We start from the raw sequence: 144179 nt of genomic DNA on the forward strand, positions 1-144179 counted from the left end.
CGCTTTTGTTTCCTTTGCCTTTGGAGACATATCTTGAAAGAAGTTGCTGTGGCTGATATTGAAGAGTTTACTGCTTGTGTTCTCCTCTAGGATTCTGATGGATTCCTGTCTCACGTTGAGATCTTTTATCCATTTTGAGTTTATCTTTGTGTATGGTGTAAGGGAATGGTCGAGTTTCATTCATCTACATATAGCTGTCCAGTTTTCCCAGCACCATTTATTGAAGAGACTGTCTTTTCTCCACTGTATATCTTTTCCTGTTTTGTCGAAGATTAATTGACCATAGAGTTGAGGGTCCATATCTGGGCTCTCTACTCTGTTCCACTGTCCATGTGTCTGTTTTTATGCCAGTACCATGCTGTCTTGGTGATCACAGCTTTGTAGTAAAGCTTGAAATCAGGTAACATTATACTGCCAGTTTAGTTTTTGTTTTTCAACATTTCCTTAGCAATTCAGGGTCTCTTCTGATTCCATACAAATTTTTGGATTATTTGCCCCAGCTCTTTGAAAAATACTGGTGGAATTTGATTGGAATGGCATTAAAGGTATAGATTGCTCTGGGCAGCATAGACATTTTAACAATGTTTATTCTTCTGGTCCAAGAGCATGGAATGTTTTTCCATCTTTTTGTGTCTTCTTCAATTTCTTTCATGAGTCTTCTGTAGTTCCTTGAGTACAGATCCTTCACCTCTTTGGTTAGGTTTATTCCCAGGTATCTGAGAATCTGGTTCTTGGTGCTATAGTAAATGGAATCGATTCTCTAATTTCCCTTTCTGTATTTTCATTGTTAGTGTATAAGAAAGCCACTGATTTCTGTACATTGACTTTGTATCCTGCCACGTTGCTGAATTGCTGTATGAGTTCTAGTAGTTTGAGGGTGGAGTCTTTTGGATTTTCCATATAAAGAATCATGTCATCTGCGAAGAGAGAGAGTTTGACTTCTTCATCGCCAATTTGGATATCTTTAATTTCTCTTTGTTGTCTGATTGCCATTGCTAGGACTTCTAATACTATGTTGAACAAGAGTGGTGAGAGTGGGCATCCTTGTCTTGTTCCTGATCTCAACGGTAAGGCTGCAAGCTTTTTCCCATTGAGGATGATATTTGCTGTGGGTCTTTCATAGATAGATTTTATGAAGTTCAGGAATGTTCCCTCTATCCCTATCCTTTGAAGTGTTTTAATCAGGAACGGATGCTGGATTTTGTCAAATGCTTTTTCTGCATCAATTGAGAGGACCATGTGGTTCTTCTCTCTTCCTTACTGATTTATCCTATCACATATATTGATTTGTGAATGTTGAACCCCTCTTGTAACCCAGAGAACAGTGTGAGATTCCTCAAGAAATTAAAAATAGAGCTTCCCTATGGCCCTGCAATTGCACTAATGGGGATTTACCCCAAAGATACAGATGTAATGAAAAGAAGGGCCATCTGTACCCCAATGTTTATAGTAGCAATAGCCATGGTCACCAAACTGTGGAAAGAACCAAGATGCCCTTCAACGGACGAATGGATAAGGAAGATGTGGTCCATATACACTATGGAGTATTATGCCTCCATCAGAAAGGATGAATACCCAACTTTTGTAGCAACATGGACAGGACTGGAAGAGATTATTCTGAGTGAAATAAGTCAAGCAAGAAAGTCAATTATCATATGGTTTCACTTATTTGTGGAGCATAACAAATAACCTGGAGGACAAGGGGAGATGGAGAGAAGGGAGTTGAGAGAAATTGGAAGGGGAGGTGAACCATGATAGACTATGGTCTCTGAAAAACAGTCTGAGGGTTTTGAAGGGGCGGGGGTGGGTGGATGAGGGAACCAGGTGGTGGGTATTAGGGAGGGCATGTATTGCAGGGAGCACTGGGTGTGGTGCAAAAACATTGAATACTGTTAGGCTGAAAAGAAATTAAAAAAAAATCAAAACCCATAGAATAAAGCTAACCACGGATGTGCTGAAGCACTACCCATGAAACATAAACCTGATGGAAAGAAATCAAAAGCCTCAGTAAATGGGGAGAAATACATACCATGTGGATGGGAAGACTCGTTATTAAGTCATTATTGCCATTTCTGCCCAGAATAATTATTGCATCATGCTTAAATGTAAATATTTTTTATTTAAAATTTTAAAATCTCCCTGTTAATATTGGGGATAATTCATGAGCTGATATTAAAGAGTATATGGATATCAAAGGGCCCAAAAGAGCTGAGACCCTATTTAGGCAAAAAAACCAGGTTGGAAGATGCACATCGCAAGAGAGCAGACATAGGAGCCATGACAATGCTGTGGGCTTGGAGCAAGGGTGAGCGGATAAACCAGTGAGACAGGACAGGGAGTCTAGACATAATTCGGGAAACAGCAGGTGCTAGATCATTGACAATGGGGCAGGCAAACCTTTGTGGTCCATTCAGTAACTCCACCTGTTCCCTGCGGGGAATGGCACCTCTGCTCTGATCCCTTCTTGTTCATATAACACTGATCTCCCATGAATAGGAGAGCTAGAAGGACATGTAGGATATTACCTTCATGGTTTTAAAAGGTAAAGCTTTTGAAAAGAATAAAAGCACTGACCATGATGAATAAATTGACTAATTAGACTTAACTATACTGAGAATTTCGGTGCATCAAAAATATACTAAGAAGGCAATGACTTAGGGCACTTAAGCATCTGACACTTGACTTTGGATAAGGTCATGATATCAAGGTGGTGAGATTGAGCCCCAACCTGGGCTCCAACCTGGGCTCTGTGCTGGGTGGGCCACCTGCTTATGATTCTCTCTCCCTCTGTCACTCCCTGCTTTTTGTGTGCATGCCTTCTCTCTCCCTCTCAAAAAAGAGAGTGACAAAACAAAACAGATCAGCAGAGACACAAAAAATGTTATTTTAAGTTATATGTATAAATATAAATATATGTTGAACAGCAAATCAATTTTAAAACTACAGATATCTCAGTAAGATGTGGATGCAAGACCTGGAATGTCTCTTCAAAAGACATACAGAAATGGCCAGTAAAGCACATTAACCAGTACAAAATGCACATGTAGAAGAGATAATGAGAGGCCCCTGCACACCCACCAGGGCACTGAGATTAAAGATGCCCTGTAGCAAGTGTTTCTGAGTATAGAAGGCAAAAATCTCTCATATGTTGTCCGCCCCAGATTCCCACTTTGATGACCACGGTCACCCATAGAAGGTTAGACAGAACCCCTGAGAGACTGAGATCCAGAAACCCAGGGAAACTACCCCACCCCGGGCTGAGACAGAGCATCCAAGCAAGAGCAAACCACCCCAAAGTGCCCGAGAGCCCCCGAGTAAGAATTCACCCCAAAGGCTGAGTGAGACAGACCACACGAGGGAGAGTGCACCCCCTGAGCAGAGCCCCCAGAATGCCCCCCCCCCCGGGCAACGGCTGAGACAGGGCAGCCGAGGAAGAGCCGCCCACCTCCGTAAGGGGGACCAAGTGCCCAAGGAACCCTCCACCCAGGGCTGGGAGGGGGCACTCAAGGAGAAGCCCGCTTCTGGGCAGAGATGGACCTTCCGAGGAAGAGCCTGGGCTCCCCAGATGGCAGCGGGAGCGCCAAGAAAGAGCCCAAACCCCCAGTGCGGAGCGAGCACCCAAGGTGAAGTTCTCTCCCGGCCACGCCCGGTTCAGACGGAGCCCCCCGGGGACAGCTTCCCCATCGTCTTAAAGCATCGGAGGAACGGCACCCCCATAGGAGGGGACAGAGCCCCCACGAAAGTCTCCCCAGGACTACGAGTCCCACCAGGGACCAGCAGGGCACCACGGAAGCCCAGGCCCACCATGGCTGAGACAGAGCACCCCGGGAAAATGCCCCCTCGGGCTGAGCTGCACCCCAAGGCGAGTGTCTCGCAGGCTGAGGTAGAAGCCCTCAGGGACAGGAATCCGAGGGCTGAGCTGGTGCAGCCCAGGAAACATCCCCCTCACAGAGCTTGAACCGAGAGCCAGGAACCACTCCCCCCGTCCCTCACGTAGGACTGAGGGGATCACCCAAAGACATGTCCCCTCGCCAGTGCTGACAGAATTACGTAAGCAGAGTCCCTCACAGAACTCAAGACACCACCAAGGACTGCCTCTTCTCCAACATGGCTGAGACAAGCTGCCCAGAAAATGCCTCCCCGGTGCTGAGGTCAGAACCCACCCACGTCTCTCCACAGAGCTGAGGTAGATCCCCCCCAGGAAGACACCACAGCCAAGGGAGAGGCACTTTTAGGGCCCAGGGAGAGCACCAGGGTAAAGAATCCCCTCTCCCAAGGTTAAAATCCTGACCTTGTCCAGGATCCTGGAAGCAGCTCACACGATGGCAGTAAAGTTGTGGCGCCTCTCACGTGGAACTTTCTAGAAATGTGCTCCCTGGGAGTTGCTGGAAATACGCCCCCTAGGGGGTCTGGACGTGGTGTGCACAGAGAGCTACCTGGCCAGTAGACTGATCTTTTATTACTGCCCCAGGGATGTGTAAGGGCATTTACAGGACTTGGGGTGTTGTTGGCCACACTGCCCTGCAGCAGCGCGACTCCCAAGAAGCTGTGTGAGGTGCGGTTCTCCTTCCTGGAAAAGCCTCATGCGCCCCAGGACCCTGCTGTGCCTGCTGCCCAGAATAGGGAATCAAGTGGTCCCGGCCATGTGTCAGGCGCCCCCTGGAGACAGAGCTCGGTCACACAGGCCACAGGAAAAAACATTTCCAGGAACCAGAATTTTTTTTTATGTACCAGGCGAAAAGTTTCTGTTCGAAGCTGAGATTGAATAAATCAAAAACTGCTCCTTGTTTTAACAGAGAAAGAGGAGGAATACTTGGTGATCACAAACCTGAGGAAAAATTAAAAACATTTCATAAAGTTTTCTTATACAAATCTGCTTTGCCCATTATTCCTGGGGAGAAATATATAAAATATTTCTTGCTCATAAAATGAAAGAAAGACAAGATGCTCACTGTCGTCCCTTCTATTCAACACTCCTTACAGGTGTTCTGCCTGGCACCTTAAGATAGTGAACAGGGCTGTGCCTACAGAGCAAGCTCTCAGACTGTTCCAAGATGAACGAGCCCAGGAGCAGTCCTTTTCAGGAAGTCACCAGGCACATCAAATAATGACAATTGTCTGGGAATCAGTTTAGTCCCCTCCAGTGGCTGACAGGTCACTGGTGTTCCGAGTACTGTGGACGTGAGGTCATTGGTTTCAAGGCCAGCACAGATCTGAGGAGGGGGCAGTAGGAACAGTGCTGGCGACAACAACCCAAAGCTCACTCTCCCTACTGGGATGGAGTCATCTTTCTTGATGGGACACTCTTCCGGTTTTTGCTGGGCTTGGGTTAATTTTCATGGTTCTGAAACCAGTTAATTATACAGGATTTGCTGTATGCCTGTATGCTGGAGTGGATTTTCACAGGCCCTGCCTCCACCAACCCAGACATGCCTCCTCATATAGGTTACATCTTAAATGAGGTTTAACTCCACTTCATATGACTGTAAATCATTTATATTGCTTTCCTTTTTGTTCTGGAAGGAAACTAGTATAGGCAGTGCCTGCATATTATGAAAACTACCTGTAAACCAAGCCTCCTGAGTTGCTTCTCTAGACAACTGGTTCTGTGAAATGCACATGAGGACAAGGGTGCAGATTCAGAGTGTACTGGTTTTTAATTTTGTGTAACAAATTACCCAAATTCAGTGGCTTCAAAAGTTCTCCCAAATATGGTGGGTGAAACCCATTTCTTCCTTCTTCTATCATTATCTGTAGCTCCGAATTCAGGATCATCTTGACTGGGGTCTCTGCTTCAGGGCTTAAAAAGCTGACATCATGACTGTGGTCAAGCCAAGTCATACTGTGGAAGGCCTACGGGGACACTGGCCTCCACACTCAGTCAGGATTGTAGGCACAACCCAGTTTCCTGCCACGTGAGAGTATCATCCTTGTTTTCTAGACGACCATGAGCTGCAGGCCACTCTCACTTCTCAGAGCCTGCCATCAGGTCCCCCTCCTGGGACATCTTAGAGGTGGCATGGGCACTGGCCACATTGTCCCCATTCAAAACTGTGCTTTCTTGCAAATGTTCAGTTTCATACAGGATACGGACGATTGGCAGAAGGTGATCAGGGTAGAAGACAAAGAAAGCAGTTGAGTATTGTGGAATGAAATCAGAGGTTGATGCGTTGTGCACAAAATAATTGATTCTCCTAAAAGATCCCAGGAAATGACTAAAAGTCCAAATGCTTTAGAATATTACAATTGATTTGAACTCATAGGTCATTATAACATTGACACTATATTTCTATTGTATACTGTTGATATAACTGCTAAATTAGCTGACTATAAAAAACACTTCTGGTGGAGATGCAACATGGAGGGTTAGGGGGGTAGGAAAAGAATAAATTAAACAAGATGGGATCAGGAGGGAGACAAACCGTAAGAGACTCTTATCTCACAAAACAAACTGAGGGTTGCTTAGGGTTGGGGGTCGGGAGAGGGTGGTGGGGTTATGGACATTGGGGATTGTATGTGCTATGGTGATGCTGTGAAGTGTGTAAACCTGGTGATTCACAGACCTGTACCCCTGGGGCTAATGATACATTATTTGTTTATTTAAAAATTTAAAAATTTAATAAAAAACTTCTGTATCATCTTTCTCTTATGAAATTAAAAACAAATGTTTCACACTTCTAGGAAAACATCTTAAATGTGGCATGATTATTGAGAATAAAAGAAGCAAAATGTGTATGTTCTTGCCTCTTGATTGTACACCAGATTTTATTCATCCCAACCAAAATTTCTGATTATTATGTATGTTCACACTAAGAATAATGTCACAACAGTAAATAGTTTTGTTGACTTGGTTGAAATGAAGAGGAGCTGATCACAGGGGGGCCTGAGTGGCTCAATCTTTTGGGCATCTTCCTTCAGCTCGGGTCATGATTCCCAGCTCCTGGGATGGAGCCCCATAAGCAGATTCCCTGCTCGGAGAGGAGTCTGCTTCTCCTTCTCCCTCTGCTGCTCCTCCTGCTTGTGTGCACGCTCTCTCTCTCTCTCTCTCAAATAAATAAATTTTTTTTTTTTAAAAAGCTGACCACAGCCTAGGAGATAAAAATTTTCATACACTGTAAGATGATGACAATGGCATTAAAATGCACAGGACAGAGACATGATAAGGAACCAAGTATTATGACAGGCATGTACAAGTGTGCATAGAGGCCATTATGCCCACTGAAATGACTGTGTCAAATTTGTATCTTGATGGGCTCAATTTTTGATGAAAACAACTGGCTGAGTAATATTCTTTCTGTCTGTAAGATAAAGTGTATTTGAGTACAAATGGAGACATGATAAGACATCAGACCAAAGGCAATCAAGATACTATTGCACACACATTAGGGACTGCCACAAAAGTTTTGTAATTTTTATTTATTTATTTGAGAGAGAGAATGCATGCATGCTAGCAGGGCATGGGGAGGTGCAGAGAGAGAGAGAATCTGAAGCAGACTCTCTACTGAGTCCAGAGCCCATTGCAGGGCTGCATCTCATGACCCTGAGATCATAACCTGAACCAAAACCAGGAGTCAGACACTCAACTGACTGAGCTGCTCAGGTGCCCTGAGACTTGTACAAAGTTCTAAAAGGCATGATATCAGATGACATAAAGACATTATACCAAAGCAAAAGCATATCGTCAAATGGACTATGATTTCTTACATAACTTGTATAAGCAGGATCATATTATGAAAAAAATTGAGAAGGTTAATAAAGCTCTACAATCATAAACGATGGCTGTATATAAAGCCATTTCCTTTTAAAAAGAAAAGGTCTATTCCCTTGATTTCATGAATGAAAGTAACTTTGAAAGTGTGTTTGATGCTTATGTAGCCATAGCAAAGATGGGAATATATTTCCTGAGTACTCAGTGAAGGGAAGATAAGTATAGAACTTAGAAATGCACAAATCACCACATGATAGATTCAATTTTTAAGGGGGGGTGCATATCAAGTAGAAATTAGGAAGTTACAAATGTACTAATTTCACATTCAAATGGAGATATTTCAAATTAAATGAAGTGTTCTCAAGGCTTGGAATTTTTAACAGAAAAACACTCTGTATGACTACATCTGATTTACAAAAAGAAGTAACTGCTATGATTCATAAATGTGATGACAATGTAAGTTCTGTAGAAATTTCATTGATAGCAATTAGTTTAAAGCAAGGACATCTGGACATCTGGACTTTGTAACACATCAGAATTGTGTTTGGAGCTTATAAATCTGACTTATGAATTTTCCTTTGTCTACTCTTGTCAAAATGTAGAACTAGCCTTGAAATTTGTACTAAATACCAATCACAGCAGCATCCTGCAAAAGAACTTCCAGTAAGCTGAAGTTAAATAAAAATCATTAGAGATCATCAGTTGGCAGGAGAGGTTGGCACACATGGCAATTTGCTCATCAAAAAGGACATTGGACAAGAAGTATAGGTTGAAAATATGATTGATGAGGCTACCATGAAAGCCAGAAAACAAAATTATAACAAATTCTATTTGGGTACAAAAATATTCAAATCGAAAATAGTATTGTGAGTTAGGGTACACATATCTTTCAATTTTACAATATCTTTTCAATGACTTTCAAAAATATATTTTTACTTCCTTAATTCCAATATAATTAACATAGTGATAAATGAGTTCTAGGTTTATATAGTGATTCTTTGATTCTGTACATTACTCGCTGCTCATCATGATAAGTGGACTCTTAATCCCCTTCACCTATTTCACCTACCCCCCTCCTTTTGGTACCCACCAGGTTGTTCTCTATTCTTAAGTGTCTGTTCTTGGTTTGTCTCTTTTTTTCTTTGTTCATTTGTTTTGTGTCTTAAATTGAACATATGGGGGAAATCGTGTTATCTGACTTTTTTTGACAAATGGATAGAGAAGATGTGGTAATATACAACTGAGGGTTTTACTTTAGATGGGACGACACAATGCCTCTCTGAGGAGGTGACATTTAAGGAGAGAGAGGAAGGATGACAAGACATTGGAAGGGAGATTGAGGCAGTGGGAAGTCCACTGCAAAGACCCCCAATGGGCGCAGGCTGCCACATGCTGAGAAGCTACAGGCCAGGGTGGCTGTAGCGCAGGGACGGGGGGAGGTGGGGGCCCAAAGTGTGCTTGGACACAGGCATGAATCTTTTCAACTGGCCCTTCCATGATTGCACTTGCCAGTCCTTCATGACCAAATGGTTCAAGATCATGGTCAAAACAGTTTAAACACAGGTCTGTGCAGCCCACAGCTCCCCACAAAGGGGACTTTTGATATAAGGGGATACCTCTATTCCCCTTTTATGTTCCCTGACCATCACTTTTAATGATTACACTAATTGGATAATGAAGTCATGGAAAGTCGACTTGAAGCAGACGACCAGCTGTAAGTGGAGGCCTGCTGCACATCCAGGGGCACAATCATGTGGGACCCTGACTTTTGATCTTCAGAGATGACCTACTCATTATGTGCAAGCTCTTTCCTGAACCATCAGGGTAAGTTGTCATGGAAGCAGGGTGGGAAGATGAGCATCCAGGGTTAATTGCACACCCCTCATCAAGGCTCCTAAAAACATTCTCTGCCTCCAGAGACCCTGCTGCTTCTCTGTCCCTAATCAGCAAGAGTTGGCTTTATCACTTCCTGAGAAAGCCACCTTGCCTGTGCCTTCAGCTATCTTGGCTTGAATCTCCTCCTCACAACAGAAAAGCCGAATCATCTCTACTCCACAGATGGTAAGAAGGAGTAGAAGAGGTTGCACATTCCGTGTGTGTTGCTGGACTCAGTGGCACCCAGAAATCTGTGGGTTCACGCTGAGGGTGATGAGGAGTGATCGTTGGGCTCCCTAATGCTGTGTGATCACTACATGGAGACGGACTCTGGGGAACCCAGAGCATAAGGGAGACACTCTAAATGTGCAGAGAGCTAGCCACAGGTTGACATGCTCTTGGGGGGCAGGAACACCCTCCCTAAGGGGATGTGGGCTTTAGCTTTCAACAGGCTCTCCACTGTTAATGTGAACTTGTTTTCAGTTCACATCAGTCCCCTTGAGGGAAGAATTTGTTGGTCCAGGTGCAGGCTTTCAGAATTAAAGCCATCCTTTCTTCCTTGATCCACTCCATGTTGCAGAAACTGCCTAGAGGCACTCAACCTTCTGTCCTGGTCTCTTGAACCCAGGAAGTCTCCTGCTATACTTGGAGATCAAAGGAGGTCTTGTCATGCACTTTATGAAAATTAATAAAGGGAAACTTCACTAAACCAGGGTCAAGAGGCGAGAATGGGGAGCTCTCACACCCTACTATCTGTAGCCAATTGGGAATCCAACAGGAAGACAGGAAATTTGCAAGTCCATACTAACTCAACTACTGCTTTACTGTCTCAGCAGGAGGAAGAAAGATTTTCCTGCTCCATCCAGCAAGAGCCCAACCAGTGAAGGACAGTCATAGCCCAACCAATGAGAAGCTGCTGTACTTCCAAATCCCAGTTTCTTCCAGTGGACTCTTGTTTACAACTGCCCCCTCTCATCTATACAAGAGCTTCCTCTCCTTTGTTCTCTGGGACCTGCTTATGGTTTTGCTGTAATTTGCTTGTCCTAGATTGTAAGTCTCTGCTTTTCCCAAATAAATTTTGCTGGCAAAATGACTGACAGTTTTGTTTTTAAGGCTCACAACTTTTTCACTTGGGAAGGCAAAGTCCTGACACTTGTTAGTCTATAGATCTAAATATAGTAAGGACTATAGGTTCCCCTTTTTGAAGTAGGGGCACGGTGCTCTACAGTTCTCAAGAGCACATGCTATGGCCTGAGGGACACTGGGAATCACTCTGGCGTTAGCTCCCAGCCAGCCCTTAGACCTGGAGAAAGGACTGGCTCTTTGTGTGGTCAGTGTCTTCAGGTGTTAAGTGGAAATTGTGACCTCTGCCTCATTAGGTGGCTGTGGGGTTGTGGTGAGGAGGATGGTAAGGAACCAAAGTGTACCCTGGCATGTTTGAGGTGCTTGGGAAAGGTTCTGCTGCCTATAGGAGACAAGCATGGCCCAATACCTCAGAGAGGCTACAGGCTCTGGGCCAGAGAAAAGTACAGCGTGGGCCATTCATTGGGGGCCAGTCATCTCATTTTGGGAGCACACAGACTGCAGACTCCCCCTTGGGCAAGGGATTTGCTGAGGGACCGAAGTTTAGCCCTGTCTGACAGGGTAGCTCTTCCTGAAAGCCCTCAGGGCTGAAGAGCTAAGGGAGAGCTTGAGGCAGGTGAAAGCAAGACCCCCCTCTTCTGGGAGCTCCTGTCAGGGAGGGAGCGTGAGCAGAGAATGTTCCAGAGCCAGGGTCAGATGACAAATAAGGACCAATGGCAGACTGTGGGTCAGGAGTAGCTGGAGGCTGTGAAGTCTGGGGGCAGCCCTGGAGCAGTGGGAAGAGCTTGGCTTCAAGCCAGCCCTGGTTCTGCGTGGCTGCTCCAGGTCCACCCATGAGCATATATTGCTCATCACCTGGGGTTATATGCCGAACCTTTCTGTGTTTCCACATCCCCTCCTACAAACCGAGGCCCCTGACAGCATCAACCTCCCAGACTGGTTGTGAGGGTCAAAAGTAATTCATTCGGTATTTGCTCTAAACCATCTAAGTGGAAGCTGCTTATCTAGGTGTGAAAGAACACTGAACTGGACACTCTTCTCATGGTTCTTCCATTCCAGCTTGGAGATAACAATACTACACAAGCAGAGCGACTGTCAATTAATATCAGCACAATGTAAAAAAGTTGAAATTGGAGAAGAGATGTGAAATGAGTGGTGTGGAGCATGTCCAATGGTGAGCAACAATGTGTGACAGCTACTCTTTCCTACCATTATAATGGGCAGGAAGAAGAAATGGAACTTGTTGGTTCTAGTGATAATGTATTTCTCATTATTGTGTATTAGGAGCCCTTTGTCAAGTAACCTGAAAACCCACTAGTTTTGAGTGGGCCCTAGGACATGAAAAAGTCCTCTGCTCCTACACTTGTGACATCCAGAGGAGTCTTCTATGAACAGGTGGCTGGAGAACAAAACTAAACACCTCTGGCCTAGATTATTGGTATTCCTTCACTGTAGGCAGCAACACTATATTGATTTTCTATTGCTACACAAGAAATCATCACAAGCAGAACAGCTTAGAACACCACACATCATGGCCTCACAGTTCTGGACATGGAAAGACCCAGAAGGCTCATCTAGCATCTCTGCTGGATGACTCACAAACTCAAGTGAAAGCCTTAGCTCATTTGGTGCTTATCTAAAAGCTCTGGAATCATCCACTTCAACTCACTGAGGGTGTTGACAAGTCTACCTTCTGAAGGGTGGAGAACAAGGTCCCCAGTTCCTTGCAGCTGTCAGCCAACAGGAACAAGGTCCCCATTTCCTTGCAGCTGTCAGGCAAGAGGTGCTATACAGTCCTACAGCCATCTTCATGCCTTCTTAGGAGTGCTTCTTTATCCTCACATTGGTCATTGTATGCCACATGCTTTTTGTGCTTTGAGTCTCTCTGACCTCCTCCTCCATTCCTTGATGGGTAAAACTTTGAAAGGATCCCCTGAGTGGGTCAGGCCCATCCATATTCTCTCTATATCTCAGGGTCAACTGACTTGGGATCTTAATTACATCAGCAAAATCCCACCAGAATGGTACTCACACGTGGTATTTCTGTGTTTGATAGAAGAGATGGGAATATGGGAGGGCATGATTAAAATCTTGCTGTGTTAGTCTGCTCATGCTGCTTTAACAAAATATAGTAGACTGGGAGGCTTCAACCACAGAAATCAATTTCTCACTGTTCTGGAGGCTGGGAAGTCCAAGATCAAGGTTGTGGCAGGTTCACTTTCAGGCGAGGGCTCTTTTCCTGGCTTGCAGATAGCTGCTACTGCCATGGTCTGAATGTTTATGTCCCCCACCCCAAATTCATGTGTTGAAATCTTAATCCCCCAATGTGGTGGTACTTTGAGGTAGGGGCCTGTCTTTCTGGGCTCAGTGGCTGGGAGGGACTGTCCCTTGTTGATGCTTGGAGTCAGGCAGGGAGTCAGTAGATGAAAGGGATGGCTACTCCTCTCTACATCAACATCATGTACTTTGAAATGGGGTCTTCAGCAGATATACATGAACAGGATTTTTGCCCTTCTAAAAGAGGTTCCAGAGGTGCCTGGGTGGCTCAGTTGGTTGGGCATCCAACTCTTGATTTCAGCTCAGGTCATGATTTCAGAGCCTATGATCAAACCCTGCCTGGGACTCCACTCTCAACAGGGAGTCTGCTTGAGATTCTCTCTCTCCCTCTGCCCCCACTCATGGATCTCTCTCTCCCTTTCTCTCTCTCAAATAAATAAATCTTTAAAAAAAATAAAAGAGGCTCTAGAGTATTCCCTCATTCCTTCAGCCTTATGAGGACACAGTGAAAATACAGCTGTTTGTGAACAAAGAAGCAAGTTCTCACCACACACTGAATCTGCCCGTGCCTGATCATGGACTTCCCAGCCTCCAGAATGGTGAAAAATACATTTCTGTTGCTTTCAAGTTACCCAGTCTATGATGTTTTGTTATAGCTTCCCTAATAGACTAAGATAGGTGCCATCTTGCTGTGTCCTCACATCGTGAAGGAAGAGACCAAGCTCTCTTGTTTCTTCTTATAAGGGCACTAATATCATCATGAGGGCTCCACCCCCATAACCTCATCTAAACCTAATTACTTCCCAAAGGCCCACTTCCAAATACCCTTACATTGTGGGTTAGGACTTCAACATATGAATTAGGGGAAAGACACAAACATTTAGTCATAACACTTGCCTACCACACAGGCCAAATGTGGACAACATCCGTACTACAGTCTCACCTGGGACTTCCCTGAAGGAGACCGGTGAAGGGTAAGCCAGAGGGTAGATTTGAGCAGAAGTACAAGTGTATGGTCCTGTACAAGCTGTGTTCAAGTCATTGGCTGAATGGTCAGGGACTTTGATGGTATGTGACTGAAAATTTGTGACAAGGAGGAATGGGAAGGAGGTATGTGGATACACCCATCCAGAAGACATATGAAGATAAGTGTGTCAAAGGGGAGGAGTCAAGATGGCGGAGAAGTAGCATGCTGAGACTGCTTCAGGTAGCAGGAGATCAGCTAGATAGCTTATCTAAAGATTGCAAACACCCACAAATCCAACGGGAGATCGAAGAGAAGAAGAACAGCAATTCTAGAAACAGAAAATCAACCACTTTCTGAAAGGTAGGACCGGCGGAGAAGTGAATCCAAAACAACGGGAAGATAGACTGCGGGGGGAGGGGCCGGCTCCTGGCAAGCGGCGGAGCAACCGCGCACAAAATCAGGACTTTTAAAAGTCTGTTCCGCTGAGGGACATTGCTCCAGAGGCTAAACCGGGGCGAAGCCCACGCGGGGTCAGCGTGGCCTCAGGTCCCGCAGGGTCACAGAAGGATCGGGGGTGTCTGAGTGTTGCAGAACTTGCAGGTATTAGAACAGGGAAGCCGGCTACAGAGACAGAGCCGACAGTAAGCTCACAGCTCGGTGTTACCTTGAACCGGTCGCAGGCTCGGTGAGCTCGGAGCGCGGCCAGAGGTCAGGCAGACGGGAGTAACTGGGCGCTGTTCTCTGAGGGCGCACTGAGGAGTGGGGCCCCGGGCTCTCGGCTCCTCCGGGCTGGAGAGCAGGAGGCCGCCATTTGTATTCCCGTCCTCCCGAACTCTACGGAAAGCGCTCAGGGAACAAAAGCTCCTGAAAGCAAACACGAGCAGATTACTCAGCCCGGCCCCTGGTAAGTGTGGGCAATTCTGCCTGGGGCAAAGACACTTGAGAATCACTACAACAGGCCCCTCCCCCAGAACATCAACAAGAAATCCAGCCAAAACCAAGTTCACCTACCAAGGAGCGCAGGTTCAATACCAAGGAGAGCAGCGGAATTCCAGAGGAGGAGAAAGCAAAGCAAGGAACTCATGGTTTTCTGCCCATGATTCCTTAGTCTTGCAGTTAATTTTATTTTTTATTTTTTTAATTTTTTTTCTTCTTCTACTAATTTTTTTTTAACTTTTACCCTTTTTTCCCTAACTTTTTTAAACTAGTTTATCTAATATATATATTTTTCTTTTTTATATTTTTTATTTATATGTTTTCTTTTTTAATTGTTTCTTTTTTTTTCTTTTTTTTTCCCTCTGAACCTCTTTTTATCCCCTTTCTCCCAGCCACGATTTAGGATCTCTTCTGATTTGGTTAAAGCCTATTTTCCTGGGGTCTTTGCCACCCTTTTAGTATTTTACTTGCTCCTTCATATACTCTTACCTGGACAAAATGACAAGGTGGAAAAATTCACCACAAAAAAAGGAACAAGAGGCAGAACTGAAGGCTAGGGACCTAATCAATACAGACATTGGTAATATATCAGATATAGAGTTCAGAATGACAGTTCTCAAGGTTCTAGCCAGGCTTGAAAAAGGCATGCAAGATATTAGAGAAACCCTCTCAGGAGATATAAAAGCCCTTTCTGGAGAAATAAAAGAACCAAAATCTAACCAAGTTGAATTCAAAAAAGCTATTAATGAGGTGCAATAAAAAATGGAGGCTCTCACTGCTAGGATAAATGAGGCAGAAGAAAGAATTAGTGATATAGAAGACCAAATGACAAAGAATAAAGAATCTGAGCAAAAGAGGGACAAACAGCTACTGGACCACGAGGGAAGAATTCGAGAGATAAGTGACACCATAAGATGAAACAACATTAGAATAATTGGGATTCCAGAAGAAGAAAAAAGAGAAAGGGGAGCAGAAGGTATATTGGAGAGAATTTCCCCAATATGGCAAAGGGAACAAGCATCAAAATCCAGGAGGTGCAGAGAACCCCACTCAAAATCAACAATAGGTCCACACCCCATCACCTAATAGTAAAATTTACAAGTCTTAGTGACAAAGAGAAAATCCTGAAAGCAGCCCGGGAAAAGAAGTCTGTAACATACAATGGTAAAAATATTAGATTGGCAGCAGACTTATCCATAGAGACCTGGCAGGCCAGAAAGAGCTGGCATGATATATTCAGAGAACTAAATGAGAGAAACATGCAGCAAAGAATACTATATCCAGCTAGGCTATCACTGAAAATAGAAGGAGAGATTAAAAGCTTCCATGACAAACAAAAACTGAAAGAATTTGCAAACACCAAACCAGCTCTACAGGAAATATTGAAAGGGTCCTCTAAGCAAAGAGAGAGCCTAAAAGTAGTAGATCAGAAAGGAACAGAGACAATATACAGTAACAGTCACCTTACAGGCAATACAATGGCAATAAATTCATATTCTCAATCATTACCCTGAATGTTAATGGGCTAAATGTCCCAATCAAAATACACAGGGTATCAGAATGGATAAAAAAAACAAAACCCTTGTTGCCTACAAGAAACTCATTTTAGACCCGAAGACACCTCCAGATTTAAAGTGAGGGGATGGAAAACAATTTACCATGCTAATGGACATCAGAAGAAAGCAGGGGTAGCAATCCTTACATCAGATCAAATAGATTTTAATCCAAAGACTATAATAAGAGATGAGGAAGGACACTATATCATACTCAAAGTATCTGTCCAACAAGAAGATCTAACAATTTTAAATATCTATGCCCCTAACGTGGAAGCAGCCAACCATATAAACCAATTAATAACAAAATCAAAGAAACACATCAACAATAATACAATAATAGTAGGGGACTTTAACACTCCCCCCACTGAAATGGACAGATCATCCAAGCAAAAGATCAACAAGGAAATAAAGTTCTTAAATGACACACTGGATCAGATATATTCAGAACATTTCATCCCAAAGCAACAGAATACACATTCTTCTCTAGTGCACATGGAACATTCTCCAGAATAGATCACCTCCTCAGTCCTTAATCAGGTCTCAACTGGTATCAAAAGATTGGGATCATTCCCTGCATATTTTCAGACCACAATGCTCTAAAGCTAGAACTCAATCACAAGAGGAAATTTGGAAAGAACCCAAATACATGGAGACTAAACAGCATCCTTCTAAAGAATGAATGGGTCAAACAGGAAATTAAAGTAGAATTGAAAAAATTCATGGAAACAAATGATAGTGAAAACACAATGGTTCAAAATCTGTGGGACACAACAAAGGCAGTCCTGAGAGGAAAATATATAGTGGTACAAGCCTTTCTCAAGAAACAAGAAAGGTCTCAGGTACACAATGTAACCCCACACCTAAAGGAACTGGAGAAAGAACAAGAAAGAAACCCTAAACCCAGCAGGAGAATAGAAATCATAAAGATCAGAGCAGAAATCAATGAAATAGAAACCAGAAAAACAATAGAACAAATCAATGAAACTAGGAGCTGGTTCTTTGAAAGAATTAATAAGATTGATAACCCCCTGGCCAGACTTATCAAAAAGAAAAGAGAAAGGACCCAAATAAATAAAATCATGAATGAAAGAGGAGAGATCACAACTAACACTAAAGAAATACAGACAATTATAAGAACATACTATGAGCAACTCCACGCCAACAAATTTGACAATCTGGAAGAAATGGATGCATTCCTAGAGACATATAAACTACCACAGCTGAACCAGGAAGAAATAGAAAGCCTGAACAGACCCATAACCAGTAAGGAGATTGAAACAGTCATCAAAAATCTCCAAACAAACAAAAGCCCAAGGCTAGATGGCTTCCTGGGGGAATTCTACCAAACATTTAAAGAAGAACTAATTCCTATTGTCCTGAAACTGTTCCAAAAAATAGAAACGGAAGGAAAACTTCCAAACTCATTTTATGAGGTCAGAATCACCTTGATCCCAAAACGAGACAAGGATCCCATCAAAAAAGAGAGCTATAGACCAATATCCTTGATGAACACAGATGCAAAAATTCTCACCAAAATACTAGCCAATAGGATTCAACAGTACATTAAAAGGATTATTCACCACAACCAAGTGCGATTTATTCCAGGGCTGCAAGATTGGTTCAACATCCACAAATCAATCAATCTGATACAACACATTAATAAAAGAAAGAACAAGAACCATATGATACTCTCAATAGATGCTGAAAAAGCATTTGACAAAGTACAGCATCCCTTCCTGATCAAAACCCTTCAAAGTGTAGGGATAGAGGGCACATACCTCAATAGTATCAACGCCATCTATGAAAAACCCACCACAAATATCATTCTCAATGGAGAAAAACTGAAAGCTTTTCTGCTAGGGTCAGTAACATGGCAGGGATGTCCATTATCACCACTGCTATTCAACATAGTACTAGAAGTCCTAGCCTCAGCAATCAGACAAAAAAAGGAAATTAAAGGCATCCAAATTGGCAAAGAAGAAGTCAAACTGTCACTCTCTGCATATAATATGATACTATATGTGGAAAACCCAAAAGACTCCACTCCAAAACTGCTAGAACTTGTACAGGAATTCAGTAAAGTGTCAGTATATAAAATCAATGCACAGAAATCAGTTGCATTTCTCTACACCAACAACAAGACAGAAGAAAGAGAAATTAAGGAGTCAATCCCATTTACAATCGTGCCCAAAACCACAAGATACCTAGAAATAAACCTAACCAAAGAGGCAAAGAATCTATACTCAGAAAACTATAAAGTACTCATGGAAGAAATTGAGGAAGACACAAAGAAATGGAAAAATGTTCCATGCTCCTGGATTGGAAGAATAAATATTGTGAAAATGTCTATGCTACCTAAAGCTATATACATATTTAATGCAATTCCTATCAAAATGCCATCCTTTTTTTTTCAAAGAAATGGAACAAATAATTCTAAAATTTATATGGAACCAGAAAAGACCTCGAATAACCAAAGGGATATTGAAAAAGAAAGTCAAAGTTGATGGCATCACAATTCCGGACTTCAAGCTCAATTACAAAGCTGTCATCATCAAGACAGCATGGTACTGGCACAAAAACAGACACATAGATCAATGGAAGAGAATAGAGAGCCCAGAAATAGACTCTCAACTCTATGGTCATCTCATCTTCAACAAAGCAGGAAAGAATGTCCAATGTAAAAAAGACAGCCTCTTCAACAAATGGTGTTGGGAAAATTGGATAGCCACATGCAGAAAAATGAAATTGGACCATTTCCATACACCACACATGAAAATAGACTCAAAATGGATGAAGAACCTCAATGTGAGAAAGGAATCCATCAAAATCGTTGAGGAGAACACAGGCTGCAACCTCTTCGACCTCAGCCGTAGCAACATCTTCCTAGGAACATCGCCAAAGGCAAGGGAAGCAAGGGCAAAAATGAATTATTGGGATTTCATCAAGATCAAAGCCTTTTGCACAGCAAAGGAAACAGTTAACAAAACCAAAAGAAAACTGACAGAATGGGAGAAGATATTTGCAAATGACATATCAGATAAAGGGCTGGTGTCCAAAATCTGTAAAGAACTTAGCAAACTCAACACCCAAAGAACAAATAATCCAATCAAGAAATGGGCAGAGGACATGAACAGACATTTCTGCAAAGAAGACAGCCAGATTGCCAACAGACACATGAAAAAGTGCTCCATATCACTCGGCATCAGGGAAATACAAATCAAAACCACAATGAGATATCACCTCACACCAGTCAGAATGGCTAAAATTAACAAGTCAGGAAAAGACAGATGCTGGCGAGGATGTGGAGAAAGGGGAACCCTCCTACACTGTTGGTGGGAATGCAAGCTGGTGCAGCCACTCTGGAAAACAGCATGGAGGTTCCTCAAAATGTTGAAAATAGAACTACCCTATGACCCAGCAATTGCACTACTGGGTATTTACCCTAAAGATACAAATGTAGTGATCTGAAGGGGCACATGCACCCGAATGTTTATAGCAGCAATGTCTACAATAGCCAAACTATGGAAAGAACCTAGATGTCCATCAACAGATAAATGGATAAAGAAGATGTGGTATATATACACAATGGGATACTATGCAGCCATCAAAAGCAATGAAATCTTGCCATTTGTGACGACATGGATGGAACTAGAGGGTATCATGCTTAGCGAAATAAGTCAAGTGGAGAAAGACAACTATCATATGATCTCCCTGATATGAGGAAGTGGAAATGCAACATGGGGTGTTAAGGGGGTAGGAGAAGAATAAATGAAACAAGATGGGATTGGGAGGGAGACAAACCATAAGTGACTCGTAGTCCCACAAAACAAACTGAGGGTTGCTGGGGGGAGTGGGGGGGTTGGGAGAGGGTGGTCGGGTTATGGACATTGGGGAGGGTATGTGCTGGGGTGAGTGCTGTGAAGTGTGTAAACCTGGCGATTCACAGATCTGTACCCCTGGGGATAGAAATATATGTTTATAAAAAATAAAAATTAAAAAAAAAGATAAGTGTGTCGCATGGGTGATCAGCAAATAACCTTGCTGGTACAGAAGTTTAATAATCTAATGAATAAGGTATTCATTATCTAGGTATCAATCAGCTTCTTTCTACAGCATTTGTATCATCCCCAGTGAGCTCAAGTGCAAAGTCACCAAAGTGGCAGGGATGAAGATTATGCCAGAAATCATGACTTCTCAGAAACAGTATCTATTGTATATCAGCATCCAGCATAATTTGATTTTTCTCCTACAGTCAGGATTCATGGGTCTTGAAATCCAGGGTTGAAAAATGGAAGAGCCTCATGTCATAGTTTATCCCTAAATTCTTCCCACCTTTATGACTTCAGGCTTAGCCAAACCAAAGGTCTTCATCCCAGAGGGAGACATGATTTCACCAAGGAACACACCAGTGATGCCAATGAGAGGGAACTGGGACTGCCAGCTAGACATTTTGGTCCCCTCAGCCGTCTCAATCCAGAGGCAAAGAAGGGAGTCCCGTACTGGCTGGCAATCAAAGAGTATCTGGGTTCCTGCTACACAAGGAACTAAGAGGGGGTACGCCCAATGTGTCTGGAGAGCTTCTTAGTACTCTCTCATTTTGTGTTTCAAGTTTGTGGAAAATGGCAACAACCCATTTAAGGAAGGACATCAAATGGCCCAGACCCTTCAGCAATGAAGTCTTGAGTCACTCTATCAGCCAAATCACCATGACCAGCTGAGGTTCTGACTCAGGGCAAAAAGAATAAGAGGTGGGCAGTGAAAGGAAGCAGTTATAAATTCCAGCTACAACCATGTGACCTGCTACAGAACCCAGGACTGTAATATCATTGAGCTTGGTAAGTTAATAACATCCCCCTCCTCTGGTTGGTAAGTTAATAACATCCCCCTCCTCAGGTAAGAGAACAAAGAAAAAAACAAACAACAAACTGCTTTCATAGAAAATTGTTAGGGCTACAGCCCAACTTATACTGAGAGAGAACCATAAAATTTCAAATCTCCACTGCCTTTTTTCTGAGCCTTTTCTTGACTACAATTTTCTTGACTACAACGTTTTAGGAGGGCTTCAGCAATATCTCATTCCATCATACAGCATAGAAAGTTCATCCTTGTTTCTTACTGGTCTTTGCAAGAACACAATTTTTTTTTTCTTTCCTGGTGGTTAACTTTCTTGAGATGGGGGCAGGATTCTATTTTTTCTAATACCTTCTCAAGTTGCTGAATTAAGACACCTCTTTAAAAACTGAAAGTAAAGACAAATACAAGTACAGAGGCTATCTAACACATCTCTAATATGTAAGAGATAGTAGTGGATACACAATAGAGCTTACAGTCTCCGTGGGAATAGGAAAATGCGTCTTCTTGGAAAAATGTCAAGAGTGTCAACTGAGGGCCTATGCCCACACCAGATATAGTGAATATGGATATTCCATGGGCTTGAAAAAATGGGTTAGACTAGGATAATATTCACCAATATGCTTAGGGAAATGAGCATGTACTATGATTGAGTGCTGGGGCTTTTATGTGACCCTGTTCAGCACTGAACACAACTGTTTGAAAAAGTTGGAGAGTTAAAAAAAAAAAGAAAGTGGAGATTTCTTTGTTTACACTTACCTTGCAGCTTCCATGATGGTGAATTCAACAAATTGTTTCTTGACTGCAAGAGGTCCTTGCACTTCTTCAAAGTGAAAATCCTTTCATACTCTGAAAATCATTTTTTTAAAAAATTTAACATTTTTAAAAACATGAAGATGGTCTAGAATTCCACCTTAGTGCATCCACTCTGTCAGTAATCATTCCTCATGGGCTAGAGGGATACATGGTGTTTGTGTTTTGAATGCTTACTAAGGAAACGATTGTAAACACTAACCAAGCAAAGTGTACTTAGGAATTTTGAGACCAATTCAAGAGAAATCACCCTAAATTATATAAAAACCCAATATGGTCAAAGGATGAGTTCAAGAGGTGGGTTGAATATTCTAAATCATGGAATGAGACAGACTTCCCATGGTTTTATTAGAGCCGTTCTTTCACTACTTGCTTCGCCCAAACTTCTGAACTTCCTTCATTAATTGATATTTTATATCATCATTCATTTTCTTTGCCACAGCAGGACTTATTTGCAATGTATTTGGCACTGCTCCTGGTGAAGACATTGCTGGACCTTTTGGGTCACCTGCAGAGCCACTGCAGTTTTTGGTTCCTCCTCCAAGTGAATTACTACCAGGTTTGGGAATCAGGCCATCTTTAGTGAAGTCATCAGTGGGAGAATCCAGTTGGTTGGGTGGAATACCAGCTCCTGCCCTGTTTGTAACTTCTGGCGCAGCAGCTTTTGGCAAGAATCCATCAGGTGGGGTTGGATGACTTTCTGTCTTCTTTTCATGGACATCGTGAGTGACAGTAGCACCTGGAAACCAGTTAAGAGATTGAGCTCTGAGGTAGGTGTATTTTTTCACTCCCACAGGGACATCCCTGTCCTCTGCAGTTTTGAGAACATTATTTATTTCATAAAGCAGGAGTATGTACCAAGTGGAAATGTCAGATCCCACAAATAGGGCTCTGTAAAGATTATACAATAAATCATCTTTTCTCTCTTGGCACTATGAATTCATACAAAAATGTGGTTGGACAGCACAACTAATAAATACACATTCACAGAGCCCAGGCACTCATGATTTAATGCCTCCTTGATGCCCTTTACAAGGTGGAAAGCTGAACATCTCACTTGATGTCAAGATGTCTGATTTTGGCACTCTATCACCAAAAATCCCAGTCAGTATATGATCTTCCTCATTTGTCTTTTCTGTTTCAAAAAGGTGAATTCCCTTTTACTCCAAGTCCAACACCTCTACTTCAAATGCTCAGCCTTCTCTGTGCCAGGAACCTTGCCAAATGCTGGGAGATCAGCAGGGAACCAGACAGACAGAAAAAGTCCCTACCCTTATGGAACTTGCATCCTCATGGGGAAGTCAGAGGACATCAAAGAAAGCTGGGGTGGCAATCCTTCTATCAAATTAGATTTTAAGCCAAACACTGTAATAAGACATGAGGAAGGACACTATATCATAATTAAAGGGTCTAGTTAAAAAGAATATCTAACAATTGTAAGTATTTATGCCCCTAACATGGGATCATCCAATTAGATAAACCAATTAATAACAAAATCAAAGAAACACATCAGTAATAATAAAATAATAATAGGGAACATTAACATCCCACTCACCGCAATGGACAGATCATCCAAGCAGATCAACAAGGAAACAAGGACTTTGAAAGACACACTGGACCAGATGGACTTCACAGATATATTCAGAACAATCCATCTAAAGCAACAGAGTACACATTCTTCCCAAGTGCACATGGAACATTCTCCAGAATAAATCACATACTGGGACACAAATCACATACTGGTATCAAAAGATTGGGATCATTCCCTGCATATTTTTGGAACACAATGCTTTGAAACAGGAACTCAATCACAAGAAGAAATTTGGAAAGAATTCAAATACATGGAGGCTAAAGAGCATCCTACTAAAGAATGAATGGGTCAGCCAGAAAATTAAAGAAGAACTTTAAAAATTTATGGAAACAAATGAAAATGAAAACACAACTATTCAAAACCTTTGGGGTACAGCAAAGGTGGTACTAAGAGGGAAGTATGTACCTCAATATCATCAAAGCCATCTATGAAAAACCCACTGCAAATATCATTCTCAATGGGGGAAACCAGCTGTTCCTGCTGCTTGTGTGCTTTCTCTCTCTCTCCTTCTCTCTCTGATAAATAAATAAATAAATAAAATCTTTAACAAAATTCAAAGTTAAGGAGAAAGTAAGCACAAAGAAATACAAAGAAAAAGCACAAACTAACTTGCTAAATACAAATCCAAATATTATTTGTAATAATAAATATAAACAAAACTAAACTTGCCAGTGAAGGTTACCAGTAGGGATTTTTTTTAAATTCTACTTATACATTCTTTAAAAGAGAAACATTTAAAGTTGAGAACATGGAATGATTGAAATTTAAAAATTAATATTTTATACCTGGCAAATATTTTTTTAAAGATTTTTTAAATTTATTTATTTGTCAGAGAGAGAGAGCGAGCACAGGCAGACAGAGTGAAAGGCAGAGTCAGAGGGAGAAAAATCATAGTATAAATTCTTTCCAAGCATACTTAGAAAAATGGCCACAGCATGGAAGCACTGGGTGTGGTGCATAAACAATGAATTCTGGAACACTGAAAAGAAATTAAAAAAAAAAAATAAATATATTTTTTTAAATGGCCACAGTCTCATCAATGTTCAAATACATAGTTTCATACAGCCCATACTCCAATGTTCAAATACATAGTTTCATACAGCCCATACTCTCTAAGCAAAATGAAATTAAATTAGAAGTCAAAAGCAAAAGGAAAATGTATTTAGAGGTTTTTAAACACTTTTCTAAACCAATATATAGAAATGAATAAGGAAAATATTACATAACAGAACTTTCTGGATGCTATGAAAGTGGACCTCAAAGGTATAGCTTTCCTTATGCTCTTTTGTTAAAAAAGGGGAAAATGGGGTAACTGGGTGGCTCAGTTGGCTAAGCGTCTGCCTTCGGCTCAGGTCACAATCTCAGGGTTCTGGGATTGGGCCCCACATCAGGCCTTCTGCTTAGCGGGGAGTCTGCTTCTCCCTTTCCCTCTGCCCTTCCCCCATCTTGTGCGTTCTCTCTCTCCCTCTCTCTCTCTCATATAAATAAATAAAATCTTTTTAAAAAATAAAAATAAAAAAGGAAAAAAAGACTGACAATCAGTTATCATTGTCCAGTGTTAGAAGTTGGAAGAAAGGGGCCCCTGGGTGGCTCAGTGGGTTAAAGCCTCTGCCTTCAGCTCAGGTCATGGTCTCAGGGTCCTGGGATCGAGTCCCGCATTGGGAATCTCTGCTCAGCAGGGAGCCTGCTTCCTCCTCTGTCTCTCTCTCTGCCTGCCTCTCTGCCTACTTTTGATCTCTCTGTGTTAAATAAATAAATAAAATCTTAAAAAAAGAAGAAGTTGGAAGAAAGGTAGACTAAATCCAGAGAAAGTAGAAAGAAGGAGCTAGTAAAGATAGAGCAGAAATTAATGAAATAGAAAAAGAAACTGCAATAAAGAAAATCAACAAAATCCAAAGTTTGTCCTTTGAGAACAACAAAAACACTGACAAGCCTTTAATGAAGTTAATCAAGAGAAAGATTATCTACCAATAAGTAATACTAGGAATGAAAAGGTAAAGATAACTAAGGATCCAGTAAAGATTTTTAAAGAGGGGATGGTGAGTACTGTGAACTTTATATTAAATTTGAAAATATAGGTGAAATAGAAAAATTCACAGAAAAACATAACTATATATCCTTGTGGAAATTATTTTTTTTTAGAGAAAGAGAGAGAATGCATGCCATAGGGAGTGGGGAGCAGAGGGAGAGGAACAGAGAGAATCTTAAGCAGACTCCATGCCCAGCACAGAGCCCAACAAGGGGCTCAATGTCACGACCGTGAGACCATGACCTGAGCCAAAATCAAGAGTTGGACACTTAACCGACTGAGCTATCCAGGTGCCCTGAGAATCTTTTTATAGGTACACTAGATAACCATATGGGGAAAATGAACCTTGATCTTTACAACTTTCCATACACAAAATTTATTTCTGATGCATCAGAAATCTAGAAGAAAACTTGTGACATCATCTTCATGACTTTGCGGCAAGCAAAGATTTTTAAACAGGGTACAAAAACAAATCTAAGATTGATTAATTGAAGTTCATTAAGAACCTCTTTTCATCAAAAGACATTATTAAGAGAGTGAAAAAGTAAACCAGGAACTCACAGAAGATATATATTCATAGCATATACGTATGAGAAAAGATTTAAGTTCAGAACTTAATTGATAAGATTTAAGTTCAGAAATTGATAAGAAAAAGGCAACCCCCCGCCAAAGATGAACAAATTGCCTGAAAAGGAACTTCATAAGGACATCTGCAAATGACCACTAAACTGACAAATAAGAATAACTCATTAATCAGCAGAGGAATTTAAGTAAAAGCCACAACGAAATGTCATTAAACACCCACCAGAATAGCTATGTTTGTGAGAATTCGATGTAGCTGGAACTCTCATACATTTCTGGATTGACACACAGGTTCCTCTGTGCCTCAGCTGGCACTTAATCACAACCATCCATTGTGACAATGTGAAAAATTGTGGCATCACCACATGCCATGGATTACTTTTATCCCATTGACCACTGGCAAGAAGCAAAGCACTGCTCTCAAGCCCAAAGGCCCAGTGAAACCAACCCCAAAATCTCATCCTAAGGGTCTACCTCCAGGAACCATCCTGCCTGCAGCCCCAGCTCTGTTTCAGAGGGCATCACATCCGTAGAGAGAAATCACAGAGTAATCTGAACATTACTGTTTAAACATTTACATGTTTAATATAAAGAATTATTAACTCAAATAGGGGGGAAAAGAGTAACAAGAGATTGACGGGGAGGAAGTAAGCAGAACTCTAAGTAGAGGAAAAGCAGATACAAGGAGCAGCTACTGTCCCCAGAATTGAAAGAGAGCACTTGCAATGGGCTAAATGTTTGTGCCTACCTCCCTAAGTTCATATATGAAATCTTAATCCCAGGATAGCGGTATTTGCAGGTGAGATTTTGGAGAGGTCATTCCGTCATAAGGGCTCTGCTTCCATGGTAATTATATGGCTCCACCTTTGTGGGAGTGAGATTAGGGCCCTTGTAAGAAGAGGTTATTTTTCTGTTGTGTGAGGATAGAAGAAGTCAGCTGTCTGCCACCTGGCAGAGGCCCCTCACCAGAACCTGTCCATGCTGGCACCCTGGTCTTGAACATCCAGCCTCAGAACTGTAAGAAATACTGTTAAATAAATAAATAAATAAATCTTTAAAAAAGGGGGGGGGGGTCCGCCTGGGTGACTTAGTGGGCTAAAGCCTCTGCCTTCGGCTCAGGTCATGATCCCAGAGTCCTGGGATCGAGCCCCGCATCAGGCTCTCTGCTCTGCAGGGAGCCTGCTTTCCCCACCGCCGACGGCCACTGCCTGCCTCTCTGCCTACTTGTGATCTCTATTGAATAAATAAATTAAATCTTTAAAAAAAAAAAAAAAGAACTGTAAGAAATAAATTGCTGTTGTTTCTTAAGCCACCCAGTCTGTGGTCCTCTGTTGTGGCACCCAAGACAGCCTATCCTCCCACTCTTCGCCCGGCCATTGCAGAGATAGAACATTCAAAGAAAAGCCCACTGCCGCTCCCCCCAACCCCCACACAGAACATCATTCCTCGGCTGAGTTAAAACACTCAAGGTGGAATTCCCCAAGGATCGAGTGAGCTCCCGCAAGGAAGACTGCTGCTCAGAGCTGAGAAGGAGCACCCAGGAAGTATCCTGTCGGGGCTGAGAGCACACAAGGCAAAGTCCTGCTCAACCAGAAGACTCTGATCTACTATCACTGCCCCAGGGAGGTGTAAGGGCAGCTGCAGGACTTGGGGTGCTGTTGGCCACGCTGCCCCGCAGCACCCCGACCCCGGAGAAGCTGTGTGCGGTGCACAGCCTGGTGCTGGAGAAGCCTCACGCCCCCAGCAGCCTGCTGTGCCCACTGCCCAGAACGAGAAAGCGAAACTTTTCCCTTGACTTTGGCGCCGTCTACAGGCAGACATTAGTAACAACAGCAACAAGAAAAATTTAAAGGCCCCAGAACATTTCCGCAGAGCAGGACAAGAGTAAATTTGGAGCTTACGGGCAATATAACTAGGCACTCTATTAACACACTACAAAAGGAGTGTCACTTGATCATCCCAAAGAATTTAAAAAAAAAACGGGACAAAAAGCAACAAGAATTCATGAAGAAAGAGTTAAAAGCATTTGTTAAGGAGGATATATAAATCTACACAAATTTAAAAAATGAAAATAAATCTGCAGAAATCTTCAGCATACATTATTCCTAGGTGAATAATTGGAAGTATTGCTTGTGATATCAGAGACAACTTTGCCCACCGTCGTCCCTTCTGTCCAACACTCCCTACTGGAACTCCTACCCTGCACCTTCAGATAGTAAAAGGCTGTTTGCTCAGAGCGAGCTCTCACACTGGTCAGTGATGGACGAGCCCGGGGGTGGAGTCACCGGACACGTCAAATAGTGACAAGAGTCTGGGAAAGGAGATTTGTGGGGAGCTCCCATCAGGTTAGTCCCCTCCAGTGGCTGACTGTCGCTGGTGTTCAGAGCCACTGTGGACGCGAGGTCCTTGGTTTCAAGGCCACCCCGGTGCTGAGGAGAGGGCAGTGAGAACAGTGTTGGCGACAACAGCCCAAAGCTCCCCATCTCTAGCAGGACGGAGCCATCTCTCTTGAGTGAAGGCTCTTCTGGTTGTTGCCAGGCTTGGGTTAACTAGCACGGTTCTGAAACCAGTTAATTAGACAGGATTTGCCCGTGTTCTCCTTGCCTGTATGCTGGAGCGGATTTTCACAGGCCCTGCCTCCACCGACCCTGAAATGCCTCCTCCTATAGGCTACATAGTAAACTAAGTATAAAATCCAGTGCCTGAGACTGTGAATTATTTATGCTGTTTCTCTCTTGTTCTGGAAGGAAACTGGAATAGGCAGTGCCTGCATATCAGGAAGAACTCTCTAGAATCCAGGCTGCACGTATTGCTTCTCTAGCCAACTGGCTTTAGCGAAATCCACATGAGCGTATGCGAATCCCCATTCTAGGAGGCTATTTATTCATTTTTTTATTTTGTGTGACAAATTACCCCCACTTTCACGGCTTCAAAAATCATACCAAACTTAGAGGCTTGAAAGAATATTCGTTCTCTCTTCTCGCAGGGTCCTGTAGCTCAGAAGTCTGATTTCAGCGGAGCTGGGCTCTCGTCTGGAAGATCTGGGGTGGAACGCGGTTCCGAATTCATTCGCATCTTTGTGCTATCAGACAGATGCTGCATTTCTCGCAGGTTGTTAGCAAGGGCTCAGTGTCACCTCTAGAGGTCACTCTCGGGCCCTTTTCATGTGGCTCTGTTGTCTCCTAGGGAGCGATGACACATCAAATTCTTAGGTTTCTAACTCCCTGGGCGCAGCCACCAGCTGGAGGACACTGATTCAAAGGCTCAGGAGGGCGGCTGGGCGCTCCCATTCATCCCACTACAAGGGTCAGATGATCAGTAGTCTCAGTTCCATCTGTGAAGTCACTTTTGTCCTGTAATGTCGTGATGAGAGAACACCAGAGGGCAAAGGTCATGGGGAACATCTTGGAATTCTCCTGAGCAAGAGAAAGAAGTGAAGGTCGCAGGACTCAGAGCCATGGGTTTGGGGCCACTTCTTCGTGCAAAGCTCTCATGGCTTCGGGACCTGCTTGGGCTGATCTTGCACACACCACTTCCATTTGGAAAAGGGTGCTTCTGTGCACACCCACGGCGATGACTTGGTGGGTCAGAGAGCACCCGGGTTAGGACGGACAGCTCAGGTGGCATGGGGACGAGGTGTCCCCTGGTCAAGCCTTCAGTCCTACTAAGGCCAGTAGTAAGCCCAGTGTTATTCCAAAGGACAAGAATGATGTTTTGGTTTGTGCTGGTTTTGGAGCTGGGGTCCTCTAATTTGTTCTGGTTTGGAGCCAGGGTCCTCTAATTATGGACAAATCTGATTATTTCTTGTCCCCAACAGATGGTCACCCTGGTAAAGGGATGCAGGCCCCTTTGGGTATGCATGGGAGAAAGATAATAACAGAAAATTTTTTAGAAGGGCGCTTCCTTAAGAAGCCTCCCCCTTCATACACAAGCTTTTGGATCTTTGACCAAGTCAGGTGTGGGGTTTGATTGATTCAGGGACTCTTGGTCAGAAGGGGAGTAAGCAGGTGTATGTGGGCAACACACGAGCTACTCCCATGTCAATACGCCCACATCTACTTACTTTGGTCAATGGAAACTACACCAAGTTAATTCATTCAGGACTGCTAATGGCCATGAACCTTGGAGAGAAGGTTTGGGTCACCCCAATAGGAACAGGACCATCACCAGGCAAGGTGCTTGCTGAGAGCTAAGGGAATGTGGAGTGAGTAATGAGAGAAGTGACCACACAACCATTTGTAGAGTCAAGGACTGTAATAATTATGAATATTACTTCCTTACTTTGATATGAATAAGTTTACATACAGAATAACCAAATGCTTTTTTATTTTTTTAAGATTTTATTTATTTGAAGGATAGAGAGCATGAGCTGGAGGGGAGGAACAGAAGGAGAAGCAGACTCCCCTCTGAGCAGGGAACCTGACACAGGGCTCAATCCCAGGACCCTGCGATCATGATCTGAGCCAAAGGCAGATGCTCAACACCACCCAGGAGCCCCACCCAATATTTTTGGGTTTCATCCCCTCATCCCCTTAGCCACTAACTTAGAATGTGTTAATGTGAAGTAACTTTATTTCTCAGTATTCAAGATGCAGGATATTAAAGGCAGAGGAGGGGCACACCTGGGTGGCTCAGTCGGTTAAGCATCTGCCTTCAGCTCAGGTCATGATCCTAGGATCCTGGGATGGAGCTCTCATCTGGCTCTCTGCTCAGCGGGGAGCCTGCTTCTCCCTCTCCCACTTCCCCTGCTTGTGTTCATTCTCTCTCTCTCTCTCTCTGTCAATTAAATAAATAAATAAAATCTTAAAAAAAATAAAGGCAGAGGAGAGGTCCCTGTGTGACTCAGTTGGTTAAGCGTCCGACTCTTGGTTTCAGCTCAGGTCATGATCTCAGGGTCATAAGATTAAGTCCCGCAGCAGGCTCTGTGCTGGGTGTGATTGGGTTAAGGACATTGGAAAGGGTTGTGGTGAGTGCTGTGAAATGTGTAGCCTGACAATTCACAGACCTGTACCCCTGGGGCAAATAATACATTATATGTTAATAAAAATTTAAAAAAAAAAGATTCTCGGGCGCCTGGGTGGCTCAGTGGGTTAAGCCACTGCCTTCGGCTCAGGTCATGATCTCAGGGTCCTGGGATCGAGTCCCACATCGGGCTCTCTGCTCAACAGGGAGCCTGCTTCCCTCTCTCTCTGCCTGCCTCTCCGACTACTTGTGATTTCTCTCTGTCAAATAAATAAATAAAATCTTAAAAAAAAAATTCTCTCTCTCCCTCTGCCCCTCCCTAAACCCCCCCTCCACCCGGCACTCATGCACTCTTTTTTTCAAAAAAATTTTTTAAAATAAAGGCAGGGATGATCTAGGCAGCCAAAGAATGACAAAGACCTAAAGGCAAAAATTGAGCTTTGTACCCTCTTTAGGAAAATGGTCAACATGTTCTGTCATAAGCCAGGAATCTGGTTTCGTTACTGCCTTTACGTCAAGATGAAGTGTGGTTTAAAGAGATGTTCACAGGTGCCAAACACACAAGCGGGCGTCGACTGTAATGTGTTCACTTGGTCAGATGGCACACATTACAAACGCTTCCACTGGCTATTTCCACTCAGAGTGTGCCACAGGAGGTTTCCAGAGACTGAAGGGCATGGCAGAAGAGGAGCCATCGCCATTTTGTAGCTCACACACATTGTTTCTGGTCTGCTAATTCACCTGTTGGCCAGAGTCAGCAGCTGGCCCTGCCATGTCTCGACTTTATCCTGGATTCTCCCTCAGTTTCTCTATCTCATGGATGTTTCTGTTTAGCCCCATGAGGCTGGGCCCTGTATTCTGCAGATACCCTTGTTACCAAGGTCAGAGGCAACAAGAATGGTAATGCATTTGTTTGTTCCTTTGGGGTTCCAGATCAAGTTTGTGGGTTTTAGTCCATGAGTTTTCCCCCCACCAGAGTTGAGGTGACAGCACCCTTTTAGAGACATCTTAACCACATTCCACAATTGGATAAATAAGACCAATTTTCTGTACCAGCATCGCCAGCAACAACAACATATTCATCCCCTACTTTTTCTGCATCTCTAGTTGACTGATACAGACAGGAGGATGACTAGATCTTTTTTTTTTTTTTTTTTAGATTTTATCTATTTATTTGACAGAGATCACAAGTAGGCAGAGAGGCAGGCGGCAAAGAGGGGTGGAGCAAGCTCCCTGTGGAGCAGAGAGCCTAATGCGGGGTTTGATCCCAGGACCCTGGGATCCTGACCTGAGCCAAAGCAGAGGCTTTAACCCACTGAGCCACCCAGGCGTCCCGCAGGATGACTAAATCTTATTAAGCCTCCTTATATCACTGGCTTCTAGAGTCTGGTAGTCTTCCCTATGCTGATATATTGTAGATAGAAGCACCTTTGAATTTCATCTTTTACAATTTGTTGTTCAGTTCAATGTTTCAAATCCAGCATAAACAAATACCATTACTGATTGGCAATGTCTTATTTCAAGTGGCTATAACATGATACCACAGACATGGTGGCTTAAAAACAACAGAAATTTATTTCTTGCAGTTCTGGAAGGTGCCAGTCTGAGATCTAGGTGCCAGCATGATTACTCCAGGTTGCAGACTGCTCAATTCTCATTATGTCCTCATGCAACAGAAAGAGCACAAGAGAGCTCTCTGGGGTCTCTTTTATTAAAAATTTAATCCCATTCAGGAGGGCCTCACCCCCATGACTTAGTCACCCCCCCCAAAGGCCTGACCTCCTAATCCCACAACCCCACAATGCACAGCCTCCCCTACTATGAGCATCCCCCTCCAGAGTGGGACTTGTGTTACAATTGATGGACCTGCAATGGCGCATCAGTACCACCCAAAGTCCAGAGTTTATGTTAGGGTTCAGTCTTGGTGTGGCACATTCTTTGGGTTTGGGTAAATGTATAATAACATGTACCCACCCTTATAGTATCACACAGAGTATTTTCACTGCCTTAAAAGTCCTCTGTGCTGGGGTGCCTGGGTGGCACAGTCAGTTAAGCATCTGAAGCTTGGCTTTGGCTCAAGTCATGATATCGAGGTTGTGAGATGCAGCCTTACATCATGCTCCCAACTCAATGTGGAGTCTGCTTGGGACTCGTTATCTCCCTCTCCCTCTGCCCCTGCCCCCATGCTCTCTCTCTCTCTCCATATTAAATAAATAAATAATTCTTTTAAAAAATCCTCTGTGCTTGGTCCATTCATTTCTCCTCAATCTCTCCAACCTCTGGCAACCACTATCCATTTTATTGTCTCCAGAGTTTTGCCTTTTCTAAAACGGAGGATAGCGGGAATCATGCAGTAAATGCACTTTTCATATTGGCTGCTTTCACTTATTAATACGCATTTAAGTTTTCTTGATGTATTTTCATACCATGATAGATCATTTCTTTTTAGCACTGATATTCCATTGTGTGAAGGTAGCAGTTTATTTACCCCCTTCACCTACTGAAGGACAATGGTTGCTTCCAAGTTCGGGCAATTAAGAGTAAAACTGCAATAAACACTGAGGTGCAAGTTTTTGTGTGGCCGTAAGCTTTAAACTACTTTGGGTAAATACCAAAGGAGAGTGATTACAAGATGGTATGGCAAGAGCATGTTTAGTTTTGTAAGAAACTGACAAACTGTCTTCTAAAGTGACTGTACCATTTTGTGTTCCCACAAGCAATGAGTGAGAGTTTCTGTTGCTCCACATCCTTGCCAGCATTTGGTCCAGGTGTTGGTGTTCTGGATTTTGACCTTTCTAGTAGGAGCACAGCAGTATCTCATAGTTGCTTTCATTTGCAATTTTCTAATGACATAGGACATGAATCATCTTTTCATATACTTATTTGCTACCTGTATATCATCTTTGGTGAAATGTGTGTTATCTCTGGCCCATTTTTTTTAGTTAGGTTCCATTGTTTTCTTATAATTTTAAGAGTTCTTTTAATGTTTTCAAGAAAAGCCCTTTATCGGGATGCCTGGGTGGCTCAGTGGATTAAGCCTCTGCCTTCAGCTCAGGTCATGATCTCCGGGTCCTGGGATCGAGCACTGCATCGGGCTCTCTGCTTGGCAGGGAACCTACTTCCTCCTCTCTAATTCTCTGCCTGCCTCTCTGCCTGCTTGTGATCTCTGTCTGTCAAATAAATAAATAAAATCTTTTTAAAAATTTGAGAGAAGTCCTTTATCACATATATCTTTTGCAAATCTTTTCTCCCGGTTTGTGGCTTGACTTCCCATTCTCACGACATTGTCTTTCACAGGGAAGAAGATTTTTTTTTTTTTTTTAGGAAAAAAGCTTTTAATTTTAATGATGTCCAGCTTGTCAATTTTTCTTTCATTAATAGTGCCTTTGGTACTATATCTAGAAAGTCATCATCACACCCAGAGTCTTCTAGATTTTCTTCTATGTAATCTTCTAGTTTAGTCTATGGTCTATGATCCATTTTGTGTTAATTTTTGTGAAGGATCTGTGTCTAAATTTGTTTGGTTTTGTTTGGTTTTATCTGTGGACGTCTAGCTGTTCCAGCACCATTTGTTGAAGAAGAGACTGTCTCGGCCCCACTGTATTGCCTTTACTCCTTTGTCAAAGATCAGTTGACTATTCTTTATGGGCCTATTTCCAAGTTCTCTATTATGTTCCATTTATCTATTTGCCTATTCTTTTGCCAATACCACTGTCTTGATTATTGCAGTTTCATAGTACGTCTTGAAGTCAGATAAGGTCAGTCCTCCAACTTTCTTCTTTTCCTTCAATATTGTGTTGCCTCTTCTGGATCCTTTGCTTCTCCATATAAATCTTAGAATCAGTTTGTCAATATCCAGAAGATAACTTGTTAGGATTTTGACTGGTTTTGCATTGAATCTATAGATCAAGTTGGGAAGAACTGACATCTTGACCATCAAAGACTGGAGTTTTTAATTCTCAGACGTGTTCACACTAAGCACCCAACAATTTGTTGATTATAGTTCGGGATTTTCTACCCCAACCCTCATCCTCATGGTGGTTTCCTGTCATTAATCTCTGCTCCAATAAACCATGACGCCGTTATTTGCCTGTCTCTCCAATCTTGAGGGCACTGGTCTTCCCTGTGTCTTCCCCTCACTTACAGATCCAAGGAGAGTTGTTGCTTTTCAGTCTGTTCAGGTTTTCACTTGTTAGGATGGAGTGATGCCTTCCAAGCTCTTTACATGCAGGACCAGAGACCAGAAGTCAAGGATTTTTTTTAATGTTATACATTTCTCAAAAAGTCAAAAATAGAATTACCGAAGGATCCAGTAATTCTACTACTGAGTATGTATCCAAAGAAAACAAAAACACTAATTTAAAAAGATATATGCACTCCTCTAATTACTGCATTATTAAAATACCCAAGATATGGAAGCAAGCCAAGCATCCATCGATAAATGAATGAAGATGAAGGTGTGTGTGTGTGTGTGTGTGTGTGTGTGTGTGTGTGTGTGTAATGAAATATTACTCAGCCATAAAAAGAATGAAATCTTGCCATTTTGCAATGACATGCATGGGTGGCGCTAGAAGGTATAATGTAAGTGAAATAAGCCAGTCAGAGAAACACAAATACCATATGATTTCACTCATATGTGGAATTTAAGAAACAAACCAAATGAACAAAAACAAAAACAGAGACAAACAAAATGACAGACACTTAAATTTAGAGAACAAACTGGTGGTTGCCAGAAGGGAGGGTGAAGTAGGGAAAGAGGATTAAGAGCTCGTGATGAGCACTGAGTAATGTAAAGAAGTGTTGAATCACTGTATTGTACGACTGAAACTAATTTAACACTATGTTAATTATGTCGGAATTAAAAAAAAAACATTATTACAGCTCATAATTTTGTATGTCAGGAATTTGAGCAGGGTTGAGATAGCACTCATTCTACTCCATATGGCATCAAGTGGAATCAGATGGCAGCTGGACTGCTCTGGAACATTTTGTTGTTGCAAACTACACATAAAATCTACCATTTTAAAAGGTACCATTCAATGACATAAAGTTCGTGCACCATGTTGTGTAACCATCACAGAACTATCTGGTTCTAGAACTTTCTTACTATCCCAAAAGGAAACTACACTAGCAGTCATTCCCCCATTTCCTCCTCTCCCCAGTCCCTCAGTGCTAGTTATGTATTTTCTGTCTCTATGGATTGGCCAGTTCTTGGTATTTCGTGTAAACGGAATCATACACATATGCCCTATCTTGTCTCATTTGCCTTCATTCACTTACCATAATGCTTTCAAGTTCACCCATGTTGTAGATGTGTTGGTATTTTATTCCCAGCAATGTATGAGGGTTCCAGTTTCTCTACATCCTCAACACTTGTTCTGTTTCTTTTTTATTATAATCGTCCTGGTTGGTGTGAAGTGTTATCTTATTGTGGGTTTGATTTGCAGGTCCCTAATGACTAGTAATGTTGAGTATCTTTCCATGTGCTTGTTGGTGCTTTGTGTATATTCTTTGAAGATACTTTTTTTTCCAAAAAATTTTGGCCTCTTTTTCCTTAGACTGCTTCTTTACTGTTGAGTTGAAAGAATTCTTTTTATATTATGGACATTAGATACATGCTTTGCACATATTTTAAAATACTCCCAGCCTATGGGTTATCTTTTCACTCTCTTGATAGTCCTTTGATGCACAGAAGCTTTTAATTTTGCTGAGATCAAATTATCTATATTTTCTTTTGTTGTTTGTGCTTTTGGTGCCATGTTTAAGAAACCACTGCCAAATCCAAGGTCATGAAAATTAGCTCCAAAATTTCCTTCTAAGAGTTGTATGGCTTTAGCTCTTATTGACTTTAATTTTAAAGTTAATTTTTGTATATAGCATGAAGTGGGTATACAACTTCTGTTACTGATTTCTAGTTTGATTCTATTATGGCAAAGAGAATACTTTATAGGGGCTCCTGGATGGCTCAGTCAGTTAAGCATCCAGCCTTTTGATTTTGGCTCAGGTCATGATCTCAGGATCATGGGGTCGAGCCCTGAGTCAGGCTCTGTGCTCATTGGGGAGTCTGCATGAGATTCCCTCTCCTTCTGCTCCCTCCCACCACTTGCATGAACTCACTCTCTCTCTCTCTCTCTCAACAAATAAATAAAATCTTTTTTTAAAAGATGCATGGGGCGCCTGGGTGGCTCAGTGGGTTAAAGCCTCTGCCTTCGGCTCAGGTCATGATCCCAGGGTCCTGAGATCGAGCCCCGCATCCGCATGGGGCTCTCTGCTCGGCAGGGAGCCTGCTTCCTCCTCTCTCTCTCTCTCTCTGCCTGCCTCTCTGCCTACTTGTGGTCTCTGCCTGTCAAATAAATAAATAAAATCTTTTTTTAAAAAGATACTTTGCATGATTTCAATCTTTTAAAATTCACTGAGACTTGTTTTATGGCCTGACATGTGGACAGCCCTGGAGAGTACTTTGTGAGCACTGGAGAATATGAACTCTGCTCTCTAAGTGTCTGTTAGACCTAATTGATTTACAGTGTTGTTCAAGTGCTCCATTTCCTTACTGATCCTCTAACTCGTCATTCTATCCTCTATCGTTCTGAGCCTAATGCTTAACCAGAGGTGAAATCTTATGGTCCTCTCAGGTCTTTTCTGACTCTGAGCCCTGCCCCGGGCATGCACATGGTTTTCTAGATACCCAGGTGCACACGGGAACACGTCAAAGGCCTTATTCTCCAAAGTAACTCATTCCCCAGTGTTTCCTTCCCAGAGGTGGGCCAAACAGAAGCAGTCCTTCTGGGAGCCCCCAGACAGGTTCAAACAGACAAACACAATTCCTTGGGACTAAGGTCCAATCCCCTCTCTCCAGAACCAGGAACCCACACTTAGAATGCAAGCTGCCATCCTCAAGACCAGGGAGGGAGTTGGGCAAGAATACGTTCAAATCCCCCAATACTCTCTTATCATGTCTCAATGGCTTTTTTCCTGATTCAGCATTTGCTTGGTTGCTGGAAATCTTTGACTATCTTCCAGAGTCCTTCATTCCCACAGATTTTTCAGTGTGTCTGGACAGGGGTTGACCCCCCAGAGTATACTCCTCTGGCATTTTCCCCAACATCACTGGGTTCTGTGAGTGATGTTTTAAGGCTTAAATCCTAGCATTAACATCTTCATTTAACAATATGCACTGTTTCCTGAAAGGAATAACACATCACAGAAAAGATAAAACTAGAAATTTCTTGGGGAAACTGGGTGGCTCAGTTGGTTAAGTGCCTTCCTTCAGTGCAGGTCATGATCCCAGAGTCCTGGGATTGAGCCCTGCCTCAGACTTCCTGCTCAGGGGGGAGCCTGCATCTCCCTCTGCCCCTCCCCCAACTTGTGTGCTCTCTCTCTCTCTCAAATAAATAAAATCTTTTTAAAAAACTAAAAAATTCTCTAGTATTACCAAACTTGTGAAAATCCATAAAATGATTTATTTTATATATGCAAACTCAAAATATCTTTGTACACTTAAATTTTTGCAAATTAATACAGACATCACAATACTGCTCCATATAAACCTTTGTATAAACATTAAAGGAACTATATACATGATTTTTTTTCTTTTAGTGCTTTCAAAGCACAGAATGTCCAAGTCCACCTGAAGATTTTCTGGCGTTACATGCAAGAACAAATGTCGGGGTTGGGGTAGCCTCAGGTGCACTTGGTGATGTCTCTAGACAAAATAGAAGAGAGTTGGAGGTAGATCGTTTGTGACTCTCCCTGCCCCCTCCCACAGAGAAATAAGTTACCCGAATAGCAGCTTTCTTACTCTTTGATTCAAACTGTCCTGAATATTGCATGGTTTAAAAGGCACAACTAGGAATTGTTGAAAACTTTGTTCGGCACGCACAAGATGACCTGATTCTTTTCTGGAGGACGTAGTAAGGGCACCAAGCAGTGCTCCATTTACAGGGGGCCCTTAGTCACTCTGGAAACACCCAGAACAACAAAGTTCCAAGGAGGAAACCCTTATCACATCTAGTAGGGGAGACAGTGTTTACTGAAATAAACCTGCAAAATTAACATCACCTTCCTCAACTGGGAAAAGAAACAACAAAACAACAAACTAATACTTTCAAGGAAAACTCTTAGGGCAAGAGCCACCTTTTACTTCCAGAGACTCATAAAATTAAAAATAATATAATAATAACAATAATAATAATAACAATAATAATAATAATAATAATAAAAGCTTCATGGCTTTTTCTTAGCTTCAGGAAGGCAATTCCCTTGGCCAAAACATTCTAGGAAGCTTTAACAATATTCTGTTCCATCCTACAGCACGGAGAACTTGCCCTTTTTTCTCCTTGGTCTTTGTATTAACACGATGATCGGCTGTTGATATGATTAACATTGTTGAGGTGGTGGTGGGAGTCTATTTTTTCTAGGACCTTCTCCAGGTACTGGATTAAGACTCGTCTTTTAAACCTAAAAATAAAGAGAAATTTTATTCACCAAAAGATAATAAAAGCACTTCCAACATAGGAGCGACAAAGTGGAAGGCGGGGGACAAAGTAGGGCTGGTGATCTCCACGAGGATCGAAAATGCATCCTCATGTAAAGATCCGGCTTAGCAAATACGAACAGTGCCAACTCAAAGAGGGCCCAAGTCTGCCTCAGACTGTGGTGCTCCCAGAAGATTCCATAGAGTTGGATGAATGAGTTGGACTCAGATACTATCGATCTAAATGCCTCTGGAGACAGCATTAGCTATGAGTGAGGGCCAGGGCTGGAGAAAAGCCAGGCAGGGCTTATTCCTCCCCCGGCCCTGCACTGGGCCCTACTATTTCAAAAAAAAAAAAAAAAAATTAAAAAATGAAGGTCTCCTCTTTACACCCACCTTGAGGCTTCCTTGATGGTAAATTCAACAAATTGTTTCTTGACTGCAAGAGGCCCTTGCACTTCTTCAAGCAAAATGAAAATCCTTTCGTACTCTGAAGATATATATATTTAAAAAAAGACACTTCAGTATTAAAAAAAAACATGAATGGGAAATAAAATTCAATCTTTATATATCCTCGGGAGTTATTCTTCATGGGTGGAAAGTTAGATATAATTTGTATTTTACATAGTCAAATCAAAACATCCGCCCTTTAGCTCCTAAGGAAACTCATAAATACTGCACAGATGTGGCAGACTGAGTCACGGCCCCCAACGTTGTCTGCCCCTCAATTCCCAGAACCTGCAAATACGTTATCCGATATGGCAGAAGGGACTTGACTTAACACATGGGATTAAGTTACGGATCTTGAGATGGGGAGGCTCTTTGTGTTTATACGTCAGCGTAGTCACAAACATCCAAATAAGAGGGAGGCCTTAGAGTTGGCATCAGAGAGGAAAGATGTCAGGAGGAGAGAAGAGGCAGGAGAGAAGGTGCGAACGAGACAGGCTCAAAGACAGAGGAAGAGGCCAGGAGCTAAGGAGGGCCGGCAGCCCATGGAAGCTGGAAAGAGCAAGGAGACAGATTCTCTCTAGCATCTCCAGAAGGAGCTCTGGCCAGCCAGCACCTTCCTTCCAGTTCAGTGAAAACAATTTCAGGATTCCGACTTCCCTGACTCTAAGAGAAAGGTGTACTGGGTCCCTTTAGTTAAAGCAAGAGGAATCGCTTTAAATGATGTGAAAACCCAATACTCCCCCCAAAATGTACCTCAAGAGAGAGCATGAATCATACCCCAAGTCACAGAATGAGGACCTTCCATTATATTATTGACGCATGTTCTTTCACTACTTACTTCGTCCAAATTTCCGAACTTCCTTCATTAACTGATGTTTTATATCAGCATTGATTCCTTGCGCCATGGCAGGAGTTATCTGCAAAGCGTTTGCTACAGTTCCCAAAGCAGATGTTCCTGAGACTTTCCGATCCTCTACAGAGACACTGCCACTTTTGCTTCCCCCCAGGATTGCGTTAGTCCCAGGTTTGTGAATCAGGCCATCCTTCCTCAGACAAGCAAAGTCATCAGACAGAGAATCCAACTGGTTGTGTGGAATACCATCTCCTGCCGTATTCATAAGCTCTGGCGGAGCAGGTTTTGACAGGAAGCCATCAGGTGTGAGCTGACCATTTTCCATCTTCTCCTCATGGACCTCAGGAATGACCGTAACGTCTGGAAACCAAGTGAAGAAGTTAAGCTGTGAGGTAGGTGTGTTCCAGCCACCCCACAGGTAGATCCTGGTGCTCCTCAGTTATGAGGAAATTCTTTGTTTCAGAGAGCAAGAAGATGTGCAGATGGAGTCTGAGAGCCCTCCAACTGAGCTCAAGGAGATAATACCACAAACCGTTTGCTTCTCTTCCTGGTGCTCCAAATACACATGGAAATCAAGTCATACATGACAACTAATAAACATTCTCTGATCCCTGGCAGCCATGGCCTAACGCTGCCTGTGTTTTACAAGCTGAAAAGCAGCAAGTCTCACATGATGTCATGATTCCTGTCACTGACATACGGGTTAAAGCCTCTGCCTTCAGCTCAGGTCATGATCCCAGGGTCCTAGGATCGAGCCCCGCGTCGGGCTCTCTGCTCAGCAGGGAGCCTGCTTCCTCTTCTCTCTGCCTGCCTCTCTGCCTACTTGTGATCTCTGTCTGTCAAATAAATAAGTAAAATCTTAAAAAAAAACCACCATGCCTCACTGAGTTTGGTGCCACACTACGTGGGCCCCCTGCAACCTCTCTTTTCTACCTCGAAAGTTCTGAGGAAAACAGAGGTGGCCATTAGGTCTCAAGGCTCTATATGGACTCCATCACCAAAAACCTTTGTCTGTATATGATTCTCATCATTCCCTTCTGTGACAAAGAAGTGGGTTTCCTTTTCCTCCCAAGTCTGATCGCTGTACTTCATATGCGCAGCTTCCCCAGGCCAGGCACCGAGTCAAAGCCTGGGGATCAGCAGGGAATGAGACAGACGGAAGCAATCCGTACCCTTATGGAACTTACATCGTCACGGAGAAGGCAGACAGTAAGTGCACAATGGGCAAAGGGAATAACACACTTTGACTTTGTGTTGGGAAGGAAGGAAGCAGGGATGTGAGTGAGAACAGGATGGGAAGCCTCCACGAGGCGAGGTCAGGCAGGGCGCTCCGAGGAGGGGACCCCTGGGCAGAGCCAGGAGCAGGAGACAGAGCCGGCCCACACACACACACAGAGGCGGCAGTCTGGTTGCCGTGAGGGCCGTGCACAGCCCCTACTGGGGGACAAGCCGGGGCCATGGAGCAAAAGTCAGAGGCAGAGAGAGCAAGGAAGACATGGAAAGGACACGTGATGGTAGGAGAGGCTGGCAGGGCCAGGTCGTGCACGGCATGGAGACCAGTCTCAGGATCGCAGACTCTGTTCTGAGTGCAAGGGGAGGGGACGATGGGTTTCAGGATGGATGTGGCACGATCTGGTTTCTGTGCGGACAGGGTCACTCCGGCCACAGGGCAGGGTATGGGTTAGACAGGGCCGAGAATGGGAAGCAGGGAAATCAGATGAGAAACTGCTGTAGTAGTTTGGGGACAGATGGTGGCAGCATACACTAGAGGGATGGAGACAAAGGGGGCAAGACAGGGATTCCATCGGGTGTCAGGTTGCCCAGATTTGCTAAGAGACGGAAGTGAGAGAAGAACTGAGAGAAATCATGGTGACTCCAACGGTTTTCACCTGAACCCCTGGGGAAATAACAGTGCCAGGGCTGGCCAGGGGCTGGTGTCCACCTGCTCGTTGAGAAGGGATTGCGCCCGGCTCCTCCCGGCCTGGCTCAGTGACCTCACGCCCAGGGCCTGACCTCAAGAATGCTGGCATTATTTACACTGCAGAAACCTGCAGACACTGTAATCCAGGGTTTCGCTCTCCCAGCCCCCACACCCTCCAACGGCCGGCTGTCAACACACAGCTTTAGCAACACACACTGCCAAATGGTGTCACTTAAGATTAAGCGTCATGCCCTGGGGACAGCTGTGGGGAGAGCTGTTATGGAGACAGCAGAGGTGGGGCTTTCCCAAGAACCACGTGAAGCCCACTGAGTTTTGTCTGCCTATCGGACATCTCGGTGGAGATACCATGTCCATCGACAAATTCAAGTCTGGTTTTTGGAGCAAGCTGTAGTCCAGAGAGGTAAATACGTGAGTTGTTGACACGTGTATCTCTTGGAGAGCCCAAGACTTTACGGGATCACCTAGGGAGGGGAGAGGGGCCAGGATGGAGCCTTGGGATAGAGGCTGTACACTATTTACAGCCTCTATTTACAAAGAGAGGATCAAGAGGAGCTGCCATAAAAGGGCAGTGTCTAGGGTAGTGTCTAGGAACTGCAGAAAGTTTCCATGGGGAAGGGAGCAAAAAACCACATCAGATGACACGAAGGAGCAATGGCCACGGGTGGCAGACATGGGGGACCCTGATGATGCCCGTGGCAACGGAAAGGCAAGGCGGATCTGGACTGCACTGGGTGAGAGCAGGATGGGTACATGAGGCCACAAGGGCAGCCCAGACCCAGCCGCGGTCTTCTTGAGCCTGTTCGCTCCTGCTGCTTCAGGAACCTGCTGCCTCTTTCTGATTCACGCAGCAGACCTGCTCCCACCACCACAAGCAGGGCCTCCGCTCCCCCACGGGGCACCTTGGGTTTAATAACAATTTACTTAATGACCGAAAAGCACATGCGAAAGACATGAGTACAAAGGAAACGGAAAGTTGCTTAGGGTCTTAGTCCTCTAGGAGCCATAAGGAAAGCACAACCACTACTCTATACCTGTATGGACAAGGGTGGGTTTTAGGAGGTTTGGATAAGATGGTAACCACGAGGCTGAGGGTGGTCCCTTGCCGCCCACGTGGTTAGTTACAGTAGGTGGTGTTTGTGGTCTCGCCAACAGCAGGGACATACTCCGCCTTCTCTTAGATGACAGAGGACTGCTGGCTTCTCCCGGGCGCTTCACTTTGTTTTGTGGCCCTGCTACGAACTCATCTGCTTCATCAATCATCATTCCCTAGAAGACATCAACGAACGCGTTCCATTAAAGACCACATGTCCCACCCCCAACACAGGCCTTGCCACTCTGCTCCAGCAGAACGGGGCGCCAAGGTCAGACACGGTACAGTTGTGATCACACAGAAAGCTTGAGGAATGAGCGACTCGCATCAGCTGAAATGACCTTTCTGCGGAAGGACGAACCATTCAGAACCAACCTTGGATAAAGGAAACAATTCCCTTTTGTGTGCTTTTGCACTTTAAACGCATCATTAGGAAATATTGATTATCCCTGTACAGAATGCTGCATGGAGATGGTGCGTGGCAGGCAGATGGAAAATGTCATTCCCCTGACATGCTCACAGAGATTCAAATATGTCCACCGTGGGGGCTTTTCACTCTTGGGGGGTACAGGATGAGAGCAGACATGTAAAAGGGTAGCTAAAAGCTGTTCTCATCCAAGGATAACCCAAGAATATGAAAGTATTTTCATAAAATCATGAATGATATTTCCAATGCACTTTCCAGGTCGTGTTGGAAAATGGTATTACACGCACTCACTCAACACTCCACAGGGCTTTGTTAGTTAAGCATAACAAGCAGCCCCAGCGCTACAGAGGAAGAGACCAAGGCACAAAAAGATTAAGAAAAACTCCAATTAATTGAGGATGGGGTGAAGTGGAATGCCTTCCAGTCTTGTTTTGTTACAAGAGAGATTACTGTATGGTCTGTACCTTAATACCAATTGTCTTCTCCATGTGTGCAGATATAATCCCCATGAGTCCTCATCCTGAAATGGTCAAGTCAGCATCTCTCCCTCCCTCTCCCACCCGCACCACACTCCACATTTAGATTCCAGTGGGACAATCCAAATAAAGCAACATCACCTAGTACTTCCTATTTCAAAAGGAACAGTTAGTTCATCACGGTCTAGATAGAGCATTAGCGATCTGAGTCATGGAAACAGGAAATAAATGGCAATCTCAATATTAAAGGAATTGGTGTGTAAAGGTGGGAATGCATATAGGCTCAAAGCTGGAAAGATGTGAATTCAAATCCTGACTTTCATCAGCCGTGTTAGTTGACTGTTGTGAGTCTTGATTTCTTCTTATTAAAGGGCAGATGGGAACGCTCATCTACACTGCGAGCACAAGATGCGATCGTTTGAAACGCCAGCTCCTACTTGGTACCCAATTAAGGCCTATTATTTTCTTCAAGCAACACACCTTCACATCCATTCACAAAGAGCCCTAGAGTCCTATTTTATTTTTTAAACAGAGGGATAAGCTCTGATTTATATTCATCTTGCCCAAAAAAAGGAAATGTAGCAAGGATATCACAAGGTAGGCAAACCTAGAAATCGGCATCTTACCTTCTTATCTTGTTTGAATGGGTTGCCGAAAGTATGCAGTCTTTTTGGTTGATCAGGATCAATCTCTCGAAGGGGGGAAGCCAATGTCTTTAGATACTCCTGATAGTTACCCATTTGTGCCACTGGAACGCTATGAAGGGAATCTGTAACATCACAGGAAGAGACAGAGATGCTCTACAGTGCCAATGCCCTGTTTTGAGAGGACACGATCCTAGCTGGCTTTAACAATGTGGACCTTGGCATCCAAAGCCTAAAATCTCAAATCCAAAGATCCAAAAGCATCTCTCTTCATCCCACTCAATACTCGGGGTACCATCACTACTGCCTACAAGCTCCAATCACTAGGATGACCACAACTCCCTTCTCCATCCAACTGGGTTTGAAAATGGGCTGACATTTAGTATGCCACCACCCAACCTGGGGTGCCATGTTTGTTCTGCATTTCAAAGAGCCTAGGCTCCATGGTTCTCTCTCATCATCCAGAGAACCTTGGATAGTAGGCCTTATGTTCTTGGGAGAATGTAATTAAATCTACAGGTTCTCTTCCTAGTGAGGCTCTCTCCTCGCCACAAAACTTGGTGTATGATTGCAAGAGATGGGCTGACTAAGATTTGCTCAGTTTAATGGACAAATGACTCCTTTTAAAATGAACAAAAGGGAGTAAAGGGGAATTGTACACCATCACCAATTATCCTAGACACTCTCTGGTTCATTCTTTTCATCTAAATGAGGAATTCTGGATCGAATTCATCATGGCAGGCCAGGTTGTACAATTTCCAAAATATGACAGACCTAGCTCCTGCCACTTTCCAACTCACGAAACCTGGACTTAGCTATTAAAATGCTCGTAAGACGGAGAGAGAGAGAGTCAAAGCAAGAAACACACTCCTAACCATAGTGAACAAACTGATGGTTACCAGAGGGGAGAGGGTTGGGGGGATGGGTGAATCAGGTAACGGGGATTAAGGAGGGCCCTTGTGATGAGCTCCCACTCTTTGGATGTAAGTGCTGAATCACTAAATTGTACACCTGAAACTAATATTACACTGTATGTTAACTAGACTGGAATTAAAACAAAAACTTCAAAAAAAAAAAGATGCTCACTCTCAGTTTCCATGTCCATAAAATGGGCATAAAAGCAGTATCTCTCTCATGGGACTGTTTTGACGCTTCAAGAGCTGAAGCCTGCAGGCCGATTAATGCACACCTCCCCTAAAACCTGAGGACAAGCAACTTGTGCCTGGGGAGTGTAGGGATTTAGCAAAAATAGGCATTCTAAGCCTTTAAAGATTACAAAATAAACCTACCAATTATGCAGTAAGTGCCTTCATGTAAGTCAGGCTTGACGTTTTTCTAATCAACAAAAAATACTGCTTTGTTCATTTACCTTCATCTTGTCCCACAATAAACTTGTGCGTCTTCAGGAGATTGGATCTCATTCTCGTTAACTGGTCTAAAAGACCTCTACGCGGAATATCATAAGCATTTCTATATGTCTGAGGTTTCAAATCCTATTTGAAAGGGAACAAATAATTTCAGTCACTCCTGAGGCTTTTGGTGTAGAAGTGTCATTCTTAACTCTCTTAAAATCTTGGGGAAGAGAGAGAGAGTCAATGTAATTAACTTATGGTAGAACTAGGCTGGTGGCCAATTAGACTGTGATGGCCTTGTTCTGAATTCCAATATACCCACACAGTATTCAAAGCACTGGGAATATCCTTTTCCAAGTATGTCAGCTGGCCTGGCCAGTTCTACCCAACACGGACCTTGTCTATGGGAAATCGTGGGTCCAGGGGTCCGGGCAAGGCTGGCCCAGACTCTCACTGGTGCTCTGCTGCCCGAGTCTCTTCATACCTGATCCTCTTCCTTGTCCTCTCCTCTCACAGGGGCTAGATCAGCAGTCCAGCCTGAAGGCTCTCCCTGCCCACTTCTGTCCTCTCTTCCCTTTATCCTTGACAGACATTACCCACCCCACCCCCTCTGGAATGCATCTTCTGCATTTCATGCCATATCGGCATCTGCTGGCAGGACAATTCCTAGACTGGTCCGTACGGATAACCATGAAGTCCAAAACAGGATCGTAATCATTTCAAAACGAAAATAATACGACATAAACGTATCAGACAAGTTCAAACAAACACAAATGATTTATGTCACGGTTTACCTTGTTTAAGAGCCCTAACTGGAAGCCAGCAAATTCTTTGGTATTCAATTCTGTCAGTCTTGGTGCACTTTCCCCTATGATTTCTTTCAATAGTTTTCTAAAATTTTTACTGTGCGTCAAGGACACGCCAACTCCAGAATGGTTTTTCACTCTGATTCCAATTTCCTGGGGAGGTTTCTTCCCCACGGATGCTAGTATTCGTTCTGACTCTAGTTTGGTCTAAAATGAAAGTACATAATATGTTAAGAAAAGATCTACATTATCACAGTAGTTTTCACTACTTAAGAAAGGTAATACTTTAAGAACCCCACAGAACAACTTTTCAATCATGAATCACAGAAAAACTGATAATTAAACATTTCCCTGTGCTTCTCTGTGCTAGCACAGCAAACAGGGAGGGGGCCTAGAAAGGTAAATAACTTACTACATTTTTTTCTCTTGTCTAGTGTCAAAATTTGATTGAATAATGGAGAGAATGGAAACTGTGACTAAGACTTCCATTCATAGACATTTAAAATCACATTTTGTTGTTATAGAATCTAGTCTAAGTCAACATATTTATTTCAGATCCAGACATAAAGGTTTAAGACTCTGAATGTATAAATGTAAACTAGTGCTAAAATTCGGATTACATAGATTGGCATTACATCTGGAAAAATTAAACTGTTTGTTTCTAATATCGGACTGCCCCCAGAAAAGTAACGCTTAATTTAACAAACATTACCATGTAAATAATATGTAATGTATATACTCAGTAATCTTCTAGCTAATTGGCAAAAAACACCCGTCTTACTAGACACTGTTAAACCACATTGATAAATATTGCTTGACAGCGTATTATAGGAATATATTGGGCATATTTGGGGATTTACATACATCTGAGATGGTTCAAGGAACACTGGCAACATAGTTATTAAATTAGTAATTAAATTAGTAATTGGAGTAATTATAAATTAGTAATAATCTTTTTCTTTTTCTCTAAAAGAAGGAATCCTGCCAATGACCAGTAAGCCCAAAAGAATTTTGAGTTTCTTATGATTAGGTCAGAGATACCCACTAATTCTCACTATGCTTGGAATTAAGTACATGTATTATCTTTTGCAAAAAATTAAGTTATGAAATAAGGGAGAAGAGCAAATGAAGGGTCTGTTTCCAGAAATGGTCCCAAAATCCCATTCGGAAAACTACACAAGCAACGTGTCTCAGAAGGTCCCAGAACTTGCATGAGTTTCAACTCTGCTCACTATTCTTCCTTGTGGCCATACCCTGCTGACACAGCCTTAAAGGCCTAAGGTAGACATCAAATAAAAAATATATATAAATCAACAGGTCAATCAATCAATAACCAAAACAAAACATTAACAACAACAACAAAAATCTATTAGCAGAGAGGAAAGGGGGTCGTGGGGACACTCAGTAAACCAGAAATCTAGGTTTGCCTTTACTGTCTCTTGCATTTATGAGCATGCTGGCCGGTCAAGAGCTGGTAAGCCCCAGGCCGTCCTTCTGTCTAGGACAGGTCCTCGCCAGGAGTGTCAGTATCCCCAACTGTGGAGTCATTTTGGTTCTTTAGTGAAATCTGACACTCTTTTGCTTACTACTGTCTGTCTCCTACAGGCCCAGCTTCCAAACATGTCTGACTTAAAGCCTGACAGCCACTACAAATGCTAGCTAGTACTGGTCCCTACCTGGGAAAACCCTTGTGCAGAAGAAGAAAGTAAAAAGGCAAAAAGGCTGCATCACCTTGTCATATAACGTAACACATTTGTATGGCAGTAAAGCTCTAACTCAGTAGTTCTCAAATATTTCCATCCTGCAAGAATGGGCTAGGTAGAGGTGAGAAGTATGATAAGTAGGGGTGAGTGGAGAATGAGGTACTAATAGAGGTGAATAATGGTAAATGAGGTTGGGGGGGATAAAGGAACAGATGGAGGGCAAGAAGAGGGGAGGCTGAACTCCACTCTTCAGGTTCCTTTGGGGCCCGTCACCCTCCAGTGCAAGGAACACTGGTCTCATCTCCCCGTCTCCAAGAAAAGGCATCTGCGTATTTATTGCCTAAATACGAATGTCAGGCAAGACGCTGAATCACACCATGCCTCCGAGGGCTGACCTAAAGAAGGTGGGGAGGGTGCTCTAGCCCAATGTGACTTGAGGAGAAACTAGGTTTAGGACAGACAAAATGTGACCCATGAAATAATTTGACTAAGCCTCTGCCCCTCTTAGGCCACAAGGTTATCAACCAGCTTGTGGGCAGCACAAACCGGCGAGCAAAAGGAGAAATGGCACAGTATCCAATGACACTGACAGACCCTTAACTGTAGTTTAATGGTGAAGCTAGAAGCCATAGAGAATCACATTATTACTAATCCATAAAGTGGAGAAATAGATACACATTTAATCTGAAAAAAGTACAATTACACTAAAGAATAAGGAAATGCACTTCTGAGGGCAAAGGATTTTTGTTTGTTTATTTTTACCAATACTACCTGTTGGCTGAGTTTTTTAAGGTAAGAGATAACACTGTAACTAAGTCCACAATCTAAATTATCTGATATCAGATTTGGAGCTCCCATCATCCTTAGTGCTTTCTTTAATGGCTATAAGGAAACAAAATACACAACAGTAAGAATAGAATAAATCTTAAAATACTCAAAGTTCAGTTATAAGGGGCAAAGGGACACGATTCATTTCTTAGAAGTCAAGGTGCTGCACATAAAACCAAACATGGAACATTAAAAAGTGGCAATGAATACAGCAGAGGAGTAAGAAGCAGAAAGTAACAAAATCAGAAGACAGTGGGATAAGAAGAGCAAGAAACAGCAAATTCAAACAGGTAAATTGCTTTCAGACTTAAGTCCCGAGTCATAAAATCATTTCATATTGCATTTTATCGTGCACCCCGTTCCTGCCATGGTAAATACTAACACACCCCAATTTCTCCTCCCAGTGATACCAATGGTACCCTTTAAGATTCTGCCTTTTCACCTCTAGAAACTTGGCTGAAAGTTTGCCATATCCGCCTCTGAAATGATTTTGATCATCTTGATTTCGATTATACAACCAGTTCAAAATCATGACTGTTTTTTCCCAAATTGTAGAAACCCAAATGAGGCCAAGTAGCTTTTTGTTCTTTTTGGATTCCCCTCCCCCAACCAGCACCCTTGCCTCGTGCTGTGTCTTGGACACATTTAACAGGCAGAACGTCCATATCCAGCCTTCCGAGTTGTTTTTCAGAGGGAAACCCCATACTGAAAATTTCTAGAGTTAAAAAGGGAAGTTGATATCATACATGAATCCAGACCTATTTTTCTTAAATCCCCAAATTCCACTTTCATAAGGTTACTTTTCATAAGAGAAACACAGATAGACGTGTTATTTAAAAAAAAATGGCAGTTAAAGGCAATAAAATAAAGAAACAATTCTCTTACACATAACTTGAGAAGACAGTGGCGATACAAATATTTAGCAATAAAAATATTGAGCTTATTTCAAGGGTCCAGTGTTTGGTTCACTGACATTTCTGGTGACAAGAATCATCACTGATACAGCTAATGCATATATATACACATAAATACATACTAATAAGTAGTACGGAGGCAGAGTTTTTAAGTAGCTGTCAAAAGCCTGTCGCCACTTCAGATTTGCCTTAAGCTTGTGAACTTTAAACAAGTCATCTGTAAGAGAAAAACCAAAGCATTACATGATTCCAGTCCTAAATTCCAAGATCGAAACCAAGCAACCTGTATCCGTTATATCGTTTTCTAGACATCTCAAGTTTTATATACATTAGCTGAACATTCATTGATCTGATTGTCTTTTTTGGTACTATTTACCAAAATTATATAGAGTATTTTTCTAGAAAAAAAAATCTCAGGTTAGATATTCCTCTGCCATCTATGAAGCTACTTAAATCATATTTAATCATATTAAAGCCGACTCCGATCCACGTGAACTTTCTGACCTGTTACATTTTGGTAACACGGCTGTACTGATTTCCCCTGAGGGGGACTCCATGGTCACTGGCTGATAAAATATTTCTTTTATGCAAATGGAGGGTGGAAAGGCAACAACAAAACCCCGAACTCAGAGAGACAGAGAACAGCTCACTGGTGGCCAGAGGCCAGGCAGGGGCAGGGTAGACAAAACGGCCAAAAGCTGTCGAATGGTACAAACTTCCTGTTACAAAATAAGTAAGTCCTGGAGGTGTACTGCACAGCACGGTGACTCTAGCTAATGATCCTGTATTGCCTATTTGTAAAGCTGCTAAGAGAGTAGATCTTCAAAGTTCTCATTGCAAGAAATTTGTGGTCGTGTGTGGTGATGGATGTTAACTAGTGTTTGCAGTGTTCTTTTCACAGTATGCACAAATTTTGACTCATTATGTCGTGCATGGGAAACTAATGTTATGTGTCAATTATATGGCAATAATTAATGCATACATAAATGGAGGGTGTTGTAAAGAAACTTTACCAAGTATATGAGAACAAAAGCGAAGCCTCTAACTTCCAGGCAAGGACAGCGAGCTCTAAATTATGCTTTGGATTCACTTTTTTCCTATTCCACACCCAACCCCCACCCTTCATTTCTTCCATTTCAAGCCAAACATTGGGTCTGTCAAATGTTAGTTAACCATTAGGTCATGGCACTAGTACATGCTAGTGGAAACGTTAGGTTGAAGTTTGAAACTGTCCAACTAAGTATGTTTCTTGAATACCATGCGCATTAATACCCCTAAAGATACTGTCCTTAAATAAGCAGACATCCCTTACCTTTCTCAAACTTAAATTTAATTGTTTTAAGAATCTAACTGCATAAACTACAGAAAAATTTCCAAATCATGTCATTATCTCCTTCCAAGGGTACAAAAAATGTATTTTTATATATTAATTCAAAATTGATATTGTCAGATATCAACAGAAACCTGCCACACTTAATACAAATGCCAAAGATATTTTGAATTCATCTTCTATTTTGTTTCTTCAGGTTTCATTGGCTCTTATCCAAAAAAATCCAAATGCTTTACTTCCAATAACAAAAGCATCCCTAAGCCATATGCATAATTTCTCTACAAATAGGCCTATTCTTTGAAATGCTGAATTACTTTAGTTAAGAAAAGCAACTACACATTTTCTTCCTTTTACTGCTATAATAAATTATTCACCCCTGCCGAAACTAATTTAAATGAATTTACAAAGTCATAAAATGTGGGTCTTTTGTTCTTTTGGCGCGGGGTAGAAAGAACAAAGAAAAACAGATCTGAAGAGATTTCTGGCCCATTGTAACATGCAGGTCCTTTAAAGACCATTCATATCTTGATAGAAAGCAACGCGAGACGGTGGAAATATGCTCTTATACTTGGGTCTTTATGTGGAGTCTGTTGGGAATTAAGCAGATTTTTAGAAACTGACAAATTGAAATACAAGACTGGGGAGACATTTAGATATAAATAGATTAGATAATGAGAGTCAAGAATAGTCTTAGAATTTCAAACAATGCCAATTGCAATGATTCCACCAATTAGTCTAACTGAGTCTAATTATTTCTTGCTGGAGTTTTTGAAACGGGGGAGGAAGAAAGAAAATGTTCCGCAGCCTAGATTAAGGGTAGAGAGCTACGGGGTAAGGGCCACTTGAGTCACATTCTCCATGGGGCAGGAAATGATGTTCATGGCGTTGTATGAGGATGGGCCCATGAAGACGTCATAAACACTCAGCTAGTCAACATTTGAAAGACAAAGACATCAGAGTGTAGGAGAGTGAAGTGATACTGCCCACACCTCAAAAACTAGTAACATTTTCCCTTCCATTCGTTTCTCCCCATTTCCTGCTGAAAAAAAAAAAAAAAAAAAAGGAGGGGGTGGAGGAGGTGGGTTTGAGTTCCAGGCTCAGCCACACACTTAGCAGAGTGAGCTTAGAGAAACCACTGGCCGTGTTGAGCCTCCATTTCTTTTTGTTCTCCTGATAGAAACTGGTCTTAATATGGAGCTGAATTTTATTTTTTTTTTACACAAATCCCAGTTCTTAATTAAAAAAAAAAAATAGGGCGCCTGGGTGGCACGGTCAGTTGAGCATCCAACTTTTGGTTTTGGCTCAGGAGGTGATCTCAGGGTCATGAGACTGAGCCCCACGTAGGGCTCTGTGCTCAGTGCTCAGTGCTCAGTGGGGAGTCTGCTGGGATTTCTCTCTCCCTTTCCCTCTGCTCCCCGCCTCCATACTCTCTCTGTCTCTCTAAAATAAAAAATCAAATAAATAATTTTTAAAAAACAGGTGAACTGACTGTGGTAGAGTTAAGAAAAAAAGTTGTTACAAATGCCTTAATTTCTGTAGTTACTGGCCCTCGATAGAAAAAAAAATCCTTATTGAGAGATAATCTTGCTAACTATGATACTGACATGATTCTCATGATGGCTCATTGATCCAATTAAGCCTCACTTATCCATTTCAGGTAAGTTTTAGTGCTTAAATAATTAAAGCTCTGTTAACTACTTCTGATGGAAATCCTGAATCGATAAAGAAAAAAAAATAAGGGTGACCTTTATGGACAGTTATCATACTATGCAGTAATATAGTGATGTTTCTGGGCATTAGGAAGTGTACATGCCTTCCCTTGCCTTTTTACTAAATATCCTGCCCACCAAACTGCAAAACTATCCTACATCTTTATATAATGTCCTTCATATGGAATAGCAGTGCCTTTAAGAGCTATTAAAATAACACAGGTTTTGGGACGCCTGGGTGGCTCAGTGGGTTAAGCAGCTGCCTTCGGCTCAGGTCATGATCCCAGAATCCTGGGATCGAGTCCCACATCAGGCTCCTTGCTTGGCAGGGAGCCTGCTTCTCCCTCTGCCTCTGCCTGCCACTCTGCCTGTGCTCACTCTCACTCCTCTCTCTCTGACAAATAAATAAATAAAACTTAAAAAAAAAACACAGGTATCAATGATGATAGCAGTAATGACAATGCTAATAGCATAAATGAACAGTTACTATTGGCAATTTAACTGCATTAATTCATTTAATCCCAACTAAATGCTTTTGGGATATGTACTATCATTATGCCCATTTTACAGATGAAGTAAGTAGGGCACAAAGAAACTATGTATTTTATCCAAGCTCACAAAGCCAGCAAATGGCAAAGCCAGGATCCACATGAGGGCAGCTATGCTCTACAGTCCACAGTCTTTTCTTTTTTAAGATTTATTTGTTTGTTTACTTGAGAGGGGGGAAGGGGCAGAGGGAGAGTGGGAGAGAGAGAATCACAAGCAGACTCCCCACTGAGTGGGGCACCTGACACGGGGCTCGATCCCATAACCCTGAGACCATGACCTGAGCTGAAATCACGAGTTGGACACTCAACTGACTGAGTCACCCAGGCTCCCCTCACAGTCCATACTCTTAACAATATGGGACTACACAACCCAGAAAGCGAAGTAATGGCGGAAATGTCGAGAGCGTCTAGTTCAGAACTCAACACAAAACCCAAGTTTGGGATTCAGGGGCACAAGGACCTCCAGCCTCTAAGGGTATGAAAAACCCCATGCTCCCTGGGAAGACAAAGGTTACAGAAAAGCCTGGAAATGGGTATTTAAGGCCAAAGGACAGAATAGGAATTGAGTCGAGGACAGACTGACCCTCAAATGGATGCGTGGCATTGGGGAAGGGGAAGGATTCAAAGATGAGTCTGGGGTTCCTGGTTTGAGATGTTTGCAGAGGGACGGTGATGTTCTGGGCAGGGCTGGATCCTTGGTGTCAGAGGTTAAGGAGGAACAGGGACAGATGTGACTGTGACACATGTACCTCTTGCGATGGAAGACACTGCAGGGAGAAGGGGGACTTGGCATTTGGGGAAGAGGCAGACTAATGGGTGACAAGCAACCGGTGCTGGGAGTTGACCTTACCTAGTACTGGGGAGTGCAAGAGTGGGCAACATGTGGCTACTTAGGCACAGCAGGTTTAGACAAAGGAAGGACTCGATGTCTCCTCTTCACCTCTATTACCCGCAAGACCAGCAAAGCCCATGCTTAGAGAGCAGTTCTCGCTATGGTGAAGAGCTGCTCATCTCAATCTCTACCGGGAGACAAGCTACCATGGTTAGGGGCACTTTCACATAATAATTTGGAAGGCAGGCTGAGTTGAGACCAAAGATGAAATCCCAGAATTCAGCCCCTAATAGTTCTACAGAAATTTTCCACTGCCCTGTGGTAATAAGGCCACCCCCGCCCCCGCGGTGTCATTGAAGACCATGTGGGGAGGAGTATCGAGGAACTCCTACTTCTCCCAGCCAGGGAGGTATCATTCTAGTGAGGATGCAGAACCCCCGCCCAGCCCCCAACAGCAGTAATGAGCAGCCCCCCTCCCTAAGAGTGTCAACAGAGGCCAAGTGGGGAATCTGGACTTCTACCTGCTCCTGGCACTAACAAGGCAGTACCTTGCAATCTCTGCCAGGAGGGTGAGAGGAAGCTGAACCAAAAAGCTTAAATAAGATCGAGACTCAGAGCCCAATACTGAAAAGGAACAGGATTCAATGGAAAATCACTCGTCTCACCAAGAACCAGAAAGATCTCAAAACACATTCAAAAGACCATCAAGAGATGCCAACACCGAAGTGACAGAGACATTAAAAATATCCAGTAAAGATGTAAAAGGAGCCAGCATAAAAAAATGTTTCAACAAGCAATTTTAAACAGGCATGACACAAATGAGAAAACAGAAAGCCTCATCAAAGAAAGAGAAAGGAAAAAGCTGAAGATGTAAAGAAGAACCCAGTGGAAATTTAGAACTGAAAAATACAAAAACCAAAATAACAAACTCAATGGAGGGGCTCAAAAGCACAATGGAAGGGACAGAGTAAATCATCAGTAATCTGGAAAAGATAACACGAGAAATCACCCAGTCTGAATAACAGCACACACACACACACACACACACACACACCACCACCACCACCACCACCACCACCACCAAAATGACCAGATCCATAATTTGAAAATTTTTCCCTGTTCCATAGCTTGCCTTTTCACTCTGCTGATTACAGCCTTTGCTGCACGAAAGTTTCTAAGTTTGATGGATCCCCATGTGTTTATTTTTGATTCTGTTGCTTGTGCTTTTGGTGTCATGTCTCTATAATTTTTTTTTAATTTCAAGTTTTTATTTTAATTCCAGCTAATGAAATACAGTGTTATTATATTCATTCCAGGTATAAAATTTAGTGATTCGGCACCTGCATACAACACCCAGTGCTCATCACAACAAGTGCCCTCCTTAATGCCCACCCCTGGTTCCCCCCACTCCTCCCCTCTGGTAACCAGCAGTGTGTTTTCTATGGTTAAGAGTCTGTTTCTTGGCTTGCCTCTCCATCTTTTTCTCCCTTTGCTCATTTGTTTTGCTCTTTAAATTCCACATAGGTGTGAAATCATATGGTATTTGCCTTTCTCTGACTTATGTCACTTAGTATTATACTCTCCAGGTCCAACCACATAGTTGCAAATGGCAAGATTTCATTTTTCATGGCTGAGTAATATTCCATTATGTATATATACCACCTCTTCTTTATCCATTCACCTACCGATGGACACCCGGGCTGCTTCCATCATTTGGCTATTATAAATAATGCTGCTATAAATATGAGGCGCATGTATCCTTTTGAATTAGCATTCCTGTAATCTTTAGGTAAATACCTAATAGTACAATTACTAGATCACAGAGTAGTTCTATTTTTAACTCTTTTTTCTTTTTTTTTAAAATTTTTTAGGAATCTCCATACTGTCTTTCCCAGTGTTATTATTTCTTTTTTTTTTTAATACTATGTGGTCTTTTTTTTTTTAGGATTTTATTTATTTATTTGACAGACATAGATCACAAGTAGGCAGAGAGGCAGGCAGAGAGAGAGGGGGAAGCAGGCTCCCTGCCGAGCAGAGAGCCCGACATGGGGCTCGATCCCAGGACCTGGGATCATGACCTGAGCCGAAGGCAGGGGCTTTAACACACTATGCCACCCAGGTGCCCCAGTGTTATTATTTCTTACAATTGCATGTGACTCTACAATTATCTGAAAATAAAAAGTAGTCTTAAAAACAGAAAAATAACACCATTAACACCATTAGTCTAAGTGGAGGTTATCTAGTGTAATCCTACACTTTACAGCCAGCAAAACTGAAAGCCATAAACGATGAAACTGTGCCATTTGTGTACAGCTAAGTGCAAAAAGTTGGACAGAGAAAGGGGGAAAACATATGACTTCACTCATACGTGGAATCTAAAAACACAAAAGAAATGAATAAACAAACAAAAAGCAGAATCAGACCTGTAAATCCAGAGACTGAACGGATGGAGGGACGGGGGGTGGGGGGATGGGTGAAACGGGTGAAGGGGAGCGGGAGGTGCAGGCTTCCAGTTACGGAATGACTACGTCACGGGAATAAAAGGCACAGTATAAGGAATGTAGCCAGTGGTGTTATAACAGTGCTGTGTGGGGACAGATGGCAGCCACACTTGTGGGGAACACAGCAGAACATACAGACTTGTCCAGTCACCATGTCATACACCTGAAACTGTGTGACATTGTGTGTCAACCACACTCATGTAAAAATATTTTTACGAAGTCATTAATAACTAATAAATTTATTTGAATTTATAAATAATTTAAACAAATCCACAAAATATAGGTACCTTCTATCGGTACCCTTATGAAGCTCAAAGACATAACCTACATTTTATATCAGTAACAATCACCTTCGAGAGGACATTTCTAGACTGGACTAAGAAATAAAGTAGGTAGACTATATACAAAACAATCATATGCTAATCTATTTAGGATGACCCATTCTTAACCTGCTTAACTTGCAACATTTGAAGGAACTGCTTTTTCAGTATACTTAGTATAAACACTATTTATAGCACTAAAAATCTTATGCTTTTAATGACTTGATTAAAACACAAAGGTTTAAACTTTTGGCAAAAATTAAGAAGCCCCATCAAATAAAAATGATCCCAATTTTACAACTAGAAGGGTACCACGTGGTACGACTATATTGCTCCAAACAGATGTGGCTCTTTCAATGAGAAAAAAAAAAAATCTCTACACACATTTTCAGTGATATCTCGGTAGCACCTCCTGGAGTTGCTCCTTGTAGAATTTTACCATGGAAACGACAGCTTCTATGACTACAGTGATCGCAGAATTGACTCTGTACCTTGTTCCTTAACTTGCCTAACACCAATGCCTCCAGAGAACTTAAGATTCTTTTATGGGGGAATGAGTAGGAGCCAGTAACCCCCACAGAAGCCCTATTTTTTGGAGAAAACCATCAGATTCTTGGAACATTAACCCCAATAATGGAATTTTTGGTCCCAAATTAGTCTAGAGAAAAGCCAAGTCTCTTGAAATGAGGCTGGGGGGATGGAATGGCAGCTCTGGTTCTCGAAGTCTGAGGAGCAGCAGGAGCTCTTTTTAGGAGAAAGGCTGTGTCTCTTTGCTCTGATTAAAAAAAAGCAAAAACAAAACAAAACAAAACAAAAAAACAGAAAACACAAAAAACAACAGCAACAAAGCGAACAGAACAGAAAACAATGTGCAAATTCTATCCTTCCAAACCCGTTTAGCCTTTTCTATATCCCGATATCAATTACTCTTTGACTACATTTTAAATGCTTAGCCCATTCTCCTCTTTTTCATTTCTGTTGCGTTTTAAAGATGAGGAAGTGGCACATAACTTTACTTACCTAAAAGAGGGAGTAAAACTGGGTAGTTGTACGGCATCACAAAGAGGTTTACACAAGTTAAAGTCGTACTGGCTTTTAAATAACCAAATGGATAGCCAAGTTCATTGTATTTTCCACTGCTAGTAACAAATACCTAGGAACATGAAGTCAGACACAGTCATGACAATGAGGATTTTATGTGAAACCAAACTCCCAGCAACATTCCAGAATGACATCTAACGCATAGCTTAACTATAATGTAAAAATGGCAATAGTGTTTTTAACCTGGGGTTATACCCACATAGACCATACTCAATAAAAATGTTCAGATTGTAATTCTTTTTACATTATATTAAAAACTGAACCCAGGGTGCCTGGGTGGCTCAGTGGGTTAAGCTGCTGCCTTTGGCTCAGGTCATGATCTCAAGGTCCTGGGATCGAGTCCCACACTGGGCTCTCTGCTCAGCAGGGAGCCTGCTCCCCCTCCACCCCACCTGCTTCTCTGCCTACTTGTGATCTCTGTTAAATAAATAAATAAATAAAATCTTGGGGCGCCTGGGTGGCTCAGTGGGTTAAGCCTCTGCCTTCGGCTCAGGTCATGATCTCAGGATCCTGAGATCGAGTCCCGCATCGGGATCTCTGCTCAGCAGGGAGTCTGCTTCCTCCTCTCTCTCTCTGCCTGCCTCTCTGCCTACTTGTGATCTCTCTCTGTCAAATAAATAAATAAAATCTTTAAAAATAAATAAATAAAATAAATGAATAAATAAATAAATAAAATCTTTAAAAAAAAAAAACTGAACTCAGACTCTGCAGTCATCATTCGGAGACCACAAGCTCCATCAACAATTTCCAAATATTTACTTGGTTAGCACAATGGCAAACGAGGCTGAAATACCACTAAGTGATACCAGCCATGAAAACAAACAATGGACTTTAAATGGGCTTTGCTTCCTTTGGTGCCCCCATTCCCCTACCCGTTCACTCATTTTTCATCCACTAAATACTTGTCAAGTAGCCTATTATGAGCCAGACACTGGTGCTAATTATTAAGAGGCAGCAAAGAGATGCTTTGGTTCAATCTAGAAGGCATTTTCTCTTCTAAAGGATGCTGGCAGAGCAAACATTCAGTAGAGATTAAAACATTAATCTTGGGGCACCTGGGTGGCTCAGTCAGTTAAGCATCTGCCTTCAGTTCAGGTCATGATCCCAGGGTCCTGGGATCCAGTCCTTCATCAGACTCCCTTGCTCGGCGGAGAGCCTGCTTCTCCCTCTCCCTCTGCCTACTTGTGCTTTCTATCTCTCTGTCAAATAAATAATTAAAATCTTTTAAAAAGATGATTAAAAAACATTAATCTTTATTCTATGTGACTACCCCCTTATTCCTCGCTGATGATTCCTGGTTCAATATACATTATACAGTCAGGTTCTGTACACTCAATAGGCTGGGCTGAAGTTCTCTGGCTACCATGCTTTCTCTCTATTCCTTGTTTCCTCTTTGGCCCAAGTTAGGGCACCAGTATAGACTTCTAGGGACCTACATCGCTGCCTTTTCCCAACTCCTTCAGCAGGCTCACTGAAGACAAAAGTCAAACCCTGATGGCGAACAGAATCCATTCACCTTGTTAATTCCTGGTACCAGCCATATCTCCTACCAGTTGACTAAACTCTTGCAATATTTAGTCATAGCTAAGAATAAATCTTTTCTGTGTCACTTCGACCCCACAAAACAATAAGTTATGTCGGTGCTATAGAACAGGACTTATCTACTAGATTTCATGTCATTATCTGAACCATAACAGAAACAAAGAAGTGTAGTAACACAGGGTGGATTTCCCCCCTTTTCCTAAGTATGTATAACAGAAGAGAGGGGAAATCATCATAAACAATTAAAAATATTACACACAGCCATCAGGGGTCAGACCTAGGAGCCCCATGAGAGGAGAAACACTGTTTTTTGTTCCTCTCTCTGCCTTTCTCTCTTTCTTCCCTCCTCCCTTACTTCCCCCCTTCCTTCCTTCTCATAAGCCCCCTGAGTTTTTCCAAATTCCTTATCACCTGCAGATTCACAGAATTCGTGGGGGCAGGTTTCAAAGGGATCATTAGAGACCATCTCATCTAGAGAAAGTGTCTGGCCCAGGACCACGTAACTGGTGGCAGACCTAGGGACCTAGGGTTGGAATCCAGGCGCCACTATGATTTAGCCAAATTTTCTGGCTCCTGGTTCATCTTACTCCTTTTCACTCCCACTAATTCCTTGCCTTTACACTAAACCAAAGTCACAGAAGTTACAAGACCACAGGCATATGGCATATTTGAGGGGTGGCACAGGAACAAGGGCAGGATGTCTTACGTGTCTTGGGAGAAGCTTTACAAGAAATGTGCTATACAGAAAAATGGGCTTCTTTTTTAGGGAAAAGGTATGATTTGTAACTGTATTTGCTTTTATGGCAAAATTGGTGTCAATCCATGAAGTCAACCTCCTACCGTGGTTTTGAGTTAACATTCTATCTCTACATTGTATCTCTATATTCCTAGCGCATTTCTGGGGTATTATACTGTAATATAAACATATATTCAGAAAAGTGTGTGAGTGGAAGCACATGTGTCATCAGCACCCAAATCAAGAAATAGAACACGACCAGAAGCCCCCTGCCGGGTGTCCCTTGCAGGCCACTGTTCTGCACCCCCAAGAGAAACCACCAACCCAACTTCTGACAGAGTCAGCCCACTTTGCCTCTCTTTGAGCGTAGATAAAATAGAATCATAGGATGTGGGATCCTTGATGTCTGGCTTCTTCTGCTCAATATTATATTTATGAGATTGGTCTATTTCTTACACTTCTACATTCCTGCTTCAAGTGTGTTCCTTTTCTCCTACCCAGTTTTAGCATCTTTGGAGAATTTAAGTAGCTTAAAGAAAACTAGTAGCAATAATCTCACATTTTAGGATGAAACAGATGGCAGTCTAAAAGTGTTTCTTGCGTAAATAGAACCTAACAATTACTGATTGCTCTATGGTGCTGGCGTCTAGGGATAGAACAAACATACTTCCAGCATAGGACTTCCTTGTTATATCCAAATAAAAGGGCTGTGTGACTGCCATGTCTGGATTTTTACAAACTAATATCTGAAGGTGAATCTATTAATAAATCAGCAAGCCCTTCCGGCTGAAGTGTAACACTTGGAAGAGCCGGTTAACACGTGTATTTGCCGCATCCAAGTGAAATCCGTGTTATGTACACCGATGTGCTTTGTACAGGAAGAGAAGTTTGGTTACATGACGCTAACACAAAAACTAGTTTCAGGGCTTATGGGGTTTTTGTGTCAAAACGATCTTGTACACCTGATACTAATAATTACACTGTGCTGTTAACTATCTGGAATTTAAAGAAAAACATTTTAAAAATTGTTCTTGTACTTCTAATCTGTCAAGGTCATGTGAAGCTTCAGCTGCTGAAGCCACCGCTGAAACTTCCTGAAACAAATCCCAGATCCCAGAACCGTTACAGACATTTGGCCGACAGGTAAGGATCAGTACCTGCCAGCAGGTATGGGGAGACTTTCGTTCCAGGATGTACTGAGTTAAGGGTGAAGGTTCAAGTTCATATTTGTCAAAAGGAAGTTTGTCTATTACCATTGGCTCACAATCCACACAGGAGAACCTCACAACAGGATGAGATGTTCGTGGAGGCTAAAAGACAAGAGGGGAAAATACGGTGCGTTATCAAGGTGAGCTTAACATTAATGACAAACCCACAACCCCTTTTGTGTTTTGTGAACCATTGTTGAGATATACACCAGTGCTTTGAAAAAGAGGGCATTGCCAACAGCATCCATCCAGGCAAGGCACACGGATTCTTTGGCTCTACCATCTACTTGGCATTGGGAGGAGGAAAGGTAAACTAGAACACTCGTAACTGTAATTTCAGTGAAGCAAAGATGATAAGTGCTTTGAATACAGTTAGGAAATCACTAATGATCCAAAAGGTGAACTCCAACTTTCAGATCCACTTTGCAATCCCCAAGCATGATCTGCCCTTCATTCCTTGGTACCGGGAGGTTACACACAGTCCAGATGCTGCCAGGGAAGAAGAAACCCATGAAGCTGTCTAATGAGCAAATAAGAGGGCTAGAGCCACTAATGAGCAAAGCAGAAAAACTGTAAAGCCGTGGGAAGGGCAAGACAGATACCAAAAATGAGCCAGTCCCAACACCCAGGACCACTGGAAATTTCCTTTCAAGCTGATTTTTTACAGCACTTTGCACACCCGCACACTTGCCTCTGAACAGCTGAGGGCCAAGGCTGCTTTGGGCTGGGCTGCAAAGGCCCACATGCCTGGGGCACCAGAGCGGAGGGGTGGAGGGGCCATTTTATTAACAGGTTTAGTCTGTGGGGATGGAGAGCGCCAGGGAGAGAAATGGTGGCAGCAAGAGCGAGCCGAAGAGATGAGGAGATAGGACAAGTCCCAGGGACAAGGGTGAGACGTGACTCCCCCTCTTCTTCCAAGAGATCTTTCAGTCTAACAAGAATATGACAAAACATCTGTTTCCCTTATAAAGGGGGAAACCATGCCCCTTGGTCTTTGTGGTTTACACACCTACAAGATCTGTCCTGGCAGCTGAAGGAAGGAAACAGCCATCAAAGTGCTTTTAAAGCTGAAGGGATGTTAACGGGGGTGATGTCGGAGCTGGAAATTCTTTCGTTCCAATTTTTCCTGATTTCCATTTTTTTCAAAGATTTTATTTATTTATTTGAGAGACAGAGAGGGAGAGAGAGGGCGCAAGCATGGGGGGAGGGGCAGAAGGAGAGGGAGAAGGACAAGCAGACTCGGCACTGAGCGTGGCGTCCTGTCATGGGACTCCATCCCATGATCCTGAGATCACGACCTGAGCTGGAATCAAGAGTCAGTCGCTTAATCAACCAAGCCTTCCAGGCGCCCCCTTGATTTTCATCTAAATTAAACTTGAGAAATATTTCTGGCTTCTTAAATTTAAGCCAATTTTTAAAAAGCCATAAAGACACAAGTGAAGCCCTGTCACTAGCAATAATGACATAAATTCATAACTGAAACATTCACTCTGGGGTTTGGAGCTAAGAGCAACTGGGCGCTGAAATCCGACCAGTGTGTACCTCGGAGCCCTGAGGAAAGGCGGAAGAGATATACCCTCACCCACAGCAGGGGCAGAAGTGGCTTCAGTCCTATGTCCCCATGGCCTCTCCTAAAAGAAGGAGCCTAGAAAGGATAATCCACGGGGCACCTGGGTGGCCCAGTTGGTGAAGCGTCTGCCTTTTGCTCAAGTCATGATCCCAGGGTCCTGGGATCGAGCCCCGGGTTTTGGCTCCCTGCTCCGCGGGAAGCCTGCTTCTCTCTCTCCCACCCCCCCCCCTCTCTCCCTCTCTCTGTCAAATACATAAATAAATTTTTTTTAAAAGAGAGAAAGAAAGGAAAGAAGGAGTAATCCAGAAGAAAATACAGTTCATGACAGAAATCTCTAAAACATACACAGAATGCAGAGTAGCTGACTGGAAAGGTGCTGAACTGAAGGCGTAGTGATCATTTTTTGTGCCTCTCCCCCCACACAAGAAGGATCGCTCTGGCCTTTGTGCAGAGGCTGGGGGAGGAAGATGAAGGCAGAGTGGGTTTCATATGCTTTCCCTCATTATCAGACAGCCCTCTCCTCCAAAAAGCCAATTCATCTGGTACTAGGAGCAACTACAATGTCAAACCCTCCTCTCCCAATGCAGTGAACAAAAAGAAAAGCCCTCACATAGAGATCATTTTTAAAATATTGCTTAATTATCCATCATTGAAAGCTACACTGCCAAGGGAACAAGTCGATGGAGTACAAAAAGATGAAAAGCAGATCCACGAAGGTCCACTGTATGTCTAATGACTCCCTGGGAGGAAGAAGAAGAGCTTCTGTTTTTAATGTGTTTCTAGAACCTATGCGAGGTGCAAGCTAAGTTTTCATTTCCTGAGGATGTGCGCGAAAAACAATGCTAGCCCTCTTTGGACATGGCATTTCCCATGTCAATCAAGTCAGCCGCGGGGAAATAAAAACCCAGCCACAGACTGTGACGCCGTCAAAAATAATTATGCTTTGCTTTACCATCCAAAGTGGGCAGTTCAAGTGGCGAAAGGCAATGAAAAGAAAGAATGCCAAAAGAGCAAGGAAGTCCTCTCTTGCTTTTTTAGGTACAAGCTTAGACTTCCAGCCAGAGATAAAAGGTGTAGCTTAAAAGCCTCAAAGCAATTTTACAAAGGTCACTGTAATCAGCAAACTGAAAATCCAAACGATGTTTACCTTTTTGTTTTATGACACTTACTAGTGAAGGTAAATTCTGATCTGGCCAAAAAGATTCTGGAATTGGCCAATGTCCAACAGGAACACCAGTCTTAGAGTTAGGTCGTACATAAATGAGCTTATGACAACTATGCCATGGTTGAGCAGCAAATGAATTGCTTGGCCTGGCTGAATCCATAAGTCCATCTAAAAGGCAAACAACAAAGACAAAACAAGCTAAAATGGTCATTCGTGAAAAATGAAAGAACTAAAAGACTCTACTGGGATTTCTGAATGTTCTCTCTAGCATTTTTTTCATCTAATCCGTCCCTCTAATCCAACACCCCACCCCCCATCCTTAAATATGCCCGCAACATCTAGTTATATGGAAAACTATTATAAAATTAGTTTTCGGGGCGCCTGGGTGGCTCAGTGGGTTGAAGCCTCTGCCTTCGGCTCAGGTCATGATCCAAGGGTCCTGGGATAGAGCCCCACATTGGGCTCTCTGCTCAGCAGGGAGCCTGCTTCCCCCTCTCTCTCTGCCTGCCTCTCTGCCTACTTGTGATTTCTCTGTCAGATAAATAAATAAAATCTTCAAAAAAAATAAATAAAATTAGTTTTCAATTTTCTAAATTTGGACACATATATTACACACACCAAACCACTAGTTATTTTTCCAAATTAGGCAAATGAAATCACTCATCCCCTGGTACAGTTTTTATATTTGGGGGATCTGACAAAAAATAGGTCATAAATTCCATTTAGATTTTCTTTCTATTCCCAATTAGATTATTTTTTTTTAAAAAAAGTATACCTTATTAAACAGACCCAATGACCACAAAGGCAAAATTAAAACAATCCAGATTCACTCAAAGATAGAAGGAATGCTGACAGTACAACCCATCTATAAAGTTTGGGGAAGGGAACATAGAGCAAAGGCATCAAGGGACTAATTCATGACAGTTTCCCATTGCACCATTAAAAGTCCATGGAAACTGGGTATTATATAATGCTGAACAATGTATCCTGAATGTATTTTAATTATTTAAACTAGCATATTTCATTTGTCCCCCCAAAAGAAGACAAGGCAGAATTATATAAACTTTAATGCAATGATTCAATGGTCTATATTTGTAAAAGAAACGTTTTAATTATTTGAGTTATATTTCTTAAATTACAGGTCATTTGATTTACTTATTTAAGCATTACTTTAAACAAGTAATTACTTTACACCAGAAGATTTACTAGGGTCCCCAATCTCTAGGGAATACATGTAAAAGTTTCGGGGGACCAAGAGACAACCCCTGAAGTTGAGCTCACAATTCTGGGGATGTGCCTTTTTCTGAGAGAGTTCTTAGCTTTCGTGAGAATCTCTAAGGCTAAGATCTCTGGAAAGAAAATCTGAGCTATTTACAGGACACCAAATCCAACCGGCTTTCTGTAGGGCACTTCCCAGTTCACCTTAAGGTAACGAACACAAAAGTATGGACGGAGCCATCAATCATTAGCAAGAGAACAAACATGTCCTTCCTCAATTAATTACATGAATCTCAAATAGGCTGTGAGGCTTCAGTCTTCTGTGATGGGTGTTTTTAAAGTGGAGTTCGAGAAACCCTAGAATTAAATACCAATTTGTATTTTGTGTGGCTTATGTCCATTATTCTAGGGAGAGAGGTCTCGGTTTCCAACAGCTTCTTAAAGAGTTCTGGGAACTAAACATGAAAACGGTCAGGAACCACAGGATCCATGGCTTCAGACAGAAACGTGTGTCTTTCTGAGCAGCCACCACTGACTGTGGCCACGCAGTGACAATGTATGCATCAGGTCAGACAAGCACCATGGTAATGAGGTGTGTGAGCGCACAGGCACGAGGAGAAGCAGCAGCCTTGCACAGGGCTCCCAGAAAGCCTTGCAGCGAGGGATCACATGAGGGAGAAGACCCTCCCCTTATACAAAAGTACTTCTGTGCTCACCTCTTTTGAGATGTTGAACTTTCTGTAAAATGTCACTCGAAAAGTTTCGGCCATTAAAAAGTGGCCGGGAAACTCCCAGTGTAGGATCTTACAGGATATTAGCAGTTTCTGGACAAACTTTCACAGTCTCTTGCTGACATGCAGTGACAAACACAGATTTCGTAAAGGTGACTTGACACATTTGGGGCTCACATGACCAACACTAGGTTACTGGTTGAGTGGCATTCCAAAGTGATTCTCCACATATCTCGTGAATCGAGAGATGAATAACACAGTACATCCCCAGACTGGGACCAGGGGATATGAAAAAGGTAGGGAATGGAAGGTATTATTCTAAGAAGATCTGACACTGAATTAAAGTTGTTAGAATCTGACCACCCAGCTAGTGAGTGAATAGCAGTTGTTTGGATGAATATTTGCAACCCCATGAATGTGTGCAGATAGTAAAGACCACGTCTATTATGAGTTTAATGTCCTCTCTGTCTCAGATCATTCTCCAGGGTAAAAAAAAAAAAAATTATCTACTGTACCTTCTCCGACAGGAAGTGGATCTGGTCCCGTTTTTTCAAAGTTAATAACTACGCCGCTCTGAATTTTCTGAACTAGAGATTCTAAACACTGATTCAACATCCTTTGTGTTCTCACACAGTAGGAGCGACCTATACCAGAAGGAAGAACAAACAGTGTAAGTTGAATCCAATAAAATATGATTTAACAATATAAGTATATAAAATCCCACAATAGATCTTGGACTGAATCTTGGACTGATCATAACTACATTGGAAGCAGACCTCACACTCATGACAAGCAGAAGGAGCAGCGCTAAAAGATCCTGAAGGAAAGCAAGACAAGACAGAATATGGTGCTTAAGAGAAACCATACCCTGCCGTTCTGGATTCTTCCTTTAGAAATATGAGATATTGCCAATACCTCCTGTGACTTCACACATCTGTGTGATGGCGGACTCATCAGTTGGTACACTGCCTACTTGCTCTGGTTCCATGGAAGCCAATCCAGGCAAACGCAACACCAGGGCAAATAACCTTTGATCCCAACGGAAAGGTTCTTTGGTTAGTTCACTTCCGGGCAGAGGAGAATTCAAAGGGAGATGAAGCTGATAAGGGAAAAGTTGAGAAGTTTCATCATAAGAACCCATGCAACAGAAGAAAGAGTTAAAAGGGTCACTTTTCTTTCATGGACTCGGTAATCTTTCAGGGCTCACGAAGATAGAAGGTTTGATCAAACTTATTCTTTAACTGGCAACGCGGGCCTGCCACAGAAATAGCGGCATGTTCTTTGCCATTTAAACGAAACTCAAAAAAAAAAAAAAAAAGAAAGAAAGAAATCTCACCTCTTCTTGAACACCAGCAGTACTTGTTAACTTGTTTCCATCTGTGATGGTAATTAAAATAGATGGTTCCAAAAAAAATGGATTTCTCCCCTAAAATACATTTAAAAAGTATTAGAACCATATAAAGTAATAAAATTGTATTTAAACTTTTTTTTTTTTTTTTAACATTTGCCTTGCCAGGGATGTCTCAAGTGTGTGATAAAATTTGCCTGGATAAGTAAGAAGGAAAAAATTAGGGACTGAAGTGGGTGGGACTCCAAATAAGGATCCCTGCTGAGGTAACATTCCGAATAAACTGAGGAATTCACATCATTCAGGAGCTCCCCAAACTATAACATCCAAATACTCCTTTCCAGGTAATCATAAAAGAAAGATAAAGAGATTATAAGGGCAGCAGCCTTCACACCCGTGAATCCATTCGCCTGAGTCAAAATTCTGGCATGGATTGGGGGACAGTAGTGACTTATTATGCTCTGGGATGAGGACAGTGACTCTGGGTTATCGTGCACAGAGTTTTCTAGAGTAAGGACAGCAGGAGCACCAGATGCTATCTTGCCTTTCTCTTATTCTAGGGCTTTTCCATTGAATTGGGAAGAGATGAGGGAGTTCAGGACACTGAAAATTTCGCTTTAATGGCCTCATTCCAATATTTCTCAGCAATTTGTTCATCCCATTCTCAGATATCTGATGATATGATGGGGAGGCAATTTTCACAACATATGTTATGATCAAGCCACAAAGAAGGACCCCCCCAACCCCGAAAGAGGGATCTTTTTTAAAGCAGATATTTAAAAGATACGGACTTCCTTTCGGCAGTTGTGAAAAGTAGCAGAAAACTCCATAACCACGCCCAATTTTAACTCTTGCCCCAAGTCACCAAAATAAATTAGCTATACTCACTCAAAGTTTTTTTTACCTGTCCATAATTGTCTATTCCAGATATTAATCTATTGAGATTTAACAAATCAAATGAGGATCTTAGAGCCTGACCAAGAGTAGTCAGTCCAGAAGCCTGAAGATTTTTTAGTTCACTCATGAATGTTGCGTGATTTTCCTTCCAACCAGCCTGAAACCAAACATTTACAAAGAAATTCCCGATTATACAATGAACAAAATATAAACTGCAAGTATCAAACCTCTAACAAATTAATAGTTCCTTGATCTAATTCTATTCTATGTCTTGACTGACCAAGTGGAACTAAAGCAAGCAATCAGTTTCAGAAAGATCTGTCAGCATTAATGACCAACAGCAAAGATGCAAACGTGCATTCGTCTGATCTTCTGTTCGGGTCCAATTGAACCTACCCAAACACCTCAGTATTTATAATACTTTGACAAGGATGATGAGCATGTCCTTGACAGAGACAACTCGCTCTTTGAGTGTCTGATCTCCTTGAACTTTTCTAACCAAGACTTCCTCTCAAACAATATTTTCACTTTAAATAAGAGCCAAGGGGCAATTCTAAGAATAGAGCCACAACTCTTTGGACACAACCCTTCTGGCATCTTCAAACATTCAGAAAGCCCCAAATCTAGAAAAATGGGGAGAAAGAAATTTTACGTGTCTTGGCAAAGAAGCAGCAACCCCTGGTACCCAGCCAAGAATCAAAGACCCAAGGTCAGCAGCCAACATGCTGTGACTGAATGGCTGGTAGAAGAGAAGGGAATGATCACGGTGACTGGTCGGTCACGGCCATAAAAGCAAAGCAGCACCAAATGCTAAGAAGAAAAGCCAAATGAAGACTTGGCAGCTAAGACCAGGTCAGAGAGGAGGAGGCCAGCCAGGGAGAGAGCAAATAGCACAGCTCGGGCACTTGGTGGGAGGAATGGCTCCTTGAGTCTTAGTAACCCCGCAGGCATCAGTGTGAGATGCTGAAGGCTGAAGTCATGCCAATTGCGCCAGAACAGCTGGAAGTGGAAGCAAAAGCAAATAATAAGCGATAAAGTAAAGCATTTAAATGTCATGTTTATCTGGAGGCATCCTATCCATGAGCCACACAACTATAGCAAACGCTAGATCTTCTTTGCTAGTTTCCCCAGTCTCCAGAAGCAGTCTCGGTCAGGATGAGTGGGAGACAGCAAGGGGGCAGGGTCTGCATGACCCGCAGTGAAACCATTGGCTCTGAGGACCTAAATTGTATTCTCTGCAAATGAAGAGGGTTAGGCAAGCAGGGACACTGTGGGAGGCTGCGCAAAACACAACCAGAGGGAGGACTCATTCCCGTTCCGATCTGTGAGAATGGTGCCCCTTGTGTCCAAACAGTCCAGAACCTGGTTATGATCCAGTCCAGTCCAATAGTCTGGGAGTCTGTGAAATTAAAGAGACTCCTAACAAATCCTCTAGAGCAAAGGATCTAGAGGTAAAACTTTTCTACATATCCTTTGGCCACACTGTAGCTATGACTTCCAGCGCCCAGGGAATAGAGCCCAAGAATAATTCCTTATGGCCCCAAGAAAATCTTACCGGCTTAGACAAACTCAACTTGACTTAAAAGAAAGCCTGTGGTGCAAACTGCCCTCACCAAATACCTACGAATAACAGCAGGTTACAAATCACACTGAATTCAAAAATAAGCTTTCTTCTTCATGGTGGAAGAGAAAGGTTCTGCAGTCAGGAGGGACAACCCCAATTCTGTCCTTCAGTCAGCACATTTGCACAGGCCCCATACGTGCTGAGGATATGCAAAGGGCTCAGCTCTTGAGGGGCTTCTGCCACAGAGGAATGAGAAACGCAGTTCTGGAGGCTGAAGGGACAAGTGGCCAGAAAGGCGGGGAGGGTTTCTCACCCAACATGGGGCATCTGCAGAAGAGCATGGGGCGTCTCGCCCTGACGGTGGGAATGGAGGGGCACACCAAGGAGAACTGAGCATCCATAAAAGGCTTGGGCTTCATGGGGAACTGCAAGTACTTTGATTACCATTGTTCTGGGTACACGACAGGAGGCAAGGCTGATAAGCAGGGCCCTGACTGTTCGGTGCTTTGTACATTGTGCTGGGTAGTTTGGATTTTATCTGTTGGCTCTGGGAATGACTTGAGGTTTTTAATTAGGGGAGTGGCACGATCAGATCTGGATTTTAGTAAGATCGTTCCGCTGGGGAACTGAAGAATAAATTGGGGAGTGGAGGGGAGACTGAAGCTCAAAGCAGGGAAACTGGTTTGGAAACTGCTGCAATAATTTATGGGAAGAGTGATGAAAGCCTGAACAAGAGCGGGGGGGGGGGGGGGGAGTGGTGGGCGGGGAGAGGAGGCTGCCAAGGAATGAAGTATTTCAGAGGAGGAGTCCTAAGGTCTTAGGAGCTAATCAGAAGGGCGGGGTGAGGGAGAAAGGTTGTCCATTGGGTTGAGCTTTGTAGCCTGGGCAAACCTGAGAATGGTCCGCCACTCACCCAGTCACTTTATAAAGCTGACTTCTTTTCTGGAGTTAACTTCACTGAGCAATCTTCCTTCCACACCGTAAACCCGGCATGACATCTACAGCGAGCCTTGAACTTCTGGGAGCCACAAAGCAGTTCAAGGCATGACCAGAAAAATTAACAGACACTTGATTTGGGAAAGGGTACCACTTAAGCAAGCACACTATAACTCATCTAAATGTAAAATAATGTATCCTGATTGTTCATCGTCTTACGAATCAATCTGTCGGAATAACTGTCCTTTGAGTTTCCCTTCATACTATGAATTGAAAGCATTTTACTAATTGTTTCTGCACCTGAATCACTGGCATTGTTTTTAGGTCAATTCCAAATCTTTGCAGTGAATAATACACAATTTCGTTGCAGTACAAGAAATCTGGATGCTCCTCCCATCTTGGAACCACAAAGTGTGGGGACCACATGTACTCTCCAAAGCAATAACCATCTTGGGAGCAGTCTAGCTCCTTCAAGAGAAAAACCAAATGTCCCCAAACACATTCCTCACAATGCTGAAGGGGAAAAAGCCAACGAGTTAATCTCAATATTTACAGAACTTTATTCATGTGACAAATCTCTTCCCAAAAGGTAATTATAAAGAGCTAGTGGCAGAAAGTAGATGTTTATATTCCTCATTCTCATTCTCATTTTATTCTTCATTGTTTGGAGTTGACTTTTTGTAATAAATGAATTCAGGACAGCCCATTTACCTTCTTTTTTTTTAAGATTTTATTTCGGCGTCATCTCTACATCCAATGTAGAATCGAACTCAAAACCCTGAGATCAAGAGTCGCACACTCCCCTGACTGAGCCAGCCAGGCACCCCACACTGCCATTTACCTTCTTAATACAGTCTTTCAACTTACTCCAAAGGTATCCTACTCTCATGTCCATAAAGCCTTGACTCGTGATGATGAGTTCCATACATTCTTATGGAGCTTTGCAGCTTGCCAAGCACTTTCCCATTTCCCATTTGTGTAGGGCAACCCTACAAATTAGGCATGGTATTACCATCACTCTTTTGTTTTCCTAAACCAGGAAGAAGACGTAAGTAGGTCTTGTTGGGGGGGTAGTGGCAGGGAGTCACACTCTGGAGTTACACTTATTTGAATATTCACAGTTAAATAAAATGCATTACTAAAAGTTTCACCTGTTTCTTTCTATTTCTTAAGATGGCTACTAGAAAACGTTACATTTTGTGTATGGCTGGCATTATATGTCTGTTGGCTAGAGAGAGATGTTCTAGAAGGACCTGGAAGTCAGGCAAGAGAGCAGAGATGCAACAGACGCATTACAGACTGCAAGGCACGGGGAGACGGGATCAAAGCAGGGGGGTCTCAGGCAGGTCGGTCTGGCAGTGACATAGAGGAAAGATTGGGGAAGGAGAAACTGTGGTCAGGAAAAAGAAACTATGGGGCTTGAATTAGTAATCTAGGCCTGAGGGCATCAGGGCCCTAATTAGGATGGGAATGAAGAGGTTAACTACGAAACATTTCAAACCAACAAGATAGGACCTGGTGACAGACAGACCATGCATGGGCCTCAGGAGAGAGAGCAGCAGAAGGTGATGACAAAACTTCAAGCCCAGGGCACGGAAGGAACAGAGGTTGGGACAAAGAGATAAGCTGGGATGAGTGAAATCCTAAAGAGTTTAGGGTCTTCACAGGTCAAGTTGTAAAAGTCTCCCAGAAGTCAAATGATGATGGTGATGACGACGATGGTGGTGCTGAGTGATAACGACAGGTAAATGTGTGTCTGGGCCAACATGTCAGGACCTCACTTAGGCTAAGGACCTCACTCGGGCTAAGCACAGTACCCTCCCGGTCCAGGCGCCGCCACCACCCCTGCTCTTATTTCTATTTTACAGATAAACACGCTGAGGCTCGGAGAGGATAAGCAACTCATCCAGATCCAACAACTAGTAAATGACACGGCTAGGATTTGAACTCAAGTAGCCTAAGGTTAGAGACTACCTGTTTAAACCTCCATACTAGAGAATCTTCTCGCATTCCACACATTCCACACATTCACCTCGTAGACAAGCCTTGCTATAGCAGCTTAAAAGTTCACACATTTAATGGAACTTTCAGAGCTCATTTCACTGAAACCTCCTTTCCCTGTGTCTAAATGTAGACCAGTCAGGTGTGCGGAGCAGTGACCTAGGACTTAGAAGACCCTGGTCTATCCTAGCTGTAACGAACTAGCGAAGCAACTGGTCCAGAGGAAGTCAGTGACCCCTTACTGGGGCTGTTGCCTCATCCAAGCAGTGAAAGGGCTGAAAAACCAATTCTAAGGTCCCTTTGAGTTTTCATATCTTCTAATTCCATACCATTATATAAATCTCACTTACAGAAAGGAAACACCTCACATCTTAATAAATATTTTAATTCAGGTCTGGTTGAAATTTGTATAGTCAACTGAAAACGTCTTTGAATATCAACAGAGAAAGAATGGGCCTTTTGGTCTATCAGTGCCTTGGGTTCTAGCCCAGCTCTACTGACTAGCTACTAGCTATTTCTTTCCCCTCCTCAGATCACCACAGAAAGGAGAGAATATCCCCTCCCTTCCCCAGAAGGGCCAAGCCTAAAAGAAATACTCTCCGCTCTCCTCTGCCACCTTCCTTCCATCTTCTTATCTGACCACTGGGTTTGGCAACAGGAAACTGGCATGCTCCCTACAGGCCTGTTGCTGAAACTCCTTCTAATTTTCTGGTATGTTCCGACATATGTTGCTTAAGGGGTAAGCTCTGCCCCTACAACAGACCTATAGGGGAGGTCTAGCAAAGTGTGAACACTTTGGGGAAACTTTTGGGAACACACGCCTAGGCTATGTCCTCCAGTTCAGCCTTTGTCAGGAAAATGGCCACTATTTAGAGCTCTGGCTGGCTCCTGTGTCTTACTTCATCATTGGTTTCAATGGAGGAGGGAAAGGAGGGGGTGTCATTTAGCTGCTCCCCGACATGTCCCCATCCTAACACTCGTCCCTCCTGAACTTCATCTCATTTTGGCCAGACCATTCTCTGATTCATTGATTTTTATTTATTTTTACTTTTTTTTTTTTAAACAAGAGAACTCTTCCCTCCCTCGAAATCATGCCAGGAAGTATAAACAAGTCACAAAGATAAAAGCAGATGAACTGTCCTTGAAGGGGATGTGGGAGTGGCACTAGAGCCCTTCGGGAAAAGTCCTGCACCATCTTTAAAGGGCACTCTTAAGCCTTTTCCAAAATATAAATGACCTTGTTAGACTTAGCCTCACGTGCAAACTTAATGAACAGGCTGTTATTCTCCCCCTCAAAGGTAACTGAAAAACATACTTAGGACAGCTGCAGCTAACCTTCCACAAGACAAGGGCCCCCCTAAAAACTATGTAAATGGAATACTTATCAATCAAGAAATAGGGGCGCCTGGGTGGCTCAGTGGGTTAAGCCGCTGCCTTTGGCTCAGGCCATGATTTCAGGGTCCTGGGATCGAGCCCCGCATCCGGCTCTCTGCTCAGCGGGGAGCCTGCTTCCCTCTCTCTCTCTCTGCCTGCCTCTCTGCCTACTTGTGATCTCTCTCTCTCTCTCTCTCTCTCTCTATCAAATAAATTTTAAAAAAAAGAAAGAAATGAGTAATTCCAATTCTCTAGGGTGAGAGCTATGGAAAGGGAATAGTGGGGAATTGTCTCAAAGAGCAGAACTATAGCTTGTCACAAGCCGAGCTCTCTCACTGGAAGGGCATGATGGCTGTGTCCCTCTGCCTTCCTGCTGAGCCACTGCACCGACCCATTTTGGGCACACACACCTGAAAGCCTACTTGGACATTCCCCTGAAAAGTAATAGTTCTGCTCTGCCCAAGTCTATGTAGCTTGTTAGTAAGCCTTTCGTGATGAATAAAAAGGAGACAATATGCATTACTTCCCTCTCCTTGACAAGACTTTTTTTTTTAATCTTTTATTAAAGGAAATGAAATCAGCGTGGTAATATTTGCCCTTCATAATCCCATACAGAGGGCCATCCTGGACTTTGGGCTCTTCTTCGAGGTGGTTACAAAGCAGATGATTAATGGATTTGAGTATTTCCCCAGATGTCGCAAGTTAAAGCCAAAGGGTTTAAATTTAGCAGGGCCACCATTTCTCCTGTTGAAAGATAAACTGTTTTCCTTTTTTCCATCTGCTCTCCTCCGCAAGTTGCGGGCAAACTGGGTGTGCAGTGACTCCGACAATCGGACTAAATCAATTTCCACCGCATTTTTTAACCAACTTACTCTCTTCTCCCATCTGACGTTCTATCAACTTTGTCATCGCATACCGTTCTCGCGTTGGTAAACGGACAGCGAGACGGAATGACATGGAGAGTAGGAAGCCCTGCTTTTCCAATCAACTCTGTCTCTTGAGGAGACAGATGACTTTTCCCTTGGTCTTTGCCCTTAGCCTTATATGGAATATCTATACGAGTTAAAACTTTTAAACTTCTGCAGTTTTCTTCTCACAACGAAAACAGACTCTAATTCTGAGAGAGAGAAGACAAGGTCTTCTTGCCCTCCTATGTAAACAGACCCCTGTGATAGCCGAACCACCTTAAAACATTCAAACTTCTTTTTAAATTGTATTTACAGGCCACACACTTAGAAACGAGCTTGTTAAAATGGTGAACTACATACACACTAGGAAGACACCGCACCATTAAAAGAGTGAAATTGTCTTGCCTCTTGCATGTCCTTTAAAACTTTCTCCTGGTATTATATTTTCTAACCCTGACATCTTTTCCCCCTCAAAACTCACGATTTAGACTGATTTCACTTTCGGGGTACTGAAGGTACTGATAGACTTTCAGGTCCAAAAGAGGTGGTCTATCATTCTGCATTACTAATATAGCCTTTTCTTATAAAATTACTGGTTTTAAGAATATTCAGTTCTCTTGGATTCCTAATTGTCAAAGTCTCTTCCCCAGAGGCATGTAATGTCCAGAACTTGCTAAAAGGCTCAAAGTGTGTTTATTTGACTAAATCAGTTCTCTCCCTGAGAACCCTGAATGCTACCATTCTGTGTTTCAGTCCACCAATTAATTTCCATCCACGTGCTTCAGGAAATACTACCAGTCATGACCACACAAAAAATTCTGGCTTATTTGAGTCCTCTACTTGTTAAAAAAAAAAAAAAAAGTTCTTACAAAATTGCCCCCCTGGTACACTGCAGAAAGGTATTTGACAGTCTGTAGCCTACAGGACTGTTTTCCCAGCAGACGGCTAAGGCCCTAATGAGTGTCTATTTTGTTAAAAGATTGTATGTTTTTATTTGAGAGAGACAGAGACAGAGAGAGCACGAGCACGGGGAGGGGCAGAAGGAGAGGGAGAATCCTCAAGCAGTCTCCCCACTAGGCACAGAGCCCGATGTGGGGCCTAATCCTGAGCCAAAGTCAGACATTTAACCCACTGAGCCACCCAGGTGCCACCATGAACACCTATTTTTAAGTAAACTGGGCAAAGATATAATTCACAGTTTGAGTCTACTGACACAAAATTCATGATTTTGTGTCACCTATCTCTTTAGAAGTATGAGGTTGGTTTATTTTTTTTTAGCGGGTAGGATTTTAGTAGGATTTTTTAGTGGATAGGATTGTTATCCTAAAGACTAGTCTAAAATATCTGCAAAATGCATTTATGAGTTTTCAGTTCTTACCCCAGAGAATCAGGATGAAATTATGAAGTAGCACACCCCTCACCTGAAAGCATATGATCAAAAGAAATTTGATCTTTGCCAGAGGATGCGAACACATAAAAACCAAACTTTAGTAACTTTTCTCTGAGAGTCAACTACCCTGTTACGAAAGGAAAAAAAATACTTGGAGTAGCAAAGAATTTGCCAAACTCGGTCAGATATAGTGTTAAATGCTACCTCTCTCACTTACAGACCATTTCAACTGTAGCTATTGACCTATTATCAGAAAAAAAAAAGTCCACTGTGCAGATCACGTGTTCAAATGTTTAGATTTTGGGTTTCGATAGGAGACACGTTTACGAACACATACACAAAATACAGATTAACAAAGGTGGCCTTGGAAAAACACAAGGACCGAGTGAGCCTAAGCCACCCACGCACTACAGAATGAATTGAACAGAGGAGACTGTAGAATGGCCACTCATGACTTAAAAAGATCACATAGCATCTCTTTCCTCCAGACTAATTTTTTAAAGAGAATTTATTTATTTGAGAGAGAGAGAGAGAGAGAAGACAGCACACAAGTAGGGGTAGGGTGGGGGGAGCAGAGGGAGACAGAGTAGCAGACCCCCTACTGAGCACAGAGCCCCCATACTGAGATCATGACCTGAGCCAAAACCAAGAGTCACCAAGGCACCCCTAGACTTTTTAAAAAATTATTTTGTCAAAAAATTTTATGAGCAGTTTTTGTTTTGTTTTGTTTTGTTTTTACACTATATAAGTTACCTATATTCATTGTTGAAAATCCCAACAGAAAGGAGCCTTCATGGCTCAGTCAGTTAAGTGTCTGCCTTCAGCTCAGGTCATGATTCCAGGGTCCTGGGATGGAGCCCCGTATCAGGCTCTCTGCTCAGCGGAAAGCCTGCTTCTCCCTCTCCCTCTGCCGCCACCCGCCCCGAGCCACCCTGGCTCACGCCGTGTGTGCGTGCGCCCGTACTCTCTATCTCTCTCAAATAAATAAATAAAAATCTAAAAAAGAAAAAAAGAAACACAAGGTCAGTTCCATACTCTTCAGACATAACCATTGCTGAGAACCACTGATCTGTTAGCAGCAAACAGAAATGACACCAACAAGATGGAGTGATATTTACCACTAAAATGGAGTGACATTCCCTGATGTAAGGAGTCAGTGTGTAAGAAAGCACATTAGGCATGGACAGGAACCATTTTTTCTTAAAATTTAAAGCAATTTTGAAATCACCCTGAATTCCATGCCTCAATTATTCCCCTGCATGCCTTTCAGTTATACAGTCTGACCTGTACTTTTTCCGGAAAGAACAGTGGAAATAATCTAGTCTAATCCCTTTATTTTACAGATAAGAAAATTGACTCTACAAAAGGGAAGTGACTTGCCCAGGGTCATGAATCTATCTAATCAGTGGCAGACTGTGGCTACATCCTAAACTGACATCCCTAGCCTCAGGTAGGTGACGGGGCGTGGGGGGGGGGGACACCACCAGACAGGATGTACCATGACCACTTTTTAGAAACTGATTTTTGTAAAAAGGACCTAGACTTAACCAGACTTCTAACACACAGCTCAGAAGCATCACTGTGAGGTAGAGATCCCAACGTTGACACAGATGGGTGAACTTTTAAGAAAAATAGAGACCTTTGCCCCGCCCACTCTCAGCTTTCACCTGCAAGAAATAAACCAGGACAGACCCTCACTTTCCAATGCCATGGCTGTTTGAAAGCCTAGATATTCTCCCCCACAATCCTGCTGTCTACTGTCTAGTTCTGCGGGCTCCCTGGGACACAGACAAACGCTAAGAGAGACAGGGCTTCTGAGGACACAGCCATGCCTCCAGGCAACTGCAGGCCGATTTAAATCACATCTTGGTCTAGTTAGGCTAATCAACCTCCAAAGGTCATACTCTACCCACCCCCCTTCCTTTTGCAAATTTTCATCTTTATAATAAAGCACCTTCTGTCACATCCACCCCCTCATGTCACAGCCTTATTGGAATGCTGCCAGTTCACTTTCTCTCCGCCCCCCCATGACGTCCCCAGCCTCCAGCTATCTGGGCTCTGTGTCTCCGCCCCCCCCTCCCCCACCCGCCTTTGGTTAATTGATGCTCTAAGGGCTGGCATCAGGAATGGGGAGACCCAACTCAGGGGTAGAAGAGACAGGTGTGGCTGAAGCACAGGGCTCCTGTGGGGAAATGATGCGGAATAAGTTTTATACTCACGGCATGAAGCAGATCCCAGTGGGCCTAGGATGGCATCCATAGACGTGGGGAGTCTTTGAAAGCTTGGGCGGGGAAAGGGATCAATATGATGAAACGAGCTGTTTTTAGAAAGTCAGCAGTCAGTGGGGGAAGAGTAGGAATTTGGGAGGCACTGGGGAGACCACAGTGGTCAAAGCTCAAAAGGTCAAGCAAGACCCAGCTTCAAGTGATGGCAGCGGAAATTGAGTTGAAGGAACATATGTAAAAGACATTTCAAAGGGATGATGGACAGGTCTTAGAAGAAATGGAAGGACAAGGTTAAAGCTGAATAGTGCCTGGCTTTCAACCCTGGGTGACCGAAGGCTGGGAAATGTGGAAGAGGGGATAGATTTGGGGCTATAGGGTCTTCCTGACGTGCTTACTATGAGCTGATGGCAGGACAGACAGCCAAGTGGAGATGCCCTGTAGTCAGCTACAGGTGCCTGGGTAAGAAGCTGAAGATGGAGAGGCATCTGTGTGGGAAGAATATTGGAAGCCATAAAGGAGGTCAGATGCGTTGACCAAGGGAGCAGATTTGGAAGACAGGGAAAGAATACAGAAGAGACAGCTTCTGGAAGGAAGGAGTATTAACAGTTCCAAACATAGTCAAGGGCCAAGAGAATAAACATGAGTAAATTGGCCCAAGTAGCTATATAGTGAATCCTAAGACCTTGAAAAATCATATTTACTTTCCTCGCTAGTACTGTTCCTCACTTGTACCAACATAAATGGTTTCAGTCTTTTGTTCATTAGCATTTAAGTCCAGAGCTTGGCTCTTGGTACTAAGTTTACTGAACTCTTCAACCTACAGGGCAGGACATAGATAATGAGAGAACAAATGCCATTAATGACAGGTATTTTCAGGCAAACACTGTTTAAGAAATGGCACTCCATTTTTCCTCCCAATGTTGGACACATCAGCACGAAAATCTTCATACACCTTTTCTCTGGTTAAGACCCAGCGACTGAGTGGGGTGGGGGAAGGGGGCATCTCCATTCCTTCTCTGAAATCCACCTCTCCCAACCTAACTAAGCAAGAAGAAATAAAAGCTACCTGGGTATGACAGGGGTTGAGGGTCGGGGAGACTGGGCGATGGGAAGGGAATGAAAAAGGTACCATTCGGTAAGGCCCAGGCTGATGCATAAAACAGGGCAAAGGTGGTTCTGGAGCCTTCCAGGCTTCTACAAAACCACTCTGCCTCCACACAGGTTATGGATTTGAAGAAATGAAACAGTTACTGTGGTGTATCTTGAACACCTTTCTTTTCCTTATTAAAAAAAAAATGTATCAGGAGATTGCTAAAGTGAAAGTGGCAGATCAGATTCTGGAAGCCAATAGCTGGGCGAAGACAAGCCCATTGCTTTTTCAGGCCTACAGGTCTTCCTAGAGGGTGGACTCAGCCCGGAGGACAGGCCCTCGACTCCACCCCCAACAAAGAGCCCCTACCTCCATGATCTCCACCAGCTCCACACACCGTCCTAGGTAAAGGCAGAACCCGGGGAACATCAAAACCCAAACCATTTCACAAATGAGAGCACCACAATATTCACCTAGAAACAGTCAGGAAAAAAAATAAATAAATAAAACTAGTAACTCTGGCAGTAATAATTTTCATTCATTGAGTGCTCGCTCAACTATAAATAAGAGCATGATAATTCTGTCTAAAAAACATGGCTCCAGCACGTACATCATAATGAGAAAATACCAGTGGGAAGTTATTAAAAGGAAAGCTCTCCCATGACTGGAGGAAAAGCAAAGTGGCTCATTTACTGAAGGCTTGAATACAGACAGACCCGGGTTACTATTCGGCTGCATTATAAGCAAGCTCTGGCCCCGAGTTTCTCTGAGTTAGGCTGGTTGGGAAGAGAAATGGAGTTATGTGCTCTTCAGTCATTGGCACATTGCCCTGTACATAGGCTAATTTACTCAAGAAATGTCAGCTGCCATTATTAGAAAGCAACTGCATTACTGTCCACGACTATAAGAAAGTAGTTATAAAGGCCAATCATATCTGTAAAAAGCACTTTCTTCCAGACTCAGATTTGAACATTGCTATTTCTTCCATAAAGGGGAGTCTTTACAGTGGCAAAAAATAATAATAACCCACATCAGGAGGACCGAGGTTAGAGAGAGGAATAATCATGGGAGTTCTCCTATCATGTGGACCTGGACGTCCCCCAACCTTTTAATGCTTCTGATGACACCCCATGATATAAGACGAGGGCTCTGCTAGGAAACACGGAGAATGCCTTCAGTAAGAGCAGGGATACAAACCCCCTTTGTTTCTTGGGTTTTATACTATGCCAAGCTGGAGAATTTATCCTTTATCCTACTTTTCTTGATGAATGCTGTTCCGAAGGATTCTTGGGCCAAGAAGCTCTATAAATCGAATCAGGGCTATGTCACATATTTCTAATAACACTAAAAGCATGCAACATGTAGGGCCACTGGCAAGCACATATTACAAACAGAATTCTGCATTCCTGTGCTTACATTAGGCGTTCACACATATATTCTATTGTACTGAGCCCAGGAAAGCACTTCTAACCCAACCAGTTGGATCACCAACTGTATCCAAAAGTGTAAGCTACCGAACTGGCTTTCAATTCAAACAAGAATGGGATGCTTTCATATTTTGCTCCAAGGCCAAGGGTTATCAACCCATCGACTCTGAACAGTATGATAACCTTTCATGCACAAATGAGTCCATTATGGTGTTAATTTTAAACAGAACTTCAAGAGAAAAGAGCCTCCTTAGCAAATAGTTTCTAGGACATGAACGTCATAAATATCTTAAGAAAGAATATACACTAACACTGCTAACAGAAATATAGTCAAGCCACATATGTCCTTTTATATTTTTAAGTAGCCACATTTTAAAAAAAAACAGAAATAGGTGAAAGTGATAGTATATTTTACTTAACCCAATATACGAAGAGTATGATTGCTTAAACTTATAATCGACCCCAAAATTGTTAATGAGATATTTTATGTATCTTTGTACTGAGTCTTCAAAACTAAGTATTTAATTTACACTTACAGCACATGTTGATTCAGACTAGCCACCGTTCAAGGGCTCGACTGCCACACGTGCCCAGAGGGTACTGTACTGAATGTGTAAATATGGCCGATCTAAAATGTTAATGGTGGGGCACCTGGAGGGCTCAGTTGGTTAAACATCCGACTCCTCATTTCAGCTCAAGTCAGGATCTCAGGGTCATGAGATCGAGCCCCGGTTGGGCATGGAGACTGCTCAGGTTCTCTCTCTCCCTCTCCCTCTGTCTCTCCTCTCCCTCCCTCTCTCTCTCTCCCTCTCTAAAATGTGTGTGTGTGTGTGTGTGTGTGTGTGTGTGTGTGTGTGTAATAAATGAATTAAGAAGACTAAAAAATAATAAAACATGAATAGTATGTTTAAAAAGCTATACCTACCCTCACTGCCACCTCAGTCCTTCACCCTCCTTACTGGAGCCCTGAGAGTGTCCCCACCACTCCCCTGGACCACTAGCCACCAGGAGTTGTGAGGAAGAGGGGAAGGATGTGTTTTTAACAAAACCGCCCTGGAAACCCAAATCCATTTCCCCATAGAAACAATAACAAACACAATAGCTCCCTGATTAAGCAACATTAAGGGTTAAAAAGGCTTTCCTGAGAAGGAAGATCTGGGAACCTAATCACCCTTTAGAACATTGTATCCTGGAGAGAGTGTGTTCTGACCTTCCAGAACACACACAAAGGGACTGCCTGGATCTCTCATTTATGCTCTCTGCAAAAGGGAACGGGAGGCCATGTTTACAAAGAGGTTTTCACTGAAGGACTTAAATCAGGGGGGTCCTGTCTTCAGACCGGTCATACAGAGGGTCCCCCATAGGGAGGGTCCTTGAATCCTGCCCTTCTCTGGGAAGCAGCCATGTCTGTGCACTCTGGGAAACGAAGAGCTCTGCCCCACAGAGCTCTTCCTAATTCTCTTCCTGAAGCACCAGCAGGCTGAGGAGGACAGGATTTGCCCTTTCCCTCCATGTGCCCTGCCCTTCTGCCGTCCCTCCCACCCCAACCCCAACCTCAAGGCCGAGAGCTCTCAAGTGGTCAGCACTAATGCAAAACGAGGCAATTTCTCCCACAGCTCCTGGGTTCCCTCCCCCCAGGGGATTATTTGGAATAATCACCAAATAAGCACACAGACAAACCCGGCGCCCTTGCTCTTCAACTGTCTTCTGTTTCTTCATCCCAGGAAAAATGTACACACTCTAGCTTGGAGGATTCAGAGCCCCTTCGGGATCCAGTCACAGCTCGTTACAATCCTGACTGGAGAAACTGATTCTCGCCATAGCTTGCCGACCCGCGCCCCCTCACCTCCAAGCTGTTGGCTAAGAGGCCACTGTTCTTGACCCACCCCATCCCTCATTCACATTCTCCAGTCACCTTTTTTCCAAGGACCATCCTCATGACTCTTGATAACTTAGGACCATGACTTTTCCCCTTCTGTCACCCCTCCCCCCGGCCAGATCTCTCAGGGCTAGATCACAGGCCCCTAGACAGTGCTAGCAATCCACTGTCTGACTTCTCTTTTGGAAGCACCATTTTGATCCTATGACCCCAGTGGTGACAAAAGTCAGACCGCCGTTACCTGCAGGGGAGGAAGGGATTGCAGGAAGCCGCAAGAAGCTTCTTCGGGGAGTGATGGAAACCTTCTGTAGCTGAGCCTGGGGCAGTGGTTACAAGAACGGAGAAAGGTTTAAAACTGTATCTGGTCGTTAAGATTGATGTATCTCAGGATAGAAGTTATACTCCAACCAACAAAAGAAACGAGAATGCACATACATCGGTCTTGTCAAAGACACAATTCTCCCAAATTATAAACCTGAACCTAAGTGAAAACACTAGCTGTAATCAACAATAAACACGTCGGGGCGCCTGGGTGGCTCAGTGGGTTAAAGCCTCTGACTTCAGCTCAGGTCATGATCCCAGAGTCCTGGGATCGAGCCCCGCATCGGGCTCTCTGCTCTGCAGGGAAGACTGCTTCCTCCTCTCTCTCTCTCTCTCTCTCTCTCTCTCTCTCTCTGCCTGCCTCTCTGCCTACTTGGGGTCTCTGCCTGTCAAATAAATAAATAAAATCTTTAAAAAAAAAACAAACAAAACAATAAACACGTCAAACCATTAATAGAGATCACTCTCTTTAGGAAGAGTAGCAGAAACCAGAGTGGGGACTGGGGAGCTGTCTCACTTATGTACTACTTGAAGTTTCTTTCTCCCATTTCTTGAGTACCTGCCAAAATCTAGGCACTCCCTACGGAGCTCGGGGCACAGAGAGAAAGAAGTTCAAATATGGGGTCTTAAGGAGCTCACATTAGCGAAGCCAGCGTGAGCACTGAGAATCACCATATGACATGCTGATTGCCACAGTGGAGGTCTGCACAGTGTTGGGGGACCACAGTGGAAGCTGTTACGCCCTTTGGAGTAGACGTGGGGCAGAGGGGCAGGGTGACTCTGGAGAATACAGAATGAAGACCCAGAATGCACAGAATGTCAGGCCAAGTTTGTCCCAGGCAGAGGGAACAAGAGGCAGAGTGAGTCTGGAGAAGACAGCCAGCCTACTTTGTCACTTTGGCTGGAGCCTGAGGTCCAGGAGAAGGCACAGCTAGGAATTTAAGCCAGATCATGAAGGCCTTGGAGAAGTCCAGATTCTACTCCGAAATGTACTGGGGAGCCACTGAAGGATTTTAGTAGGGGGATGACTTTATTTTATTTTTATTTTGAGAATGACCAATTTAGTGGCAAGGAGGGGGAGAAATCGGTAGGGAGCAAGACCAGAAGTAGGGAGACCAGCTGAGTGGCTCCCCACTCAGTGGGGAGTCGGTTCGTCCCTTTCCCTCTGCCCCCTACCCCGCTCGTGTGCGTACACTCTCTCTGAGAAATACATAAAATCTTTTTAAAAAGAGAAATTCTTTCCAGTAAACTACATTTAATTCATAGGTTGGACAAAAGTCTGTAAGCATTTACTTCACATGTATGTATATATAACTGATACATAATTATATTAGTTTCAGGTATACAACGTATTGATTTCGTATTTGTATATACTACAAAATGATCATCACAATAATTCTGGTTAACACCCATCACCATACACAGTTACAAAATTTTCTTTTTTCTTATGGTAAGAACTTTCAAGATTTACTCTCTAAACAACTTTCAAATGTGCAATACAGTATTATTAACTATAATCACCATGCCATATATTACATCCCCATGACTTATTTATTTTATAACCAGAAGTCCGTACCTTTTGACCCCTTCACCCATTTTGCCCACCTCCCAACTCCCACCTCTGACAACCACTGATCTGTTTTCTGTATCTATGAGCTTGGTTTTTGTTTGTTTGTTTGTTTGTTTTGGATTTCCACATATAAGTGAGATCACAGGGTATTTGTCTTTCTCTGCCTGACTTATTTCACTGAACATGATCCATGTCTTGCAAATGTCACGATTTCCTTCTTTTGTATAGCTGAATAATACATGTATCATTATCTCTTTATCCTTCATCCATCGATGGACACTTAGGCTACTTCCATTTCTTCAGTTATTATAAAAAATGCTGCAATAAACCTAGGGGACTGGGAGTGCAGGTGTCTTTTGAGTCATTGTTTTTATTGTCTACAGATAAATACCCAGAAGCAGATCATAGGGTATTTCTATTTTTAATTTCTTGAAGAACCTCCATACTGTTTTCCGGAGCGGCTGCACCAGTCTGCATTCCCACCCACAGCGCACAAGGTTCCCTTTTCTCCACATCCCTGCCAACACTTGTTATCTTTTGTCTTTTTGATAACAGTCATTAACACATGGGAGGTGATATCTCACTGTGGTTTTGATTTGCATTTCCCTGATGCTGAAGGATATTGAGCATCTTTTCGTGTACCTGTTGGCCATCTGGATGTCTTCTTTGGAGAAACATCAATTCAGATCCTCTGCCCATTTTTTAAGGACTTTATTTATTAATGGACAGAGGAAGAGTACAGGAGAGCACAAGCAGGAGGAGCAGCAGAGGGAAGAGGGAGAAGCAGGCCACCATTGAGCCAGAAGCCTGATACTATGGGACCCTGGGATGATGACTTAAGCCAAAGGCAGACACTTAACTGACTGAGCCACCCACGTGCCCCTCCTCTGCCCATTTTTAACTCAGATGATTGCTTTTTTGCTATTGAGTTGGATGAGTTCTTTATAGATGTTGGACACTAATGCCTTATCTCAATATATGATTTGCAAATATTTTCTCCCCATTCAGAAGGTTGCCTTTTCACTTTGTGAAAAGCTCCTCTCCCCTTATTTCAAAATGCCCATCACCACATGCTTGCAATGGCCAATGAAAGCTGAAAAGGAAGCAAGGTCCGGGGAGACACAGTTGATCATAGAAGTTGGTGCACCCCCTTCGTGGCATTTTGAGATTCGAGTGCACCTTCTTGTCTCAGGTTGCTCTCACAGGCCCTGTTGCTACCAGTTCACCCATAAGTACTTCCTTAGCTTCCAACCACAGTGAAAGGCTCCCCTCTAAGTCACTCTTTTGTCCAAATAAGGCCCATCACATATAGTGGGTGGGGGAGGTGGCAGGCATAGGAAAAAGGGATGTTAAAATACCAACACATGTTTGGAACACAGATCATTTAAAAAGCATTAATTTTACTTCCTAAATCTGTAAGCCAAACTGCTGCCTTTGCTGACACATGTGGACTCGGGCATGCAGATACCAGGGAACAAAACTAGCTACAGGATGTGAAAAAGCAACACTCAAGGGGAAATTTCACTTTTTCAAGTGCTCTGTGTTTTCAGATTACAGACTTGGGATAGTTCTTTGAAACACGTCTTCCTACTTATAAAAAAAACAAAACAAACAAACAACTTCTGCCCACTATTTATACATGTGTTTCAGCTATTTCTAGAAAAGTGACTCAGTCTGATGTTCAAAAAGCATTTCCTTCAACAAAAAAGAAATCATTTTAAGAAAGTAGTTTCAAACATCAAACTATTCTGAATATGTATTATATCCCCTAGTCTCATGGCTCAACTTTCTTCACTGAATAAAAGGAAATTATGATTCATAGCAAAACAAAACATACAAGACAGCAGAACCTCAGCCAAAACTATTAAGAACCAGTAAGCAAAACAAGCCCCACTTTTTAAAAACCATGTATTAGTCTTATATGATTACACTAGAAACGTCAAATATTAAATGGGGATTTTCATCCTAGCTGTGTACACTAAAGATACCATTTTATAAAAGTAGTGTTAACACTCGTGACACTGTGTATTAAACTTGTCGACAAAGCAGTGCTTGAAACAGATGTAGCACAAAATGCTTACATTCCATATGCTTTTTATGCAGTCCCCCAATCAAACCTCATTCCATCCCTGCCAGCCAACTGCAAGTAACAGGTATGACTAATTTTTAAAAAAGAGCACACAGCCATTCTAGAGGATGTGCAGTAAGAAGCTACTGAGTCCCAGGTGAAACACTATATTCATGTACTCAACAGTATACATGGGGGGAAAATGCAAGCCACTGTAACTTTTCACAAGATTTACTGTGAGAGCCTGTAAGTGGATATACTGGGAATAGTTCCACGCCTATTAGGAAAAAAAACCTCCCAACCAAATGCACAACTCCTGCCTGTTACATCACCAAAAGAACTGAATCTTATGGTAGAAAAAAAAATTCTCTCTGCAGTGTTTGGAGCTGTATATAACCAACACCTGAGAAATAAGCGGTTATTTTGAGAAGAGATAATCAATGATCCTCCAACTGTAAAGAGACTGGGAAATATCAGTACACAGTGTTCTGCAGAAAAATCAGCTACCGATAAAACCCTATAATGGAACATCCCTTGGCTGACGGTGGCCCAGGCTCTTAATGAAGAGTGAGGCTGTGAGTAGGAACTCAGATGCCCGCTGACAATCAAAGAACCTTTTGGTAATCTGTGTGACAGAAAACAGACCTTTCTGGCTCCCAGCTATTAGCTAATGAAAGACTCAACTAAATTTTAAGAAAAATTCACCAGATGTTCTAAAATTTCAGGCCTTCCCAAATGCCTAGATCCTAAAAGCCAAAGAACAAATAGTTACCACATGCTGAGGGGTGGGGGGAAGGCAGGAGGGAGTGGCTAAGGAGACTCAGAAAAAGAAAATGCTACCAAAGATGCCTTAATTTAGTGATTCAGGTACACACAGCAACGTGACAGAAACATCTGTGAGATCATTAACCATGAGCCATTTTCTAGCACATGGAGTTATCATGTGAGATGAAAATGAAAAACCTGAGCGAACCTTGGAAAAGCATCAAGCCTAAATAAGAAGGCAACTAATGATGGGTAATTAAAAGCATTACACAAAGTGCCTTCCCATACCTGACCTATGGGAGAAAACAGGATCAAATTTAACTTGGAAGGACTTTTTTTTTTCCTTAAGGGGAAAAAATGTGATCTATAAAATGGCAGGATAAAATGAGCTAACAGATGAAACTTCCACTAAAAACAAGATCCAACTTTTCCCCTCTGTTCCCAGAACTATCTGGAGCCTCCAAAATACCATGGATAAGTTACGCAGCCGCTAAAAATTTTAAGTATGAAGACTATGTGGCAAGCCGAAATAATTCATGGGACAAAATAGGTGGGGAAAGTAAGAACAGAAAGTAATATGTATACGGTGGTTAAGATGCATGATGGTTGTTAAGGGGGAAGGGGTGAGACTTTCCTTTTCCTTTTCAAAGATTCTGTAAATATTGTCATGAAATGTTTCTAGAGCAAAAACGTTCAATAAGTTATCCTTTCAAGGAAAAAAAAAGCCACACTGCTTTGTGGCTTATACTTTTTACTACTTCAAATTAAGGAGAATTTCCAATGGCCACACTACAGATGGTGGGTTCTTATCTGCATTAGTACTCAAAGGGTGTAGACTTTCAGACTTAGGACGGACAAACATCTGCTTTTCTCTATGGAAGAAAAATGGTCACACCCTTTTGGGAAACTGACATTTTTTAAAAGCTTATGGCATTTTGAAAGTGACTGTCTACTCGCTGCAGTTTTTAATATAGGTAAAGGGAAAACTGAAAACAAAGCTTCCAAACCAGAAGAGTATGGAGGGAACCCACTAATCGAACTGTTAACCCAAACTAGGAGTTAACAAGATTAAAGCCTCCCTTTGGTTTTATTTCTGAAGGCACACTCTCTGGCCAACTACTCGGTTTGGTAGGTTCCGTTCTTTTAAACACTTCCCTCGCCTGAAAACGGATTACAACACATAAGACTGCTGCTCTCCAGCACTACTAAGATAATTCTGAGAAAGGAGGCGTCTAGCAAAAGACGTCAAGGATTATGGTAATAATACATTTTTGAAATTTCAACATGCAAGCAGGAGTCTTATGCAGGTTGATTTCAAAGTCTGCGTTCTAGTTTATCGGGCCACTGCAGGCAAGGCAGTTCTTTATCTGCTCTCTATTCGGAACATAAATTAACCACCCCACGGAGGTTAAATCCTCCCTACTTTTCGCCTGTAGGTCAGAATGCCGTGGATCAAATCATCGAATTTGGCTACTGCAGCCTCGCGCAGTCGAGTCCTCTCCACCCCTTCCCTCTTTTCTTTGCCCGGGACAAACCCCTCCATGGCTAACAGCAACCTAATTTAGGATGTGAATAGGTAGGCCAGGTCCCTAAAAAGCTCGGGCCCCCTGTGAGTTCCGATCAGCACGTCTCCGCCCTGGCCCGTCCAGGCTCCGGAGGAGTCCGCAAAGAAACACTAACAGTAGCAGAGGTGCCTACAGGCGGGAGCGGACCGATCCCGGGGGGCGGAGGGGGGCGATTGAAAAGATAAGTTTCTCCGGGTCTGGGGCTGGGGAGGCTCGCTCCGCGGGCCGATCGGCCATCGGGCGGGGTGGGGTAGAGTCCACAGGCATGCACAGGCTCCGTCTCCTATCCGAGGGCCGGTGGCTGGCTCTGCCACGCTCTCAGCAGGAAGGGGAGGGCAACAGGAGGAAGAGCGGGAGGCGCGGTACCGGAGGAGAGGGGAGGGAAGGAGGGGAGGAGGAGGAGGCAGGGCCAGAGGAGGAGCCGGCGCCGGGAGAGCCCGCGCGCCTGGCCCGCAGCACCTCTGGGCGGAGTCGCTCGGCCCGCCCGGCCCGTCCGCCGCCGCCACCGCCGCCGCCGCCGCGCCCGGTGCGCCCCGAGGGGGCGGGCCCACCCCGCGGCCTCCCTCCGGGTCTAGAGCCCTTCTTCCCCTCCCCTCCCTCCCCTCCCTCCCTTCCATCTCAGCAGCGCCCTCAGTCTCCCTCTCTGGCTCATACAAAAGCAAAATGTCCGCCATGTTCCGAGGCCGCTGCAGTCGGCGCCGCCACCGGCTCGGCGGCCCCCCCCCCTCCAGCCGTTTGCCCTGCGGCCGCCCCTCCCGCGTCCCCCAGCCCCGGCCCCGGGCGCCGCCGCTGCTCCGCCAGCCCTCTGCGCGCCCCCGCCCGGCCCGCGCGCCCCGCCGGGCACCGCAGCACCGCCTCGGGCGGGGGCAGGGGGCGGCAGCCCGGGGCGCCTGGCTCCCACTTCCCGCCCGCCCACGCCCTCGATGGCCCCTTTACCTTGATGCAGTACGGAGGTTCGTCGTAGGTGACCAGCATGTACCTGTCTCCGCGGCTGGCCGGGTCCCGGGCGCGCAGCTGCGTGACGAGGGATGACGGAGGGGGCCGCGAAGGGAAGGAGGGAGGAGGGGGCGATACGAACGTTACAGAAGCACCTAGCTCCACCACCACCCCCATCCCTCAGGAGCTCTCCCCAGCTCTCCCCTCCCCTCCCTTTACCTTCAAGAATAACTCCACAGCGCCTTTGGCAATGTCCAAATAGGAGGTGCCCAAGTCAGTGCGCTGGTTCATAGAGGCGGACGTGTCTATGAGGAACAGCAGGATGGGCATCTTCCCCCGCACCCCTGGCTCCGCTGCCCACTCTCCTGACCCTCTTGCCCTCACTGCCGCGGACTACCACCCGAACCCTCAACTCTAGCAGAGCCAGGGTGCAGGGAGCAAGAGGAAAAGGGGGAGACGGGACGGGACGGATGGAACTGCTCCTGGCCTCCTCTTTCTGCAGCCCCACCTCCTCTCCCTCCAAGGGAACTTCAAAGTGTGAGCGTGTGTAGCCCTCGGGGCCCTCCCCCTTCCCCTCCCCTGCCACCACTACTGCCGCCGCCGCCGCAGGGACTACTGCCCAAGCATCCGTCCACGCTCACTCAAGCGCTCGCCCCAGACTGAGAGCTGTCTCTGTTCACCCACACACAACTTCTGTCCGCTCACCTACCATGGGCACCATGTGACCAGAACCCACGCCATTGGCTGCCAATTATGTGGTATTTGCATATTCATTAGATGACAGGGCAAGGGGAGGGACTTGGGCGAACCCTGGGAGTTGAAGTTTGAACCCAGGCAGGGGGTAAAGGGGGAAATATTAAGGACCCTCCTTTAAAGGACTTGAAAGCTGTCAGGATACTTGGGTGGTTTGAAGGGATTTTCGCTGGCTCTTCAGAGATGACGATTCGAAAGGGAGAGTGAATTTGAGCAACAGTTGCTCAGCACTACAGAAGCAGATGCTTGGACAGGCTGCCCAGAAGACGCTCTAACTGCAATCGATCAATCCTGCCAGTGGCTAAGACCAAAACATTTCAGAAGCACAAACTTCTTTCCTGGCAAGTCCTACTCGCATTCCTTCCAATGCCTCCCCACTCTTGATCCGTATTTGTAAGGCGGTTGCTGGCCTTGCGTTCCACGTATATCCACTCAGAAAGAAAACTAAAGCTTAAACACAGTTACCTAAACCGGCCTTTTGAATGCCCAAGCTTCTTCGGTTTCACGGAGTTTTTTTAAGTATTGCCCTGCCAGTGATAATTCCACCCATGCTTGCGTCTGCACAGCCTTTACACATGGGAGGTTTGCCAACCTACATTGTGATTCAGTTCACGTTTATTGAGCACCTATGAAGTGCCAGGTACCTACATTAGCTTTATTTAGTCTTTGAAACAATTATGGTAGATGGCATTATATTCGATTTTCAATAAGGGAAAGTGCAGCTTGCCGGAATTAGGGCAACAATGAGGAATATTTTCTTTTAAAAGGGGATGGGGCTCCTGGGGGGATCGGTCAGTTAAGCATCTTCCTTTGGCTCAGGTCATGATCTCAGGGTCCTGGGACCCAGCCCCCCGCTTCTGCACTGGGCTCTCTGCTAGGTGGGGAGTCTGTTTCTCCCTCTGCCTCTCCCCCCTGCTTGTGTGCTCACTCTTTCTCAAATAAATAAATAAAAATCTTTTTAAAAATAAAATAAGGGTGCTTGGGTGGCTCAAATGGTTAAGTGTCTGCCTGTGACTCAGGTCAGGATCCCAGGGTCCTGGGATTGAGCCCCGCAATGGGCTCCCTGCTCAGCAAGGAGGGGAGCCTGCTTCTCCCTCTCCCTCTGCCATCCACCCCCCAACCCCCGCTTGTGTTCTCTGGCTCTATCTCTCTGTCAAATAAATAAATAAAATATTTTTTAAAATGAATATTCTCAGGTCTGGCTCTGTGGAGAGGCTCAGGAGGGGCCAACCACGCTTGGCTGTCTACTTCACGTAACACAACTTTTAAATTTGGAGGTATGATTCCCAGCAGTGTGTTATAAACAACGTGGAATCCTTGATCTTCCATGAGCTTACCATTTCATATGTTCTTTGTAGTATATATAGTGTGTGTACACACATACACACACACACACACACACACATACATATACCTATGTATACACTCAATAACATTTTCAGAAAAATAAGATTTCAGAAGAAGCCACCTGGCAGTATTTGAACCAAGGACAAACAAGCAATGCAAGTAAAAAGTGCAACAGAGACAATGGTCCAGTGGTCTAGAAGTTCAGAAGGTTTCATGGATGGGGCACAGGGGCAGAAGGGCTGGATTCCGGGTCGGAAGGAATAGTGTGAACAAAAATTGAGCCAGTGATAGTAATATGCTTGGGCATTTCAGGCCAGTGTGGTGGGATACCCCCAGTGGGAATTAATGAGGAAATCAGGATGAAAAGGGCACTAGAAGTTTCCATTTCCATTCTGACACAAATATGGTTGGACAAGGGCAGTGTCTACATGAGCCAGGGAACTAAAAGCACAGCACCGGCTGGGGCATTGTAACAAATCTCCACAGAGTCAGCAGCTCCGAACAACATGTGTGTTTATTACCTGACACTGGCCATGACTCAGGGATCTCTGCTCAATCTCAAAGACCACAATCAAGATGTGGGCCAGGCTAGGTTTTCATCTGGAGATTTGACTGGGAAAGAATCTGCTTCTAAACTCAGTCAGAAGGAGGGTCTTGGGGGTCATCTATGAATTCTGCCTAACATTAGATGGGGGGGGTTATTATCTAGAAACAAACACTGCCTAGCTCACAGTTTTGGTTAGAGTCAACTCCAAGTAATAATATGCCACTTTCAGCCCATGAAATCAATGCATGGGATTGACTGGTTGCTTAGACTATGCTTTGGTTGAAGAATACAAGATTCTCCACTAAGGGGGCGCCTGACCATCCGACTGTTGATTTCAGTTCATGTTCTCAGCGTGGTGAGATAGAGCCCTGAGCCAGGGTCTGTGATCAGTGGAGAGTCTGCTCAAGACTCTCTGTTCCTCTCCCTCTGTCCCTCCCTGACTCACATACACACATTCTCTCTCTCTCTAAAGCAAATAATAAGTCTTTTAAAACAATATTTCCTATTAGGAGTTTATATCATATATATAATGTATTTTGTATTATACAGCTTAATATATTTTATAATAAATTGATATAATATATAAATGTCATTTGTGAATTGAGGCATATCATACTCCTTATCTATGATGCCACGTTTCACCAGATACCACCTTATACCAGTTAGAATGGCTAAAATTAACAAGACGGGAAACAACAAATGTTGGCGAGGATGTGGAGAAAGGGGAATTCTCTTACACTGTTGGTGGGAATGCAACAGTATGGGAAAACAGTATGGAGGTTACTCAAGAAGTCAAAATAGAGCTACCCTACCGCCCAGCGATTGCAGTACTGGGTATTTACCCCAAAGATACAAATGTAGCGAAAAGTAGGGACACATGCACCCCAACGTTCAGAGCAGCAATGTCCACAATAGCCAAACTGTGGAAGGAGCCTAGATGCCCTTCAACAGATGAATGGATAAAGAAGACAAGGTACATATACACAATGGAATATTACTCAGCCATCGGAAATGAATACCCAACTTTTGCATTGACATGGATGGGACTGGAGGAGATTATGCTGAGTGAAATAAGTCAAGCAGACAAAGACAGTTATATGGTTTCACTCATATGTGGAATAAAAGAAATAGCACAGAGGATCACAGGGAAGGGAGGGAAACTTGAATGGGAAGAAATCAGAGGCGGAGACAAACCATGAGAGACACTTGACTCTGGAAAACAAACTGAGGGTTACAGAAGGGGGAGGTGGGTGGGCGGATAGGGTAGTTGGGTGATGGGCATTAAGGAGGGCATGTGATGTGATGAGCACTGAGTGTTATATGCAACTGATGAATCACTGAACACTGTATCTGAATGAATTTAAATTTAAATTTTTAAAAAAGAAAAAAATGTAAAAAGTTAAAAAAATAAAAAGATTTCCTATTAGGAGTTTACATCCTATATATAATATATTTGTATATATAAATATATATATTTATATCCTATATATAATATCTTTTATATTATACATTTTAATATATTTTATAATATACTGATATAATATATAAATAGCATTTATTAATTGGGGCATATCACACTCCTTATTTATACATTTGTATCTATATGAAAACAGTTATCTATAGTAATAAATATAATAAATAAATTTAATTATAAATATGTATATTATTTATAATTATTTATATTTAGATTTATATTTTTATATTATATATAATAAGTAGGTAGATAGAGCTATGTCCCAATGGCATTTTGAGATGACACAAAAAAATCTTTTTGCTTTCCCCCCAACTTTTCTACAATGAGTGTACCCTACTTGTACCATCAGGCAAGAGATTACCTTACAAAATGACATACAAAGTGGGCGTGGGGATGGGGTACCCGGGTGACAGGTACTGAGGAGGACAGGTGATGTGATGAGCACTGGGTGTTATATACAAATAATGAATCATTGAACACTGCATGAGAAACTAATGATGTACTTACTATATGTTGGCTAACTGAACATAATAATAAAAAATAAATAAAATATTTTTTTAAATGACATACAAACTCTTCACAAACAATCCCCCCAAGTGGATTAGCCCTCAGCATGAAACCTCTCTTCCTGCTCCCTGGAGGAAAATAACCGCCGTGTCATGTTTGAGCCTGCGTAGACACCTTTATTGCATTTCTTTGGCACACATCAACCCTAAATCCCGCCACACAACCTCTTTCTCCTGTTTTTTCCTCTCCGGACCATCAGCCCACTCAGGTTATAGGTTAATGTGTGCCTTGGCTTTGCCTCCTTCTGGAATGTCAAGTCCTGGGGAGCAGCCAGAGCCTATAACCAATGACAAGTACAGAGCACAGGCTCAGCAAATGGTTGTTGAAAGAAATTACTGGCTGTCCCTTCTTTTGTTGTCTTTGTAGGCCTGAGTTACCAGCCTCTGCCTGCCACCCTCCACTGAAGCAGGACAGCTCCCTGTCCCTTGGGGTTTGGGCACCAGTGAGCCCTTTTTGGGCAAAGCCCTTGAGCTGATGATCCTCAGCCTGCCTGAAAACCAACCAACCAATCAACCAACAACCCTGCCAGAAAACCAACCAACCAACCAAAAACCCTGCGGCTTCCCTGTGGTTCTACTCGAGCTTCCTTCTGCAATGATTCTTCCTTGAGCCACTGCTCACTCTGCTTCCCTCAGTCAAATCCTCTCCCTGCCTACTTGCCAGTCTCAGGCCCACTTTTGCCGCCAGGCCTCTGGCCAGGTAACAGGATGCTTTGTTCATGGCAGCCCTATGACCTGCACTAACCATCCTGTCTTCTTTTGGCTTTTCTCATGTTTTTGAACTCACTAGCTCTTGAAAATAGTTTCCGCTTCCCTCTTCATGTCTCTGCCCTTTATCTGCTTTTCATTCACCAGAAGCCTCTAAATCAATTCACTTTAATGCCTCACCATACTCCCCCGTTCCAGACCTTTCTACCTCATGTCTGGGGTTACCAGACAGCTCTCGGATAAAAGTTCCTCCAAACACTGCCCTCCTGGCCTTCACTCCCTCCACACCAACTGTTAGCACGCTTTGTCCCATGTTTATATTTCCTGGCATTGGCCACGGTATGGCGATGCAGTCCACCTTTGTTTTGGGGATAGCTGGTCTGACTTCTCGCTTTCCAAAGATTTGTTACCTCTTGCCTTTAAGCGGGCCCTAATCACCTTGGCATCTTGACAAAAAGACCTTGCTTAACCTGATTACACCCCGTTCCTGAGTTCTGCTGGTCATGGCTCAGAGGGGAGTAAGATCTGTCAGGCTGCTCCCACTCCCGCTTCCTCCTTGGCTGGACCATGCAGTCTGCTTTCTCTCCCCGGCACTCTTTGGAAACTGCCCCAAAGTCCCCAGGGGCCAGCTCCTGGCCAGATCTAACAGTCTGTTCTATATTTTCCTTTGTCCACTACGGAGCTATCTGTCACCTGCCTTTCTGAGCTCCCCCTCCCAGGCCAGCATTTCTTTCATCACCTGCCACTTCTATCAGCGTCTTCCTTACCCCTTGGACGACTTGCTTTCAAACTCTTGAGACTCCTAAACTCACTGGCTGTCTCAGTCTGAGGCTACCTCTTTTCCCTCCCCCCACAGCCCCACAGAAGACTTGGCTATTTCCCCTATTGGTGCTCATGCATTCTTTCTTTTTTCCAAATATTTCTTGGTCATGCGTGCTATATGACAGGTAACATGAATCCCTTGGTGAACAAGGGAAATGGTCTATTTCACGAGCTCAGAGCTTAGATCTGGGGGTTCGAATCCCAGCTCTGCCGTTGGCTATCTCTGTGACCCTGGGCAAGCTACTTGACCTCTCTCTGCCTCAGCTTTGTTGTCTGGAAAATGGTAATAAGAGTTGTGCTTCGTATGACTGTTACAAGGAGCAAATGAATGAATATCTGTAAAGAGTTTCTAGAAGGGCTTAGCACAGGGTAAGCTCTAAGTAGGTGTTAAACCAAAGCAACAATAGGTAGAGTCCATGCCCATGCAGAGGACATTCTAGTGGGGAAAATGATCAGAAGAGAGGATGCAGTGTTTAGGAAGTGCTGGGAGAGAGGCAAAGCATGGTGTCATGGGCCCATGCGAAGGCACATACGCTCTAGAGGGCATGGGGAGGTCAGGGGGACACACAGAGAAGGCTTCCTGAGGAGCTGACTTTGAAGCTGACATACAAGAAACAAAGTAGCTTGGAGGAGGGTGAGTGAAGGTGAGGCACGGTACAAGGGGGCTAGGGAGAGTGTTCTCGTCAGGGAACGGTGAGGTGAGCAAGATGGCGAGTGACATTAAAAGAGCCCCAGTAGGAAAAAAAAAAGTGGGCAGGGGGAGTTGTGTATTAAAGGGGAAGGAGGGAGGGAAAGCAGGATGGAGACAGTTGTGGCTGGAAATGGGCCTGCAGACGTGAGCAAGAGCCAGAATGCGTGGGGTCTGGTGGAGCCTGGTAGACCCTGCGGGGGGAGTCGGACTTTCATTCTGGGAGCAGTGAAGCACCACTGAAGGACTGCATTTGGGTATCATCGTTCTGTTTTCAGCTTGAAGAATGGGTCAGATGAGGTCAAATATGGAATCCAGGAGACAAATTAGAGGTCTCATTCTTTATTCTAGCTGGGTCATGCTAACAAGGCTGTGAGGGGAAGCACATGCATTCCAGGGACCCTTAGGTGGTAGGATAATCAGGTCTTATCCCTTGATTGAATGTGAGGGTGAGGAAGAGAAAGGAGCAGAGGAGGCCCAGTGTTGTCGCTGGAGCACTAGGGCCACTGTGGGGCCACACACTGAGACTGGGCATGAAGGAAGAGAGGCACACTTGGGGGAGGGGGGGAGGCTCAGGCAATAAATGTTTATTAAACATCTACTACGCACCGGGCATTGCTCCAGAAGCTAGACAGACATCGGTGGACAAGAAAGGCCAAAATCCCTGCCCTCAGGAATGGAAAATAAATAAACAAATGCATATCTAGTGCACGAGACCAACGCTGTGGAGAAAATAAAGGAGGGACACCCGAGTCTAAGTAGGAGGAAAGCTGGCCTAGGAAAGTATAAAAATAAGCCTCTGAGGGAGGAGACACTGCCTCACTCTGGCAGCTTTGGGGGGAATACATCAAAGTTGTGGGCGCTTCATTTCGTAAGCCATAACGACGTGGCTGGCAAGGTGCTTGGTGCTTTGCACACCTCGCCTCAGGCCAGCAGTCTTGCGAGGGGAGGCCTATTCAAAGCATGGTGCCGGGGTAGGAAACCACAGGCCCTCAGCTGGTCAGCTGTTGGAGCCCAGAGCCCGAGCGCTCCTTCCCTACTCTGCAGGGACAAGAGGGGATGAGACGGGATGAGCAGAGGGCGGGAGAGAGGAAGGTGTGAGCCGTCCACCTGCCCCGGGCAGCACCACCGGCCTGGAGACTGGCCGCTCACCCCCGAAAGCCTGGCCTGTGAGAACCCATCCTATGAGGTCGTGGCTTTGCTGTGATCTGCCTCCTGCTGCCTGCTGATTTCCCCGGAGCTCCGGGAACCTTCTTTGTGAAAAACCTGATGGCAGGAGGGCAGTGAGGTAAGCCGGGGGCGTCTGTGATCCAGGCCTCTGCCAATCCAGGCCAGCGGGTGGCCTGGCGCAGGGGCCTAGCACAGTCCTTGTCAGCAGCTCCCTTCTGCCCTGGGCTCAGACGCAGCAAGTCAGACGGACATTTATAGACCCGATAACTCTGAGAGGTGGCGGAAGCTAAAAGTAAAAATAGCCGGTGATGAAATTTGGCCCAGGGCAGCCCCCAGACAAGCTCCCCAGCGGGTTTTGCCACTTGGGTAACTTCCTGTCACCAGTCAGGGCATTAGGAGCCTCTGGGGTTGAGGTCCTGGGATCTTCTGCGGTGTTCCCCTCCTTCTACCTCACCGCCCTGGGGCCACCACCCCATTCCCCCATCGTATGGAACCTCAGTCAGAAACTCGCAAGGCCAGAGCATCCCCAGCCACCGGGAGCCCAAGCCCAACAGCAGGGAAGCCAGCCCCACCCCCCCACCCCGCCCCCAGCAATGCGGAGCCCTCCCCCTCTGCCCTTCCTCATATCCCCCAAGCCACTGAGTCCCAGGGAGCTTTTACCTTATAGACATTACTCAGGTTCATTTCCCTCCTTATCCCTCCATTTGGGCCCTTGGCATCTAAGGAGCCAATACTACTGGCATACCTTTAGTTTCCTTTTTGACCTCTGGGGGCGGGAATTAAGGCTGTAACAAATTCTTCAACGGCTTACACCAGCCATATCCACTTAAAGAAACTGCCTCTTTTCCTGCTAAAGCAGAGATGTCATCATTTTTCCCTTCTCATCATAACACTTTTTAAAAAGATTTTATTTATTTATTTGGGAGAGAGTGAGTGAGAGAGAGACAGCACGAGCGTGGGGAGCAACAGGCAGAGGGAGAGGGAGAAGTTGACTCCCTTGCTGCTGAGCAGGGAGCACAACATGGGGGTTCGATCCCAGGACCCCAGGATCATGACCTGGGCCGAAGGCAGACACTTAACTGACTGAGCCACCCAGATGCCTCCCACAATTTTTTTTAAATCAATAATATCTAAACCATGTTAGAACATATTCCTCAAAATGCACCAGTAGTAGGACAGTATTTGTGCTTAGATGGAGGGAGAAGTCCTACACCACTTTGTCTTAAATCACTTAATTTTTCACAAATATATTAACTAGATTTCCCATTTTCCCTCCTACTACTGGGGACGGAAGAACTCTTGACAGCAGAGCTGCGCTACCCCCTTCGGAAGTCACTTACCTGGTGCTTAGTTCACCAGATACTTATTGAGGCCGGCTCTGAGGGGCACTCTGCGGGGCACTCTGCCTGGGGCAAAAAGATGAACAGGACATGGTTCCTGTCTTGGTAAGTGGCTACTCCGTGGGGGAGGCTGGTCACACAAGCAGACACTTTCAGCACAACGTGGTAAATGCTAAGCTACGGGGAGAGTAGCATAAGATTCTCTGCGAGCATGGAAAGGTAGGGGGTGGCCAGCCAGTTACCACGGAAAACCTCCTGAAGGAGGTGATATTCGTTATGCAAAAAAGAGGCAGTTGTATCCCAGGATAAAGGACTAGTACGGGGCCCCTGGGTGGCTCAGTGAGTTGAGCCCTTGCCTTTGGCTCGGGTCGTGATCTCAGGGTCCTGGGATCGAGTCCCGCATCGGGCTCTTTGCTCAGCGGGAGGCCTGCTTCCCTCTCTCTCTCTCTGCCTGCCTCTCCATCTACTTGTGATTTCTCTCTGTCAAATAAATAAATAAATAAACAAACAAACAAATAAATAAATAAAAGGACTAGTACGAGCCAGGGTCTGAGGTCTTGAAACAGATTAATGGGCATGATGAACCTTGCGTGGCCGGTGCACCCATCCCACAGCTGCTGTGACCATGGGCTGCTAAAGGCTCTCAGCCTCTCTCCCTTCTCTGGAAAATTACCCTGAGGGGTGAGAGCCACGTTGGCCCGGAGGTTAGGCACCATGCCATGTGGGCAGCCTTCCCACCTCCCCTCCTCCAACCTGCAGCCAATGACGGACGGACACGGTCCCCTTGCCTTAGAATGGGATCACCTCGTGGTGTCATTCGCACTTCACAGCGATCTGTGATCTAGCCAGAGTCAGACTCCAAATGAGACCACATCCTTGCTTAGTGCCATTCCCCGCTCCATGGTGTTTCCCTCATTCTCTTTCTTCTGAGATCTTTCCCACAGTAAATTATAATCACCCCAATCCTTGTTTCACTCAGGCTCTGCTTCTGGGGAACCCAACCCAAGATAGTATGTTTGATGAACTTCTAGAAATTTGGCATGCCTTGTATTTAGGGGGTGAGTCTAGGAATAATTGGAATATTAAACCCAAGAATTGGGCAAGGGCCAGATCAACCTTCTGTGCCATGTTCAAGACCTGTGAGTCTTTTTTATTTTTATATTAAGCCTTTTCTATTAGACTCAATCACTCTTCCTCAATCATGCCTCCCACATTTAATGAGGAAGCCTTCCCACGTTTAGTGACTTATTTATTTAGGTCAAGGCATGGGGGACTACTGGGGTCCGTAGTTAAATACAGATCTCTCTGAAAGTAATAATCCATTGAGACATTAATAGTCTAATTCACCTCAAGGTATGATGTAGGTGTGAGAGATTGTGTTTTCCAAAGATAGCCACACGTATGGCTCTCACCCATGTGCTCTTATAACATGGCTAATATTCTTCCCACTGGAGCTGAGGTCTATGCTCTCTGCCTTTGAATCCAGGGATGTGGGTTTGTGGCTGCACTGGCCAATGGCATGCAGTAGTGCTGTAAGATGTCCAAGGCAAGGTCATAAGGCAGTATGTCTTCTACCTGGACCTCTCCCACACACGCATGCTCACACACTCTCTCTCTCTCATTCTGTCAGAATGCTCATTATTGGAACTCAGTCACCATGTTGTGAGGAAGCCAGGCCACACAAAGAGGTCACACGTTGGCATTCTGGCAGAAAGTCCCAGCTAGGGCCCAGCCGACACCAGCGTCGATCTTCAGACACATGAGTGAGAAAAGCCATCAGATGATTCCAGCTCCTGGCTTCTGGATCTTCCAGCTGAGGGCGCAAACATCATGAGGTAGAAACAAGTTTCCCTTACTATGCCTCGTCTGAATTTCCCACTCACAGAAACCATACCGATGATACGTGATTATTGTTAAGTTAAGCCACTAAATTTTGGAAGAACTTATTTTGCTTCAACAGATAACTGACACATCTACCTACATGCTTTCCCCTTCAAAATTACTCACCTAGTAGGGCGCCTGGCTGGCTCAGTTGGTAGAGCACATAACTCTTAATCTCAAGATTCTAATGTTGAGTATGGAGCTTACTTTAAAAAAATAATAATAAAATAAAATGAAATTTTAAAAATTCCTCCTCTAGGTTCCCTATGTGGGCAATTAGTATCCTCAGGTTCTTTCAGTGACTGAGCTCTCTCCATTTGCATACAATGAGTTATTATTAGGTCCTATAGGTTTTCCTTTCTAGGGTGTCTCTTCCCTCTGTCCTTTCCCTTGGTTCTTGTCTCCCCAGATGAAACTAAAGCCAAGCTGGAATCATGTTCGAACTCCTCAAAAACTGCCAACTTTCACAAAAGCACAGCTTCCAGATGGAATTATACAATTCCAGCTGCAGTTTATATATTCCAAATAGACATATATTCTGAATATATACATATACTTACAGAAATTATGCTTTGCTTTTTCGCTGTAATAAATTCAGATTTGTTATAATACAATACAATACCAAAAAAAGTGAACTTATCACTCAACAAAGGAAACTACTGTGAACATTTGCTGTTATATTCCAGACATTTTTCTAGGGGTACATGCATGTGTGTGTGTGTGTGTGTGTGTGTGTGTATTCTAGGTATGTGTGTATTCTGCCTATTCTAGATATGTAAAAATATATACACACATACACATGTTATATACACATATACAGTAGATATGTTCAAGAAACATTTTTTTTTTTTTTTACAAAATTAGGATCACAACACACACCATGTCCCATAATTTTGCTTTTTTTTTCTTTTTGCCATTTTGCTTTTTTACCTAACATTGCTTCCTGGTTATCCTTCCATGACAGCACATGCAGATCTAATTCATTCATTTTAAGAGTTACAAAGCAGGGGGACCTGGGTGGCTCAGTCAGTTGAACATCTGCCTTTGGCTCAGGTCATGATCTCAGGGTCCTGGCATCAGGTCACATGTCAGTCTCCCTGCACTGCGGGGAGACTACTTTTCCCTCTGCTTGTACTCTATCTCTCTTTCTCTGGCAAATAAATAAATAAAATCTTTAAAAAAAAAGAGTTATACAGTATATTACACCATCACTTATTTAACCATTTCCCTATCAAAAAACATCTGATTGTTTCTACATTTTGCTACCAAGTAGTGCCACAAGGAGTACTGCTGTGCAAATGTCTTGATGCACTTGTGCCATTTTGATAGAAGTGGTTGGAGTCCTGGAAATGTGACTGCTGGATCCTAGTGTGTAGACAATTTAAATATTGATAGGCAATGTAAGATGGACCTTTTAATGGGGCTGGACCAATTTTCACCCACATAACACTCTAGCCCAAACAAGGTATTATTAATGTTGTCTAATTTTTGTACCATATAGCCATTAATATAGACAAGGTAGCACTCGAAAGCACTGTCGTGAGATGTTCATCAAGTGAAAAAGACAGAAGGCATAGTATAATTCCATTTTTGTATATATGCATAAAGTGTCTGGAAGTATATAAAATGGCATTAACAGGGGCGCCTGGGTGGCTCAGTGGGTTAAAGCCTCTGCCTTCGGCTCAGGTCATGATCCCAGTGTCCTGGGATCGAGCCCCGCCTCGGGCTCTCTGCTTAGCGGGGAGCCTGCTTCCTCCTCTCTCTCAGCCTGCCTCTCTGCCTACTTGTGATCTCTGTCAAAAAAAATAAATAAAATCTTTAAAAAAAACCCACATCCTTTAAAAAATAATTAAAAAATTAAAATGGCATTAACAGAATTTCTTTCTGGGAAGTAGGCAAGTCTGGAGAACTTTAATTTTTTTCCATTATAGTTAAAAATTGCATTTAATACTGTCAGGAAAGATATTTTCCATTTTGAGAAACACTGCATAAATGATGTAAATGTTAGAAATGTTCTATGCATGGATAAAAGAAAAAAGGAACAAGACAAGGAAACAATGAGCTAGCAGTTGGAATCTACAGTTGACATCAATTCACATCTGCTAACTGTGGGAACCAACTACAGAGACATAATTAGACTCAGCATCAAATGGGCTTTACAAATACACAGCCCATTTCCCGTTGTTTAACATAGCTCACATATAAGGGCACTGAAGAGCTCTTTGGCAAACCAGTGGTAAATCAAAATTTGGATTAAATTAACCATATTCTAATAAGATACTGAAACAATAAGACATTTCAGAAAATAACAATTCTCAATTAAGAGAATAAACCTTCAGTGGCTTCACTTCACTTAAGATGGTGTTTTGTTCATTGTGGTGAGCACAGCACAATGTCCAGACTTGTCAAATCACTATGTCGTACACCTGGGACACATGTAAACGTTCTGTGTCAACTGTACTTCAATTTTTAAAAATTTAATAAAAAAGGAAAGTTTATTTTTTAGAAAAAAGGAGAGAGAGAGAGTGTTTGCCAACCTTGCTGAACATCAAAATCACTCCAGATATTCAGGCACTGCCCCAGATCTGAATCTGATTATAACCTAGAGATCCTCACCAAAAGGGTCTGGAACTCTCTGTATTTTTTAACTTTTTTTATACATTTTTTAGAATAATTTCTACATGCAACATGGGGCTCAAACTCACAACCCTGAGATCAAGTGTCACGTGTTCCACCCACTGGACCAACCAGGGACTCCTAGAACTCTATATTTTTAACATGCTCTCAGGTGAGTCTTCTAATCAGACAAATTTAGGGCACTACGTTTGTGACTTACAGAAATAAATATAAACACTGTACCTAGACGTTTACAAATTCCTGTGGCTCCTGTCCACATTTGTAACATTGCGTGAGGCATTGTTACAGGCGTTGGAACATATTGGGTGTCATGTAAGAGAAATCTGTTTTAATTGAGATAGACTTCACAAACTTTAAAATGCATTCTTTTAAAGAGTGCAATTCAGTGGTGTTTAGCACATTCACAAAATCCTGCAACCATCACCACTGTCTAATTCCAGAACATTTTATCAGCCCCAAAAGGAAAGCCCATGGCCATTAGCAGCCACTCCCCATTTCTTCCCCATCCTACCAGCCCTGACAACCACTAGTTTAAGTTCTGGCTCTATGGATTTGCCTACTTCAGATATTACACAGAAACAGAATCATAATATGTGGGTGGCCTCTTGTATCTGTCTTCTTTCACTTTACATGTTTAAGGTTCACCTGTGTTGTAGCATGGACTGGTACTTCATTCCTTTCCATGGCTGAATGTTGTTCTGTGGTATGGGTATAACGAATTTTGATGATGCATTCTTTAGGTGAGGCACGTATGGGTTATTTCCACTTTTGGGCTACTATGAGTAAGGTCTGGGGAGCCTTCAGACTTGTCAGAAAGGCACATTTCTAAGCCCCAACCCACATTTAATCAATCTGGGTATCTGGGGGGTGTGCCTAGCGAGCTGTGTTTTAACAAGCTATCCAGGCAATTCTGATGCACACTCAAGTGTGAGAACCACTGTGCCTCACATTGCCATCTTCAAATCCCCCAAATTCTGAATTTCAAAATGGATCTGCAGACCTCTGTTTCCAGAAGGATCGAATAGATGTGCTTTCCCCTACTCCTCCCATGAAGTACAGCTGAAAAGTCTTGACGTTACTTACTGAAAAATTTAAAAAACCAGAGAAGACACTGAAAGGTGAGGAAAAAAAAAAAAAACAAGTGGAGGAGAAAACTTGGGACGCATGGAACTCAACAGCAGTGAATCCTGTCTACACTGGATGCTGGAGAAGGTAGCAATCCCAAATGCCAAAAGACACAGAGAGAAAAGCCTCCAAGCTCTCTCTAGCCCAAGGCCAAGGAGAGGGACAACCTAGCACGACAGAAACCTTTTAGACTGGGACACCTGGATCGCTCAGTCATTAAGCATCTGCCTTCAGCTCAGGTCATGATCTCAGGGTCCTGGGATCGAGTCCCACATCTGGCTCCTGCTCAGTGGGGAGCTTGCCTCTCCCTCTGCACTCCCCCCTGCTTGTGTGCATTCTCTCTATCTCAAATAAATAAACAAAATCTTAACAAAAAGGAACCTTTTAGACAGTAAGCACTCTACTCCAGCCAAACCCCACAGAAAGTACAATGGCCTCAACCCAGCCATGCCACTGAAGTCATGGTATAGAACCTAGACCGACCCCACCTTCAAGAGGCTGTCACAGAGCATCCCCATCCCCCGGCTAGAATGGAGTGGAAAAGGCCTAGCAAAGAGTCAGAACAATCAGGCAGAAAATCAGTAAAGACAGAGAAGAACCAAACCATAAGCCAAACGGATCTAATCAAGATTTACAGACTACTCCTTCCAACAACAGAAGAATGCACATTCTTTTCAGGCCCCTGTGACACGTGATATCAAGATAGACCAGACTCGGGGCCATAACAGCAAACTTCAACAAATTTAAAAGAATTGGAAGCACACAGTTGGTTCTCTGACCACAGTGGAACCAAACTAGAAACTAGGAAGAGAAAGCTAACAGGAACACTTTGAAACACTTGGAAACTACAGAACACACTTCTAAATAATCCATAGATCAAAGAAGAAGTTTCAAGGAAAATTTTAAAATGCCTTGAACTGAATGAAAATGAAAATCCAACATATAATTTCTGACACCCAGCTACAGGAATGTTAAAGGGCAAATTTATGGCACTAAATGTTTATGTTAGAAAAGAAAAGAATCAAATCAATAATCTAAGTCCCCACTTGAAGAACTTAAAGAAGGGTCACCTGGTTGGCTCAGTCAGGCAACCGACTCGATTTCAGCACAGGTCAGGATCTCGGGGTCAAGGACTTGAACCCCACATAGGGCTCGAAGCTCAGCAGGGGTCTACTTGAGGAATCACTCCTTCTTCCTCTGCCCCTCCCCCCACTCACACTCTCATTCTCTCTCTCTCTCTCAACTAAATAAATAAATCTAAAATAATAAAGAACCCAGAAGAAGAAAAGCAAAATAAATCCAAAGCGAGGAAAATAACAAAAAGCAGAACTCAATAAAATTGAAAGTGAGAAAAAAATCACATAAAAGCAATGAAACAAGAAGTTGGTTCTCCCAGGATGCCTGGGTGGCTCAGTCAGTGAAGCATCTGCCTTTGGCTCAAGTCCTGATCCCAGGGTCCTGGGATCAAGTCCCTCATCGGGCTCACTGCCCATAAGGGAGCCTACTTCTCCCTCTCTCTCTGCCCCTCTCCCTGATTGTGCTCCTGCTCTTTCTCAAATAAATAAATAAACATTTTTAAAGATTTTTATTTATTTATTTGACAGAGAGAGAGATCACAAGTAGGCAGAGAGGCAGGCAGAGAGAGGGGGAAGCAGGCTCCCTGCTGAGCAGAGAGCCCTACGTGGGGCTCGATCCCAGGACCCTGAGATCATGACCAGAGCCGAAGGCAAAGACTTAACCCACTGAGCCACCCAGGCGCCGTCAAATAAATAAGTAAAATCTTAAAAAAAAAAAGAAGCTGATTCTCTGAAAAAGCATATAAAATTAACAAACCTCTAGCAAGACTGAGAAAGAAAGGAAAGAGGGAAGACACAAGGCATGAAATGGAGAACATCACTAGACTCTGTAACCACTGAAAGGATAATAAGAAAATACTACAGACAACCCTACACACAGAGAAGCTAGATAAAATGGACCAACTCCTTGAAAAGCACAAACTACCAAAACTCACCCAATTACTAAATAAATAATATCGAATAATACTACAACAATAAAGGAAATTGAATTTGTAACTTTAAATCCCCCTAAAAAGACATCTCCTGGCCCAGATGGTTTCATTAAAGATCTTACCAAACACTGAACAATCGATTAACCTGAGTAATCCTCCATACCTTACAGGAGAGGGGAACACTTTTCAAATCATTTTATGAGGTCAGTTTTACTCCAGTAACAAAACCAAGCAAAGACACTGCAAAAACAAACTAAAACTAAAACTATAGACCAACATCCCTTATAAACTGAGATGCAAAAATATTCAAGAAAATATTAGCAACTAGAATCCAGCAATATAACAATTCTATCCCATAACCAAATGAGTTTTGCTCCGGAGATGGAAGGCTGGTTCAGTAGTTTTGGTTTTTTTAAACCTCAGAACTGCACACTTTATTTTTTTTTAATTTTTTAAGACTTTTATTTATTTATTTGACAGAGAGAGAGAGAGATCACAAGTAGGCAGAGGCAGGCAGAGAGGAGGGGGAAGCAGGCTCCCCGCTGAGCAGAGAGCCTGATGTGGGGCTCAATCCCAGGACCCTGGGATCATGACCTGAGCTGAAGGCAGAGGCTTAACCCATGGAGCCACCCAGGTGCCCCTGGTTCAGTAGTTTTTAAAAAATGAATTAATATAATCCACAAGTATAATTTGGCTCAAGAAGAAAAGTCACATGATTCTATCACTTGATGCAGAAAAAAAAATCTGAAAAAATCCAATAGCTATTTATGATTTTTAAAAAACTATTAGGGGCGCCTGGGTAGCTCAGTCAGCTTAGTGTCTGACTCTTGATTTAAGCTCAGGTCATGATCTCAGGGTTGTGAGATCCAGCCCTGTGTTGGACTCTGCACTGGGCATGGAGCCTGCTTAGGATTCTCTCTCTCCCTCTGCCTTTCTCCCACCCTCTTCTTCAATCAATCAATCAATCAATCAATAAAAATTTAAAAACTATTCAAAAACTTCCACAACATGTTAAAGAACACCTGCAGAAAACCTCCAGCTAACATCATGCTTTGTGGGAAAAGAATGAATGTTCCCCCCAACCCCATAAGATCAGGATCAAGGCAAGAACATCTGCTCTTTCCACTACCATTCAACACAGTGCTGGAGGTTCTCTATGCTGTGGTAAGACAGGTTTGTGGGCCTCATCTCAGATTGTGGATGTAGAATTTAGGAGTGTGCATTCAACAAGCCCTCCAGCAGAATCAGGCACTGAGAGGACCACAGAAGAGAACCTCCATCTAGGGTTGACCTGTTCAGCCAAGGGTAGGGGCTTGTTAAAAATCACAGACGTCTAGGCCCATTTGGGTGGCTCAGTTAAGTGTCTGCCTTCAGCTCAGGTCATGATCCCGGGGTCCTGGGACTGAGCCCCACATGGGGCCCCCTGCTCAGTGGGGAGTCTGCTTCTTTCTCTCCCACTCCCCCTGCTTGTTTTCTCTCTATCTCAAATAAAACAAATAAAATATTTTTTAAAAAATCACAGATGTCAGGGAACCTGGGTGGCTGAGTCAATTAAGCATCCGCCTTTGACTCGGGTCCTGATCTCAGGGTCCTGGAATTGAGCCCCACCTGGGGCTCCTCACTCAGCAGGAATCTGCTTCTCCCTCTCCCTCTGCTCTTCTTCTTCCTCCTCCTCCTCCTCCTCCTTCTCTCTCTCTCTCTCTCTCTCTCTCTCTCTCTCTAACTCTTTCTCTCAAATAAATAAATAAAATCTTATAACAAATCACAGACACCCACCCTTGCTGTATCTTTCTAATGCAGTATCTCAACCTTATAACTACACATTAGAATCACCTTGGGAACTGAAAATATCTGCCTGTCCTGACCACTCACCAGAACAATTAAAACTGAGTATTTGGTGGAGGGGAAGCCAGCATATCAGTATTTCTAAAGGCTCCCTAAACAATCCCACTGTGCAGCCATGGCTGGGAAACACAGTGAAAACAGGAAAGGCAGTAACCTGGTCAGGATGTAGCCTAACATAGGAAGACAGCAGAGAGAAGCAACGTGATCAAGCCGGGGTGGGATTTCTCAGCTGTTACTAGGTTGCCAATGTTGGGGGTGGAGATGGTGTCGGAAGAGCCACTGTTAGCTCAACCCCTGGATTACTACCACAGCCTTGACATTGTACTATGCATTTTATGTCATTCACTCCACTTGAATGTGAACTCCGGGAGGCAGGGGCTATTTGTCCTGTTCTCAGTCAGTGGTTTCCCCAGCACTCAGTGCTAGTGAAGTATTTGTAGCATCAACTAAGTATGAGTCTCATTTTAGGACCATCTGCCTCCAAATCACCTGGAGGCATCATTGAAACAAAAGATGCCCTTCTCTGTTGCTCTACTGCTCTTCCAATCTTGTGCAGAGTACTTCTACAATTGCTCCCTTATCTGTCTCATTAGGCCAGTCTTCCCAGCAGCCTCCAAAGTACTCCAGCAGAAGACTCTTTCAAAGTGGCTATTAGCAGGATGGGAAGAATCATTCTTTCACCAAATATTTATTGGTGAATACACTGGGCTCTGGAGAAACAGCATTCTAGTAGGAAATATATGCATTAAGCATATGGATACACTAGTAAATATGTAACCATAAACCATGAGAAGTTCCATGAAAGAAAAGAAGATGATGTGCTCTAATAATGAGTAACAAGAGACTTGAACAGGCTGGGGAATCAGAAAAGGCCTCTCTGAGAAGGTTGCAATGTAGCAGATTTGCAAAAGGTGTGTTAGTCCATTGGAGAGGGACCAAGATGAGCTTTCCAGGCAGAAGAAATGGCCTTGGGTGATTGTCCAGAGTCAGAAAAGAACCTGGTGCTTTTGAAATGAAAGCAAGCCAGGAGGGCAGAGTGGCTGATGAGGAAGGCAAGAAGAGTTCATGTAGGGTTCTGTAGGAGAGAGGGAAGGGCTCAGGCGTCTTCCGGAGTATGGTGGGAAGCCATTGGAAGGTTCGAGCGAGGGAATGGTATGAACTGGTTGATGAAGCTGCTGTGAATGGCAGGACTGGAAGCAAGGAGTCCCCATGGGAGGTTCCCAGCATGCTCTGGGTGGAGTAGTGGAGGTGGGGAGAAGTAGATGGTTGGGATGTTTTTGCTGGAGGAAGGAGTGTTTTTCCCTATTCCACTCCTCTCTGTACTATGCAAGTGAGACATCACATGAAGCTCCGTGTTAGGATGCAGGGGCACATACATGTAGGGCTAGACATACTCTGGGAGAGGGGGATTGTCTCAGATGCACCAGAACAGACCACAGGCGGTGACAGTCTTGCTCCAACCACTGCAGTTGGAAAGAAGAGCGTCTCAGGAGAGATCAGTGACAGATTCTTTCAAAACACGGTTGAACCATTGGTTTGTGAATTTACTTTTCTCATTGAGGCAAAATTTAGTTCAATTAAAGGCACAGATCCTACATGCCCAGTTTTATGGCCTTTGAAAAATGTACACACTGTGTATATTCTTCGGTGCCTGGTTTTTTTCACTCAAACCGTTGTTGAGACTGTGTTGTGTGTAACCACAGACCATTCCTTTCCATGGCTGAGTAGCATTCCGTTGCAAGAAAACATCCCACATTTTCTCCATCCTCCTGTTCATGGACATTTGAATAGTTGCCCAGCAGCTTACTGTCACTCTGAGTTTCATTAGAGTTTCGTTACAGAGCAAGGCATACCTCTGATTCACTTTTCTCTTGTTTATCTCCCCATTTTCTACCTCAAATTTCCATCATTCATACGTATTTACCCTTCGATTGATCAGTTCCCAACCTTACAATCTTCCAACCTTGTCCACAGAAATGCGCTTCCTTTTTTATTTTCACTTCAGGGACACATTTTCCAGGAATCCACGTATTTTCACTTAGATTGTGCCTATCCCTAGGAAACAGATGATAAAAGCCAGCTAGATTCTTATTTAGAATCTCTTTCCTCGCAGGAAGAAGATCCGCAGATGTGATGGCTATTCAGATAGGGGGTGAATTTTTTAGAAACCTTAGGTTTTCCAAAACAAAATGAATTCGTGAGAAAAATGGCATTGTTTTGCATTTTCAAAATTCTCTTTAGTGTCTGGGATAATAAAAGACGGCTTGATTCTCATGTCGGCTTCTGTGTTCAATCGGTTGCCATATGTTGTTTTGGTTACAACATGCAAAGAGAATCAGGACTCATATAGACATGCAGTTGGAAAAAAGATGAGCATTTCAATAACTTTTTCAGATAATGATGGGTATTTTCCTTTGCTACTGCACCAGGGGCCATGGGTTCTGATGGCTCTGGGAACTTTGGAAGGTAAGAGGTTGGAGCAATCCAGTTTTGGAGGGAGCTGAGCACTCTCCCATAGATGCCACAGATTTCTCAACCTTGGCTCTACTGACATTTGGCCTTGGGCCATTCCTTGTTGTGTGTTAGGGTGGGGGAGGGGCAGACCGTGTGTGGTGGGATGTTTACCAGCATCCCTGGCCTCTACCCACTCGATGTCAGGAACACCTCCCCCACACTTGTGACAACCAAAGATGTCTCCAGACATTGCCAAATATCACCTAGTGGGGCAAAGTCCCCCTCCCTCCACTGAGAACCACAGAACAGGCACCCCATAAAGGCCCTTTTGGTGGGACTGAACAATTCAAGATGAAAGTTATGTAAGGACTTTCCATAACTGTACTGACATTTCTCTGTTAGAAACACAGTTGACAAGAGCTATCATTTACTAAGTGCTATTAATATTCCCATTTTACAGATGAGGTCATCAAAACTCAGAAAGCTCGCCACATGCCCAAGAGAGGAGCAGGACTGGGATTAGTATCTGTGTCTACTTGACTCCTATGCATATGCTCCAAACCACCGAAGTATTAGTTCTGTTAGAAATGTAGTTTCCTCCGGCACTCGTTGTACAATCCCGTCTAATGATCTTACTGAGATAACAGAGTCATGCAGGATTTTAGGTGGGAAATACAATCGAGAGTGACTTCTTGACCTAGTACCTAGATTAGCTTTGGGTAAACTTAATTGAAGCATTAGTTTGATGGATTGCAGAGACTTCTGGGGTAAGATCAAAGAGACATAAGTATAAGGCCTTAAGGGACCAAATTACCCATCTCATCGGTTCAAGAAGCCATGGCAATAATTAATCAAGCACTTCTTGTGAAGGTGCTGGCGGGACTTTTCTGATATCTCAGATCCTCAGCCCCAGGGAGGGGAAAGGGCAATACCACCTCTGATTGACCCCAAGCCTGGCTGTTAAGCCCTTAAGGAGAAAAATGTTTGGGGGAATGGTAACCAGACCCTCTAATTTCTAGGACAGTGTTCTTCCAACTGCCCATCACAATGCTTTTGGAGTCATGAAATCGATTTCGTAGATCATGAGCAGCACTTAAGGCACTCAGCTTTTCCTTTCTTCTTCACTGTCTGGTATGACTTGTCACAGCATTTCTTTTTCATTTGCTATTTATCCGTTTGTTATCCTAAGGAAAAGAAAATAAAATTGAAAATTCTTACCATGAATTTCACTAGACCTTTTTATGTTCTGCAATGCAGTTTCAAAATGCAAATGTTAAGGGAGCACCTGGGTGGCTCAGTCGGTTAAGTGACTGCCTTTGGCTCAGGTCGTGATCCCAGGGCCCTGAGGTGGAGCCCCTCACTGGGCTCTGTGCTCAGCTGGGAGCCTGCTTCTCCCTCTCCTCTGCCTGCCCTTCCCCTTGTTTGTGCTCTCTCTCTCCCTCTTTCTCTCATTCTGTCAAATAAATAAAATATTTTTTAAAATAAAAAATAAAATGCAAACATAAAAACATTTAACTAACCTGCAGAATCACCAAAATTACACAATTCATATTTTGTAGTTCATACTTGCATTTATACTAAGTACTGGTTCTTACCAGAATAGTGAGTACACCACATGAAACTGATTCAACTGTTTTGATTTCATGTTCTAAATGTTCTGTTATTCTTTTTTTGTTATTGAGGTATAACTGACATAGAACACGATATTAGTTTTATGTGTACAACATCATGATTTGCTATTCTCATCCCAAGGACAAAATATTTCCCCTCTTGATACACATTCATTCCACAGACTGTCTCTACCTTCAGTTTACTGGTGAGCAAGGATGTAGGAAAGGGAAAGGGTGGGTTTATCTTTGCCTTCCGTGTCATTATTTTCAGCATAAGTGGTCCGCTAATGCAGGAAAGCAACCCACCAGGACGTGCTAGGGTTCCTTGGTCTTCCTGTTCCCAGAATTCCCCTGCCTTCTTTCTGCACTGGAAATAAGCTCTGGCTCAGAAGGAAAGCATGGACTCTGGTTTGTCACCACCAATGGTCCCCCACCCCACCCCCCACCTTACTCAGCTATAGATGCCACATGCTGACCTCACCCTGGCCCCCGGTCTTGCTGAACTACCCCTCACCATGCTGCTTCGTGGGCCCACCGGAGTTCTGTGCTCATGGAGCATCAGCAACACTGTATGCAAATGGGCAGCAAGAAATGGCCACAGAGGGGCTCCTGGGTGGCTCAGACATTAAGCATCTGCCTTCGACTCAGGTCATGACCCCAGGGTCCTGGGTTAGAGCCCCACATCCAGCTTCTCCCTCTCCCTCTACTTCCCCCCCTGCTTGTACTCTCTCTCTCTCTTTCAAATAAAATAAATAAAATATTTTTTAAAAGTCAGAGATGTCATGGACAACCTGCTTCTCCCTCTCACCCCCACTTGTGCTCTTTGTTGCTATCTGTCTCTCTCTCTCTCTCTCAAATAAATAAATAAAATATTTAAAAATACATACAAACTTACCTGAAGGTCAGGGCACCTAGCTGGTTTGGTCGGTAAAGCACATGACTCTTGATTAGGGGAGGGTTGGGGGGTTATGAGGGTGTTGTAAGTTGGAGCCCCATGCTGGGAGTAGATTACTTAAAAATAAGTCTTTTAAAAAATACTTGAAGGTCTACTCTGCTCAAAAGGGGTTAAACTACTGCTTTACTATGGAGCGCCTGGGTGGCTCTTCATTAAGCATCTGCCTTCAGCTCAGGTCAGGATCCTGCGGTCCTGGGATCGAGCCCCACATCGGGCTCCCTGCTTAGCAAAAAGCCTGCTTCTCCCTCTCCCACTCCCCCTGCTTGTGTTCCCTCTTTCGCTGTGTCTCTCTCTGTCAAATAAATAAATAAAAGTCTGGAAAGGAAGGAAGGAAGGGAGGGAGGAAAAGAACAGAAATGGCAGCAGACATGCATACCGCCCGAATTGTACCTGCTCGCGGGCAAGCTCCACCATTCCACCCCACTTCACTTGCAAAACACAAGCTCAAAAATAAAATTATTAGCGATGTCAACATGGCAACAGCAGAACATTAAACCAAAGTGTGGGAGTCTTCCTGAGCTCAGAGCCCTATGTTACTGTATGAGTCATGTGCCTAGGAAGTCAGCCCCGATTATAAGGTATTGCTGCCGAATGCATTGTTTTGGGGTGTGTGAGAGAGTGTGAGAGTGTGTGCTGTGTGTGTACGGGAATGGTCACCAAAGCGTGACAGCCCCTGCTTCTGCCATTCCCCTCCCCTACTAGGGGTTGGCGCTTCTTTTCTGGAAACAGCAAGCTGATTTTAGTTAGAAGAGGACAAAAGCCAGCTCCCCCATGTGATGCAAGTTCTGTCCACATTCTCCCTTAACCCCTGCATCTCATGTGGCTCTTATGGCAAGATAGACCAGGGTCACCTCCTATTATGAGCAGGCACCCTTGACCTCTCTCGGGGAGCATGCCAAGGAGAAAAAGGCAGGTCTATCCCCAGCCTAAATTCCTTTAAGCTCAAGGGGCAAGAGGTGTCCCTAAACCTCACTCGTGCAAGCTGGTTTACCAGAGTATTTAACTGCTTAGAGACTGAGCACTAAGTAGGCTCTTTCCTGGGGCATCTTTGGGATTATATCTTACTCTTGGGAATCTGTGGGTGTTGGCTGGTAAGATGGGCTTCAAGGATCCACAGACCCTACGCCTGTCTTTTTCCCTGTTCACGCAGCAGGCCTTGGCATTAATTTTGTTTTGCATTGTAAAAGTTCTGCAAGTTCCATAGAGAAGTGAGAAGATACAGAAAATTATAAAGAAAACTTAAATTTCTTACTGCCTAGAATTCCATCATAACCACTATGAACATATTTTGTGTATTTTCCGCCATGCATGTGTTTTTGTTTCTTTATTTCAAGTTTATTTCTTTAAGTCATCTCTACACCCAACGTGGGGCTTGAACTCACGACCCCAAGATCAAGAGCCACACACTCTTCTGGCTGAGTCAGCCAGGTGCCCTTGCTATTCATTTTTCTATGTTTATGCACTACAATTAAAGACAGTGGTACACTGAAACTAATATAATGTTATGTAAATTATACCTCCATAAAAAAGGCAATGGATCATATTGTGTAGAGAGGTTGGAATCTGTTTATTCCACTTAATATATATAACATTCAGTTTGTCTCTCCCTTAGACTATGCTGCCCATGCGCAGATGGAATCTTTCTCTCATGTTGTCTTCTACATTTCTTTCAATGCACTAATATCCTTGGTTCACCAGTTAAAGTAGTTGTTCCTCATAACTAGGAAGCATTTTTTCCACCTGTTAGTTTCCCTCTCCAAATTTCATCTTTGCTCTTGTAATTTGCACCCTCTGCTGCAACAATCTTCCCTTGCAGCTAGAACCAGACTTCTACAGCAAGTTCAAATTTTTATAAAAAAAAAATTATTACAGGGGAGCCCAGGTGGCTCAGTCAGTTAAGCATGTAGCTTCAGCTCAGGTCAGGATCCTGGCGTCCCAGCATTAAGCCCCGTGTCAGACTCCCTGCTCAATGGAGAGTCTGCTTGTCTCCTCCCCACCCCCTGCTCATGCTCTCTGTCACTCTCTCTCAAGTAAATAAATAAAATCTTTTTAAAAAATTATTGCAGCTTCAGAAGTACCCACACTTTGAATGCAATACCCATTAAACCTGTTGATCAAAATAAAACACGAGGGGCACCTGGGTGGTGCAGTTGGTTAGGCACAGACTCTTGGTTTTGGCTCAGGTCATGATCTCAGGGACCTGAGTTGGAGCCCTGGGCAGACTCTGAGCTCAGCAGGGAGTCTGCTTAAGACCTTGTCTCTCTCTCTCTCTCTCTCTCTCTCTCTCTGCCCCTCCCTCCTGAGTGCACGCTCGTGAGCTCTGTCTCTCTCTCTCTCTCAAATAAATAAATAAAATTTTAAAAGGTTAAAAATAAAACACTAATTAGGTACATGTTTTTTCTTCGAAGTAGCTTGGCAACCCTTTCTCTTCTCTTGATTTGTTTTGTTTCTTTAGAGAGGGAGCCGGGAAAGGTAGATGGAGAGCAAGAACTTGAAGCAGGCTCCACACCTAGCATGGAGCCTGACACTGGACTCCATCTCACAACCTGAGCTGAAATCAATAACCAGATGCTCAACCCCAGCTGAGCCACCCAGGTGCCCCCGTCCTTTCTTGGTTTTTGAAACCTGACCTAGGTGATAGGAATTTCTCTTGTCCTTATGCCTACCTGCTCTCACCTTGGCCTCTAAACTTTGGCTGCACCATTTGGTTCTCTGGCTTCAGCCATCTGTTCCCCACCTGGGATGGCAGGAACAGTGTTCTATTGATAAATATAGAACTGTGGGTTTTCAATTTTTTAGGATTCATTTCTTTATTTTGCAGAGAGAGAGAGAAAGAAAGAATGAGTAGGGGGGAGGGGCTGAGGGGGAGAGAGAGAATCCTGAAACACTCTCCCCACTGAGTGTGGAGCCCAACTCGGAGCTTGATCCCAGGACCATGAGATCATGACCTGAGCCGAAATCAAGAGTCAGCAACTTGACCAACTGAGCCACCCAGGCACCCCAGTTTTAAAGTTTTTTCAACAGCCGAATTATAACAGTCATTATAGAACGTAACTATGCCTTTACCCCAAACAGAACACTTGTACAGAAGGAAAACAGAGGTTGCCAAATAAACACAACAGAGTTCCTTCCCGCTGTTAGGGGCTTTCGCTGATCCCATGGTTCTTGAGCCGAATTTCCTCCCCTCGTCCTCCTCTTCCTCCCACTTCTAAAGAGCATTACCCAGTTTCCTCATTCAAGTCAATACCAGTCAGAGTGTTGGGGTGGTGGGGCCCTGGTGTATCCCACTATGTCCAAACAAGGAAAGAGCATTTGGAGAGAATGTCTAAGGAAATGCCTCTGTCCCTATTGTGATTGTAAGTATATTCTAGAATAGATGAGAAAATGATGGTGGCCACAATCCAAGGATCTCATTGCTCCAGTTATCTTAAGTTTGCAGACTATGAAAAACATGGAATCTTCAATTCTGGAAATCATCCCATCCTGATGTTCATTTTGAAGACACGAACAGATCCAAAAAGTGAAGGAAATTGAAATTCACATATCTACATTCATGGAGGATCTGGAGCAACAAGGCTGAGGTTACTCGACTCTGAGTTCGGCACTTTCGATGCTGTCAAATCATCTTAAACTGGAAATTCTCCCCTTGCAGAAGGATTTTATTCTCTTTTATTTAAGGATTTTAGGCTCTGATGAGCAGCAGTGTGTTGAATGGCAGAGGAGTTGGTTAAAAGGGAAATGTATTTATTTGTTCATTCATTCAATTCCACAAATATTCAAATATTTACTGTCAGCCAGGCAGGTGTAAGGAATGCGCTGCACGCTGTAGGGGGTTCAGACATTCATGAAGACATTAATGAAGATGCAGCTCATCTTTTACTAGGGAGGTCATAAGAAAAACTACTTTGTAAGGAAGTGTCGGAGCCATTAAGGCATATGGACAAAACCATGCAGGGATCTGGAGAAAGGACAGGTGAACTCAGCTTTGAAAGGCAAATAACTTAGGGTTTCTTGAAATGGATATGAAGCAGAAAATTCAATCCTAGATCTAGCTAAAGATCTAAAGCCTGAACACTTAAACATTTGCTATATAAGCCCTTTGACTAGGTTGGGATCGAGGGTTGGGAAATAGCACAGGGCCTTTAATGCCATGCTAAATGATTTGGATTTATTCTGTATGCAACTGGTAGCCACGGAAAGTTTTAAAGCCTGTGGTCTGATGAGCACTGTGCTTTCCTCCCCAAAGCACTAAGCACTTAGAACAGTAGGTCCTGAGAGCAGATCAAAGACGACAGTGCAAAGGCCAGGGTTCCATCAGAAACTCTGGTGCCTGGGAATTTTCTATAGCTTTAATTTCTCGGAGCTGTTTGCTAAGCTCCACTCTTGTTACACTTGGCTGGTCAAGTTAAGAGCTGTCAAATCTATTCCCTGAGCTATAGAGCGAACTGGGATTTTCTCAGAAGTCGGAGGTTTATTCAAAGAATTGTATTATAGGTTTTCTCAGAGGAAGGTTTTACATCCTTTTCTTAAATTAGAAAAAAATTAATGTCATTTACTGATTCCAAAATTTTCTAATGTTATGGAACTATGCAAGTGTTACAGAAAGTGAAAGTGTCCCATTGTCCCAGCACTCGAGAGATTAACTCCTGTGAAGTCGGTATCTATTCCTCCAGACATTTTTTTTCTTGTCTGCATAATAGCATTTATTAAGAAAAAACAGTTCTCAAACAAACCTTTCATGCCATTTTGAAGCTTTCTCTCTTCACTGATTTATATAGCACAGACATTTTCCCATACTACGGAGATCCATCTAATTAAACAAACAAACAAAAAATAGTGCACACTTTGGCCTCTGGGTGGCTCAGTTGGGTAAGCGTCCAGCTTTTGATTTCAGCTCAGGTCTTGATCTCAGGGTGGTGAGATTGAGCCCTGCATTGAGCCCCACGCTGGGAGGGGGTCTGCTTGAGATTCTCTCTCTCCCCCTCCCTCTGCTCCTCCCCGCTCAAATAAATAAATCTTTAAAAAAATAAAAGTAAAAATAATGCGCCATTGTATCTTTTCTCAGTTCTTGTATGAATAGACACCTGGGTTGTTTCCATGGTTCCTGTCACAAACAACACGGCCATGAACATCCTTGCACATAAATCTCGGCAAGTTTGTGGCAAATTTCTTCACAGTTGTGCTCAATTTTTAGCACTGAAAATGTTGGATCATTGGGTCTGGAAAGCTATCCTTTTATACACGCTATCCAACTGCCTTTTGAAAATGTTATACCAATTTTCACTTTCAGCGGGAGGGTGTTGGTTTGTCCCCATCCTCTTCAATACTATCAAAGTTTTAAACCTTTCCTACTACAAAGGACCAAAAAAAAAAAAAAAAGATATCTTATTTTTCCAATATTCGATATATACCAAACATCCCTATTTAGGGTGAATTAGGAAACATCACTATTGATGAAGTTAACTGGGCTTCTATCGTTCCTCTGTATAACCTGCAAATATCTCCAGAAAGTTCTCACGGCCGTTTCCGGGGGCCTGGCATGTCAGATGCCCACTCTGGGAACACGCACTGAGACATACGTCTGGTATATATCAACTCACAGAGTTTGTAGGGAGGAACTAGAGACCTAAATGGGTAATAGGTGTGACTCAGGATACACACTAGCCCAATCCAAGGAAACAGCCCACTCAGCCATCAAAAGACACTAGGAAGAAAATCTTTAGGAGGTTACAACAACTTAGAGAGCAGAGCGGGTCTGCAAACCTGGCCGCTTGTCTTGCTTTACTCCACCTACCGATCCCATTTTCCAAATGGTGACAAAAGCATCGTTAATACTGTGCCTCAGGCAGTGTAATCACTTTGCCTGATGATTTAGCATTGTTGGCGTAACCCCAAGCACGGATGATGGCATAATTTCCAGGCAGGAAAAACAACAACTGTAACAAAACCATTAAAGCCCAAACTTTGGAGCGCCTGGCTCTCTGGACACAATAACCCACAGACCCACTCAGCATGCCATACTCCTAAGTAGTATCTGCTTAGAAGTCGAGCACTCACCCAGCTGGCGTTAGTCTAACTGGTCCCCTTCTTCCCAGCACGCCAGAGGAGTCCACTTCGCTGCACCCCTTGGCTGCTGGGTGGCTTGCCCCTTGCGGCCACCTTGGCCAGGTGTCTTATTCTGGCCAATGCATTGTGAAATGAAGTGACCACTTTCATGCCAAGGGTGCAGAATAGGCTGTGTGAGACCCTGCCCTTTCCCTCCACCCTACCACAGTGATTGTGGAAGCACAGAATCAGAGCGACAGTGACCACTGAGTCACCGTTGCCCCGGCGCGGCAGCTGGCCTCGAAGTGGACTTTGTGTGAGCAAGAAATTAAATGCTATTGTAGTCCGCCACTGGGATTTTGGCCTTGTTACTGCAGCATGACTAAAGCATTATCCCTCAGCCAAAATGAATCTGTTACATCGTAGCAGGTGGAGAAGCAGAAGGGTCAAGTAAGAACCACTCGTGAGCGCCTCTTCTGTGCCCAGGAGAGTGCATGGCGCATGCGCAAAGCAAAAGACCCAAACAGTTCCTGGCCTGCCTCGCTCTTACTCATCCTTCATGTCTCGGGATTACGACACTGCTTTTTCTAGGATCCTTCCTGGCTGCCCCGAGTCTGGCTTAGGTGCCTCTCTGCTGCGCTCCCGCAGCAACCTTGGCCTCTTTCACCATATTACTCATTGTGCTTGCCTTTTCATCTCTCTGACCTTTACTCAGTGGCAAGGGACTGTCTTGCTCACTTTTGGGATCTAGGACCTCATCAAGATCCTGGCACAGAAGACATCTGCAATACATTTTTTGAATGAAACAAATACAGTATTTCATCGTAATACAACAATCTGTGAATGAATGAGCTTGCTAGATTTATGGGGAACTGATAGGACAGGCTTGACTAGAGCGGAAGTGTGTTAGGAGTGGCAGGAAATGAGGGCATGGGGGCAGCGGGGGTGAGGCCTGATGGGAGAGGGTCTTGATAGGCTAACAGATAAGTTTACACTTTCTTGTATTGGAAATCCAGGGAGCCACTGAAGAGTTCAGCCCAGGGATGTGAGTGTCATGTGTGACTTTGAAGGACCATTACTTTTGTATTCGGTTCATAGGATGGACTGAATCTGGGAACCACTGTGGTTACCCAGGCCAGCAAGTGATCATTCAGGCGAGAAAACAGGACAGCTTAAGCTAGGTTGGCAGTGGAGAGCCTGGAAAATAGACAGTGGATAGAACATTCTAAGTCGTCATTAACAGGAGCCTGGGAAAACTACTTCTCAATGCCTTCTCTGATCCTTGCAGTCTATGTTTGAAATCCAGAGCAAATCAAGGCAAAATGCACATCAGGGTTGCTTTCCTGAGAAAAGGCACCATAGAGCAGGACGATTGAGTGGTCCCTCTTAACTTTCCAGTCTCAGTCTGTGAGCCTCCAGTAACTTCTTTTTCTAACATCAGGGACTTATTCTCTCTCTCAGCATGCCCCTTACGTGAGTTCCAGCACATGGGGCTCTCAGAACCACCTTCCAGTTGGCCTTAAGGTAAGGATGATTTTGCTGACTTGACCCCATGCAAGTCACACTCATGTGCGCACGTGTGTGTAATGGCTCTCTCACAGCAGAAGTATCTAGAAATGCAAGACTGTTATAGCTAAGGTCCTTCATTGAATAGATCCTCTGAGTTGAATTACTGCTTAATAAACACTCACACGTGTGCATGCATGCAAGACACACACATATGCACACACATACACACAGGCATCCCTAAACAGGAAGAGTGGGTAAATTTAATGAGTTAGCTCAAATTAGAGAAATTTGCCATACAATAGAGAAATAGAGAAACTCTGGTTTCTCTGCATGGGATAATGATGGGGAATCCTAGACCAATGACATTCCAAATAAGCTGAGGGGATGTATCCAGAAAGACATATAAACATTAACAGGAATATAAAACAGCATAGTCAGTTGACACACAGACATAATTTTCTCTTTCAGTATTGCATGGAATTTATTAGGGTACAGAGTTTAAGAGAACAGACCATAGGAGCACCTGGATGGCTCAGTCGGTTCAACGCCTGACTCTTGATTTCAGCTCAGGTTATGATCTCAGGGTCCTGGGATCCAGCCCCGCATTGGGCTCTGCACTGGGCATGGAGCCTGCTTAAGATTCACTCCCTCTTCCTCTGCTCCCTCCTCCCCCCACATCCCCCACACCCCACTTGCTCTCTCTAAAAAAAAAAAAAATTTTGAAAAAAGAAAACAGACCACAGTCGGTCAGACCTGGTCCCCACCACCACTCGCTAGCTCTGTGCCCTTTAATTAATATGTACCTCAGTTTCGGGGCACCTGGGGGGCTCAGTCCCTTAAGCATCTGACTCTTGGTTTCAGCTCAGGTCATGATCTCAGGGCTGTGAGATTGAGCCTCCCCCCATCAAGCTCTGTGATTAGCCAGATGTCTGGCGGAGATTCTCTCTCTCCCTCCTCCTCTGTCCCTCCACCCCTCTCTGAAGTAAAAAAATAAATCTTTAAAAAATATGTACTCCAGTTTCCTCAGCTGCCAAATAGGGTAATAATAATACTAATTCCATAGGCTTTGTGGGAGTTAAGATGGAGGAGTAGGGAGACCCTTGGGTTGTTTTTTTTTTTTTTTTTTAGATTTTTAAAATTTATTTATTTGACAGAAAGAGATCACAAGTAGGCAGAGAGGCAGGCAGAGAGAGAGAGAGGAGGAAGCAGGCTCCCCGCTGAGCAGAGCCCGATGTGGGGCAGATCTCAGGACCCTGGGATCATGACCTGAGCAAAAGGCAGAGCCTTTAACCCACTGACCCACCCAGGCACCCCTACCCTTGGGGTTTTTTAAAATATTTTATTTATTTATTTGACAGACAGAGATCACAAGTAGGCAGAGAGGGAGGCAGAGAGAGAGGAGGAAGCAGGCTCCCCGCTGAGCAGAGAGCCCGATTCAGGGCTCGATCCCAGGACCCTGGGATCATGACCTGAGCCAAAGGCAGAGGCTTAACCCACTGAGCCACCCAGGTGGCCCTACCCTTGGGTTTTTGATAAAGATTAATACCATAGATACAAACAGGATAATACACAATAATGCTTACACATATGAGCTTGTGTTCCTTAAATGCAAATGTAAGGTTGTATGTCCTTTATTAGTCATTGTGTTTTCTCAACTGGTCAGATGGCAGACTATCACAGTGGAGTCAGAAAAAATGATGAAGGTGAGAAACCAGAGAGAAGAGTCTGCACTGATGTATGGATGACCAAGAGCCTTCCTCACACTCACCTGTGTCTGGGGTAGTTTTATAATAATTGATTGGTATTGGCTGACTGGCTATGATAACCTAGTGTACTTTGAGAAAGCTATCTATATTATTAACTAGGGACTGGAATGTGAAATTATGTTCAAAAACCTTTTCTCTCTTGATTGTCCTAGCTCAAGTCTTGGAATACCTAGGCTGTCATTCAAAGAGTCATTCATTTTTTTTGAGTTTTGTCTTAAAAGTATGGACTCTGAAGCCAAACTACCTAGACTCAAATTCTGGAGGTACCATTTGATAACCATGTTGCCTTAGGCTATTTATTTTACCTGTCTGTGCCTTGATTTCCTCATCTGTAAAATGGCCACAGTAATAGTGTCTCCCTCATAAGATTGTCATGAGGGTTGAGTGAAATATTCCCCCATGGTACTGGATATTTTTATCTTTCTACCTGCACATACTGTCTCCCCAACTAGGTTGTAGCACATTCCATTGAGGCCAAGACCTGTGTGCTAATCATCTTTGGAGCCAATGTCCGATAGGCATTCCTTGTTAATTATGAAGAAACCTAAAGTAGTATTTTTCCTTTACACATCAACATTGAAAGACAGATCCCTGCAACTGACATGAGGTGGGTTTTAGTTGACACTTTCTGTTTAAACTGAAAGTAGGTCAATGAAATGGGTCACCTGCCACCTTAGCTTTATAAAACAAAACCAGACATTTCTTGAACAATAATGACTACCTTAACTACAACTTAGAACCCAATGCACAGCATGAAATTTTGACTTCATTTTGAAGCAATTTTAAAAGGTCAAAGTGTTTTTAGCAAAATAAAGGATTTCTACTGTGGTTTTGATAATCTAGGACTTTTAGGTTTGCTTCCTAAAGAAAGTGTGTTGCTCTGGAGAGCATGTAATTGGCTACAGATGGATCTATCCTGATTTGTTGCCTAGTGACGGCCAAAGGAAGTCACCCTATGGTGAACCGCAAGTCTGTTTGCCATTACAGCTACGCACAAAATGGCCTCATAGTGATGTTTGATGAAAGCAAGGCAGTGCTCATTTGATCTCAAAATGGTTTCCTTGGGGAGGTCCTACATTCTGAACCCCTGGTTTGCTCTGGGGTGCCCTGGGACTACCAGCAAGATTTGGGATGACAGAGGAAAGAGTCCCATGGCTCCAATGAAGCCCCCTAGTTACTCAGCATCAGCCCCTACAAATCTGGGGCTTTCAGAAACTCTGGGGGAACTGATTATTCTGTATACACCCCCAAGATTACCTAACTTCCTCAGGAGTCTGGACCCAATTAGAATCTACTCTTTAATCAACTCCTATCCTTCAGGCTCTTTGACTCCCTTACTCTCCACATACGTAGTGTAAGTTTCCTAGGGCTTCTGTAACAAGCACCACCAACTGGGTGGCTTAAAATAACAGGAATTTATTGCCTTACACCTCTGGATGCCAGAAGTCTGAAATTAAAGTGTTAGCAGGGTTGTGCTCCCTCTGAAAGCTCTAAGGGATTCCTTCCTTGCCTCTTAGTGGCTTCCAGTGGATTGCCAGCAATCTTTGGTGTTGCTTGGATTATAGGTGCCTCACTCCAATCCTCTGGCTTCACATGGCATTCTTCCTGCATCTTTATGTTGTCTTGCCTCTATGCATGTCTGTCTCTGTATCAAATTTCCCCATTTATAAGGACACAGAAAGTCCTGTTGGATTAAAGTTCACACTAATGACCTTGTTTGAACTGGATTACTTCTGTAAAAGATCCTATTTCCAAATAAGTTCACATTCTGAAGCCCTGGAGATAAGGACTTCAGCATCTCTTTTTTTGGAAGGTACACAATTCAGCCCATAACACACTGTTTGTTGTTGTTTTGGTTGCGTGGTTGGGTGGTTGGTTGGTTGGTTGGTTTTTTGGGTTTGTCTTTTTAAAAATCTCACCAAATTTAAGGCCCCTGATTCTTCCATTCTCTCCTACTCAATTAACCCCTTTCTGTCTTTAATTCTTTCCCAATCTAGACTAAATGTACAATACATCATTTGATGACTCCCTATCCTTACCACCTTGTATTTCTATTCCATTTCTCCAAAACTCTGATCCCATATCAATCCAAATACCTCTGCCTTCTTTCTGCCTCCTTATCTAGGGCTGCTGAACACTGCAAGAGAAAATCCTGCAACCACATTGATGGATGGACTATAGATTCATGGTCTCCGACCTCAACTCAGTCCTTGATGCCATCCCTCAATTCTTCTCTGTATCCTAAGTCAGCAGACTCAATCTCTCTCTCTAGATCTCTTTATGTTGTCTAGATTCTGTCAGAGTTCTCCAGATTCTGTCAGAGTTCTCCAGAGAAACATAACCAATAGGATATATCTCTATTATCTATCTATCCATCTATTGAGAAAGAATGATTGTAAGGAATTAACTCACATGACTGTAAAGGCTGACAAGCTGGACAAGCTGAAATTTGACAGGGTCAGCCAGCATGCTGGAGACCCAGAGAAAATTTGATGATGCAACTTGAGTTCAAAGGCAGTCCATTGGCAGAATTCCCTCCTCCCGAGGGGACCTTGGTCTTTTGCTCTTAAGGTCTTTGACTGATGAGGCTCACCCATATTATGTAAAGTAATATCCTTTACTCAAAGTCCACTGATTTAAACACTAATATCATCTGGGAAAAAAAAAAAACTTCATAGCAACATCTAGACTAGTGTTTGACCAAATATCCTGGTATAGTGACCCAGCCAGGTCAAAACATAAACTAACCATCACATTTTTCCATGCCCCACAAGAACTATTTGAAACCTTCTCTAATTTTAAAACTCAGTTGTATCGAAAGGACTTTCCTTCCGACTCCGCAGGGAAAATGGACATTGTTGGGCAAGAACCCCCTCAGCTCTCTACCTTCCTGGCCCTAAAAACTCCCCCACTTCATCAGCCATCCTTGTCTCCTCTCTCTTTGTCACAGCAGAAGATGGGTTGCTTCATCTGAGTCCAGTCCACCCATCTGTGCTCTGGGTCTTGATTACCACTGCATTTTCAGGATCTATATAATGTGGAGAATATGGTAGCCCCTCAAACACTTGTTGACTGACTGAATTCTTTTCTGATTCCTCTCTTCCATTTCCGCCCTTTACCCTCTATTTTCAATCTCTTCTCCACCCTTTAATGTTTCTCACCAGCATTTAAACAAACCCAAGTCTTTCCCATTAAAACAATACCAACATAATCAACATCTTGACTCTGGCACTCTCTATTATTCTTTCTTCTTCCTTCATGGTCATGCTTGTCAAAAGAATCGTCTGTATTTGCTGTCTCCAAATCTTGCTCTCCTATCTACTCCTCAACTGTTGCCATCTGGATTCTACCCCTATTACTCAGTCAATATTGGTCTTGACACAATTCAGTCCTTTTCTTTCTGGTCATCTCCCTATTATTGAATGCTGTTGACCACTGTCCTCCTTCCCAGTGATCTCAAAATTATCTTTCTGTGATATGACTTCTTATCTAGGTTGGATGCCTGGATAAACTCCAATCCTTCTATTGCTTTCTTGCTCAATTTCTGCCTCCCTCTTACCCTTTGGTCTTACCTACTTGGAAGAATCCCATCACACTGCTGTTACTGAAAGACCTTATGGTTTCCTCCACTGTGTTCATTTTTCCTCACCTGTAAAGAGTAATAAACCCAACTTGTTCAACTACAGGTGTGCTCCTGGTAGTCACTGGCTAGAGGGCACTAACACTTTCAAACCACCTAAATATTGGGGGCATAAGCACTAGCAGACATCAGAAAAACTAAAATTGAAGTATGGAAAATTTTCACTCATCCACCGCCATCTCACAATCCAACATTACTTGACACACATTCAGTTGATCTTATCACAAGAACACAATGATTCCATTCTTCCATCATAGACTAGTGGAAGAATCCCATACAGAAATTGGTTCCTATAAGTGTGGTCTGGTAAGGGCCAGTCTGAATAATGTAGAATTGACTAAATAAAGGTTGGGTGGAAGACAGAGAAAAGCTCTCTGTCTTGTGTTAGAAAATGGAGAACCTGGTTATATTACTTCAATACAGGTATCCTTTTGGTTGCTCCTTGTGGCATTCAAAGAGGTACTATAAGGAAGAGACAAGTTTTGGATGATGAGGTTGATCCATCTTAAGACAGACAAAGATGAAAATACAGCTGTCCTAATAGGACCCCTCCATCCTAATTCCAAGATGGTTGAATCAGACAACAGTGCAACGTGGACAAAGTCCAGTTATCTGCCCCAAGGTGAAGGTAGAACCAGTTAAGGCAGAAACCTAAGAGGAGCCAAGCCTGATCCTCCAAGCCTTTTCTATGCAACTCAGGCTGGACATTCCTTGCCTGGAAAGGATATCAATTATCCCCATAGACCCTCTCCATCCCAGGTTATTGTTTTGAATTATCCTATAGCAGAAATCAAAGGTCATTAAGCTCAAAGCCAGGGGATTGGTCTTAGCAACAAGGACTGAAAAGCCACACACCCTGAAATCTATTGTTTGGTAACTGTCTTCTTTAATCATTAGTCTATAGCATTGACCAGAAGCAAAGAGATCCCCCACCTCCTAATTTGATAAAGGGGTCATCTTGCTGGAGAAATTTCCAGACTCAGAATCAAAGACCTGAAGGCTTTGTATTTGCAAAGTATTTGTACTTACCCTACCATCAGGAAGGAGGCTGCCACACCCCCAGAAGAGGACTCCTTCCCTGTACTTTATTCAGATGTGGGCAGGACAAGGAGGAACAAGGTTTATCTTCCCAGAGAGCAGAAACCAGGGGCAGCAGAAATGTGGCTCAAGCAACTCACTCTTTCATCAGAATGGGGAGTCCCTGCTTTCTCCTCTCCAGCAGAGTGTGGAGAGATATGCGGCATTTTGAGGACCACCATGAGTGATTTCTCCCCTTCCTTTTCTTTTTTCAAATGATTTATTTGTTTATTTCAGAGAGAAGGAGAGAGAAGGAGAGCAGGGGTGAGGGGAGTGGAAGAGGGACAAGCAGATTCTCCATCGAGCACGGAGTCTGATGTGGGGCTCAATGCCGCCAGGACCCTGAGATCATGACCTGAGCAGAAATCAAGAGTCGAAAACTTAACCTACTGAGCCATGCAGGCTCTCCTCTCCCTTTCCTTTTCTAAATGGACATGGTATTACAGATATTCTGTTATCTTACTCTCATCTTGTATTGGGACTATTGGGAGTGGGTCACGCTCTCCTTTAAACTGCAGGCAAAATTATGAATTAAGAAGTGCCACATCTGGGGGCACCTGGGCGGCTCAGTTGGTTAAGCAACTGCCTTCGGCTCTGGTCATGATCCTGGAGTCCCAGGATCAAGTCCCACATCAGGTTCCTTGCTTGGTGGGGAATCTCCTTCTCCCTCTGATCTCTCCCCTCTCTTGCCCTCTCTCTCTCTAATTTTCTCTTTCTCTCTCAAATAAATACATCAATAAGATATTTTTTTAAAAAGTACTACATCTAGAAATGAACAAAAGCAAAGACCATCACCTGGAGGTATTGCACTTGAAACTTGATTAAAAAGAAGGATGAGACTTTGGGTTGTCTCCTTTGAGAAAAGGGTGAGTGCCTTTGGCACAGTGCATATGATAGTGACACAGGGTTCATTTTTGCAAGTAAACGAACAGAAAGAAGAGCACGTGTGGATGCTGGGCAGCTGCGGAGCCTGGAGGGGAGGGGTTGGACTATAGTACATCAGTTGTTTTGCATACTTTATGAATCATTTTTCCATATTCTGGTGAGATCGGTGTCAGAGGGATGACAATCCGTTTATGATGAATTTTCAATCATCTGGGCCATTTCCTTAGGATAGAATCTCCAAAATGGAAATCACTGGGTCAGATGTTACAAACAGCTTCATGGCTTTTACTAAATATTTGAAAACTGCTTCCCAAGAGGGTTCAAACAATTGGCTTTCCTACAAGAAGATGCGAGACTGTTCCTAGATATGTCATCAACCATTTCTGAAGTTTGATGCTCCATGAACACATCCTTCAGCTTTGAAGGTACAGGTGAGCCTCTATGGTGATGATCCTCCACCTAGACTAAGAATGGTCTCCCGAGGGGCGCCTGGGCGGCTCAGTCAGTTGAACATCCGACTCTTGTTTTCAGCTCAGGTCATGATCTCAGGAGCAGGAGCTAGAGCCCCGTGTTGGGCTCTGCACTCAGCAGGGAGTCTGCTTAAAGATTCTCTCCCTCTGCTCCTCCCTATGTGTGCTCTCTCTCTCTATCTCTCAAATAAGTAAATAAATAAATTTTGTTTTAAAAGAATTGTCCCCCAAAGGTTTATTTGATTCATGTGATAAATTTGCACCTCCAAACAGGATCTTCACCCAATTTCCTTCAGGTCAATTCTACTGCCTTTACCAGAGAAATTAATGCATCTACTTCTCCTCTGAGGGCAGCAATTTTCCGGTTGCAGCTCTGAGCATCATGCCACTTCCAGTCCTTTCCTCTCCAGCATTTCATTCAATCATAATGATCTGAAACATCAAAATCTACTCTACTGTCATGTGGCAGGAGGCATCTCAGGGCCCCAGGTAGATACACTATATAGATGACCAGCTTAGTTCCATCTTACTTGCACAAATTAGCTCCAAAGTCACACTTTCCTTTTTTTTTTTTTTTCAAAGTCACACTTTCCTGACTTTTGGAAACATAAACAAAGGTTTTAAACCTGAAACTCTGAAAGATATATGCTCGGGAGTGTCATTAGTCCCAAACTCACAGTCTGCAGAGAAGGAAATGGGATCTCAAAGGGCTAAGGGCAAAGTGCACACAGTTAGTGAGCCATGAACTTGGGATTCCAGTCAGTGCTCCCTGTATGTTATGCTTCTGCATTGTTCCAGCCCATTTCACTCCAGGCTGGGTAGCGTCTCTCCCTCAGCCCTGGCGCTTGGTCCTATCTTTGCTGACTCCAGAGGCAATTCCCCTGAATCCAATAGCAACAGGATCTATGATGGCTCCTAACATAGCAGTTACTTATTGCCTGGGCCACACATCCAGAAACACCGAGCTTCCCTCTCCTCTAGGCTCCACAGCCTAAGACTGGGGTTACTTTCAAAGCTAGGACAGATCCTTCTCCATGAAGATCCTTTCCAGGTCAGGAGCTTGGAAGCACCCTTCTGCCTTATCATGTTTTCCTCCCACCAGCTCCTCTCCCAGGGCTTCATCTGTAGGGAAGGAAAAATTCTTTCCCTACTCTTCAAGTTCTTCCAGCTGGAATAAGAATTAAATTGACATGAGACAGATCAACAGGAGACAAAAAAAAAAAAAGTTTTATTAATGTGCACGGAGGACCAGTAATGAAATTAAGACCTAAAGAAATGACCAAGGCAGGAAGTTTTCATCCTTTTTAGAGAAAGAAACAATAAATCTATGAGGCACGGGCAGGGCAAAGAAAACTTAACTTTGGGAGCTTCCAGGAGGAAGGAATCCTAAACAGAATTTGGGCCAGGGCCGTACGTTAGTACAAAGTAACAAGGGTTGTTTCTATAACCTTCTGTGCTCTGAAATTCCCAGCTGTGGCGACAAAGATGTCTCTTTGCCTCCTGGTCCAGGAAAGGTTCCTTTCACATGGGATATTTGGTTTGTGCTTTCAAAGGGACAGAGGAGGATCTGAGTGTTCTCCTCACGCAGGCTATCTCTTCAATAACTTTTATTTAAAATGATGAAGTTGCCAAAAATCTTCAGGTACAAGGATTATCCCAGACTCAACAAGGTCTTTGAAGAATCTCGGGAGGAGGTAGGGGGAAAGGAATGCCTTTCATCGGTCTGGTACTTCCTACTTTCAATCCAGCAAACTCTCAGATCAATGGACCTTATATTTCTTTTGGCCACGAGCCACTTCAGGAAACTGATGAAAGCAGTGGACCCTCTCCCAATTCACATTAGCCCCAAACTGCATCTACAGCTTTAGGGCCATCAAAGAAGATCCAAAGCCTATCCATGGTCAACAGGTCACTGTGGGGGATTTGATCACAGTGGTTACTTCCTGGTCTTAAGCAGAGATACTTTCCAATAATTATGGGAGAATTTGAACCCTGCAGGTTACTTCCTGGTCTCAAACAAAACATGAATAACTGTTGTGTCTGGAGTGGGAGGCGGGGGATTTTATTCCTGGCAGGTTTTTTTCCTCAGCTCATTCATACAGACAGCCTTCGAAATAATTGTGGGGATATTATCACAGCAGGTGGCTACCCAAAGCCCTCGCTAATGTACCTGTTGGGCCCTCGATGCATTATTCTCAATCAAAAATAGTTTCAGCCTCCAGATTGGCCTATCACAGTGGGCACAGAAATCTGCTTATGATGGCTTCTGGTTAGCTGTTAGTATTTTTTTTTAAGATTTTATTTATTTATTTGACAGGGAGAGAGAGATCACAAGTAGGCAGAAAGAGAAGGGGAGGCAGACTCCCTGCTGAGCAGAGAGCCCAATGTGGGGCTCGATCCCAGGACCCTGAGATCATGACCTGAGCCGAAGGCAGACACTTAACCCACTGAGCCACCCAGGGGCCCTTAGCTGTTAGTTTGAAAGATGAATTGAAATAGTGATTTCTGCAAACAGTAGTAGAGCCAGGCTGCCTGATAACCCCGTGCCCTGGTTGTTTCTCCCCTTGCTACAGTCCCTGAAAACCACCATGGGAGGAGAATTCACACCGGACAAACTTAGAATCTTATAGGGGAAGTAGAGTCAGGAACCAAAGGTCAAATTGTGAGTTTATAAAAGCTGTTACAAACTTTTATTTTCTTTTTCTTTTTTTTTTTTTTTTGGAATCTCACTAAGACAAAATGTAAAAGATGGCATATCAAATAAAAAGGACATGGTTGTTTTATACAGGTCTTCAATTAGAAACAGTCATAAATAGTTAGTTCTATGCAGTTTCTATCTACCATTCTTTAATCACTAGACCATTTTCAGGAACTCCACCCCCATTTGCTCTTTTGTTTTACTATTTATTTTTAATTTAACACTCTTGTGAGGCGCCTGGCTGGCTCAGTCAGTAGAGCATTCGATTCTTGATCTCGGGATTGTGAGTTCAAGCCCCATGTTGGGGTAGAGTTTATTTAACAACAACAACAAAAAGTAATACTCTTCTAACAATTTAATAGGATAGAAATGCTATAAAGTGAAAAGCAAAGGTTGCCCAAATCTCAATCCCCAATCACATCATCACTATTAACAGAAGGATATTTGGACTGCTTTCCATTTTGGCTTTTTTTTTTTTTTTTGGCTTATTTTCTAGGTGCCTGGTTTTTATAGTTAGAGAGATTATAAGGCTAGATTTGAAGACTCCCTTGAAGCTGGGGAAAAGGGGACAGGAATAGTCCAAGTTAAAAAGACACTAACCCTCTGTGCTTGCTGTGGTTCAGCACTTTTTCTCGAATCAAAGCTCCTCAGGTTGTTGCAAGCCTTGGGCGAGCATCCGGAGTCCTGAACATGTTGACTTTAACCATTGCTGCCAGTGTGTTTGTGGCTTTTTGGAGGAGCAGGCTCATGAAGGTCCTCACGCTGCCATTCCAGACTGATAGGAATAGTCCAAATTCTTAAGACCTCACTGGACGGATGGAGGCTTGTGCTGATCAGCAGCCACGCTACTAATAAGCCACGTCATCACACCACCAAAAGGACTGGGACAGAGACATGCATCTGGCATTTGGCAATGCTGCCCATGAGACCTCTCATCCAGATGGTGAACGGTACAGAAAGAACCTCACTCACGGTCACACCTTGCCAGCTCCCTTTCTTTCTTGCACAGTTAGAGACGTGCATGGACTTGAGCTGGGAAACATTCCTAACAGCTGCTTAACATAAGTCACTCACTTCCAACAAATCATGCCCCGAATGCTTCAAGTCATTTCAAGGGGTCATGGGCTCCTCCCAACTCCACACCCACAATCCCCTTTCTGCCCTTCCACTGCGAGGCTTCCAAGAGCCCGGAGGCCACTCAGACCAAGCCCAGGAGGAGGAGGAAAGAAGAGCTGGTCTTTGTTCCCTTCCCTCCTCACCTCCTTCTGGTAGACTTGCATTTCAGGTGTGTATGAGGTCTGGGCCTGCGGCTGGCCCCAGGGTACCAGGACTTTACGAAAGGATCCAGCCAGTCCTGCGGTCCTAGGGCAGGACACACCACAACTGCCAGAAACCCCCACTCCTGGTTTAACCCAGGCCGGTGTGGCCCAAGGCAAGGGCTACATGAAGCATTCCCAGCCTCTCGGGCATGCCTGTGGTATCAGGAATCAAAACTCTAAAGCTTTCTGTTTAAGAATATTCTGGTGTATCTGTTACGGTTTAAAATGGTCTTTAGGGGGCGCCTGGGTGGCTCAGTGGGTTAAAGCCTCTGTTTTCGGCTCAGGTCGTGGTCTCAGGGTCCTGGGATGGAGCCGCGCATCGCATAGATTTTATTTATTTATTTGACAGAGATCACAAGTAGGCAGAGAGGCAGGCAGAGAGAGAGGAGGAAGCAGGCTCCCCGCTGAGCAGAGAGCCCGATGTGGGGCTCCATCCCAGGACCCTGGGATCATGACCTGAGCCGAAAGCAGAGGCTTTAACCCACTGAGCCACCCAGGCGCCCCAATAAATAAAATCTTTAAAAATAAAATAAAATAAAATAAAATAAAATAAAATAAAATAAAATAAAATAAAATAAAATAAAATAAAATAAAATGGTCTTTAGAAGGAACAAGGCTGAAATGTCTGTTGCCGGTGGCAGGGATCTTGCCTGACAGACGGCTTTGGCGGAGGCAGAAGCAATTGGGGATTGCATGGCCAAGAAAGTGGACCACAGTCCCCACATTGCTCATCCCAGAACCTGCCAGAAACTGGAATCCTAGTCTCGAACTCAAACCCACCTGGGAACACCCTAATTGCCAAATGTCTAGCCTCTAAGGATTTGGCCCAGGAGGCTGCCCGACTCATCAAAAACAGTTTTTAACAAGGACTGGTGTGAAGAATGTGTTGAGGGGGGGAATAGTGGGGCCATTTTTGACCCCAGTTCTGCAGGAACTTGGCACTAGGTAAGGTAGTTATAGAATAAGATGCAAGGACATGGGACAGGGTCCTGCTAGTGGCGCCAGGCAGAAGGCTGGGGCTTGGTTGAAGAAACAAAGCATGTGCCTGGCCTCTGGGACCCAGGGAGAAACCTGCCTTAGGGTGCAGACATGCCTGGACTCAAGGTCAGGCAACCTCTCCCCCCACCTTGGCTCTCCCATCCGCTCCCGTTGTCTAGCTCTGTGCCTGTGCCCATGAGCCTGCTTTAGTTCAGTTGTAAAACCAGGAAGCTCACTAATGGGGCCTCAGAGTCACCAGCCCCCAGGCGCTGCTGTTGCTACCGGTCCCCAGACCATACTTGAGTAGTGAGCAAGCCTAGGGGACTGCCCCGTGCGGGTGGCTCACGGACTGGTGTGGGTGAAAGGCCAGAGGCCAAACTCCCATGGCCACATGGCCAGCCCCCCAAGCTTCAGCCTGAGCGGCATCCCTTGGATGTATTTCACATATTAAGCTTCCATCTACATATTGTTTTACATATTAAGTTTTTTCCACCTTGTTTGAAAAAAAGAGGGGTTCCTTTTGTTTATTTTTTAAAAGAGCTTGAAAACCATTGGATTACAGCCCTTCTGGGGTAGAAGATACTTTAGCCAACTTTTATTTTGGAAAATTTCTCTTTTTTAACATTTTATTTATTTATTTGACTGACAGAGAGCACAAGGAGGTGGGCCAGAGGGAGAGGGAGAAGCAGACTCCCCACTGAGCGTGAAGCCTGACACAGGGCTTAATCCCAAGACCCCAGGATCAAGACCTGAGCCAAAGGCAGATTCTCTATCGACCAAGCCACCCAGGCACCCCAATTATGGGAATTTTCAAACACACAGCAAATTCAAAAGAAAAGTCTAACAATCTCGGGTGTACCCACTACCCAGCCTCAGCACGTACCACCATTTTGTCAACCTCATTCCACACCCAGCTGACAAGAACTCTGAAAACCCAGGCACAGTGCAGCCCCAGTCCGGCATCTGGCGGCCAGCTCTGTTTAATGAAACAATTTCTATGATAATGGCTGACTGGATCATTTATGCTGTAATGAGACTGACTTTAGACAACATGAACTGTAGCTTCTAAAGGACACATCTCCAGAATGAAAGAGCCAGCACGTGGAGCAAAAAGGCAAAGACCAAGAAGGCAACATACCATGTGTTTGCCATGTTTGACCAGCCACAGATTTAGGAATTCAAGGTCTTCAGCATGACTGATCAGAACAGAGATGGTTTCATCAACAAGGATAATTTGCATGCTATGCTCACTTCTCTAGGGCAGAATCCAACTGACGCACACCTCAATGCCATGATGAAGGATGCCCTAGGGGGCCTGTAAATTTCACCTTGCTCCTCATGATGTTTGGTGAGAAGTTGAATGGCACAGATCCAGAAGACGTCATCTGAAATGCTTTTGCTTGGTTTCGTGAAGAAACAACAGGCATGACTCAGGAACATTATCTGAGAGAGTTGTTGACGACAATGGGAGATCGGTTTCTAGACAAGGAAGTATATGAGCTGTACAGGGACTATTGATAAAAAGGGAGATTTCAATAACATTGAGTTCACATGCATCTTTAAACATGAATCAATGGACAAAGATCACTGAAAGAACTCCAGATAAAAACTTCCAACTGCCATGCCCTACTTCCTTTTCTCTCCTAGATGCTTACCTTCACTCTCACAGAACCTGTTGAATGAGATTGAGTTTCACAACTTTGCCTTTTTAAAAAATGTATTTATTGCAGATCTTTCTGCACGTAGCACTGGTATAAGACTGGAAACAGGGGTGAGGTTGTAAGTTATATTGAAAAAGATCGCAGGGGTGCCTCAGTTGAGCATCTGACTCTTGCTTTCAACTCAGGTCATGGTCTCAGAGTCATGAGATCGAGCCCCACATTGGGCTCTGTGCTAGATTGGGAGTCTGCTTGAGAGATTCCCCCTTTCCTTCTCCCTCTGCCCCTCCTCCCCTCACCCTGTTTGTGCATGTGTGCACTCGCTCTCTCTCCAAAAAAAAAAAAAAAAGAGAGAGAGAGATTGCAAATAAAAAATCAGCAAATGTGAAAGCCCAGGAAAATATATTCATATTTCTGGTTTTGCTGGATTTTTATATTTTTATATAATGAAAATGATGTATTTTGAAATAAAGATTATTCTGACTCAAATAGAATATAATGACAAGTTAAACAAATGAGTGGTTAGGACACCTGGGTGGCTCAGTCGGTTAAGCGTCTGCCATTGGCTAGAGTCATGATCCTGGGGTCCTGGGATAGAGCCCCTAGTCCGGCTCCTTGCTCCACTGGGAGCCTGCTTCTCCTACTCCCTCTGCCCTAGCTTGTACTTGTGCACACTCCCTGTCAAATAATCAAATTAAATTAAATTAAAATTAGTGAAAGCTGGGGATAGTCTTTTTTCCAGATTTCCAACCTCATATAATTCAAATTTCATGGTAAAATGGATTTTTCACGTATGTGGGACAATGTTCTTCAAAACTTTTAAGTACATTTTCACTGCGTGCATTGAAAACTGGTTGTGCCTTTAGTTTTTTCTATGCTTCTAATAAGTTATATGTTTGAACTACTGAATGATAAATATAAGATGTATCTGAGAAAATATTCAATATTTTATTGATTTAAGATTCTTTTTTTAAAGATTTTATTTATTTGTCAGAAAGAGAGCACAAGCAGGGGGAACAGCAGGCAGAGGGAGAAGCAGACTTCCCTCTGAGCATGGAGCCCTATGTCGGCTCGATCCCAGGACCTGGGATCCTGACATGAGCTGAAAGCAGATGCTTAATCCACTGAGCCACCCAGGCGCCCCTTGATCTAAGATTCTAAGAATCAGCAAAATTCTGAACATTTACTATGCACAAGGTATTATACATACATGATTTTCACTGACTCTCCCCAACAACTTTGTAAGATAGATTTTTATTAGCTCCATATTTTAAATGGGGAACTCATTTGTTTCTTTTTCTTAAAGATTTTTTTTTTTAAGTTTTAAGTACAATCTACCCCTCATCATGGGACTCAAACTCACAACCCCAAGAACAAGAGTCCCTGCTCCACCAACTGAGCCAGCCAGGCACGCCATTAAACGGGGAGCTAATTTAAATGAGTCCCAAGTAGTTGAATAATTGGTCAGCGTCACTATTAGTAAGTGAGAGTTGGATTTCCAACTGAGGGCACCGAAGTCCAGAGCTTATAGTGCTGGAACACTGTGCTGTCTCTACAAAAAGCCCCAAATGCCTAGAACAGGCAAGACATTTCCACTACACTATAACATGATTCTGTAGTTACTATTGAGCTTTAATATAATTGGGATAATTATATGAGTAGAATTTCAGAAAATTCTATCCCAGGTTTTAAAAAAAGCAGAAGACAATAGATTCTAAGCAATGCTATTGTATGTTGAAAGGCAGTGCGAGTATTGTGGTCCGAAAACCATGTCGACAAGGGTGCTATGAGCTCATGTAAAATCCTCAAGGCCAAACAACTTGAGAAATAGATGAGAAAATTTTTGAAAAGGAAAAAAGTGCCTTTAAAATGAAGTCTCCTATTGCTGTTCAATATCTCTTCCCTCTTCTGAAAATGTCTAATTGGTGTTGATTTTTAACTTTCTTTTAAAGACTTCTATTAATTTATTTTAGATAGGGAGAATGTGGTAGAGGGAGCACGAGTTGGGGGGAGCAGTGCAGAGGGCGATGGGGAAGACGGCTTCCACTGAGCAGGAAGCCCGATGCGGGGCTCGATCCCAGAACCCTGGGATCATGACCTGAGCCAAAGGCAGATGCTTCACCAACTGAGGCACCCAAGCGTCCCTTGAGATGGTATTTTATCTGTCTAAAATCAATCCATTTACACATTGTTTAGGACTTGTGCTTTATAGCTTGGGTACCTACACAAATCTCTGCTCACTTACTACCACCTAGATTTTCTGGACTTCCACTTCCTCATCAGTCCACTCTTGTGGTCTAGGATAGGGCTGCACAGTTCAGAAGAGCTTTCCCATTTATTATCCAAACTCACAGCCTGGAGGTAAGTAGACTTGAACCAAGCTAAAGTTTAGAACTGCAGAAGCACTTAATCACAGTTCCTCAAGTACAGGAATTCGTATCTGGTTCCCTTTTCCCCTTACGAGCTTAAAGGCACCAGGAAGCAGCGCAAAACCACATGAAGAATCACCATATGCTTAAGGAAAAGGGAAAGAAAACCCAGTGGGACTATCTTGATCATCATTAAGCCAATATTTATCAATCACCTGTTACGTGCCAGGCATGGTTCTAAGTGTTGGGAATAAATGGGGGGCAGGACAGATAAGGACACTGCCCTCCTGGGGTAAACATTCTCTAGTTGAAAGACAACCAAGAAGCAGGCGGGGCACAGGGTGGTCAGCAACACCTCTTTGAGATGTCACATTAGGTAGAGGTCCAAATGAGAAGGAGGTCCCGTGAAATGATCAGAGAGAGCCTCTCCCTCCAAAAAGGACAGCTCCTCTCAAGGCACATCTGGGAGAATCACTGGCAGAACACAAGAGAACAGCAGAAGGAAGGGACCTACTGCGTGGCCTAAGTGCCGAATCCTAGGGCTTAAAGCAGCAGAAGAAACATGCTTTCTGGTTTTTTGTTTTGGTTTGGGTTTTTTTTTCCTTTAAATTCAATTAATTAACATATAATGTATCATTGGTTTCAGAGGTAGAGGTCGGTGATTCTTCAGTCTTACATAATACCCAGGGCTCACTATAAGCTTCCATTTTAAAATACTCAGCCCTGGGATGCTGGGTGGCTCAGTGGGTTAAAGTCTCTGCCTTCAGCTCAGGTTATGATCCCAGCATCCTGGGATGGAGTCCCGCATCGGGCTCTCTGCTCAGCGGGGAGCCTGCTTCCTCCTCTCTCTCTCTGCCTGCCTCTCTCCCTCCTTGTGATCTCTGTCCATCAAATAAATAAATAAAGTCTTTAAAATACTCAGCCCTAAAAAAAGAAACAAAAACAAAACAAAACAAAACAAACAAAAACAATTCAGCCTTGCTACTGTATGTAGGACAGAGGGGCAAGCATAGAAACGAAAAGGCTTCCAGTTTAGAGGCTGTCGCTGTCCCCCAGCAAGACACAAGGGCAACTTGGACTCAGGACATGCTTTAGGTGATACCTGTAAAATGCCTTTTCTTGCCTGCCCCATTTCCTCCCCTCTATGCCTTCTGACCATCTTTCTGGCATAATTTTAACCTCATTTACTCTATTGCTTTGCTTAAAGCCAGATTGAAAGATCGAGGGGAGGGACACCTGGGTGGCTCAGTTGGTTAAGCCTCGCACTCTTCATTTCAGCTCACGTCATGATCTCAGGGTAGTGAGATGGAGCTCCAAGTCTGGCACTGCTCTCAGCAGGGAGTCTGCTTGAGATTCTCTCGGCACCCCACCGACTCATGTGTTCTTACTCACTCTCTGTCTCTCTTTCTAAAACAAATAAATCTTTTTTATAAAAAGATTGAGGTGGTGCACCTGGGTGGCTCCATGGGTTAAAGCCTCTGCCTTAGGCTCAGGTCATGATCCCAGGGTCCCGGGATCGAGCCCCGCATCGGGCTCTCTGCTCCGCGGGGAGCCTGCTTTCTCCTCTCTCTCTGCCTGCCTTTCTGCCTTCATATGACCTCTCTGTCAAATAAATAAATAAAATCTTAAAAAAAATAAAAAAGATTGAGGGGTAAAAAGCTTTCAAGATTAAAAACAAAAGGGCTGGGGTGGCTCAGTCGGTTAAGCATCTGTTTTTGACTCAGGTCATGATCCCAGAGTCCTGGGATCGAGCCCCACATCGGGCTCCCTGCTTCTTCTCTCCCTCCTCTTGCAGCTTCCCCTGCTTGTGCTCTCTCTCTCTCTGACAAATGAATAAACAAAATCTTTAAAAAATAATAAAGATTAGGAAAAAAACAACTTAATTGTTTCTTGGGTGCCTTATGTCTGAAGCTGTTGCCTCTCACCTACATTGTCTATAAAGAACACTATGGGGGCGCCTGAGTGGCTCAGTGGGTTGAAGACTCTGTCTTCGGCTCAGGTCATGATCCCAGGGTCCTGGGATCAAGCCCTGTATGGGGCTCTCTGCTCAGTGGGGAGCCTGCTTCCTCCTCTCTCTGTCTCTGCCTGCCTCTTTGCCTACTTGTCTGTCAATAAAGTCTTAAAAAAAAAAAGAACACTATGGAATCCAGTACTAGAAGGTACCTATGCCAAGGCCTTGTTCCTCTTCAGCGTCCAATAAATATTATTAGCGATGATGATCAAACCAAACCAAATCAAATGAGGATCAGCAGCAAAGAAACATAAAGATTATCTTTGGTTTCTGAAACGCTGGGATTCCAAATTCTTCCCCCACAACAAACAAGGCGGGCTGGGGCGCCTCCCGGCTGGGCTGGACACAGAAGTGGGGAGTAAGTGGGCCCTGCGTGGAGAGCTCTCAGGAAGCAGGGACAAGAACTTCGAGGCATGGCAAGGCCTGGTTCTCCCTGGCAGTAGAAAAGTTGAAATCACAGGAAGGAACAGAGTCGGGGCAGGAATGTGGCCAGGCTCTTGTGCTTCAGAGCTCCCAGAGGCACTGCTGAGAGAGACAGACAGACGGACAGCACCCAGAGTCTTGCTGCTGCGGCTGCTGGGGGCCAAGCGGTCAGGCACGCTAGGACACAGGACGTTTCCAGCAAGGCCGGGCCCAGAGGAGACCTGGGAGCTTCCGGGCCCTCCCTGCAAACGGGAGCTGCAGGACAGCCACCAGAGTCACAGGCGGCTGTCTTTCCCAAAGGGGGACCGGTGTGGACAGATGGAATGCCCTCTGCTTCAGGTTCTCCTTCTCTCCTTTTCCATCCCTGCTGTCCCCCCCAGTCCCCCACCCCGCAGCGCAGGGCTGGCCGAGGAGAAGGGCCAGCCGAGGTGCGGACACGGCCAAGGAAAGGAGTCGTCTCCGGAACCAGAGCGCTAGGGACGGTGCTCCCGGTGTGCAGGGCGCCCCAACGGCTGTGACCTCCGCGGCCCGTCCCCTGCGCCCGGCACCCCCGCAGCATGGCGACATCCGGACCCCGAGACAGCCTGCCTGGAGGATGTGGCCCGTGCTCCTCTCGCCGGCCACGAAGCTGGGGCTCAGGGAGCCGCCGGGCTCTTCCCACGGCCACTGGGAAGCTGTCCCGCTGCTGGACCCAGCGACAGAGTCCATGGCCTTGACACCGACACTGGGCTTCCTTTTGGCTTCCCGGAGAAGGAGCAGCCTGTATGAGCGGCTACGAGGAAGGCTCCTAGCCAATAGAGACCAGTCCTCCTTCCCCAAGACCGCTCCCACGCGCCGGGCTCCGTGCCCAGGGCTGACTCCCTGACCTGCCTGACTTCCCCGATTGCTCACAGGACCTCGGAATTACCAATCCGTGTGCCCAGGAAGAACGTGAAGGGCGGAGAGTACGAACGAGGGGCCTGGCACCTGCCTCATAGCCTGAAGAGCCAGGGTTCCAGCCCGGCGGCTCTCCCCTCCCAAGCCGGCTGGAACCGCAAGGCGCCTCCTTTCAAGACGGGACTGGCCGTCTCTGGGTGTTACTGCAGTTCTGAACAGACCTGGGGACACCGGGGCCCCTGCTCCCCACGCTGGGTCGGAAAATCACGGTGGTAGCATGCATGTCATCGGAAGCACATGGTCCTTCCTGGGTCTTCTTCGCTCGAGATCTTGCGTCTCGGGTAACTCGAAAACCTACAAATATCAACCTCGTGTTTTACCCATTTACAGGAAGCGAATGCTGCCCAAGCGGGATGACCGGCTCTTTGCTCCGGGCCGGGTCTGGCTTGTGCTACGAGAGCGCCGCCACCTGCTGGCGACTCCCTTGAACTACAGCAGAAAGCCTGGACCGGGCGGGTCGGTGGGGGCGGGGGCGGGGGCGGGTCGGCGGGCGGGGGCCCAG

General features: G+C 43.8%; 1 protein-coding gene across 4 annotated transcripts; it reads right to left on the minus strand.

The window, feature by feature from the left end:
• Positions 1-38667: 38667 nt before the first annotated feature.
• On the minus strand, positions 38668-92624 carry LOC309856113 (integrator complex subunit 6-like). Of its 4 annotated transcripts, XM_082716863.1 has the most exons (18): positions 92183-92624; positions 91964-92041; positions 69952-70101; positions 69036-69125; positions 68615-68798; positions 68215-68343; positions 65755-65918; positions 62965-63117; positions 59449-59581; positions 51311-51405; positions 50218-50328; positions 47732-47950; positions 46955-47078; positions 45568-45710; positions 43980-44214; positions 40992-41366; positions 40100-40193; positions 39330-39687 (listed from the first exon to the last, which is right to left on the minus strand). In XM_082716863.1, the coding sequence occupies exons 1-18, from the start codon at positions 92291-92293 to the stop codon at positions 39579-39581; spliced, it is 2697 nt and encodes an 898-aa protein (XP_082572989.1). In that variant the 5' UTR covers positions 92294-92624; the 3' UTR covers positions 39330-39578. The 4 variants fall into 4 exon arrangements, with proteins under 4 accessions (XP_082572991.1, XP_082572989.1, XP_082572990.1 ...); XM_082716865.1 differs by lacking the exon at positions 50218-50328 and having other exon boundaries at positions 38668-39687; positions 44112-44214; XM_082716864.1 differs by lacking the exon at positions 50218-50328.
• Positions 92625-144179: the final 51555 nt, after the last annotated feature.

The sequence above is a fragment of the Mustela nivalis genome (genome assembly GCF_964662115.1).
Source record: "Mustela nivalis genome assembly, chromosome: X".
NCBI classification, from domain to species: domain Eukaryota; kingdom Metazoa; phylum Chordata; class Mammalia; order Carnivora; family Mustelidae; genus Mustela; species Mustela nivalis.

What these genes read in the sequence shown, in the direction of transcription:
- LOC309856113 (XM_082716863.1), bottom strand. Translation starts at nt 92,293, where the DNA reads ATGCCCATCCTGCTGTTCCTCATAGACACGTCCGCCTCTATGAACCAG. An exon ending in AACCTCCGTACTGCATCAAG is followed by an intron (nt 70,102 to 91,963) that starts GTAAAGGGGCCA and finishes GTTTGGTTTCAG; the next exon opens with GCTGGTTGGAAGGAAAATCA. An exon ending in CATTCAAACAAGATAAGAAG is followed by an intron (nt 44,215 to 45,567) that starts GTAAGATGCCGA and finishes GATGTCTTCTAG; the next exon opens with GGAATGATGATTGATGAAGC.